Consider the following 103,752-nt stretch of genomic DNA (forward strand, 5'->3'; position numbering starts at 1 on the left):
GTAATTTGTAGTGTATGACGAACAGGTCATTTTTTATTCAACGCCCCATTTAATGGCTCACTATCTCACTTTCTCTCACTTCGACTAATATTTGTGTGAAAATGTGCATTTCAAGCAGACAGTTTTTCAGTGGCAAGTCAATATCTTCATGAATAATTCAGCTAGACCAGTGCACTTTCTTGCACTCTATTTATTTAAAAATAACCTTCAATACAGCATTCAATGTTGTTTCTGCTTTATTACAATAAATTATACAAATCATTTGTCCGCTATTGCCATCAATGTTGTGTTCTTTAATGTCAAGTGTGTAGCAGTGTTTTGCTTTAATGTCAGCCGTGCTAGGGGGTAGGAAGGTAAGAAGACAATAAGGCTACTATCTACTGAAATATCTTCATCTGATCGATATTTGAAGGAAGCATAGATGTATTCTATATTCATTGTGAAAACACTTGAATTAGTTGTTTTCAACCAGATATCATCTTTCCTTTCATAGAACAACCAGCTGGAAGATTACCAATCAGATTTTCTCAACCGAGACTGCCTTGCTGTTGGTTACAGAAGCTCTGCAGATTGCGAAAGCTGATTCCAAATGATCAGTTCTCTTTCTTACTGATATATCGGCAGCTTTCGACACTGTTAATCATCAGCTTACCTTGCATGTAGGTCTTTCAAGGTGACTCCAAAGCACACCAACTGGTGACGGGAGTTCCTCAGGGATCAGTTCTCGGACCTTTCCTCTTCTCCATATACAGGTGAAACTCAAAAAAAATGTAGAAAAATTTTAAAATCGTGTAAAAGTTATAATTTTGATGATTATGGCTTACAGCTTATGAAAACCCCAAATTCAAAATCTCAGAAAATTCGAATATTACATGAAATCAATAAAAAAAGGATATTAAATACAGAAATGTCGGCCCTCTGAAAAGTATAATCATGCATATGTATATAGATATAAATACTAAACATATTAGTTAAACCTTTTAATTTGAATTACTAAAATACATGAACTGTTGCACGATATTCTAATGTTTCGAGTTTCACCTGTGTGTTATACATCACGGGTCCCATCTCATTTCTATGCTGATCTAATACAGCTCTACTCTTCATTTCAACCAGATGATCCAACGGTAGCTGCACGGATCTCAGACTACCTGGCGGACATCTGAGCATGGATGAAGAAACGTCACCTGAGAAGACAAAGCGTCTCATCTTTTCTGTCACTCTGACTGTACTGCACAATTTCACCATCCCTAGGTTCATCAACAATAATCCCATCAAGTTTGACAAGGAATCTTGCAATTTTGTTGACCAGCTGACCTTCACAAAATCACTTTCCAGAATGTTTTCGTTCACTGTTATACTTGCTGGTGGAATGATCTTTCCATCCCTATCCGGAACACCGAATCCTTCAAGAAACTGCTGAAAACATATATTTTCCTTCAGCACTTAACTGCATCCTGCTGAAAGAAAAAGAAAGAAAAAATTCTTACCCTATGCTTCATTATTCCTTAATCCCTCCCTGTTCTAGCTTGTACTTTTCTAAATGATGTTTGAAACTCTGTATCACTAGCACTTCCCGTGTTTATTGCCTCTTTAGGATGAATCACTTATTTCATTTCTCATTTGTAAGTCAGTTTGGATAAAAGCGTCTGCTAAATGAACAAATGTAGAAGTATCCTTCACTGTGTATGATATCCCCCAATCCTGTGTTCCAAACAAACAATAGAGCTAAAAAAATAAATATGGAATCTGAAATTAGTGGTTGGTGGTCAATTTGTGTGAAAATGTAAATTATTTTTGCCTACTTTTCCCTTTTTATGTCATTTCTAGCGAGAAACTACTATTGTAGTAATTAAATATTTGCATGCTCACTAAAGCTCTCTCTATTTTGTTGTAGATCATTCAACCATTACACTGCCTCAGAAGTCTGTCCGAAATGAGTTTTTTGAGGCGCCTTCTTGCACAAACGCTGCCTGCAACAAGTCCGACGCCTAAGGTTTCGGACACAGCAATCAAAGCTGGTTTCTGCTTCAGTGTAAACAATAAAAACATCATGAGGGTGAGTATTAATGATGAAAGAATTTTAGGGTGAATTATTCCCTTAAGGGGGCTTGCACCCCAATAATTAGCTTTATGCATTTTCTACATTTCCAGAATGATTCAGATCAACTAAATGTCAATCTGCAGGGCTAACCTGACTCAGAGGGACTTGACAGAAAATCAAGCCGGTTTTATTCTCGTCAGAGTGACTGTAAATCAATCATGACAATTTTACTAACTGTCTGATTTAAGAAGCATATGTAGATACGCACAGTCGCACACACTGTGCCGTGTAAGCACGTGAGGAATGATGACAGGGTCCGCAGTTTAATGGGCCCGAGTCCTCTGCCTGTTTTTCTAACTCATCTGGATTCTATTAAAGAGAGGCAGTCTGACCGCTGCTGTCAGAGAGAAAGAGGGAGGAAAAATGAATGGAAGAAAGTGAAAAGTGTAGTGATAGGCTGAAAGAGAAAGGAGAGAGGGTGATAACGGAAAACAGAAATAAACAGACAAGAAAAGATCACCGGAGAACATGATTACAGAGAGAATATTTCGGGAAAGAGGTCTTCCAGAAAGCACCGCTAGAGGAAAAGCGACAGAAAATCTGCTTATAATGGCTCTACACTGAATGAAAGACTAAAAATAAAGCTGTTCATATAATGCTTCTGATCAGAAGGATCACAATGATGAAAGTGGACAGTGAAAGGTGGTGCTTTTCTTCCACGGAGAGCGTCTGCCAGGCATTGGTTTTTCTTGGCTCAGTAACTCAGCACTCATGCCATGGCACCAGGGTGAATGGAAATTTCTCCCAGCTCATCCAAATCTGCACACTCAACAAATCATTTCAAGATGAATTTTTCAGAGATTATAGACAGAATGAAGAGAGCAGGACAGTGAAAGAGAGATAGAAACAGAGCAGCATTTTACTGAATGCTCAGTGCTTAGTGTTTGTATATATTCAATAGAGTTTAAGAAGAACCCAATTCCCAATTAATAACTCATTCTCAGAACTGATCTGTTTTTATTGTATTTTACCTTCAAACAACAGTTAGGTCACATCTTCAAAATTGGTTTGCCTGAGCCATATTCCAAGAGTAGTAATATTACTTGAACATGATTGCGTATGGAAGCCCATTTTCTCCAAAAAAACATGCTTTGATAAATCATGATTATGGGATTATTGAAATTATGAGATACTAAGACATAATTACAAGATAAAAAAGTCAGTCAAAATGATGAGATAAAAAATATTAATCATGACTTACAAATATGAGACAAAAATTCAAGTTAAAATTTTGAGTTGACATCTCATAATTTTGACTTTTTTATCTCACAATTACAACAGCCTAAATTATGAGATACAACGTAATACTTATAAGATTAACCTTAATAATTGACTGTCAAAACTTTTACAATCATTTCTTTAAATTGCACAATTTTACTTCATTTTTTAAAATTATGAGCAGAAATTATGTAATTATGACAAAAGTCAAAACTTATTATTTCTACTATAAATCTCACAATTATAAATTGAGATAAAAATTCATAATTATGACTAAGTTCTGACTCCTCTCATAAGCATTTCTAAATTATGAGATAAAAAGAAATTATGACAAGCATTAATAATGACAGAAGTCGAAACTTTTATAATTATGTCTTTAAATCTCAATTTAACCTTTTTTAATTTTCACATCATAATTGTGGCTGTTTATAAAAAAAATTACGACATACTCATAATTATGAGATAAAAAGTAAATTTTTTGGGATAAAAGTCATAATCATCTTTTTTCAGTGCTGCAACCCAGGTGCTGAAAATGGTGCAAGTTTTATGTCTCAGACCGCAGACTCATTCTCTCTTGTTTCGTATGCAACTGTCATCGATTGTAGTAAACATGACTTCAGGGGACTTCAGTAATAATCCTACTGTAATATTAATGCTTTGTTCATCTCGTTGCTGCTAGTTAAGAGATTATTAAAAAATCTACTCAAATTAATATGAACTCGTATTTATTTGTATTTCTTTGATGAATAGCCATGTAATATAAAAAAAATATTATGCTCTGTTAATAAAAATTATTTGAAATTAAATGATTAAATTTTGTTCCATAAAATCATCAGTAATGTAAATGTAACTGCAAAGGCCCCTCGGCTCTTTTATAGCTGTCAGAGTGTACATGTGTCACAGATGAGTGACAGTTAAACTCAAGCCAATTTTGGTTATGCGGCTTCTTATGCACTGTTGCCAAGCCAACAGCTTTTATGGGTCAGGCTTAATTGGTGACCTAGACGAGCAAGACTGGATGAGTTGAGTGATGTAACTGTGTGTGTGTGTGTGTGCGTGCGTGCGTGCGTGCGTGCGTGCGTGCGTGCGTGCGTGTGGGTGTGTGTGTGTGTGTGTGTGTGTGTGTGTGTGTGTGTGTGTGTGTGTGTGTGTGTGTGTGTGTGTGTGTGTGTGTGTGTGTGTGTGTGTGTGTGTGTGTGTGTGTGTGAGAGAGAGAAAAAGAGTTTTTAATCCTTGGCCTGATTCTTACTGAACTCCAAGCGCTATATGCATCTCTCAGCAAGTGTGTGTTTGTCTGCACATGTGTGTGTCTTCACAGTCTTCACGAACTGCCTGTCCGGATATTCCACTCTTGCTCTTGTGTGGAAGTGGGTTCTACATGAGAAATACAATTGAACAGATTTTCCACGACTCTATGTTCTGGAAGTGTCATGTTTAATAATAAATACATTTCAAGCCTATACTTTTGCTAAGATCCCGCATCTTTCTGAGCCCTCATGTTTTTTATTTATTTTGTAATGTATGGAGGTGTTTCTTAAACTGTTTGGATATTGGGTTTTTGGCTTGTTTCACACTCGGACTAATTATACAATTTATCTGTGTTGAGAATTTTCATTTTTTTCTGAAAGACATGCATGAGCATTTCCACCCCATCTTAAAGGGGTCCTATTATGCACTTTTACAAAGTCTTGGTTTTGTTTTTTGGGGTCTACTAGTATAGGTTTTCATGTTTGATTGATCAAAAATGCAGTATTTTTCACATATTTTACATTACTGCAGCACCTCTCTTTCCAGTCTGTCACAAACATATTTAGTTCCTGTTTTGATGAAGCCCAAAATAAATAAACACAAAATATGCTCTGATTGGTTAACTAGACCAGTGTGTTGTGATTGGCGAACCAAGAGTGTCTTCCGGAAATGTCACGCCCCCTTACCATAACCACGAATTTCATCTGCTCAGGTGTAAATATTTAGCCTGACGTCGTCATACTCAGATTCTAGTCAGAATGGGAGTCTGAAACTGCTCCAATGGGCTGTGATTATGGGGCGTGTGTCAACCGAACCAGGAAATAAAAGGCCTCTGCACTCAATTGGATAGACCTAGAACCAATCAGAGCAACGGAGTAAGTGACGTATGTTGAGAGATAGATTAAAGTGTATAACACACGCGGTAGCGAAATATAACGTGCCGGAATGCAGATACCAGCCCTTCAAACCCGTGAGTCCAGTCAGCTTTACCTGTACAATACACACAACTCAATTCTCCAGCGGCAGCCATGAATTCAACCCAAGCGCTCTGATGACATGGATGGTTATGTTACCGTTGCTCAGCTGTCCATCATCGTATAAAGCCCGCCCTGACAATTTGATTGGTCCAATCAATTTTCTGTTCGGGCATAATAGCTCCTCAACGGATCGAGTCCAGACTGAACTTCCCGACCTAAAAATTTTGTGGGCGGGGTTCGGGCTGACATCCAGGCTAGCAAATATTTACAATGCCATCAAATTTGCCATACCAATTACAGCCCGATTCAGACCCTGAGAATGTTTAGGAACAAGAGGATCGTGCAGAACCTTTGCAAGCACGGATTTTACAGGACGTTTCAGACTGATAAGTTCCTAAGGATCGGTGAGCAGTCTTGTAAGAGCAAGAGCCCCATTACATAGCTAAACACTGTCGTCACTGTAATGAATAATTGTAATAGCTGTAATAATTGTAAACAGTGTCTCTTCGACATGGAAACATCAACACACTACAGGTTTTCTTCTATGTCTTCTCTAGCACAGCTCAATCAGGCCTTGCCCTCTTTTTTCTTATTCTGTGGCCAGGGATTATTTAAATGAGTGACATTGTGATTTCACAAGATCCGGAAGAGGTGCATCGTAGTCCCAATGAGACGTTTGTTGTAGTTCTTGAAAAGTGTTTTTCTGTTAAAGAGAATATCACCCTTTGGTGTGGACTTTGTAACCTCGCAAATCTTTTTTTATGATCGAACAGCAACATTACACACTAACTAAAACTGAAAAAGTGAAAATGCAAAATAGGACCCCTTTAAATATTATGTAGTGTTTATTAGCATTCAGTGGTAGAAATGAACTCATCACTAATCGTCTTATTTTATCACACTTTTCTTATAGGTTGACATCCCTTCCTTTTAATTAAATATGAATTAAGCTTTTTAAGCCTTCCAGAGTGTGAATGTCTGTAAAAATCCTCTCATTATTGTGCTCTCAGTGCCGATTTCCTATTCGCAGTCTCTCTGTAAGAAGTGAAAGAGGGGAAAACCTTTTAATTAGAGGAGAGTCATGTGCAGGAAAGAAAGAGCTGGTCTGGAAGTCTAGTAGAAAATAGGCAAACACATTTTGCATGAATAAAGATTGTGAGGGAAAAAATTTAGATATTCTTCTTTTTAATTGGTCTCCTCTGTCTTTTCCTGCATTAAAGAGGTTATCTTTCTCCTGCAGGTCTGCTGTGTGGTGTCTGAGAAATAGATTTCTATCAGAGTGGCTTTCGTAATTGTCACTGTCTAGAGTAACTTCTCCTGAGCAGAGCTGTGCTTCCAGTCATTAATAATACTCAACGCTTGTCCTTGGGCATCTTGTCTTCCCCCACTCTCTTTTTCCTTTGCTCTTTTCCTTTTTCCTTCTTGCTTTTACCTTCTCCCCTTGGGAAATGTCAAAAGCAAAGAGAAATCATGTTTCTGCTCAAAAATGTCAGTACTGGCAGCCATATCTCAGTATGCAATCGCTCTGAGTGTGTATGTGTCTGTGTGTGTGTGTTTACATGCCTCCTTGTCAAAATCTTTTCATCTCTACATGTTTGACATCAAGTAAATATGCCACATATAGCTTTTACGAATCCATCACCTTCAACAGCCCAATATTTTTGAATGTTTTTTTTTAAACTTTCAGTTACATATACTGAACAAAATTATAAATGCAACACTTTTGTTTTTGCCCCCATTTTTCATGAGCTGAACTCAGTGTTCATGTACACAAAAGGCCTATTTCTCTCAAATATTGTTCACAAATCTGTCTAAATCCGTGTTAGTAAGCACTTCTCCTTTGCTGAGACACTTTTATTGTGGCCAGCCTAAGGCACACCTGTGCAATAATGATGCTGTCTAATCGGCATCTTGATATGCCACACCTGTGAGGTGGATGGATTATCTCTGCAAAAAAGAAGTGCTCACTAACACAGATTTAGACAGATTTGTGAATGTGACGATCTGCGGCTGGAGTGCCCGCTTGAGCCTCTGGAGGGCACTCCTTCCTAGTTTATTGTTTCCATTATGTTTCACCCTGGACTGATTATGGTTTATTTGTTGCACCTGTTTTAGATTGAGCGTCCCTGATTTAAGCCTGAGTTTTCCCTTTGTTCAGGGCTCAGTATTGTAAGTGTTTTCATGTGTCTGACTGCATTACCTAGCCTTGTTCCAGTTTCCTTGTATTTTAGTGTTTCGGTTCCTTGATTATCTGCCTGTTCCCGGTTTCCCGTTTGCCTTATCCCTGCACGGATTTGATGTTTGTTTGGACTGCTTACCTGGTTTTGACCCCTGCCTGTTTCCTTGTACCTGTCTCTGGATTCTCCTCTTAATAAAGCCTGCGTTTGGATCACCTCTGTCCATGTTCCATGTGCAGTTTCATGACAGAATACTGAGCCACAACTGATCCAGCGGCTGAGAGGAACACGGACCTCGATATGGATCCCACAGCGCAGATCGTAAGCCTCCGTCAAGGAGAACGTCCTCTCAAGGTTTTTGTGACAGATTTTTTGAAGCTCTCTCGTCAGTCCTACTTGAATGATTTCTGTTTGATGATGCTCTTTCGGGGAGGACTGTCTGAACCGCTCGGCTCTGCTATACCATTTCCGTGTTCAAGCTGGACTCTAACCCAATATATTGACCTGGCCCTTTCCATGAGCGGTTCGGCTTTTACTGTGGATTTTTTGAAACTTTTGCTTCACAAAGGACCCGACGATTCGCCACTTTACAAGGTACCCACTGAATCCACGCATCAATTGTCTCCCGGTGAACCAGCGCATCACACGCGCTCCGCCGAGTTTGCGCTACATGAAAGCCCAGTTGAACCAGCGCTTCGTAAAGGGTCCGCCGTATCCACGCAACATGTGAATCCCGACGTTCTAACACTTCACGTAAGCTCCGTTATATTCCTGCCTCAAGAGTTTTCTACTGAGTCTGAGCGCGTGCCAGCTGAATCAAGTGAGTCAAGTGAGTCAAGTGCCGAGTCAAGTGAGTCAACTGCCGAGTCAAGTGCCGCCGAGTCAAGTGAGTTAAGTGCCGAGTCAAGTGAGTCAAGTGCCGAGTCAAGTGAGTCAAGTGCCGAGTCAAGTGAGTCAAGTGCCGAGTCAAGTGAGTCAAGTGCCGAGTCAAGTGAGTCAAGTGCCGAGTCAAGTGAGTCAAGTGCCGAGTCAAGTGAGTCAAGTGCCGAGTCAAGTGCCGAGTCAAGTGCCGAGTCAAGTGCCGAGTCAAGTGACGAGTCAAGTGAGTCAAGTGCCGAGTCAAGTGCCGAGTCAAGTGAGTCAAGTGCCGAGTCAAGTGAGTCAAGTGCCGAGTCAAGTGAGTCAAGTGCCGCCGATTCAAGTGAGTCAAGTGCCGCCGATTCAAGTGAGTCAAGTGCCGCCGAGTCAAGTGAGTCAAGTGCTGCCGAGTCAAGTGAGTCAAGTGCTGCCGAGTCAAGTGAGTCAAGTGCCGCCGAGTCAAGTGAGTCAAGTGCCGCCGAGTCAAGTGCCGCCGAGTCAAGTGAATCAAGTCCCGAGTCAAGTGAATCAAGTCCCGTGTCAAGTGAATCAAGTCCCGTGTCAAGTGAATCAAGTCCCGTGTCAAGTGAATCCAGTCCCGTGTCAAGTGAATCTAGTACCAAGTCGAGTGAATCAAATGAGTCGACCCAAATGAGTGAATCCAGTCAAGTCAGTGTTCCAAGCCCAGTGACTCGCCGTCGCAGGAGGAGGGGGACTCGTTTGGTTCGCCAGGCTCCGGTGGGTGTTCCCAGACTCCTCGCCCTGCCGGCCCCGCCTCTGCGCCTCGCCCTGCCGGCCCCGCCTCTGCGCCTCGCCTTACCTGCGCCTCTCAAGCTTCGGGAGCCTTTTCCAGTAGCGGTTTCCAGCCCGGAGGCTTTAGCTTTCAATTTCCCCATGAACTTTTTGGGGGGGGGCAATAGGTACCCTAAGAGGGCCATGGAGGTGGCATCTACGTGGACCCTTGCACTACCACCTACACCTGAGAGGGTCATGGAGGTGGTGCCTACATGGACCTTTGCACAACCACCTTCGCCTGAGTTTACCATGTCACTGGTCCTGTCCAGCCCTGTGCTCCCCACGTCTTGGTCCCCTGTTAAGTGTCCTCTGCCCTGGTCCTGTGTTATGTGTACTCTGTCCTGTTCACCTGTCACTTATGCTCCAGCCTGTCTTCCTGCCAAGCATGCTCCGCCCTGGCTACTTGCGGAGCGTGCCTCCCCGTGGTCTCTTGCCCTGGTCTGGTCTCCAGGCCCCAGGTCTCTCCATGGGCCTGGCCCCCTGCCTCTCCACGGGCCTGGCCCTCCATCCCATCCCCCGTCGACCTCCCTCCGGAGCTCTGAGGAGCGTCTGGAAGCCGCTCCTTAGAGGGGGGGTTATGTGACGATCTGCGGCTGGAGTGCCCGCTTGAGCCTCTGGAGGGCACTCCTTCCTAGTTTATTGTTTCCATTATGTTTCACCCTGGACTGATTATGGTTTATTTGTTGCACCTGTTTTAGATTGAGCGTCCCTGATTTAAGCCTGAGTTTTCCCTTTGTTCAGGGCTCAGTATTGTAAGTGTTTTCATGTGTCTGACTGCATTACCTAGCCTTGTTCCAGTTTCCTTGTATTTTAGTGTTTCGGTTCCTTGATTATCTGCCTGTTCCCGGTTTCCCGTTTGCCTTATCCCTGCACGGATTTGATGTTTGTTTGGACTGCTTACCTGGTTTTGACCCCTGCCTGTTTCCTTGTACCTGTCTCTGGATTCTCCTCTTAATAAAGCCTGCGTTTGGATCACCTCTGTCCATGTTCCATGTGCAGTTTCATGACAGTGAACAATATTTGAGAGAAATAGGCCTTTTGTGTACATAGAAAAGTCTTAGATCTTTGAGTTCAGCTCATGAAAAATGGGGGCAAAAACAAAAGTGTTGCGTTTATAATTTGGTTCAGTGTATGTAATGTATATAGTGTACAGTGTGCATAAATATATTTAATATTAGTAATGGAAACGCATGTATCTTGTATGTTGCTCTCGGTCAGCAATGGTGATAATTTATCAACAGTGTCCGAGGAGAGACAAAACACAAACCACCATCAGTCTCAATCCAACTGAGCATCTGTGGGATGCGCTGGACCAACTTGAAGGATCTGCGGATAACGCAAAATACCACAGGACACCTTCTTGTAGAGTCCATGCATTGGCGGGTCGGCGCTTTTTTGCGGAAGACCAACAGTATATTAGGCAGGTGGTCATAATGTTTTGGCACTCCAGATGACACAGGCTGATAGGTCTTTACATGTAATCTACTAGAAATCACATTGTGATTAAATGCTGGTGTTCAGTGTTTGCTTTAAGCTGGTCCTCTGAAACCCTCCACCTCCCCCCAGCTCCATTTGTCTAAACTCAATAATGTATAATATGCTTGTAATATACATACAGGGTATACACACACACACACGAACGCACGCACGCAAGCATGCATGCACGCACACACACACACACACACACACACGCACGCACGCACGCACACACACACACACACACACACACACACACACACACACACACACACACACACACATTATTTTATTATTACACACATTATTTTATGCCATCAATGATAAGAGCTAATATTGTATTCTGAGATAAATGTTTGTAAATGTTTGTATTTCATCATAAATATGCATGCCTTGCATGTGTTTGGTGAGATACACATGTTGCTGGTATGGAATTTTTGCTTCCTTTGTTATGAGAACGCTCTGCGTCAGGAGCCATAAAGCCCCGCACTGACTGTGAACTCTCTGTTGTCATGGCGACAAAGACATAGAAACATGTATAGCCCTTAAACACAAGCTTACAGTTCTACTGTATGCGTATAGAAACCTTGACTGTAAATATTGATATGGTTTTCGTAGCTGATATCGTTTTATTTAGATCTGCACTTCAAGTATTTCAATGTGTATGGATGCATGAAAGATGAAGCGTGTGTGCATATTTTAAAGAGCTGGTTAACCCCTTTTATATTTATCCGGTCTCTTAGAAACACCCACTCTAGTGAAGCCTTTGTCACTTTGAATGCTGTTGATATTGTGCACATTGAGTCGCTAGTGCACAATCCAGAACACATGATTACACTGAAATCTCTTTAACCTTTTCTGTTTCTGGGTTCTTTCTTTATCGGCTCACCGCAGAGCAGTTAATAAACGTCTTGATATTTCAATCCAACAATCCTGAACAAATATCAAATGTTTCCAGGTACATTTCTCTCTAAACACTTGTACATTTTATTCTTATCCCTTTGTGTTTGTCTCTGTATTTCCACTTCATCTTCGCCTGTTCTGCCACTTTCTCCTCCTTCATTTAGTCCTCCCTCAATACTTAAAAGTGTGTCGCATTATTTAATAGGATAGTCCAAAAAATGAGGCTCTTCCTCATTTGTAGCCCTTTTAAATGGACTTGTGAAAATGAATTGGAGAAGAAATAAAAAAATTTGTGGAGTGTCTTTTCCCATTTTTATTAATTGCTATTTTAAGTGGACTTGATAATCTATAACCATCATGAATTAAAGTTGGTACTGTTATGTGATCACAAGATTTTCACCGCAGACAGTAGAATCTGTAATTACTAGTTTAAATACGTGCACAAAATCCAAATGTCTTTCCCCACTAGCATTTTGTTTTTTAAAGTTGCTAGCCACCACCAGCGTTTTTGAACATTTCCACAAAACTTTCATCATATATTAATGGCAGAAGCACTTGAGCTGCACTGAACTCCACAAGTTTGTCAAACCTTAGGCTATCATATTCTCTAGCATGATTTGTAATGATCAATGGAAGAAGAACGCCTAACTGCCTGAACTAAAATAAAAACAAATTAATCAATGTAAAACATGTCAGTCAACCCTCAATTGTGTGTTCTCATTATTTCTATACTTGCCCCGTCATTTGCACGCCAGAGTTATAAAACAGAGAAGAATGTACCATGATTTGTTCCTGTTTTCAGGAACAAGAATCAGCAAGAGAGCGGGAAGTGTGCCTCAGTTATTAAGCAGGGCCCTGTGGCAGTACTGTCCGTTAGTGCTAGCTGTAATTAACAGTGTGTTTTCGTCGATGTACACATCTTAATAAGTGGAAGGAAGTTTCAGCGGGAGCATCAGATTAGAGGTGTGAGGTACAGATGTCCTCGGTTAAAATGAGCTCCTGTCTTTTATAGAGATCTGTGGACTGCAATTCTCATATTAACTCCATGTATTAGCTGCTACGCTGCCTACTTACTTATACGCTGCTTACTACTTAGGGAGCTGGATTCTTACTACATATAGGGAGCTGGATATATGCCTGGCCAAAAAAAGTTGCTGTTTGCAACTTAAATAGGCAAATGCTTAGTCTATGATTGGGTTGTTATTGCAGTGATTATTATGTTTCTAGCATGTTATATGTTTGGCAACAGTTCTTCTAACCCTAACTGATGGAGTGTGTAGCTTTTCATTTCTGAAACAACCATGTAGAAAAACACATCATGGCCGTATTCCAGGATGGCAATGTCAAGATTCTCCAGACTCAAACTTTGAAAGAATGGTTGTGATTTTTTTGTGATCATTTTCACACATGAATCCAGATCTTAAATTCATTGAAAGTCTTTGGGATGTGCTGGAGGAGACTTTACAGAGTGCTGGACTCTTGCATTGTCAATACAACATCTTGAGCAAAAATGTATGCACCTCTTGATGGAAATAGCCTAGAAATGCTGTTCTTTTTTGAACATTTATCTAATAATCTTTTGAACATTTATCAAATAATCTTGAAAAAAAGGGTATGGAAGCCATTAAGCAACACAGCTGTTGAATATAATAAGAAATGTTTCTTCAAATCAGCATATTAGAATGATTTCTGAAGGATCTTGTGACTCAAGACAGGAGTAATGATGCTGAATTTTATAATGCATTTTTTCTGTTGAATGATAAGAAAGAAAGGCAGGCCCAGGAATGAAATGACCCATGCACCTACTCATTACAAAAGATCTGTTGTCTTGCAGAATTATTTGTTTGGCTCCTAACTATTGATCGTTGTCTTTGCAATTTACCGTAAGCCTGAGTCGTCTCTGTAGATAAGCAGTCTGTAGAGAGCTGAAATGTCTGTCTCTGTCTCTCACTAACACACTCACACACACAGGAGCTGCCATAATGAATCATATTACAGAAATTTCGCAATTTTATTTTGGTTCGGTGCATGACAAATGTTGTTTGGGCATTCTCCTTAGAGGCTGTTATTATTATAATGAGTCGTATCAGTTTCAGCCTACCAAAGAGGGGTTGAGCTGAAATACAGGCCAACAATACTGGAGCGGCGTCTGAACAGGAAAGAAGAAACATGTCCAAGTGTTCGCCGAGCTCAGTGCAGGCAGAATAAATCCACATGTGTTTATGTACTTTTGTGGATCGTTTTTATCCTGTCACCATTGTCTTTTGCTGATGTTAACTGCTGTTGTCTTGTGTTTTCCAGGTTCCTTATAACATCCACATGGCTGTTCCCAAACCTTCCCACTACACGGGCAAAAGTACACTGTAAAAAAATATTTTTCAAAGTTGTAAATAAAACAAATATTGAGTATGTTTTACAAGAAAATACTATTCCAGTCTTTCTACTTCAAAATTTAATGTTTAATTAAATCTTCGCAATTACCTGTGAAATTTACTAGCAATTTCTGAGTGGTTAGTTTCGAAGTAAATCCTACACCAATCTTTTTATTTGTGGATATGTTGTCGAACACCATGAAATCAAAATTGACAATCCTTATTTTCTTTATTGAATATTGCAGTATTTATTATAAATGATTTGTCAGTGCACACTTTTTTATTTTTATTTTTATTCACGTGTCCTTGTAATCTTTGATCTTTAATCTTTGACGTCTCTTCTCTGATGATGTTTTTACTGGCGCAAGGGCGGGGCAACCTGTCGATCACGTGAGATCCACCAATAGGAAACCACAAGCATCCAATCAATTCCCCACGGACAAAATCAAGTTCCACCCTACATTTGTTCTTGTTCGAAAAGCTGTTTCACTCACATACGTCACAATAGAGAAGAAAAGACTATCGCAACTTCCATTTCACGACGACTTTAATGTCAAAACCTTGAGCATTAATACAGTTTGCTCTCTTTGCTCTCTCTGTTACAGTATACAGCTTTTACTAGTAGAAGTTGAAACGTGGCTGCATTGAATTTGATCCCATTCAACCACAAAAGCATCAGTGAGGTCAAGCACCAATGTTGACTTTCCAACTCTCAATCCCGAAGATTCGGGACTGGGTTCACAGCAGAGCCATGCTGGCATCCTGTGACACACTAAGCACTCTGGTAAGCCTCATTCTACTGAAAATGTTTGTATAAAGAGATTGCATGGCCTGATTGATTTTATTTAAGGTTGTAGCTGGAACAGGCAAACCCATCTATTAAAATGGGGTGTCCACATATATTTTGGCCATATGGCAGCATGTATTTTCTTTATGCTTGATTGACTGAAAGCACAGACGGGTAGTGCGTAGATGAGCTCATGAGTGCAGAGTTGTAATGAACAGTGAGACGGCTCTCCTCCACTGACACTGACAGCTGTAGCCAGCTGTGCACACCTCTATGTAGCCGTCGGACATGTTGTAGTTTCTAGTATCTAAGCATTAAATAGCAAGGTAACATTCTCAGCATATTTTGCTCCATTAATTAGTTGTGAGTAAAGGCATAATCAGATATTCTCCTTATGAATTTACATTAAAAATGATTTGATTGAGCAATCTTCTCTATGGAGCTGTATTAGGATGTAAACGTGCATCTGCTTTTTAAAAATCTTCCACTTTAATTAAAATAAATTAATCTATATAAATATATCACCCAACGAGTAATACAATTAATACATTAAAATTCTATAATAAATAAATTATAATAAATTACTAAAATGTATTGATAATAAATAAATGAAATTAAAAAGATTTTATCATGTATTATTGGTTATACACTATGGGTCAAAAGACCCTTTTTAACCCTTTGGTGCTGTTATGTGATTTTTGACTTTTTTGTGTAGCATTTTTTACTTCATCGGAATGGTACGAAACTTGGTAACGGCTTTGGCACTTGCTGTATGAACAAAAATAAATATAAATCATGGTCACTGTCATACAAAAATGACAGAATTGGAAATGAATTGGAGTCGAATTTTATGTATTGTAACTGCACCCAAATGAAATCTTACTGAAAGCTAATTTTTGGAGATATCAACTTAAGAGTAAACAGTGTTTTGGAAAATATATATTTCATATACAAACTGAAAATGGCATTTTTGGATTTTTCAAAAAAAATTTTTTTTTTTACATTTTCTAACTTTTTTTCAAGTTCACTTTTTTAAGTTTTTACGTTTTTTTTCACTTTTTTCAATAATCTGCCAAATCTGCCAAGTTGGTCTTTAAAAAGAGGTCGACCTTAAGTCTGTGTTCCAATGCATTCCAGACCGTTGGACATTCCATTTTCAGATCCATGCTCAAAAAGTGGATAAATGGATTATTACTGCATAAATATAATTTAATACCATAATCCCCTAATGATACAAAATATTAACTAAAATATAGTATCATTTAATTGAAAAAAATAAGTCATTTTTGACCGACACACGAGCAGCACCGGTGGGGTAAAATGTTTTTGAAAAAAGTCTCTTGTGCTCACCAATGCTGCATTTGTTTGATCAAAAATACAGCAAAAAGAATAATATTATGAAATTATTACAATTTTCTATTTTAATATATTTTAATGTAATTTATTCTTGTGATGCAAAGCTGAATTTTCAGCATCATTACTCCAGTCTTCAGTGTCACATGATCCTTCAGAAATCATTCTAATATGATGATCTGATGCTCAATTAGTATTGGTTCACAGTTATTAGTAATGGTTCTTATTATTATCAAGGTGGAAAACAATTTTTACTGCTTAATATTTTTGTGATAACCGTAATGCAGTTTTTTTTCAGGATTCTTTGATGAATAGCAATTTCAAAAGAAGAGCATTTATTTGAAATAAAAAACTTTTGTAACATTATAAATGTCCTCTGTTTATTTCTATTGGTGAATAAAAGTATCACTATATACTTTTTTTTATCTCATCCAAACATTTGAATGGTAATGGTTCAGTTTCTACAAAAACGTGTTCAACATTGATAATAATAATAAATGTTTCTTGAGCACCAAATCATATTATTAGATGCATTTCTGACAAAACATTTGCTGTGTATAAAGTCTTCTGAACACTCTGCGTGAAAAGACGCACACGACAATAAATGAAAATAAATACTTCTTACTCCCAAAAATCATGACATTGTCAAAGATTCTACATTCCAGATTAGAAAAATACAGAAAATAACTGGTCCTTTTTAGTGGACGAATTGCTCATATTCTCATTACATCTGGCCACATTGAGCAGTAAACCACACATAAAAGTCTGGAAAGTTCATTTAATTGAACTTGAAATCTATGACGAATGGATTTAAAATAGAAATGCAATGCAAGCATAGCGTCGAAGCAAGCAAAATGAATTTGCTCTGACAGAAATAATTGATAGTTGCTTTGCAGTGAATCAGAAGACTTGCCCTTAAGAAGGGGAAGAGCCATGCTATTCGTGCCCTACTTTCCTCCTATCACCATCCAGGCAGCTCTTGTGAACTGAACGCTGGAGGTATATAGAGCCTTTCTGGCACGCTTGGCCTGTCACAGAGGGTGAAGCACAATGCAGACATCCGAAAAGGGAGGGGTGGCAACATTGTTAAATGAGATGCTTTTCTTATTCAGTTCCCCTTCACACTGTCCTTCACTGTCCTACTCCCATCATGTCTCTGTAACTGTCATCATTGTCTTAATGATGTGCATGTCTATCACTTGTCAATCTGAAAGTGTCTTTGTCAGCAACTGATTGCTTAGTGTGACAGTTCGGTTGGTGAGCTAAAGGCAAGCGGCAGAAAGTGCTGAGATGAGCTTTCTGTCCACAGAGGTCTGCTGTTGCACACATTGTTATAGTGGAGGTTTCATTTTTTTTTCAAAAGAAAAGTGGCAGCTTTGAATCATGCTATGCAAGAGAGACTTTTCCTGTCGTCTACACTGCTAATGTTTCTTAAAATTAATGATATTTCCATGAATGTCTGAGTGTTTTTTTTTTTTGGTCCATACAATTGTTATTTTGGACCCCATTGACTTTCCTTATGCAGACAACAACACTTGTGGCAGGTCAGTTTAACCAATTTCGATTTTGAGTTGTCCGAAATACTGATTATCCTATGATGTTTTTAGAATTATAGACTTATGATTTAGAAAATGCCTGCAAAGTGTTGACACTCTGATGCGTTGTGAAATTTGCATACATTTCTATTGTGGTTATGTTTGCGGGTCAATTAGATGCATTTATCAAAAAGAAACTTACATTAAATTTAAAGCATATATTTTAAACAGTTCATGCATGTTCACTTGTTTTTTTGTGTTGTTTTTTTACCAGATTTTTGTTGTTGTTTTCATGGTGTGACTTGTGGTAGACTGTATTTAATCCAATTTAAAATCCCTCATAATCATAATCAGATTTTTAACCAAAATGGTTTAAAATAGTCTTCAAAATATCTTCCCTTGTGTTCCATAGACGCAAAAAAGTCATAAAAGAATAGATGACAGAATTTTCAGTCTAACACTTTAAAATCCATAAATGATCCTCTTCTTCCCGTTTACCACAAAGCGATCATATCAAATGCAATTCAATACTTATCTCTTTATTCTTCTCAACTCTTAGAAGATGTTGTAATCGCTGTGATGAAAATATGTTCATCATACAAGCTGTTAGCAGCCAGTATTTGTCATAAGTTCCAGTATGCTGAAGTCTTGTCCTGTGGGTATTCTGGCCTCTATTCCCTATGGGACTCCCAGATCCCAGTGCAGTCAATTATGATGTGTCCGCAGGCTCCGGTCTGCATCCAACTGATATGCAGCCTGGCTCATTCAATCCCACTTTGTCTCAAACTGCCATTACTCACTCAAACTGTGGGCTGGTAGACAGTGAGAACAGATGAAATGAATAGCATAAGACATGTTAGAAGCTTTATTGTCAAATCAATCTGTGCTAATAAGCTGATGAATCTCAGGTTAAAAAAGGAGGATGAAGCAACTTCAGGGTAAAGTTAGTCTAGGAGGTGTAGGTGTTCCTCCTACGTACACTACAGAGATTTGTTTATATTCATATATGTTCCACAGAAGAAAGAAAGTCATATAGCCTATGTTTTGAGGTTGAGTAAATGATGAAATTTCATATTTGGGTGCACATCCCTTATAGATATGTGGATATGGATGGTTATAATTTTTCCTTCTGCAATTAAGGTTTGTTTTTTGGCATAGGGAAACTGATCCTAGACCAGAAGTGTTCTTTTCCAAGCAGCAATGTTTTATACAACTATACACACATCATTCCTGTGACCAAATAATAAGCTATAGTAAATATAAGCACTCCAACCATAACCCACATTTTTATTAACAATAACAAAAAAATGATTCTTTCCAAAACCAGTTTCATTTCCATTGCTGTTCTGAACACGGTTGCTATGAAACAGGTAAACATAAGTACTCATCTCCAAAAGAAGAGTAGTTATTTGTAGTGCTCTTCAGCATTCATCAACAGTGGGCACATCCATCTCAATCAGATGGGCAAAACTAGCTATATTAAACAATACGAAGGATACATATTTCAGAGCATTAGTGGTGATGCACAATCAGGTTGTCTCATGATAATTATCTTTCAAGTATTACTGTAGCTAATAATAAAGTCTGTATATAATGTAGCCTGGTATACAGTACATAGATGATGTCTATTACCTGATTCATGTATATTTGTAAATTGATTCTTATTCTTGCTGCCTTGACAGCTTATGATTTTATCATTCTTTGGACACCATAACATGGCTATGCAACAGTTTAAAAAGCAATTCTGTAATAAGCTGTTTTACAGTTTGCAACCCATTTGATCTTTCAACATTTCTAAGTGAAACACATGCAATTATAGAATAAATAAGAGTTGTGAAAAATGTATCAGTGAAAAACAGCAATATTTAAATATGTTTACACTCTTAAAACAAAAGGTTCTTTATTGGCATCAGTGGTTCCACGAGGAACATTTAACATTCATTGCATCTTTCCATTGCTTTATAGTGGAATGGGGTTCTTTAGATTATTCAAATTTTACACTAAGAAAAAAATGGTTCTTTTAAAAACTGCTTACTACAACGCGGCAAATTATAGTAACAATGAACACGTTCTTCCAGTGCAAAATTATTGTGGTAACCCTTTTTTGGAACCTTTATTTTTAACAGTGTAGTTTTTACTAAAAAAATGTAGTGCACAAAAAATGCAATTAACCATCTCAAATGCTGTGGAAGCATTAAGGGAGAACATTTCTTAAAGTCAACTGCAATCTTGCAACATTCTTCCTTTTTCAAAGTGCAAGAATTCAAAGGAAAGGGAATGCATGAGGAACTTGCTTGCTCTTTCGTCCTTTCAGAGGAAGAGAGTTTTTACATTTTGATTAAAGAACACATTTCTTTCATTTAGAATAACTCACATTAAGTCAAATTGCATGCATTAAGAAAATAAAGAGGTCAATTTTATTTTTTAGGTTGACTCTACATACAAATGTTCTGTCTTTCATTGGTGGAACTGGCAGCTGAAAGGGGCATGGCATATCTTTGAAAAGACTCCTTAAGAAAAGATTCATAAACACTTTGCAAAAACTTTGGTATTGTTTAAAAGAAAAATCTCTTTTTGTATAATAAATTGCTAGGCAGTTTGGGACAACAAAGCACGATGTATGGTGCAAGTCCTTGTACAGTGCCTGATGGCCCCTGACAGTTTGAGGCTGTCAGGAGAGAGTAGTTTATGGAGTGAGTAGAGTATGGAGTATGGAGTGAGTAGAGTATGGAGTATGGAGTGAGTAGAGTATGGAGTATGGAGTGAGTAGAGTATGGAGTATGGAGTGAGTAGAGTATGGAGTGAGTAGAGTATGGAGTGAGTAGAGTATGGAGTGAGTGGAGTATGGAGTATGGAGTGAGTAGAGTATGGAGTGAATAGCGTATGGAGTGAGTGGAGTATGGAGTGAGTGGAGTATGGAGTATGGAGTGAGTAGAGTATGGAGTGAATAGCGTATGGAGTGAGTGGAGTATGGAGTGAGTAGAGTATGGAGTATGGAGTGAGTGGAGTATGGAGTGAGTAGATTATGGAGTGAGTAGAGTATGGAGTGAGTAGAGTATGGAGTATGGAGTGAGTAGAGTATGGATTATGGAGTGAGTAGAGTACTCACTCCATACTCTACTCACTCCATACTCTACTCACAACATACTCTATTCACTCCATACTCTACATACTCCATAATCGATACTCTACTCACTCCATACTCTACTGACTCCATACTCTACTCACTCCATACTCTACTCACTCCATACTCTACTCACTCCATAATCCATACTCTACTCACTCCATACTCCATACTCTACTCACTCCATACTCTACTCACTCCATAGAGTATGGAGTGAATGGAGTATGGAGTGAGTAGGGTATGGAGTGAGTAGGGTATGGAGTGAGTAGAGTATGGAGTGAGTAGAGTATGGAGTATGGGGTGAGTAGAGTATGGAGTAGGTGGAGTATGGAGTGAGTAGAGTATGGAGTGAGTGGAGTATGGAGTGAGTAGAGTATGGAGTGAGTAGAGTATGGCGTGAGTAGAGTATGGCGTGAGTAGAGTATGGCGTGAGTAGAGTATGGCGTGAGTAGAGTATGGCATATGGAGTGAGTAGAGTATGGAGTGAGTAGAGTTTGGAGTATGGAGTGAGTAGAGTGTGGAGTATGGCGTGAGTAGAGTATGGAGTATGGAGTGAGTAGAGTATGGAGTATGGCGTGAGTAGAGTATGGCGTGAGTAGAGTATGGCGTGAGTAGAGTATGGCGTGAGTAGAGTATGGCGTGAGTAGAGTATGGCGTGAGTAGAGTATGGCATATGGAGTGAGTAGAGTATGGAGTGAGTAGAGTTTGGAGTATGGAGTGAGTAGAGTGTGGAGTATGGCGTGAGTAGAGTATGGAGTATGGAGTGAGTAGAGTATGGAGTATGGCGTGAGTAGAGTATGGAGTATGGAGTGAGCAGAGTATGGAGTATGGAGTGAGCAGAGTATGGAGTATGGAGTGAGCAGAGTAAGGAGTATGGAGTGAGCAGCGTATGGAGTGAGTAGAGTATGGAGAGTATGGAGTGAGTGGAGTATGGTGTGAGTAGAGTATGGCGTGAGTAGAGTATGGCGTATGGAGTGAGTAGAGTATGGAGAATGGAGTGAGTAGAGTATGGAGTATGGAGTGAGTAGAGTATGGAGTATGGAGTGAGTAGAGTATGGAGTATGGAGTGAGCAGAGTATGGAGTGAGCAGAGTATGGAGTATGGAGTGAGCAGAGTATGGAGTGAGCAGAGTATGGAGTATGGAGTGAGTAGAGTATGGAGTATGGAGTGAGCAGAGTATGGAGTATGGAGTGAGCAGAGTATGGAGTGAGCAGAGTATGGTGTGAGTAGAGTATGGCGTGAGTAGAGTATGGCGTATGGAGTGAGTAGAGTATGGAGAATGGAGTGAGTAGAGTATGGAGTATGGAGTGAGCAGAGTATGGAGTATGGAGTGAGTGGAGTATGGAGTGAGTAGATTATGGAGTGAGTAGAGTATGGAGTGAGTAGAGTATGGAGTATGGAGTGAGCAGAGTATGGAGTATGGAGTGAGTAGAGTATGGAGTATGGAGTGAGCAGAGTATGGAGTGAGCAGAGTATGGCGTGAGTAGAGTATGGCGTATGGAGTGAGTAGAGTATGGAGAATGGAGTGAGTAGAGTATGGAGTATGGAGTGAGTAGAGTATGGAGTATGGAGTGAGTAGAGTATGGAGTATGGAGTGAGTAGAGTATGGAGTATGGAGTGAGTAGAGTATGGAGTATGGAGTGAGTAGAGTATGGTGTGAGTAGAGTATGGCGTGAGTAGAGTATGGCGTATGGAGTGAGTAGAGTATGGAGAATGGAGTGAGTAGAGTATGGAGTATGGAGTGAGTAGAGTATGGAGTATGGAGTGAGTAGAGTATGGAGTATGGAGTGAGCAGACTATGGAGTATGGAGTGAGCAGAGTATGGAGTATGGAGTGAGCAGAGTATGGAGTATGGAGTGAGTAGAGTATGGAGTATGGAGTGAGTAGAGTATGGAGTATGGAGTGAGCAGACTATGGAGTATGGAGTGAGCAGAATATGGAGTTGGAGTGAGTAGAGTATGGAGTGAGTAGAGTATGGAGTGAGTGGAGTATGGAGTGAGTGGAGTATGGAGTATGGAGTGAGTAGAGTATGGAGTGAGTAGAGTATGGAGTTAGTAGAGTATGGAGTGAGTAGAGTATGGAGAGAGTAGAGTATGGAGTGAGTGGAGTATGGAGTATGGAGTGAGTAGAGTATGGAGTGAGCAGACTATGGAGTATGGAGTGAGCAGAGTATGGAGTATGGAGTGAGTAGAGTATGGAGTGAGTAGAGTATTGAGTGAGTGGAGTATGGAGTATGGAGTGAGTAGAGTATGGAGTGAGTAGACTATGGAGTTAGTAGAGTATGGAGTGAGTAGAGTATGGAGTTAGTAGAGTATGGAGTGAGTAGAGTATGGAGTGAGTAGAGTATGGAGTGAGTGGAGTATGGAGTATGGAGTGAGTAGAGTATGGAGTGAGTAGACTATGGAGTTAGTAGAGTATGGAGTGAGTAGAGTATGGAGTGAGTAGAGTATGGAGTTAGTAGAGTATGGAGTGAGTAGAGTATGGAGTGAGTAGAGTATGGAGTGAGTGGAGTATGGAGTATGGAGTGAGTAGAGAATGGAGTGAGTGGAGTATGGAGTATGGAGTGAGTAGAGTATGGAGTGAGTAGAGTATGGAGTGAGTGGAGTACGGAGTATGGAGTGAGTAGAGAATGGAGTGAGTGGAGTATGGAGTATGGAGTGAGTAGAGTATGGAGTGAGTAGAGTATGGAGTGAGTAGAGTATGGAGTGAGTGGAGTATGGAGTGAGTAGAGAATGGAGTGAGTGGAGTATGGAGTATGGAGTGAGAAGAGTATGGAGTGAGTAGAGTATGGAGTGAGTAGAGTATGGAGTGAGTGGAGTATGGAGTATGGGGTGGGCTATAGGGAGGGGGTCTAGTTTCCTGTCAGTTTCCTCATGTCGTGACCATGTTGGACATTGTTTTCTGCTATAGCGTGCAATTTTATGGGGTGGTGACAGATGGGATCTTTTAGCACTGAATAATAATTTAGCTTATAAACTGCAATAAACAGAGTACAAAAAGGCTTCTGCTCTCAATATGTTCAACTTTACTTTCTTTCTTCTATGGAAAACAAAAGGAGAAATTTTAAGAGCTTTCAAACACTTAAAATGATCAAGACCATGATTGTGAATGAATCATTCAGACTAGTTTGTGAACTGGATAAACTGATTCACTGAAAAGAACTAACTCAAAGATTCTATTCATTCTTCTCTCATGAATTCTCAAGTACGTTCCGAGAGCTACTGCAAATATCAAGATTTCCAACAAATAATGATTTAATATCCATTTGTCAAACAGTCACTATGGCATGGCTCCAGAAGACTTATGGACCACTTGTTTAAGGTTTGTTTTGGAGCTTGAGAGCCCCAATCCTTATTCACTTTCTGAAACGAGTTATTTGGATATTCAAAAATGCACGAAGAAAGTCATTCAGGTTTGGAACCACATGAAGTTTCTGTCATAATTTACTCATCTTCATGTTGAGGTGATTTATCCCTTTTCAGGGATGGCTGTGTGGGGGAATGTCTCATGTCTCTTCTTAAGAAATCACAGAGGACTGAAGTACTGGTACTGCCCACCCCCACCAGCCATAGACCTCCTCCCTACTTCAAATCACCAGGGAGCTGACATTTCAATTACATGCAGACGACACATGCACACACACACACATACACACAGGGATGGACTGTCACATGTCACAGGACCAATAGTTAAACTACACAGACTTTAAGAGGCACCATTACTTTGAAGAAATTGTGAGTGTGTGCCACCTTAAACACGATTCCCGTAATTGACCAATTCCTCATATTTCCCAAACCAGGTTTTTTTTTTTCAAGTCAATTTCTTAAAAATAAAACATCCAAATGGGGGTTTGCGCAGCGATGCCACAGAAGACCCATTTTGGGTTCCCCAAAGAACATTCACTTAACAGTTCTTAAAAAAATAGTTGGCATTGAATGGACATTTATCATATTTTTGTGATAGGTCTAATTGTGAAAAATTCCTCCTTCCAACAGTTTTATTTTTCATCTTAATATAAATGTAATCAATTTAATCACTGGATCGTCCAGTGAAAAAGATCCGTTCCTACAGTACTTCAGTTTCATCGCGACTTTAAAATACTTTTTTCTTAGAGTGAAGAACATGTTAATAATCTAAAGAACCTTTTTTCAATATAAAGAACCTTTTGTGCAATGGAAACCTTTATTTTTAAGTGCACATTCCTCAAAGTTGCATCTACAAAAAAGCATTAAACATTTCCACCATTATTGGCCCGGGAAAAAAAATCCAGGTAAATGCTGACCTTTTGTAACAACATGACCCAATAGTGGGGGAAGTTGGAACATGCCCTGAAAACATATATATATATATATATATATATATATATATATATATATATATAGCGTCTTCCATTGTGGCATGTGTGCTTTAGAGGGGGTTCTGTTATGTCAGAGGTTGTGGTCTAGATGTGAATTGCGGTGGGATATCATGTATGCCACAGGGAATGTCAGTGTCACGACCTTTGAGGGCATGTAGACAAAGGGATCGTGATACTTTTCTTATCTGAGTCGCCATCTGTGGTGGTGTTGAGGGGGGCCAGGGAAGTGAAAACAATTTGACCATTAAATCTCCGCCCACGAGTAGAAAGAGCAAAGCGCTAAATTGGTGTTCTGGGAGGAGTTAGAGAGAATCCTTGAAATTACCAACGCAATATATCATTTCTAATAGCATATCTATTGATTAACAGCAGCAGAACGCTAAAAGAGTGAAATAAGTAAACTGGGCGTTGAAGTTGTAGTAGAGAGAGTGTCCCTCCCTCCAGGCTGAACTGTATACAGGCTCCGGCGCGCGAGAGGGACGCGAGATTAGGGCAGCAGCAGTTTGGGGGTCTCTGGAATTTATTAGCTGACGCTTGAAAGTCGTTGTTTTTTTCCTGGATTCGGAGCAGATCTACAGGTCCACCAGTTTTTCAGTCGGCATTCATTCACGCAGACTTACAACCATCATATTTGACCTCGTTTCATCTCTGGAGAGCTCAGTACAGCGAAGAAGGACGCGTGTTGTTCCGGTTTTAGAGGTGAGATTCTCGGCAAACTGAACTCCGCTGGTGTTTACATGAATGCAAACTTATAATGGCTGGTCATTGAAATATCTCTCTTTAGATAATAATTTAATTAAAATCAACTAGAAAACATTCCTGTTTCATTCTGTGCCATATGGTTATCTCTTAAGCACGGCAGAACCAAACAGATTTAAACACTCAAATGTACTGTATGTTTTGATTTGACAGTTAGACGCGAGGGTTCACTCTTTGTGCGCGGTGTAAATTTTAATTAGTGTAGCCTAACTACTGTTTTGAGAGGCTTGAAGGCAGAAAACACGCAGAAAATATTAGTTTATGTATTCCACATAGCGCTTAACTCTTATCCACAAACAAATAGTTTCCTCGCGTTGCTCTCTCGCATTTCACCGATGACGGCGCGTGTCACTATCCGGCGGTTTCTGTTCAAACTAATCGGTTGAGTAAAGATCGGGGAAAGTCTGGGTGGGATGAGGAGGCATCAGGCTGGCGGTTTTCCCACGGGGTGTGACAGCAGGCAGCGTGTGTTGTCCAGAAGGTCCCGTCATAACTGTTGTGTGTATCCCCCGAGATGGAGGTCAGCAGTCCTGTCGACGGGCATGAGTTCAGTGACAGACTAAATCAATCAAACCGAGAATCTGATCTTATGTCTACAGTTCGTGAGAGAGAAAACATGTTCATCTATCTATCTATCTATCTATCTATCTATCTATCTATCTATCTATCTATCTATCTATCTATCTATCTATCTATCTATCTATCTATCTATCTATCTATCTATCTATCTATCTGTTTGTGTATGATTCTATCTATCTATTTGTGAATTATTCTATCTATCTATCTATCTATCTATCTATCTATCTATCTATCTATCTATCTATCTATCTATCTAACTGTCTGTCTAATCAGTTTAGCAGCTCAGATATAATAATTTAAAGGGTTAGTTCACCTAAAAATTTGCTAGTTGTAGGCTGTATGACTTTCTTCTTTCAACCAAACACAATCTCAGTTTTATTCAAAAATATCCTGGCTCTTCCAAGCTTTATAATGGGAGAACCATAGATTTTGAAGACCAAAACTGAACTACCCCTTTAACCATTGACATTCCTTTTAACAAAACTCCCCATGCTTTGAAACAATGCTCGTGTTAGACATGAATTATGGGGAGTTTCCTTTAAACTAAAAGATGTGGCCATTTTCCAGAATGTTTGGCCATTTTCCAGAAGTAAAAAAAAAACATTGCCGGGTTAGGTTAATGTACAACATAGCTGAATTATTTTAATCGTTAAATGCACTTTAACGACCAATGTTCATTTTTGCTTTACCTTCAGAAGATTTTTTGTCAGCCCACATGCTCTTAAAAAAAATACAGGACTTCACAGCCTGTTAAACTACATCAAATATGGTGACATACCATGCAATCAAATCTCATCTAATCATGAGTCATTGAGAAGAACCTAAAAACCTTTTGAATACATTCTTGTTCTTGAAACAGAAATTCATGATCTCTTTGAGATAGAGGATATTCTTTCAAACAAAGCCCTGCCATATATTCTCAAGTGGCTATTGAAAGATTTGCAAGTACACAGGTCTTAAATCTTACATTCCAACTGTCCAACTTCATGTGCACTGTAACTGTATATCCATTAGAGGGTTTCTGCAAATTTGTCCACCTATTTCTTGACCGTATTTTTGTAGACTGACATAAATGTTTGCTGCACTTGTTCCTCAGAGCAGACTCAGACCAGTTTTCAATTAGTCAAGCACTTGTGCGTGAAGATATTGGCTCTGAGGGATCCATTAATGCCGGCCTTAGTTGTGGCTTTTTCGTTTAGCTAAATGCTGATGTCAGAACTAAGACTTCACTCACACACACACACAACTCAACACGGGCTCAGAGGTAAGACTAGAGCCTTAAAGGGTAAGTTCGGCGTTTTACAAGCAAAGCCCTGTTTTAAGATCGTTTCTGATGGAATCGAACGGTTAAGATTAAAATTTGGACAAATGCTGCTGTCTCGAGAATTTTTGTTTTTTGTGTTAGCACCCCACCCACCTATACAATGGTTTCATTGGGGCACTGCAACAATCATTCATATAAACGTATTATTAAACTTTAGTTTACAAAAACGTGAAACTCACCGAGTGGTCTGGGGTGTTCACTGATATGCTCACGCAAAAATCGCTGCAGAAGATGCTTTCCAACAGGTTTTATCGTAGTTTTTGTCCAACTCCATTTACTTGTATAGGATGTTCTGTGCGGTAACGGTATTACTCGGCCGCCGGAGACGGAAATGGGGTTGTTTGTGTTCTTTCTGTAGTTATGCAGTCGCGGTATCGTAGGCCACGCTATCCAAACATTGGCAAAGGTGCATTATCGCCACCAACTGGGCTGGAGTGTCTATTATTCAAGCTCTCAACGGAAGAATGTCTGGTTGTGAGGCGTTTGGAAAAATAGGTCCACAGTTTTACAACGAATGGTAAAACACCTGTTGGAAAGCATGTTTTGCAGCGATTTTTGCGTGAGCATATCAGTGAACACCACAGACCACTCAGTGAGTTTCACGTCTTTGTAAACTAAAGTTTAATGCATTTATATGAATGATTGTTCCAGTGCCCCTATGAAACCATTGTGGAGGTGGGGGGGGGGGGGGGGGACTGCTAACACAAAACCCTAAAATTCTCGGGACAGCAGCATGTGTCCAAATTTTAATCTTCACCATTCGATTTTATCAGAAACGATCTTAAAACAGGGCTTTACTTGTAAAACGCCGAACTTACCCTTTAACCTTTAACCTATTGCTAGGCATTTTAGAAAAAAACTTTAAAATGTAGACATTAGAGGCCTAGAAATGATAGATTGATAGATCAATGTGACTCCTAATTTGCCCACTATTTAAATACTCATTTTGTACATATGGTGTATTGATAAAAGAAATGAATAACAATTTATTTTTGGATAGGTTATTAATAGGTGTTTGGTAATTAATTATCCAATGAAAATTAATTTTACAGACATGAAAATTAACCTTTTTTTATTGATTATTTGAATGTGTATCAAACTAACCTACACTGAAAAAATGTGGTGTTGTATTTTACTTTTGAAAACCGTTTTCACTCAGAAATTGCTTGTAGATTTCACAAACAATTACATAGTAATGGCAAGTTGCACATTTAATGAAATGTGAAATTTTGAAGTAGAAAGACTGAAAAAGCATTTTCTTGTAAAACATACTCCAATAAAAATAATAAAAAATGGTGTAGTGAGTGAACTTAAGTGGTTGACTGATGCAGATATGGAAGAGGGGGACTGTTTTGTTCTGCTTGAGCAGACACAGAATCGTTCAGTCACTAAAGCATTAAGCTACTGGAAATGAATATTTGGTTTTTCGTGGTGGGAAGTCCCGGTTGAGAGCAAGAGGCTCGTCTCCAGGCTGTTATATTAATATCAGTTGACATGGCGGCAAATGAACTGGTCGTCAGGGCTGGTTTGATCTCGACCGCAGTTGCTAGATCTCTAATCGGTGCAGGTGATTCATTCCACCCCGAGCTCTTATTCAGCCTCCAGTGAAATGCCCTTATTGACAGCAGAGCTAAGGCCCTGGGAGAAAAGGAGGTCAAGTCATCACTTTCTTCCAAGTTTCAGGCATCAGAGCTACACAAGCTGGCAGTTTGTAGTCTGCAGAGGATCTGGAATGAGATAGAGTATCTATTGCCTTGAAAAGAAAATTGCTTTCCCCCACCATTTGCTGGAGGACTTTCATCTAATGTGTGTGACATGGGGCGAGTCACCCAGTAATGTGTTTTGGGGCCTTGTTGCCTCTGAGACATATGAAATTTGCAAAGGAGCTGTAGATTAATTACCATGAAGAATATGTGTTCTTTGCTCATAGATACTTCAAAGAATGAGAGGCATGTCAAGTATGACCTGCAGAACATTGAACAAGAACAATTATGAATGCATAGATCTTCTCCTTATGATTTTGTCCTGTAGACAGCTTTGAGAAACTTTAAAGGATGCAGCTGAGGGCTCCAAAGTTCATTCAAGACAGGGATGTCCAGTGACCCTGGTAAATAACAGGACCTCTTTATCAGGAGGAAACAGACTGCTTGTTTGCGCTTGGCAAAAGGAGAACTAATTCTTATCTATTATTCAGGAAATTTCCTTCAATATTGGTGTGTCAGGGATATAATGAGGTGAAAGTATGCATATTACAAGCTGGGTCCTACAGATAGCTGAGGGTTATTATTTAATCTTTATCCAAAATAAAATGCAGATTTTAGATGTATAATGAAGAACCTTGATTTCTCCACACTCTACTTCTTGAAAGGTTGTATAGAAGGATCCCATGTTGCTGGTGTCTATTTAAAAAGTTTAATTTTAGTTACAGATATAAAAGGGTACAATGATTAAGCAGGGAATTAATAATAGGAATAGGGAAGTTTGGAATCGAAACCTCCTTAAGCTGTTTATTAAATTTAGAGATTAAGGTGGCTTACTTTTATTTGAAGACTGTATAATGAGTGAAAGCTGTAGACGTTGGTAGTGGATTTAATTTTTGGTTCGAGTATTTGAGAGGATTGAGGAATTACATCTTTTTTCAACTCGCAAACAACTTGCATGCTTTCTCGCTGTTAATTCTTGATAATTCAGCAGAAATCCTGTTAAATCTGGTAGCCCATTGCCAGAAACCCACTGTAAGAAAACATGGTGACAATGTATTGGAGATTATGGGATGTCTTTTTTGTGCCTTGGTCTATTGAACAGGCAATATTAATAGTGCTGCTGGATAGATTACTTACAAGTTGTAGTCAGTAAATTCCAAATTATATGACAAAAATAGTAGTTAGTAATGCCATTGTATATTTAAGGTAATGTAATCTGACTACTTTTTGATTACATTTAGAATCATGACAACTTATAAAAGAACTACAAAAGCACTGTACTGTATTGTTTTGTTGAATATAAAACCGATTTTTACTATAAATGTTATGGTAATTCATTCTCGCAAAACCAATTTTTACAGTACGGTACATTAAAATTACATGTATGGTTCTGATAGATGTAGCCTAATAATATTTCTCACTCCATAAGCTAAGGGAATTTACAGTTAACTGATTACCAGTTTTTACTATAGCATTAAATGTATTACATTAAAATTATGAACATATTTACTGTGATAATAACACTGCATTTTGCTGATGATTAAGGTTTTGGTTCAATTTCTCAAAACCATGGCCTGTTTATAATAGCGGCACACACAGTCACCCTTGTGTATCCTGAACTATTGAGTTAAAGGGCTGTTGATTCGAGTTGCTCTTTTTTGGCATTTTTGTGGCTTAAACAGAGACGGTTGTTTCTCGCTGTATGGGCTCACATTGTCTGTGTAGCAAAGGCCTGATTTGAGTTTCTCCCTTTGACACAGTTAAACTCCTCACTACTCCTGACTCAGGCATATTTGGTGTGCTTCTGATCTCACTCTTTTTTTCTCTCTCTCTCTCTCTCATTCAAGTAGAAGTTTATTCTCCAGATTTTTTCCCCTGTACTCCCCACCTCTGTTTTCCCCGTCCTCTGGGTTTTTGGTTTTGGTAACAGTTCTGCGGTCGCTCCTGTGTATTCAAGTGCACATTGCAAACTCAGAAGCCATTACTCTACAGACAGACATTCCTTGGTGGAAAGCGCTTGGTAGGTTTTAGTCTTTCTCTGTGTTCAGAGGTGTTTAGATGTTCACTACAATTTTGTGCTCTTTTGAAATTATCAAGAAACACGTTGTTTTGTCTTCGAATACCACCCACACATACAAGGACATTAGCATGCATTCACACAAACACACACTCACATCAGAGTGGAATGAGCACAGCCGGATCAAGCCCATTAACTCAGTGTGTGTAAGGGCTTTGCTCTCTGTTACCATTTTAATTTAGGATCTTGAATTCTAGAAATTGTACGAAGGACCTGTAATTTTTATATCTAAAGCTGAAAGAAGCTTATAGGTACAATGTTTCCATAAAGTGTGGCTGTATTTGGACATGATGATTTAATAGAAGTTTTTTTGTGATAAAATCAATCAAATATGCTCAATATGCTGAGATATGCTATCTTACAATACAAACATGATGAGCACTACAGTATGAACAATTTAGACATAAATGGGTTATATGCTGTTTTCCCCTAGATTTTATCACCATTATGCACTTTTATGCATTATGCATTAGTGCATCATAATATTATGCCTCTGCATAACCAAAATGTGTCTACATTAGAATTTATTCATTTTTGTATTCATGTTTTCCTCTAATTTCACAAAACATTAGGTTGATGCAAAAAACAGCTGACAATACAAGCCTAATAGACAAAGGTTAAACAGACTGCTTAGTGCATTTTATGTACACATCAATAATCAAATGTCTGGACACAATCTTAACCATCTTAACTCATTCTTTCTTATGTTTTGTTTAGTTTATTTATTTATATAGCATATTTAAAAACAGCGAATTATAAGGAGCTGCGGCTGGATGATGTCCGGTTCCGCTAAAATGAACTTCTCCATGTTGCTGCCAACACTCGCGTGCGCTCCACTCACTGACTTCACTCCTATTGGTTGTCGCTCCCGAAAGTCGCTCTTCATTTGCATAAAGTTAAATCACGTCACTGGACACGCCCACATCCTGTCGCCAACGGTCACTGTCGCTCCTGTCACCGGAAATCGGCAGCTGAAAATGTGTCCAAACTTGACTAGTGTGTAAAAATACATTCCTGTGAACTAGACAAAGAACCACAATGCTTTCAATTAAACTGACAAATCCACAATTGAATTGAGAAAAACATTTTTTATGTCAGTGTTCATGTCAGTTACAAAATACATGCCCGATCCTAAAGAACAATACCCCATTCTCCTCATAATGTATTTGACAACTTCCTCCTACAAGTCTGCCACATCAGATGCCACTTTAGGCCTGGTGTTTAACAGCAGATTAAGTTGACATGTTCTGTACTTTTTACAGTACTTTTCCTCATGATTTTTTTATGAGCTGCTATAAATTTTGCAGACAGGCTTCTTTACTCATATGTGGCTTCAACATATTTGGTGGGTCACTAACGTTAAAGTCATCTTGTGGCTTTTAGGGGTGTGTTGTGGAGCCACAGGCGTCATCCTGCAAGACAGCAGTTGTCAGTCAGACTCAGTTCAATGCAGGACCATGAAGAAAACTGTCCTCTTTAATCATGAGATAACGTGATCACAGGAAGGTGGTGTATTGTCACATTGTGTGGTCAATAAGAGGAAACTGCACGTTTCTACATTCAAGCTGCTGAGGAAATATTTAGGGCAATGATATCATTCCCCACTGATTAGGCTGGAGAATGGATGAAATAGACCATGAAGTCTAATCTCTTCCTTTCCTAATCTCTGCTCGCATTTGAAAACTGCCGGAGGAAAAGACTGAGCACTCTTCAAAGGTAGTAAATGCTTTGTATGAGCATCATTTGCATGTTACTGATTATTTTAACATAAATTGAATGTGCCAGCTTGCATTTTTGAGGATGGAGAGAACAGGATAGTTCGAGACTCAGGGTTACAAGGTGCTTATTTTGGGCTACGATTGGCAACTTAAATTCTCATGCAGGTCAAAGACAGGGAGCTTCAGGAAATAATAAACCTGGGCTTGTGTCCCAATAATTAGTCACATGTTCTCTTGCCAGCTAGTGGCCACATTGCACTGACATAATTACAACCACCTGCTTGAGACGGTAACATCAGACCCTGCAGTTGAGGCAAGTCTCCAGCTGTTTGCGCTTTCGTGATAATCTTTTGATTGGCAAGTTGTGGTGTTTTTCTTGGGTCCTGCGAGACCATGGCATCTGAGATGGTGTAAATCAACCGAAAAAGGATATTTTAGTGCTGTGCTTCTATAGACTTGCCAGCCAACATCTCTTTGAGTTGAATATGAGATGTGCCCTCAGAAATACACAGGCCTCAAATAAGCTCCATTAAAATAGAACAATAGAAATGGAACTCAGTGGCTTCATTGTTTGTCTAACATTTTGAAAATGAAGAGGAAATTAACAGAGTTGTAATTAATATTTGGGAAAGTAAACGATTTCTGTTTGCTAAATGGTTGATTTCTTTGTGGAAAAATGCATCCATCATTCTATCTTGAAGAATTGTCTGCTTGTTTAGCTGTGAAAACTTTTCTTTATTTAACTGAAGTGCACGTGATGGGCCTAAACCTAGAATATCGGTTTCAAAACGAAATTCAAAATTCAAAACGATCCTGTTCATCCAGCCGTCCCCTACAACATTTTTATTCTCATATTATTTATTTCTTTATACAGTGTTTTCTTCCATATTATTTAGTACCTATCCTTGTATGACCCTAATGATCAAACACATTCATCAAAATTGTATTTAAATAATTTTAGTCTATTTATTTAATGAACATTCTAGTACTGAGCAGTACATGCATAAAACGGTTCACTCATATCTTTGTCACAGCACACTGATCAAAGCTCAATTTAATAGTTTGAAGATGATGGAATGATAAAGACCCCTTTTTAGTTGTGTTCCATAAGCCCTTAACTATTGTGCCCGAATAACTTACCTTTGAAGATTGAACATATTCAGTGTCTTTTAAAATACCTTATGAAATGTGATTTGCAGCATTTAAAAGTGCAATAAAAGTCCTGTCATCTTGCCGGCTCAACCTCCTTGTGAAGAATATCCAGTAACACTTTCTTTTGATGATCCATTTTAGACATTCTACTAATTATAAGTAACTTTGCAACTACATGTCAACTAACTCTCATGATAGTATTATTAGTCTGTCTGCTTAATATCTGCTAACACTTTATTTTAAAGCTCCCAACTGACATTCTACTGACTATAAGGAACTTTAAAACTGATTCTACTAACCCGAACCCTAACCTACCCGTCTACTAATACTCTAATGAGAGTTAGTTGACATGTAGAGTTAAAGTTAATTATAGTTAGTAGAAAGTCTAAAATGGACCATCAAAATAAAGTGTAACCGAATATCTTGCTGCAGGGCATATTTGGGAGCTTGGACAGAGGGCAAGTTTTCCAGTGAATTCTGACTAACTAGTATTTTGAATATACTGTATAGCATGAGTTGTATCGACTAACTTTATGATACATTTATGGTCCCTATAAATTGTCCTTAAATGCCATTGTATTTCTTTCACATTCCAAAGCTTAAAAAAACATGTAGATGAGTAAATGATGACTGATCTTTAATTTTTGGTAACTACTTCCTTTTTAAGATTTTATGTTTAAGCATTAATCATAGTTTTTATACAACTATGCAAATTTGGAGAGTAGGAAACAAGAACGATTTGTTCCTTTCTTTTTCCCACCATGCAAATCATTGAGCTCAATGAGAAGTGTCATTCAGCAGAATGCAGTCCAAAAAGATATTCTGACTGAGTCAAAATGAGTCAGATAATCTGTGTGGCCCTATTTATGCTTTTGGAGGGCAGACACTGAATTTCTAGAATTGGCTAGAGGCTTTCAGAGGCAATTGAAGACACATGGAACAAGCATCAGCCTACAAGATCAGTTGTAAACAGCATTTTCTTAATGAACAACCGCAGCAGCGTAACACCCAGAATTACACTACAATAGAAAACCAGCTTTACAGAAAATCCATGTGATCCTTTGCATATTAAATGCAGACAAAAATAACATTATAAATTAATTGACTATGTAATATGTCCTGTTGGTTTCAAGGTACAACTCTGGATTCCTGTTTCAACTTTTCTGACCTGTTTCATCTATATAAAGTTTGAATAATCAGTCCAAATACAGAAACTGATATTTTGGAATTGCGGATGCCATTTCCTTAAAAGCAAAGAGTAATGTGTGTTGTGTTACAGTATGTGTGAGTCTGAGATGTGTTCTCTTAACTTTCTCAGCACATTCATTTGTTGTCCCGCTGCTGATCCATCATTTCTTGTGGTGTAAACCAATTGACTTGTGTTCCTATTGAGACCTCTTATTGGATGCCCTCCAAATGATCTCATGTTCCATAGTTTCTCTGGCACTTCCTTATGTGCCATAAATCATTGTGATGTAATCTTTCTCACTGCCGTTCCCACAGCTGGTGAGCTGAAGTGCTTTTTCTCCAAGAGAGTGTTGCGAGGTGACCAGTTAACCTCAGGTTTTACATCCCAGAGCAGAAATGACTGCGTTGACCTCTCATATTCCTCAGATGTGCACATACTGTCTTTATTTCTGAAAACTCCATTTATTCCGCCTTGGGGATTTAAAGTTATGGACTGTATTTGCAGTGTTTATCCAGGCGAATAAGACTGAACACATTTTGAGAATCTAAAAATCTCTCAGAGTGTTTATGTCTGGTATTTGTATTTTGGCCTGAAAATTCCATCTGATTTTCTGAGAGAATTTGTGCTTATGTTGAGTGTGATCCCTCTTGACGTCTATGCGCTTGTGCTCCCATGGCCAGGGGGAGGAATGTTTCTAAAAGCACTGAGAGATTTTTATTACGAGACTTTACTGTGGAAAAATGTCTGGTCGTTTTGCCACCTACTCCTCCCGGATAGCCTCCTCCTGAGATCCTGTAAAAAGCAGGATATCTGTACCCTAGGATGTCTTGTTCTTTGCATCCAGAGGGTAATGGGATTTTGGGAAATTGCAAAGCAGAAACATTTTATGAACATATTATAGGAAAAATAATAATGTTTAAAGAGCCCCAGTGAATCCCATTTAGCCCTTAGTTCATCATCCCGTATCAAAGGCTTTGCTTTGAATGGCTAAGTATGTCATTTTCTGTGAAATTAGATAAGTTAAATAGGTGGAATTAATGTCTTGAATTTTGAAACGCCAGATTTATTATAAAGATTTTTTTTTATAAAGACATTTTTCCAGCTTTTGGATGCAGCCATACCTTTAGAAAACCACACAGAGGTGTAGGGGTTAAACAAAATGTGGCTGTTTACAAGGAGGTCCCACTGTTGAGCTTCTGCCTGATGAGGCAAATTATCCTGTTCTAAGGGTTGTTGTGCTTATATCCCAGCACGGCTTCTGCTCTCTTTGCTCCTCCGGTCGTGCCCGTGAAATCGGCGCAGTGCAGCATTACCATTCAAGCCTCCAGCTGTGTCAAATCTCAGTCTAGATCAATTATAACATCCAGCTTCTCTTCCAAATCTCTGTCTGACATATGCTGCGGTTTTATTTGCGTGTATTAAAATCTCATATTCATATACACGTGAAATCCACTGATTAGATGTCTTGAGAGGAGGATGTGGGCGGAGAGGGGATTTGCGGTCTGGTGTTTTCGTCATTTTTGGTGTTTGTTGAGGTGAAAAAATAGATACTGTACATATAAATAGATACTCTTTTCAGGTCTGTAAGTTTTTTAGTTTTTTTTAAAGTTATTAATACTAATCAGAAAAGATGCATTTAGTTGATCAAAAGTGACAGTAAAGACTTTTACATTGTTACAAAATAAATGCTCTTTTTTTTAACTTTCTATTCATCAGAATCCTTAAAAAATGGTCGTGGTTTCTTCAAAAATATTAAGGAGCACAACTGTTTTCAGCATTGATAGAAATGTTTCTTGAGCACCAAACAAGCATATGAGAATGATTTCTGAAGGATTGTGTGATACGTTTCAAATAATGTAATTGTTTCTAACCATTGCTGTAAGATAAAGTCACACCAAGTAACACTATATATGGTTCAAATGGGTGCCACCTTATAAGTTGCAGTGAAAAACAGTAACACTGTCAAATGTTTAACCATGGTTAATGTGAACTTGAGCAAATCTCAACATGAATATCCATTTTTCATTCTGTAGATTAGAATGTTTGATTCCTAAATTCACTTGTACCTATTAAATTGATTGATTGAGCTAAAGTCAGTGCATTTTAAGTCAAGTTACAAAGGGAACCGTCAACCCATGATTTAAATTGGTATCTTGTTGCCCCTTTTTGATCATATCCCACTCTCTTTCTGTTGTCGTGAACTGCCGTGCTGTTTTCCCATGGTGAATGGGATTACACTGACAGCAGAGAATGTTTGGTGTTGACACAGCATGCAGCTTGGTTAGTCCTTCAAATCCCCTTCTGTTTCTGAGACCAAACAGCAAAATCTGCTCATTTTTCAGACCAATTGCTCCGGGAATATGAACTGGCTAGAGGAAAGTCCTGTATTTGTGTAAGAAACTAATAGTCTTCCTCTGGTTTTAATTAAGAAAGACTCAGGGAACCAAGTGCTTCCTGTCCAACAGATTGTGCTTTGAATTTTTACGACAGGTTTTTTCAGCACAACGAAATAAACAATGTACACCCTGTAAGGATAAAACAAGAGAAGGGTTAACACTGGACTACATCTTCTCACCAAAGTCACATACTGCTGCTTTTGACTATTAACATGTATTAGTTTATTTTATAATGAAAGAATGTGGAATAAAGGGAAAGTAGATGCAACATCCTCAATAATGTTTGCCATATCTTTTAACAAAGACCTGAAATTGACAACAGATGTATGCACAATAAACATACTTAAGAAGCTAGTCCGATGCAGAGCTGAATAAATGTGGCGGATCGTGATTAAAATATTTGTTTGCTTAAGAACAGTCAGCAGTTCAAGATGATTAAATTAATTATATCGCTACGCTAACCAAAGGTGCTCTATATGAGACAGGAGCTTATTTGATGATATAAGGTCATAGGTAATCAATAAGTAATTGATATTGGATTGTTTCTTGGTTGTCCTGTGTAGTTGAGGACTAGTCTCACATAACCAGAGTTTTCATTGGCCAAGGACCGACCAAGAGGCCGTCTGACCGACGTAAAGCAACCAATCATGTTTAGGGGCGTGAAAATGTAATATCGATGTGTCTCTACAATAACAGACCGGTGAACAATTTATTCAAGAATGTCATGCATGTTTACTGCAACAATGGTTCTGTGAACTTCACATACTTCACATAAACTCATCGTAAAAAATATGGGTGTAATAAAATATAGATACAGGTGTATACAGCCATACTGTATCGATTCTCAAAAACACTGTATCGATATTTATTTGTTTACATCCAAGATGTGTGCAGTGGTTTCGTGTTTCAATTTAAACCGTATATTTGATAATGTTTATCCAGAATTCCAGCTATGATATTCATTTTATTACAATTGATGCAGGAAATTGGTAGGGGTGTGAATCGTCACTGGTCTCACAATTCGATTCGATATCACAATGCATCAGGATGCGTTGCATCCTCACTTTTCAATATTACTGCTCATGCCTACATTTTTGTCAATGAATACAAGCAGTCAGATTTATGAACTCCCTTTTTGTACACTTCCTGAATGTACTGTAGCAAACATCAAATACATCTTAAGTGTGAACACAGCAGACGACAGTACCATTTAGAACAAACACTAGTAAAAGCGCATGAAACTGTCAAGTGTACTTAAGTTAAAATAACTCTCACACACACACACTCGCATGCACGCGCATGCAGCCTCGCACACACACACACACATACTCGCATACACACGCTCGTACATACGCACACACTCGAGCTATGAAAATGCTGTAAATGCTGTACATTTTTAAATAGTGGGTGCATTGTTTTTTATTACTCGCTTTTGTGTTTCGCCTCCCTCCGCCATTTTACGCTAGGGGGAAAAGTGACGCCAGATAAACGTCAGCAGGCAATAATCGATTATTTGCTATTATAGATTACTGCATCAATGCAGAATCATCCACGTCCGCAATTGCGATGCATTGATGCAACAATTAATTCAACTCCTCTAGAAATGGGTAGTACTGCTCAATTTGTAACAGGGCAGTATCTTTATGGTTATTTTACACTGATTCAAGATCAAATTGACTTAAATTAAAAAAATGTCATCAATCATTAACTCATGATCAGATCATTTATCCTGTCTGAATGCTGTTTGCATAACCCTTTCTGAGTGAAAACAGAGGTTCACGGACCTCTTAGCTTGCATGTTAACAACCTTTCTTGTGCCTAATTGGAGAACCCGACTCCCCCACACCTTAAAGCCCTTTTGGCCCGTCCCAACAGGTCCCCACCCACCCCCCCCGCACCCCCCCCCCCCCCCCCCCCCCTTTTAGTCGTGCAGCTTCAAAGGCTTGTTTTGATGCCCTGAACCTCGTCTCTCCCCAGAGACTGAGATCTGCTTGGCCTTGAGGCCTGGAAAGGGCGAGAGATGTTTTAATGAAAGACAAGAACAGACTGCGTAGAGAAAACAATAAGAAAGTGTGTACAGAGCTGGTCATTATCACAGCACTGAGTGTTGTGCCAGGAGTTGTACCATATGACTCTCTCAACATTTTGACAGCCTCCTTTCTCTCAAGGGATCGCGCTTGCCCGTCAGACACCTGCCCCAAGGTCAGAGGGAAATACTGCTACGTCTCAATCAAATGTATTGATCAGTTGTCTGAAGCAAAGAAGTGGGTTAAATCTGTGTTGAGTTGATACCTGATTAGTTTTTATCAGGATTTGGGACTCTGTGAATGCCCATTGTTTGATGAAATATTGGAATACACTTGATTAAGTGTTGAAACATTATATCTGCGGTGTGTCATTGTTTTTGAAGTAAATCTCTCAATATTACTGGAGCTAAACCTAAGACCCCACTAACCTTAGTCTCAGCCTCAGGCATTACCAAAAATCAGGAATTGCATATGTATTTGTTAAACTATGTTTTTTTTACCCTTTCGGCTTTCAATAGTCCAATACGCACTTTACACTCAACAGTTTTGTCATTGACTCCCCAAGTGTTTTTAAGTTTGTTTATATGTGAAATATGTGCTTTTGAGACACATTAGTCAAGTTTATGGCAAATGTTGGACACTGTAACATTTAGATGGAGAGAAACTGACCACAAAGTCAACAAACAGGTTTAATTTCCATTGTGAATAAGATTTAGGATCAGAAAATTTGGGATCAGAATTTTTTTTTTAAAGAAACTAATACTTTTATTCAGCAAGTATGCATTAAATTAACCAAAATTAACAGTAAAGACATTTATATGTTCATGTTTTCCAACAAAACAAAAAATAAGCAGCACAACTGTTTTCAACATTGACAATAATAAGAAATGTTTCTTGAGCAGCAAATCAGCATATTAGAATGATTTCTGAAGGATCATGTGACATTGAATATAACATATAGCCAATTAATAGAGCAATAAAAACAAACATAAAAACTCAGTGTTTATAAATAATGGTTTGATTATCATTTTTTATTTTGATGAGCTGGACACACCTCTATTACAGGAAGAACTTGAGAAAAAGTGGCATATGCCTCCAATGGCTGGACAGTTGATGAGCCTGGACATCACATCCTTCCAGAGGGATATGTGTCCTGTAGGATGTGTCACTCATCGTGTATGTGAATAATGTAGCATGGTCATAAATGGAGAGGAGAAGAGGTAGGGAGTGTAAAATGACAAATAACAAGCATATCCTTTATTGCCCACCCCTCTATGATCTTCTATTTGCATTGCTTTGTTCAAATGTTCTTCAGATTGAAAAGGGACCTTTAGCTTGGAGGCAGATAAGCATAATGCTGATGCCCTTTGGGATCTATTGTTTAAACCCCTTGTTGATTCTAGATGGAGGAAACAATGTTTGCAAGTGTAGAGAACACAATCAAAGAGCCAACGGTCCCCTCAGACTTTAAGGTCAGAAGAAACAAATCAATTTACCAGGGAATGACCAATCAATGTATTCTGTGGTCGATATTAAATGCCATTAAATGCCACTGATTTGAGAGTAAAAACGGTTTGTGTAAAGAAAGCCTCCAGAGTAGATGCAAATGATATGCATTGTTTTTGAAGTATTTTTTAAATGCATTTTTTTTCATAAATTAAAAAGAAGATATCTAGAGCAAGGCAACCAGCTTTGAGATTATTTCTCAGACTGTTTAAAAAAAAAGACAAAGGTGCAAGATATTTTAAAGAGGAAACACAAACTACTCTTCTCATGAAGCATTGAGAATGACGAAGCAACAACAAGACAATATAGAAATAGTGCACTTTTTTATGCTGTGCAATCTTTTTAAGTGCAATCTTTTTTCAGGATTGTGAGTATTTTATAGTCAAATTATTTTATCTGGTGCACTTTGAGAGTTTAAAATGAAGAGCTCCACCCCATAGTGTGCAAAATTGATCAAAGAAAAAAGTTGGTGAATTGACTTGAACTTTGAAAAAGGGTAAACCTCTTTTTAGTTGTTATATATAGTCTCAGTCTACATTATATTTACACTGTTTTAAAAATCCAAACAAATAGTATATAATAATAATAATACATTTTTATATTATTATTATTATTATTATTATGACATTAACTACCATTTCTGTGAAAACAGGTTTACAAACGTCTCATGAAATGCACTCGCAAAAATGTTGGTAAATTATGCAAATGTGAAAATAATGCGTAACTGGTGCCCACTGCGTTTTCCAAATGCACGCTAGTAATGGAGTAGGGTGTCCTCCTTTCGAGCTGTGGCCACAGTGTTTTACAATAATTAATGTAAAACACTGTGGCTGTTGCATTGTTTTATAGATTTACTTTCTCCTTCTGTGTGTCTACTGAACAGTAATGGATGTCCTCCTTACCGCAACAATGTTTGTATGAACTAAAGTTATTCTAAAAATTTTTTTTTTGAGGGAGGCTGTTAGTAGTGGTTGGAGAACAAGGGAATTCTGGTCTACCAGGTCATAGTGGAACCACACAGAATTTGTCGACAAAACACTTGCCTTCTTAAAATGAGATGAAACATAAACATCCTGGATTTTATTATGTCTCTTTAATGTCATCTTTCTCCCTGCATTCATCTATCCTCATTTAGAGAGAAATCTGCTAGAGTTTTTGCAAAGCTTTCATTGTTACTATGTATAATGCTTTTGTGGTTATGTCAGGAACATCACTATTTTAATTGCCTAGTAGCTTATTGCAACTGGGAGACACTTGTGGCAAAACAAAATGAATAGCAGGAAGTTAAAGCATTTAGGCCTGTTGGCTGCACACGGTTGGTGATCGTCTCCAACAGTGAGAATCAGCTACAGGTAATTAGCCAGGAATGCTGTTTCTAATAAATTATTCATGACCTCAGACACTAATCAAGATTGGTAGCACCGAGCATAACAGGCAAAATGCAATCAGTTTGGCGTCGAACAATAAAGAGCAATTAACCAAGCAACGAATCTGATAAGTTACAACAGCCATTAATATTTCACCTGCTTCAGTAGTGGGTTTTGTTTGATTAAAGCTAGTGTGATGCTCATTCTGTCCCAGTTCATTTCTTTACTGAAGCTGCAAAGTGAAAAATTCACGCACATGCCTGTTTCAGAGTAGTGCACCACAGGGAGTGCCATCAATAATGAATCCTTAATCTCGTCGCACTCCAAGATTCGTACTTACAACTTGCCCTGTGCCAAGCTCTCCTCTGAGTCTTCAGTGTGGAGGAGTGCTGCTTTTTCTCTGTCTTACATGTTTTATTGTGCTTTTTTGGATATAGATTTGCTTAGCTGTTTGTATGGTGCCTTTTAAATATGTGCCATGACCTCTGGTTGTGTTTCTTTTCACAGCTAATAATAACAGACGGAAAGAAAGAGCATAGACGCAATATCGTTTGACCTGAATCCTGAACTACATCAAAGAACTCATGGTAGGTGCTTTTGCTTATTAACATAGACGGTCTGTGTGTTCTTTAAGGGATAGTTCAACAAAATGAAAATTTCGTGATACCAATGTCATTATACACATTTGTGTCCTCATAAACCATATGCACAAGCACACACACGCACGCACGCACGCACGCACACACACACACTCACATTGTATCCCACAAAGTACCATAAATGCTGTCCATAGAACTTGTGCACTAAATGACACGTCTTCTGAAATCATTCCATATCTCTGTGTAAAGATAAGGCTGAAATTTAGCTTATAATTCACTGAAAATATTTCCAGTTTTCTACAACTCTTAGAGTTCACTCTTTGTATATTCAAACACAATGGTATTTGGTGTCAAAGAAAATTTTTAAGTGAATAACAACTAGTTCTTCACACACGTGACATATGACTTCAAAAGACTCTTACAAACTATATTTATGTTTTTTTATGTTGTGTTTTTTAATCATTTTTTGAGTTTGACAGATATTGCCAAGTTGTATAGGAAAAATGCGAATGATTCTTCAGAATTTCTTGTTCCTTTTAACCGTGCCTCCAAATGCAAATTTTGTTTGTGTATTCTACATTATGTACATACACTCTTTGTGTTAAGGAATGTTTTTCTCCTCACCACTATGATAATCATAATCGATACCTGTATAGATGAGATTTGGCCATACATATTATTTGCTTTGTAAATTCATCAATCAATACAACATGAATCCAGTCCTTGCACATGTGAGTCATTGTGCAGCCTTATCCACACAGTATACTTTTCTTGCAGCATATCCAGCAGAGAGCTTCATTAAAAAAGAAATGCTTCTCAAAAATGAAGTGAGTGGAAATGCAGTGAAATCATCTTGTTGACAGCGTTGTTTGGCTGGCGGAGGGCTGTTGGTGCACAAAGCCATTGTGACACTGTCAGCAGCAGGGAAGTGATTGTCTTATACTGAAGCAGAATCTATTATTTCTCTCTGTCATGGTTGGGAGTTGGTCTTTGTGGGGAACTGATTTGCATAAAAATTCAGTGCATTAAGATTCCACACACATACCAGCAACACACATACGCGGTGCTCAAAGTTAAAGGTCCCGCTGACAGAGATGCATCAACCGATCCGTTCACCCCATGAAAGCCCACCCTCAAATGCCAAATAAGCAAAATGTTGATGAAGATTTGTGGTTTGACTTTTATTTATGCCCTTTGTGCCGTTTAAGTTGCTTTGGTAAAGAAAGCATCTGCAAAGACGGAAATGAATATCGGCTCTCTTGTGCTTACTGCAATTTGTAGATGCTACAAACACAGTTTCTCAAGTAAAACTGATGGTGCTTTAACTGATGGTTTTTATAACTCTGTCTCCATAATAATCATCTGCACACAATCCATCTATAACAATGCTTTGTGGAGATTGGAGCTCTCAAGTGGCCGCTTCAAACACAGAGTCTGATGTTGTGTAATGGCGCCTGTATCAATATTTTCACTTTAATCATGTGTTCACTTTATACATTAGACTGAAGGAGCTCAATATACATTTAATTCTGTGATTCTCTGAGATGCATGTCAGGGGAAAAGCAAGGGGAAGTTATGCTGTATATTATAGGCGCTTTCCCACTGCGTGGTATGACTCGGCATGACTCGACTCAACTCGCTTTACTTTAGCTCGGTTTGCTTTTCCACTGCAGTTTAGTACCGCTTCAAAGTGGGTGGGATTATAGACTGATCATTACAGTTGTGCCGCCACCTCGTCTACTGACCACGATACAGCCATTTCTTTTAACAAGTTGTGCGAACAAATGATGATACTGCGGTGGCTGTTGCTGACTATTTAAATCTAGCGGATTTGATGTCTCGTGTCGCAAATCCAGTGACGCTGGTAGTGACGATTCTCTCTGACCAATCAGTGATCTGCAGTGTTTACATGTTACATTTTAGAATCCGTACGGCTCGCTTGGAACCTCAACCAAGGTGAGTAAAAGTACAAATCTACACAAATGTTTGTTTATGATGCATATTTACATGCTCAGCTGGATATTTATTGCTCTTTCAGAACATTTACCTGTCCGACACCTTTTTTCTGCTTATCCTTTTCATGGATTTGACCTTTGACCTTACTGCTACTCTAGTCAGGTACTCATCGTGGACGCCTCTGTTTGGAGCGCTAAAAAGAGTAGCAGGTACTAGGTACTGTAGTGGAACCCCCCCCCCCCCCCCCCCAAAGTGAGCCGTACCATGCAGTGGAAAAGCGGCATATGTATATATATGTTCAAGAGGAAAATTTGCTTTAATGATGTCAGTGGATTAAAAACCGAATAAGACATTTTTATCTTTTTTTATTGTGTAATGGGTGTACACTGGAGATTCTGTGAGCTTTTTCCTATTTAGAACATCTTTGATAAAGTCTTTTCTATGAGCTCTTTGTCTCTTGAGAAGCACATGATTTGAGTTAATATGTTTATTGTGGCACAAATGCTTCAAAACTGTAATGTTTCTTAAAGGAATGCTTCCTCCTAATAGAGTAATTGTACATTACCATACCATAATGCATACCAAGACTAAATTCCCCTGTATTCTCTAATAACTATATCACTGACATCTTCTGTCTACAATTATGTTTATGGCTGTCATCACCAAACATATGCACTAAGGGACTGATTCAACACGGAGCGTCAACAAACTCCATATTTCACAGCAGACCAGAGGTCCTCCTCCAGATGGCATGTTTGACAGGCCTGTGAGTGATCACTCATTAGACAAATGCTAGCCCAAGCTGTGCTCCATCTGCAGAAGGCTGCTGCTTTCCGTGTTGCTCTGACAGGAACTGGTGTTAAGTGGGAACGCCAGACACCCGTCTAGAAACAAAGAGCTGTCCACCTATCCCAGCCCCCACCATTTGAACTTAGGGAATCTATCATAAAAATACGCTGGAATCCCTCCGTGTTTGAAGTCGTATTTATTTATATTTATGTCCCAGCTAACAGGGAATGTTCTCATGACTATGGCTAACATTCTGGCAAGGTTCTTTCAAAGTTATGAACAAACATTCTTCCAGAAACAATAAATCGAATGTTCATTCAAATATAATTGGTCTTTAATGTTCTCAAAACATTAGCACAAAAACATTATTCATCTTTCAGGGAACGTTTTTTTCTAAAAATGTTTTAGCTGGATGTTCATCTAACATTTTTAAATGTTACTACTTGTTTTAGAATGTTTAGAAAACATTCAAAAATAAATGTTCCCGGAATGTTTGTAAAATGATCAAATGGAATATTCCATTAACATTTAAAAAAAAACCGGATGTTTTGACCATTCAGGGAATATTCACAAATAACGTTTTCCGGGAATGTTAACGAAATGTTCTTAGAACATATTTTTTGTTAGTTGTGGTGTTTCTCTCTCTTTAGCTTTTTTTCTGCTTCCAAAATCTGCCAAGCTGTAAGACATGACCTTCAGAGCTTAAGTGTGGGGGAGTGTAACTGTTTGAACTGGATGTTCTTGAGTTTGTGTGACGTTTGAAAAGAGGTGAGAAGGAGGGGAGAAGATATTTGCTCTGTAGGAAATCTTGTGGACTTTTGATTATTTTGTGTTGACATGCCGAACACAGTGTTTGTGGTCAAACTGTCCATATGTGTCTCTCCCTTCACATAATAATTCAGCACTAATACCAACCTTACTCTATAGGTCAGGTCAGCCTGAACGTCTATGTTTGTAGGAAACAAACTGACCTACACTAAATCACAGATAACTGTTCTCACTGACAGCGATTAAATGGCTGGAAGTCGTCTGTACTGTTGGTTTCTGGTAGCGATTTAAAATTGGTTGTGGTTTAATGTGGCGAATCACTGTCCTGCATTCCCACACGTTGTTACTCTTTGCATACCATTAAAATCGACTTTTTTGCATCACCAACAATTGCTTTTGTTTATGTCACCAAAGTTGTCAGTCGCAAACAGTCAGTGAAAGGTTCTCTATTCCTGTGCTAGTACATGCTGTGTCTTTAGCCGGTTGATGGAGACAGAGATCCATTGTAATGGGAAATCCATTGTAAAAAAGTTGTGTAAAATGTTATCTTACAACAGTGTGGATGTGTAAGATTTTTTACACAACCTCATTTTATTTGAGGTTTTGAGGTTCAAAGTTCCTGGGAACATTCCCTAAATGGAAATCCATTCACTTTTGAACATTTATTGCTCAGTTTATATCGGATTCTTATGCACTGTGTGATTTTTTTGATTTACCAAGGAAATTATTGTGCAACTGCGCTTTTAAGACCAGAAATATGACGTTCTACTTAAAGGGTAAGAACACAAAATAAACGTTTTAAAAGTACGCAACTTGGCAGATTTATTAATAATAAATGGTAAGAAAGAATAAGAGTGTTAGCTAAATAACCACTTACTCTGTACTAGTGACTTAAGGTTTAATTTAATAAAAAGGGAAAGTCCAGTGCCATGGGAAATCCCTAACTAGTGTTGATATGATCACACTCACTGTGATGAGGAATCCACACTGTTGAAAGACAGAAAGAGGCTCTGAAGATAAAGAAGAAGGACTTCAACTGATCAATGTCTTATCGATCTTGCTGAGATAATGATCTTCTCCATCTGGGATTAATAACTTCACCAGAGAAGCAGATACAAGTATATGGATTGCAGAAGCATTTAAACAGTGGTATTATATTTAACAACAAGGGTTTTTTCTGGCTTAGTATCTATGTGACATTAAGTTTTGTATCGACCTCATTCAGCATTTGATTAGTAAATTCATTATATTGAATTGCTTGGCATTCATAACTCATAGAAGAAGTTGCTGGTTGGCAATTTTCTATAGTTTTCCTCTTTCATTTTCTTTACTTGGCCAGCACTGACCATTTCCCAATTCCACTGGGTTTCTCTCCTCAGTGAATGCAGCATTCACTGACCTACTGACAAAGATGAAGTGGCTTTATTCATCTGAAACCTGCACCTGCATCTTAACAATGATCTCTGTAATGAACACCATCTCTCACTACAGAACATTTCAGAAAGCTTATTACACACAATCTCATATGAGATGCTCAATAACCAATCATTGTTAATGTAGTTCACTTGAATAATAAGTAATAATCAATCATTGTTAATGTAGTTCACTTGAATAATAATTATTGTTCTACAACAGTCTGTAGGTGACAACTGACTGTCTTTTGAGTGAATCAGTGAGTTAATCATTCAACCAGTTTGTTCAAAAATGCTGATTCATTTAGGAATGAAATAAGTCTTTATGAGTGAGTCATTGCATTGTTCATTCAACCAACCAATTTGTAAAAAAACAACTAAAAAAACAAAAAACACTGGACTGTCTTAATGTATGATTCATTTTAGGGCTGTCACAATATCAGATTTTTCACTACACTATTATCGTAGCCAAAGGAATTCAGGATAAGAATATATGACAGTGTCTATAGAAATCTTTAAAAAAATAATAATGCTATCAGTCATATTCATCTTAATTATTTTGCTTTTCTTTTCTTTTTTCTGAAGAATCACACCATTGCATACAAAAGGAACAATTACACTTAATGGCAACCTGTTTGAAATAACTTCCTTCTGTTAACTGATTTGGCTTCTTATCACAGAATGTGGCAGAGTTATACTATTTTATAGTATTCTACACTGTGATAAAAGCTATGTTGATTGCCATTGCATTATTAATAAATTACCCTTACATCGCTTAAAGAACAAAGTAAAACCATATACTATCACAATGGTGTAATTCCCTTTATGTTTAATTTGTCAAAATATTTGTGAACTATTCATTTTAAATATTAGTTATCATCAATACCGTTATATCGCAACACCCCTAATTCATTCTTTCAACAATTAGACCTAGTTAAAAAAAACAGAGTAGTTCAGGAACTAAACAGATGACAGGCTGCATTCAAAATCGCATATTATACAATATGTTGTGAAAATAGTAGTATGTTCATAGTATTCATAAAACAGTAGGTATGCGGATGATCCACTACTTTCGAGATTCTGAAGTGTGCATCAAATGGACAGTTTACTATCCCATGAGGCCATGGGAGTGGAGTTGTGAATGGCAGTAAAGCAACACAAATGATGTTGATAGCTTATGCGACAAGGACGAGGTAGTACTTATTCAAAAAAAGTACCTACTCAGAAAGTATGTGATTTTTAGATGCAGATATGCTCTTTATGAGTGAGTCATTGAATCATTCATTCAGCCAATTCATTCATAAATGCCAATTCATTCAGGAACTGTGTGTTACTTGGTGGTGATTTGTTTTGATTTGCGTTGGCTGAGCAAAAACAACGTAACTGGTGACATTGTGCTTAAAATGTAAGTTACAAAATATTAACTACTTCTTGTTTATTGAATTGTTGTATAAAAGTAATAATATACTGGCGATTGTGCTTTTTTCTGAATCTCATCAAGAAGTAATTTTTCTGTTTCACTGGAGGCTTTCTCTAAATCTAAATCAGGTCATTGTTTATGAGTCAGCTGGTCTGGTGAATGAGCTTTGGCAATGCAGGCCCTTTGTGCCCAATTCAACATTTACATTTTTCTTCAAAGGACAAGAAATCCATTGGTTCTTATCACTTGTCCCATCCAAATGATCACTGATGCACCGATGAACCATTAAAAGCTTTAGGCTCATTATAGACTACAGTTTTCATTAAATTATACAGCCAAATATGGCAATTAGTCATGACTATGTTCCCTTATATATGTGGGGTAACTGTCTTCATGAACATATTGTAGCTACATTAGCTTTTGCAGACTCTAAAGCTGAGAAGCATGTGACTTATTCTGTCCAAATTGGAGGTTCAGTAAGGTACTATATATGCCTGCTGGGTTGACCATGCTGTCATGCCCCTTCCCTGGCACTGTATTCAGTCTCAGCTAGCATGTTATCCAGTTCCACATGTATTATAAAAATCCCTACATGGAAAATTAGATTAGCTAAATTCCCTTAAATGGTGCACTATTGATGTGTACACGCACGCACGCACGCACGCACGCACGCACGCACGCACGCACGCACGCACGCACACACACACACACACACACACACACACACACACACACACACACACACACACACACACACACACACACACATACACACACACACACACACACACACACACACACACAGACATAGTGTAGTTGTGACTAGCTATTCAAGCCGTGCATTGAATAGAACAATTAGGAGTCCTCTTATTCATTGAGGGTGAAGAAGTGTAGTGTTCTTGTGAATCCTGTGTTTCATCCGTTATTGCTCTTTATGTATGCAAGCTCATGGCTGATGGGGGAAGGTTGACCAGCACACAGTGTCCTTGTCCTTGAGCTAATGATCTTGTCCCAGTTAGCAGGGTAAGAATGACTAAAGCGGACAGTGTATTAATCAAGTTAAAAGTGTCAACCCCAAGAAGAGTCTCTTCAACCTATTTGTTAAAGTATGGTTTTCAAAAAGAAATCTCAGAGAGAATAAGTTACTTTATTTTTGTTTTAAGTATCTGCAACACATGTCATAACTCTCAGCAACGATATAAGGATGTTGTGGGTGTTGTGCAGTTGCTAAGGTGTTCTTGGTGGTCTCTAGTTTCTAGACCATTGCTAGGATGTTTTTATTTGTGTGTGGGTGTGTGGTTTTGAACGAATCTCTGAAGACAACTAACTGTATCCATGGCATTTTCTTTTCACCATACCTCTATATAATGCATAATAATGTGGTGTTAATAAGTTATGCTTTGTGTCACCACAGTAACTGCTGTATTTCGGCTTTTCTGTAAGCGCCACCTACTGTCAGAGAGTGAATTTGCATTTTCAATCAGTCTGTCTGGCATTTTTGGTGAGACTATTATAGGTCCAGTTCACACTTCACCAACGGACGGCGACAGACACTTTGTCAGGTTTTATCGGATCAGTGTGTTACTGCTGTCGGGATCTGTTGTTTTCGCCGATTGAACATGATGCATCTGCGTTTGTTGGTCTTGGAAGTTGGAATGTCTGAGAAGTGCTTGTTCTGGTCTTTGCTGTTCTGGTGACTTTCACTGTTGGTCTGCGTCTCTCATTTCAGTGTGAATTGGTCTTAATATGAAATAAATAATTATCTATAATTGTAACTTTTCCCTTTTCTTTAAAACTATTTTAAAGGCTTAAATGTAAGGTTTACATTTACATTTTTGTCAAAACTGAACTATTTTATTTGTAAAGTTGTTAAAATCAGTCCACCGAAAAAGACTGTACTTAATCACGTACAAAAGTAGTAGTACACCTCTTCCGACTCAATACTATAAAAGCATGTATATTAAATATGTATTTAAATACAAAACCTTCAAAGTATTGTAATGTACCATTGTCTTATTTTAGATAATATTCTTCGCAGAAATAGAACTGGTTTGCATAAGTATTCTCTGTATATCTCTGAATTGCAGAAATGCAAAGTTTGCACAGAATAGAAACAAAAATATTCTCAATGCAACAAAGAAAACTGATTTGCATAAACATTCAATCTCTGTACTGCAGAAATGAAAAGTTTACACGGATGAAAAACAATAGCACTAATGAGCGCCTCTACTTGTGAATCATTAAAGTAAATGCCAACATTTCCTGGATAGAAACCCTACAGTGAAGGGATCATTATTGAGGTTTTGAATCTAAAACACATTTATGAAATTATTTCCCTTCCAAATGTAAGCTTCTTATCTACCTTTTTCCTGATAATTAGTGCGTTTTTTCCCAGTCTGAAAAAGTTAAACAGGAAATATTAGCAACTGGAATTATTTTCGCTCTAGATTTTTAGGACAGTAAAGCAAAAATAGAAGATTTTGTAATGTTAGCTATTGTACAGCAGTGAGTGTATCACATGAAAAGAGTTTTATGGGTTTAGTCACATGCGATAGTGGGAGTCGGGAATGTTTGTTTCTTTGGATGCTGACTGTGTACGTGTCAACTAATGTATGAGAGAACAAGAAACTGTCTCTTTTCATATACACACATGCTGTTGATCTGCCCTCGTGCACTTTCGCTTTGCTTTAGATATTTGATGGATGTGTTTGTGTTTTCGTTGTGTGTGAGACTACAAAGACGAATCTTGGAACCTTAACAACCAAACTGTGCTTTTGGTCTCATTATCAGAGACCCCATGCTTTGGAATAATGAGCTGAACTCAAATCAGTCTTGATCATGTTGTTGGCTTTGTGTGTATCACCACTGAAGCTCTTTGGACTGCATAAATGTGCTGGCAACGAGCATGTACTGTAGTTTCACTGCAGACCTTTCTGTTATATGTAGCCATCTATGTTTGATTGATGATGACTGCAGTGCTGTGGGAGTCTTGGGAAAATTCCCTGTTTATTCTGCACTTTCTCCACAGCCAGCCCCGATCCGCAGGCAGTTTGATTTATACTGGCATCCAAGATGCTTTACACCAGTGCTCTCCAACTGGGAGTGTGTTGGTCTCTCGCACTCAGCAAGCAAGTTTGTACATATAACCAGAGAAACGGCTTCTCAGATGTTGGTCCAAATTTTGCAGGGCCACATTTTTAAAGCTTTTACGCAGTTCTCTGCCTGCGCTCCCACGTCCAGCTGCTAATGGTTGTGCCGACCTGCAAAGAACATATCGAATTACGCAATAGGGGTCATCAGATGCTACTAATGAAAGCTTTAATCTATGCAAACCCTAATTAAAACCCTGTGGTTTGGCCTTTATTAAGAATGAGGGTAATTAAAACACTAATTGCCCTCAGGGTGCTATAAGCACTTTTCTGACACGTTTGAAACTAGGGCCCTCGGTTTAATTGAAAGGATTTGTTAAACACAGGCTGCATCTTTCTATAATTCTTTGGGAAGTGAGGGATTATAAATATTAAGTGTCATATTACAAAGACATTATTTATTTCCTTTATAAACTTGACAAAATACCTTTCATATAAGTGTGTGTGTGTGTGTGTGTGTGTGTGTGTGTGCGTGCATGCGTGTGTGTGTGTGTGTGTGTGTGTGTGTGTGTGTGTGTGTGTGTGTGTGTGTGTGTGTGTGTGTTGTTAGGTAGTGTCCAACATGCACAAATTAAAAATACTTCCTAAATAGTCTTTAATAAACAAACCAAAATACCCTGGTCTACCCTAGAGATACAGGAACACATAGTCACACTAACAATAAGCGAAAAAGACAACTAAAAAACACGGGGATATATATATATATATATATATATATATATATAAAACACAAGCAATTAAACAAGACATAGGTGTAAATCATAGGTAACCATAGTAACAAACAAGGATCTAATAAGTAACAAAGCAAACAGAACTAAACTTTAATGAAGCACAAAAAAACAGAAACATGGAAATTGAAAGACAACTAAACCAAACATAACACTGACAAGTATAGTGTATGTATATACTGTATATTTCAATAAATGTATCTATATATTCCTCTAAATTTTTTCTCTGTTCCCCTTCTAGTCACTAATTTGAAACCTGCTCTAGATTACTTTTTTTTTTGGTTCCCAGACACAGAACTAACTCCTCAATAAAGATCTATAGAGCTCTAGGAAACCACACTGGGTGAGACCAGGTGAGCCAAAACACAACACAGGGTGATCCGAACAAAGTCTTTCGAGAAAGTTCCGCCAGAGCAGAATAGGATTGCTTCTGACAAGCAGAGCCGGTCCGAGCCTTTTGGGGGCCCTAAGCAGAATTTGATTTGGGGGCCCCCTCCCACTATGCTAAGTCACCTGTGCTTCACGATTATTGACACAAATATCACGCAATAATGATAAATAATAAATGAATACAGTGAGGTTATGAATTAATACAAAATAAATACTTAATAAAAAAATAGATGCCTACTTAAATAAAAAAGTTTTAACTTTTACTTTATTCTTTTACTAACTCTTTGAAACCTCTTAAAACAAACTGTCGTAAAAAAAAAACATGTAAAATAAATTATTTGCTAAAAAAAATGACAAAACTGAGAAATCAGAAACATCATAAGAGCAAGGGTTCAACAATGGCAATTATTGTTGAAAACTGTAAAAATATTATTATTTCTCAACTGTCTCAATACAGTGTAACTGTCCTCAAAATATTTTTTATTATTATTATTGTAACAGACTTTGTTGGATTGTACATGACAGAATCCAACAAAGTCTGTTACAATAATACCGGTATGATGGACTGGCGGTCGTTGTATGTGTGTATGCAATCTATTTTTCCCCTCGGGGCTTGCCGTAGATAGGAATGGGTCGTGCGCACTTGGTACTGGAGTGTCGCGGGTTTTTGGAGTTAGTGATCTGATGTGAGGTATAATAAAGTGGAGAAGAGTTCAAACTGCTATGTTTATTATTTATTCAAACTGCTACCCTTACATCTAGAAGGTTAAGTTCCCCTGCGGCTATTTTCTCCAACTTAAACGATACGATCAGTCATAATCCCCCCCAGGGGCGTCATGCAAGCCAAAATTCTGGGGGGGCACAATCTTCGATGTTCTGAAATTTTTTTAATTCTGGCTGCTAATCATACCCTTTCAATGCAGTTTGGGAGGGACAGAAATACCTTAACGGAGCTAGCAGCAACCCTCCTCTATCTGAGGACTAAGTTAAAGTATCTATTTTGTACGTTTAAGTAAAACACAGGTTGATGAAAGAACTGTGAGCTCAAATTCAAAAGGTTTTGAAGTCTACTTCACTAAAGCATGTTTACACACACACTGTACACTTAGGCCTACAACACATGATTTTAAAAACAGTACCATTGCAGTTTTTTGTGTTATGATTTTAAATTGGTATGTGACCTAAGAACGATTTTACATTAAAGGTACATAAAGGTGCTGAGGTCTGACTTTTTGGTGCTCTGAAATTAAGTTATTTTAATATTAATATGTGATGAAGGACTTTGAAAGAAGTTTGACAGATTTCTGTGCTGAATAAAGTCAACGCTACCCCGTTTATTTGTTAATATTTGACAGAAATGTAAAAAAAGTAATCAAATCAAATGTAATATGTAACATTACTTTAGTAAAATCATTGAAATGCTGTAGTTACACTGCTCATTGTTATATTTTAAATAATGAACTTGTAAAGAGTAATTTATGAGCTAACACAAAAGCTAGTAACTTGTAACTTGTACATTTAACCTACTATGGCTTATTGGCTTTGTATGGCAGGCAGTAACGTTAGCTAATTAGCTACGCTAAGCACGTAGCGCTCTTGATTTGATATACACAGACACCATATTAGGAAAAAGGGGCGGGCTGATGCTGACCGATTTATTAAACATCCAGATGAATACATTTGAGTCGTTATAGGCTCTGGTAATTATGGAGCATAATAGGAATAAAGTTGTGACAAAAAAATTATCAGGGAGGAAAAATCTGAGGGGGCACGTGCCGAACCGTGCTGCGCCGAGCCGAACCGTACTGAGCCGTACCGAGCCGTACCATGCAGTGGAAAAGCGCCATTAGTTCGCTTATGCCTCGGGCCGGCCCTGCTGACAAGATAGGAAAATACAAAGAAAACAAGATGTAAGTGGGGAAAACAAAAAGAAAGGTCATGGTTAGTGTACTTGTCATCAAGTCACATTCTATTTCTGGCTCCACGTCAACACAAGTGATTTTTCCCAGCCTTTCTCCTCCACAGATTTCTCACTGCTATGATTACTATATCTGTTAATAACACTTGTGATCCATCATGTATTGTTGGTTGTAACAAGGCTTGTGGTATTAGCAGTGCACAGCGAGATACGGTTGCACTCAAACATATATTTAAGGATGACACCCTCATGTAATACACCCTCTTCGTGTTGTCTGAGTAATGGTAGGGTATTTCTGCTAGTGCTGGCTGTTAGCACTCTCCTAGAACTAATGAAAAAGGCCCCATTTCATTTAAGGAAAGTGGCCCCATAATAGGCCTTCATCCTAGAGAGTGCTTTTTCAGGTAAAGGGATGGTCTGCTGAAACACAAGAGCCTCTCATCATTAATTACACTAAAAGGGAGGCTGTGCCTTTAAAAAAGAAAAGTATGGCCATTTTAGTATGCACACGGGAACCCTGAATTTTGTTTTGTTTGAATGCACTTAAAATACAGGATTTCGCTGAAAAGCTCTTTTTGATGCTTTCTTCAGTGCTGTAAAAACTGCGTGAACCTTTTAAGTTTGAAGAGAGCGCTTTAGTGTGCCAAGTGTCAATATGTGTAGATGAAAGACTGGATTGTGAATGTTTCAGATTAAGTTCAGAGATGACGCTATGTTTGTTTCTCTTCCAAGGGGCTCGGGGAGGCTTCAGCGAGGGGGACGAGCATGGAGGGAGACTGCCTCAGCTGCATCAAGTACCTCATGTTTGTCTTCAACTTCCTCATCTTTGTGAGTATTTATCAGTCTGACTTTGATATGCACTTTTCATTTGATCTACCAGAGAAGTATAAAGGGAACGAGACATACGAGACAGAAAAATGAATGCGAGAAACTGCAACGCAATGGAAGTCTTGGCTTTCAGTTAAACAGCCCATCACTTTTTTGATAGTGTTTGTTGTCTGCAGATGGACGGCAAATTAATTCAGTTGGTTTAAGCTTGAAAAGTTTGACAGAATATCGTTTTTTATGTTTGAGCTCTCATATACTGTGCATACAGGACCGTTCAAAAGTTTAGGGTCAATTTTATTTTTAAAGACATACTTTTATTCAGCAAGGATGCATTAAATTGATTTTGACATCTATTTCAAAATAAATGCTGTTATTTTTAACATTCTATCAGATTCCTGAAAAATGTATCACAGTTTCTACACAAAAGCACAACTGTTTTCAAGATCCGCATATTAGAATGACTTCTGAAGGATCATGTGACACTAAAGACTGGAGTTATGATGCTGGAAATTCAGCTCGTGGCTTGATATTTTAAAGTTTATTATTCATAATAAGCACTCCTTTTAAAAGTATGCTTCTTTTTCACAAGTGTGAAATTTAAATTTTATATTCATTCAGTAGAATATTTTCCCCAACATTCATCCTGAAGACTGATATGATTCACCGATTTATAGCAGAACAACTACTTGTTTAAGCATTTCAAAGCAACATATGGAAGAGACAGAGCGAGAGAAAGGGGAAGAGACAGAAAGTGCTTCTTTGATCATCTATCTAGGTTGACGATGTAAATGCCCACTGTGGGATTGGCATAGACAGAGAAAGATTTGGACTCATTTCGTTTGACTGAATTCATTATTTCCCCAACAGCGAGAATAATGTGATGTACACACGTAAGTGCAACGCTAACAATAAAATATCTTGTTTTTGTTCAAATAAATGCTAATATAATTCTCTGAAATCCATTTAATATGCTAAAAACAGCTGCTCATATTTATTCAACCCTAAAAACTATTACAAAAGCAATTTAGTGATACTGTCAAGCTGTGTATTGGATCTGTTTATGACAAAAATAGCTGCTGTGACAGGACTCCGCTTGACAGACACATTGCTAATGCCATCCATGAAAAGAATTCCAGGTTTGACTCACAGGAGAGAGAGAGACTGAGGAACATGTTTTTGTGTGAGGCTCTTATCTCAAAACCCACCACACACACACACACACACACACACACACACACACACACACACACACACACACACACACACACACACACACACACACACACACACACACACACACACACACACACACACACACACACACACACACACACAGATGAGATGCTTAATCACCAGTCTGGTGTCTGCTCAAACCTTCATCTGTGTGTGTTTGTGAACGACGGGGTATCACTTTGACAGGTAGAGGATTGTGGGAAGCTGCAAAAGAAACGGCAGTGTTTCCCAGCCCCCACTCGGCTGTCTTTGACTCGCCTGTTAAAACTCCTTATGCTCCTCTATCCATTCACCTTCCCCCTCCTCCCGGGAAGCGTTCACTTTCAGTAGCCGTTTACTCAAAAATGATTTATTTTCAGCAGTAGAGCCCATTAGTTCTCTCTCTGCTCGGTGGCACATTAACCTTTGTGTTCACTTTACCAAGTAATGTGCGAACATCTCAGCAATTTGTGGTGCACAATAGTTTTTCATATTTATCACGATCATTAATCCTGGACTGCAAAATAATCAGTTTTCCAGTTTAAAAAAAGGTTTTTTTTTTTATTAGAGGATATTAAGTGGATATTATTGGACATTGGTTTCAGAGAATGTGTCTTGAATGTAAGAGTGTATTTTGTTTTGTGCACTTGGTAGAATTTTTTTTGCTGTTTTTAAGCATTTACTAAGAAACAAAATGCCAAAGATATGTTTTTCTGGATCCATACCATTGTAATACCATGCTTTTTGGGTATTTATGGTGAAAATACCATGGTATTCGTTGTGTATCAAAGTCATCATCATGTATAAGCATCATGTAAATAATATGTATGGGACATGAATAGGATTATAACAAAACAGTAAAAGGACTTTTTTTTTTTATTATGAAACATTAAAGATGTCTTGAACTGGAAGTTGCAGCCGACTTTACTTCAGTATAGTGATGTATTTTCCCGGTGAAACAGATTATTGAATGAGAAAAATAGAGGCCATGGTGGATTGTTTTTTCCCGCTGGGAATTGATTGGATATAGAACAGTTGGCATTCCATTCAGGCTGATTCAGAATGACAGTTGGATGGGATGTTCTATCCAAGCTGTCAAACTGATGTCATCAGCGCAGGAAGCCCATTCTAGAGGCGAAGTACATGTTCAGATTTTGATCAAAGATTACAAAGACAGAAATAAATAAATGAATTGTGAATCAACTTGCACGGATCAATTGCTCACCACATCACATAAATAAGTACATTATGATTTTGTGCTGACTTTAAGGCCAGTTACATTATTTTGTACAGTTTTGCTTAAGATTTTTAGTTTTTTTGAAAGGTCTTTTATTTTATTTAAGTAAAAAGATATTTGAAATCATACTATTTTGGTTTTTTTTTAAAAAAGGCCTGTTTTGAAAAAGGCTTAACCCCCATGAAAAGAACAACTGTGGCCAAAAACAGTTGGCTGGCCAGTGGGGAAGATGCAGAATGTCTGAGTTGTAATAAATTGTTTTCCGTAATTGGTAAGGAGTTGATTGCAGTGTGAAGGGAATGTGAAGTGGCCTCATGTTAACTGCTCCAATCACAATGAAGATTCATTTGAGATTCATATGCCTGGACCAACATTGGTTATTGAGTGTTTATCTATAGGTGAATGGATACTTCACCCAAAACATAAAATTCTGTCAACATTTACTCATTCCAAACCTTTATGACTTTCTTTCTTCTGTGCAACACAAAAGAAGGTAATTTTGAAGAATGTTGGTAACCAAACAGTTTTGGTTTCCATTGACTTCCATTGTATGGACAAAAAAAAAAAAAAAAATCGAGACATTTTCATATTCAGGTAATACAGGTTGAGAACTACATGAGGGTCAGTAAATTATGACAGAATTTTTTTTGCCCGAACTTTAAAATTTACTCCCAAAATGTTTTGATGGGTCATCCTATTTACATATGGTGACAAATGTCGCCTTGTTACTGTTGCCCTTTTATCTATCCTAGGTAAACCTCACTTATTTTACTGTATATACTGAATAAGTTTATTCAAAATGGAATATTGCTTATGCAAATGAGAAGTGTGTGTGTGTGTGTGTGTGTGTGTGTGTGTGTGTGTGTGTGTGTGTGTGTGTGTGTGTGTGTGTGTGTGTGTGTGTGTGTGTGTGTGTGTGTGTGTGTGTGTGTGTGTGTGTGTGTGTGTGTGTGTGTGTGTGTGTGTGTGTGTGTGTGTGTGTGTGTGTGTGTGTGTGGTAAAGTGAAAAATGACACAAACTTGACTGTAGTAATCTTAAGTGTCTTCTTTCTGTCTCCATCTCCTCAGCTGGGTGGCTCCTTCCTCCTTGGTGTCGGGGTGTGGGTGGTGGTGGACCCCACAGGTTTTCGGGAGATAGTGGCAGCCAACCCCCTTCTCTTCACAGGCGTCTACATCATCCTGGCCATGGGGGGCATGCTCTTCTTGCTGGGGTTCCTGGGCTGCTGCGGAGCCATACGAGAAAACAAGTGTCTGCTGCTTTTTGTAAGTCACAATATATTTGAGAGGAAAAAATATTTCAATAACACTGAACCAATAAAGTTGGTGCCACTTACTGCAGGTTGAAATACAGTAGCAGATTCCGGTTGCCAGTTCTGTTTTATAGTGCTAAACACAGTTATCTTCGGTTAGGCTATGTTCATACTGTGAGTTTTTGGGATTGACAACCACATGTACTTACAGTTACAGTTCGAAATGTCCCCGTTCAAACAGCAACTCGAATATGGTCTGTATGAACATGCAACGGGAGTCAAGCTGTATTCTCTTACCAGCAATCATAGCGACAGTGACCAAAGAAATATTAAAGATGGCGACGTCCATAAAACTGAAAAGTCATCACTTTTGATACAACAAGAGTCCAACTGAGCAGCGTATCCATCTGTCACCGACAGCAGCGTTTATATCTGGATGACCCTAACACTGACTGTGTGACACAATCTTCTTCTCTCTGTAGTTCTTCATGCTGATCCTCATTATATTCCTGGCAGAGCTGGCGGCAGCCATTCTCGCCTTCGTCTTCCGGGAACATGTGAGTGACCATGTCCGTCATGTTGAGACAGATTTATGTTTTCAGTGTTGGTGTTCTGCTAATATCTCTGACATTGTTTACAGCTGACCAGAGAATACTTTACTAAGGAACTAAAGAGGCACTACCAAGGCTACAACAACACTGATGTCTTCACGTCAACGTGGAACGCCATTATGAACACAGTATGTCTTGTTTGTTCCTTAAACATCAACTGCTGTAGATCAGCGTTTACCAAACTTATAAATGAGTATATTTTAACTGGTATTTGCCCATCTGTGCTTCCCTGTAGTTTGACTGCTGTGGAGTGAACAGTCCAGAAGACTTCGAGGGCAGCATCTTTAGGTTTATAAACCCCGGTGAAGTGGTGCCCGAGGCCTGCTGCCGTAGGAATAGTCATCTTGGAGAAGTAGGCTTCAGTAACAGGGAGGAATGCCTGTCAGGCAGCATGCTGTACCGGAACAACAAGGTGAACTCTCATACTACTGTATACGTCACATCCCTTCTGCCTGCTCTGAAGCTCATAGCTCAGATTTAACTAGAGCAGAAAAACAGGAAGAGGGGGAATAGTGTTACCCCTCTCACTGCTGACTAGTGCTTTTCCATGTTCTCAGTGTCTGGGGAATGTGAGCATGTGCGAGAGTTTCTGTGAAAGCGAGCAGGGAAAGAAAAACTTAAGTAATAGTCATTTAGATTAAAAAAGTTACAAGTGGACTTAAAGCTGAAGGTTATTTTTTATGTTCTGATTCTTGTGTTGTGGACTCAAAAATGTAATAAAAAAAGGACAATTCAGTCATTTACTCACCTAGTTCCAAACCCACATGAGCAGTATCATTGAAATACATAATTTGGGTATTTTGAAGACTCTGCAGACAGTGCATAGTGACAACAATTATTTAGTTTCAAAAAATGAAGAAAAAAATGACTCTATAATATAATGGTCCATTTGACTTGTGTGCTGTATTCCAAGTCATCTAGAGTCATCATCATTGTGTGAAGAACAGGCTCAAATTTGAATCAATGTTCACTGATAATCCTCTCATTCAGTGAATTGTTCATTTCAGAAAATCACAACTGACCTGCTGCCAGTTGCAGAAACAGCCACACTAGATAGTAGATAATGAAATAATTGGACAAAATTGTATAAACTATGATATTTTTCTTATGTGTGTATGTTTGGATCGGCAGGGCTGCTATTCAGCGGTTGTAGACTACTTTGAGATGTACATCTATGTTGCTGGTGCCCTGGCTATTGTTGTACTCACCATTGAGGTACAGTATTACATTATGTCCGTTTCATTGATATTATCTCAGAGAATTAGGGTAAAACTGTTGCAGATGGGACAGATCTTGAAGGAATGGCCACAGTTAGATGAGTTTGAGTTGAACAGGAGAGACAGTCCTTTAGATTGAATGGCTGCTGCCCTCATGTGGTAATGTGCTGGAGGTAGACAACTGGAAATCATCATTCTGTGTACAATACAAATTTAAAAGAACCATTTTAATTTAGCAGAACATCCAAACGTTTTTTAACGCGAGTAATTTTGCATGCTTTTAATCAAGCTGTCCCTTAAGATTTAATCTGTCAAGCAAAACTGTTTAAATGATTCATAATTGTTTGTTTACTTTCCAATGAATGTACATAAGAGGTTTGTGTTTCTTTTCTCAACAGCTTTTTGCCATGGTGTTTGCCATGTGTCTGTTTAGGGGAATCCAATAGATCAAGTTCACCGAAAAACTTTTTCAAAAAGGAAAACACCTCAAAAGAAAACTGAACCACTTTTCAAAGAATGTTTTACTCCATTTTATGTCTCTAAAATTAAGGAACAAAAAAAAAAAAAAATATTAATTAACCTGTACTTCACAGCTGGACCTTTGAGGTACAAGGTAACAAAAATAAAACATTGAAAAAAAAAAAAGAACATTCTTTGAATACTGAGATGATTTAATGGGCTTTTTGTCCGAAAGTCCATGTGTAATTTTGACCAGGTGTTTAATAGACCAGATAAAGCCTGAAAAACAGATGAAAAAGGTGCTGCACTGATTTTAGATGAAGAATATTTATACTGAGTAATGCTGGCTTGTTTGTATAGGCATTTGTGCTTTTAGTAAAAAAAAAAAACCTAAAAAAAAAAAACCTTTCCTCTCACAGAAACATTACCACAGTCATTGAATGCAAGCTTTCACAAGCACATTATATTAGTGTTGTATAGTTATGTGAATTTCCATTTTTATCTATTCCTGTTTGAGTGCTGGAGGTGTGTGTGTGTGTGTGTGTGTGTGTGTGTGTGTGTGTGTGTGTGTGTGTGTGTGTGTGTGTGTGTGTGTGTGTGTGTGTGTGTGTGTGTGTGTGTGTGTGTGTGTGTGTGTGTGTACCTCTTCCCTGCTTGAAGACCAGCGTTTTTTTTTTTTTCGTATTGTGATGTTTATTGCAATAGTAATTTTATGTGATTTTAGCTGAAATTGATGTGTATGCATTTGTATTGAAGACTAACATTAAAGGAATCTCTGATGAACCTTCTGTACAGATTCTTTTCTTAACTAAAACTTAAACTTGGACTCCCAAAGGTCCGATTTATTTAACGGTTTCCACCACCAAAGAAAAAATAAATAAATGTGTTTTTACTGTAGCATGTACCATGAAACATTAAAAAAGAGAGATTTTTTGACCTGCCACAGCATACCAACAAGATGACATGAATTCTGACAAGAGAAGAGAAGAAATGCGGTAGCATGGCACATAATACAGTGGCTGAGGGTGAGACCAACAAAAAATCTCAAAAGCCATAAAAAATAGCACACAGCAATGGATATAAATCACTTAAAATGTATGAATGTGATTACATTATATACAAAATATGAAGCCAAGTAGCATTTGAAACCTAGGTGTCAGATTTTCTTTTCTCAGAACTATAGGCTACTTGTCTTAGCCAAGTTCTAAAGCTTTTAACAAGTGTCTACATTATGAACATGTTTAACGTTTGTCACAATGTGTCCAAATAAATTGTGTTAATTTGGAACAGTAGGTGAAAATGATGAAACATAAAACAGTGTTTGTTGTTGTTGTTAAATGTTTTGCTTGACAAGTGTGTTTGTGATATATTCTTTTTATGCCATTGGTGTTTATTTCGTAAAGACATTCTTAAACTTTTAAGTGTGGCTTAAGTATGCTGTACGGCATACGCTTATAACTTTTCATTACTGTCTACTTTCAATGTATGACAGTTATATATCTAATAGTGTATTAGACGAGACTGTTAGATAGTGTAAACATGAACACGGAGAATGCGAGTACTGAGCTGTCAACATAAAGGTCCGCGCAGCGTCAAAATAAAAGTCCCAACAACAAGCTCGGCCTACGTCACTTCATGGGCGCCATTGTAGCAGAACTTCACCTGCTGTTAGCATTCCATTTACTCCCATTCATTTTGGCGTTACTTTGACAACGAATAACTTTACATCTGAGGCATCCAAAGACTTTATTTGTCCATTATTTATTTCTAAAGAAACACTAGATAAAAAGTCTCTCGCTCGCTTACCTCTGCCGTGCGCGCGGTTTGGAGCACAATATCTTTACTCTAGATTACGGGATATTTAACTAATTTGCGGTATAACTAGTCGATCGCGAGTGGCTCAACAGGTAGATATATAGATAAACTCATCTTTCAGGCATTTTACCTACCGGGTTGACACTTAAGCGTGAGAAATCGGGGGTGTGGCGTGAGAGCGTGAGAATTGGGTCAATTGCGTGTGTCTCACGCTCAATGCGTGAGAGTTGGCAGCCCTGATAAAAGGCTCCATTACTTTGTATACATTATGGCCCCGTAGAAGCTGTTTTTGTAAAAATAGGCTAACGATTGCATCATAATCACGCGACTCTATTGCACAGTAGAGAAATTACCGTATAGACAGGAGGAGAAGCTTGCAGGTAATCTTTTACTGTCTATGAGGCAATCGGGGGGACATAGAGGCATAAAGTCAAGGGAGAAGCCCATAGATGTAGAGTCCATAAAAGCAACGGGACAAAATATTTCAATAACGTTTTTGAGGAATTAGGTGTTTAAGATTTGTCTTGGCTCAGCTAGTAGAAGATTTACAACTGTCAGACAGGTTGCTCAAGTCACATCTACGTCGTCAAGCTCAGTTTGAGCCTGCGCAGTCGCTCAGCCATCAGGAAGTGACTGCTTCAAATGAGCTTCACTTTTCTCTGTTGAAATCAAGGGGGTCGCTGTGTCCATTTCTTTTTCTGTCTATGGTTCCTACTGGCGGTGCGAATGCAACCAGGAAAACATTCCTATGGGAACCATTAGTTCTCGGGGAACCACCCAACTGGCTATTTCCCAGCACCAAGTTCCTAGAACTATCCAGTGCGAAAGCTTCTATACTCACCCGTCCCTAATGCATACAGTAGGCTATGCATCTACAACTACATGTATTTGAGAGCATTCTGAAAGACTGCTTATGTATCATCAACCTGTCAATTTACTATAAGCAACACAACCCTTTAACAGCCAATGATTTACAGTTGGGGATGTTCTACTGTATAGTGTTAATCACCATCTAACTCAGCCAGATAAGAGCTACATTTAGTCTTAGATGTTATATGAATATGGTCCCTGGTGCACACGTTTTATCAGCTAGCTATTTTCAAAGCACATTTAAGAGTGCAAGTTGCAACTTTTATTAAGAGTAGAGTTAACCCATACCTGTTTCAATGAAGTGAACAGGCAACATTAAGACAAATGTCTTTAGTATTTCAGTGTTGGAGTGATTGACAGTAGGCCTATTTAGCCTAGAGAGTGGGAGTAAGTTTAAATTTTTCAAGACATTTTAATATTTATGCAAAAACAACTACATGTGAGGACTAAGTTGCAGTTTTTTTAATTGCTTGTAGGCCACTATTTCCACACGTAAGTGGTATATTTTAAAACTCTTAGTACAAAACTGATAACACTTGTTGCAGATAATCAGTCACTCAAAACATGCCATTGTACTTACATTAGGGTTGTGCTGTGCATGTTTTGAAATCTGACTGAATTTTCTGAGACAGAAAAAACAAAACAATTAGGCTATAATATCTTCTTTGCTAGGTTGTGGCAAACGGGTTAAAAGCACGTGGTTAACACTTCAATAGAATTGTAATAAAATTCTGTGTAGATACAGCACGGGTTTGTTGGTTTAGTAAACTTTGTTTTTAATATTAAATTTGCTGAGGAGATGTCTGCTGCCCTCATGTGGCTGTGAGATGAAACAATTATAGAATCAGGTAAATTAAATTGACGGTTAGCAAAGTCTTTAAAATAAAATAAATGAAAAAGGATATAGAACCTGTAATATGATCATACTTATTATAAATAGAATATAGATATTTTTAGATTTCTATTGAGAGAGCATAGATCATGAAGAAAATTCGGCATAATTTTCCTTGAAAGCAAATGTTTCTATTTGTCTGGGGATTCTTACAGTATGCTTTAAAATATACATACATACATACAAAAAAAGCTTAATATATTTATAACCATCATCTCATAAACATCAGATGCTCCTGGTGGGCCTATTAGAGAGATGTCTTCAGCCAGTCATCTAAACAAATAGAACTTAAAGGGATAGTTCACCCAAAAATGAAAATATATCTCATTGCACCCTTAAGTCACCAAGTTGTGATCATTAACACTGACCACTGGAAATCATACAGGTTTGCAATGACGTGAGGTTAAGACACACACACACACACACACACACACACACACACACACACACACACACACACACACACACACACACACACACACACACACACACACCACACACACACACACACACACACACACACACGTAGTGTTTCCATGTTTTATGGGGACTTTCCATAGACATACTGATTTTTATACTGTACAAACTGTATATTCTATTCCCTTACACTAACCCTACCCCTAAACCTACCCATCACAGAAAACTTTCTGCATTTTTACATTTTACAAAAACATCACTTAGTATGATTTATAAGCTGTTTTCCTCATGGGGACCAAAAAATGTCCCCACACGAACAAGGATTTCAGATATTGCCATCCTTATGGGGACATTTTGTCCCCATAAGGTAGGGTTTACCAGGCCACACACACACACACACACACACACGCGCGCGCACACACACACACACACACACACACACACACACACACACACACACACACACACACACACACATACACAAAAACAATGAAGGCAGGTCATAGAAATGTAAATAGTATTTCTCAGAAAAAAAAATATTTGTTACACCTTTTGATCTGGTGGATTAAACAGCCAAGAAAGCGTGTTTTCCAGGTATAGAACCTGCCTGAAATATTTTACTGAGTTTTTTAATGCAGTGCTTTTCTCCATTCTATCACCTACACTTTTTCTTAAGTTGTAAACTCCTTTATCTTTGTCTGCGTTTGGTTTTCTGTTTGTGCGTGTGAGATGGAGAGAGTTTAGCAAAGCCCAAGGGACTGAAATTCTGCCAGAAATGTAAGAACAGCGAAGGGATCGGACCGTTCAGCGAGTGAGAAAGTAAAATGGGTTGTGCGAGTGCCAGACATCTTTCCTGATGGATTTATTTGGGAGGGATCCAGGCTCATCTGGAAGGCTGTCAGGTCCCAGTGGAGGTTTTATTGGGTGACAAGCTTTGTGTTGGCTGTCTCCTTACAGCTCTGGATGCTGACCAAAACTGTTGCTCAACGCAGTAGAAGACAAAGTTTGCTCCTTATTCCTGTGAAATATGCTGAATTCTGGCACTCAGCCTGTGAAATGCCCATTTTATATGTAGTGCATCCATTTAATCCATGTTTTTTTATAACAACTTTAAAGAATGGAGTGAGGGACCACTGCCCTTTTCATGCTTTAAACATGACAAATAAACAAAATTATTACAATCCATCAAATGTTTGTCTGTCTGTTAAATTTCAATGGGCATCCTTGCCAATACATGCAGGCACAACTTTCCATGTGCAATGTCTTGAATTCCTCTATATGGCTATAAATATAACGGATTACAATAGGATTGGAAAGCAGTTGAAACTGTCTGGAATTATGTCTTGTGTCTAATATTTGCTGAATGTAAATCATTCTTCCTCTACTCACACCCTTTCCTTGGTTCAGCTTCTTTTTTCTTTTTTTAGCCATGTGAAAAAAGTTTATTGAAATCCATGCATTCCAATGATTGTAGGTGTTAGCCTATATTATACAGAAACAATTTGTCATAAGCGCACACTGCTCGAAAAGGGATGATTTGAAATGACAATAGTATTCTATTTTGTCTACAACACTTTTTGAGTTTATTTTATTCTTTGAGAAGATAGTTTGCATTTTAAAGTAGGTGTGTTTGTAACAGCTTTAAATGTGTTTAGTTGGTTGCAAGTGATCCCATAATCTTTTTAATTCAGATATAGACACTATTATACAGAAACACCATGGATAAAATGCTTTGTATTTTACAACAGCTTGTTATTGCCTGAATTTCACGAGACACATACAGTATAAACATGTGCAGTATTCTCAGCACAGAATTTAATGATCATTTTTACAAAAGAAAATTAGTTATGTTATCAAGAATAACATTCAAACCAGCAAAACTATATCACTCATTAAATCCAAACACACATAGTAAGCAAATCACCATATTATTAAAAGTGCATGCTGTACAAACGCAAAAGAACTGATGATAATATATTGTAACTGCATGTCTCAGTAGTATTTAAACTGAGGAAGTAAGAGGAGCAAGAAAAAAACAGTTATGCCCTCTCGAAATATAAGACACACAATGACTTCCCTCCGTTACATTCGGTCTCCAACATTTAGAAGTGGAAAGCACTCTAGCTCTAGCTAATCTCAATCAGGAAGTCTGTATAGTACATTTTTACAAAAGGAGATTTCTTCATAATCGATATAATATACTCTGCTATCTCGTCAACTGACAGTTTTCATTTAGATGTTTAAACATGGTCTCATAAAATTTAAGACTTAAAGCCCATTCACACTAAGAATGATAACTATAACGATATAGCGTTCTGCTAATTCTAAACGCGCTGCAGTTTTGTCGTCTGCCACTTTAAATGCTCGAGCTCTTTAAAGCAGGATGGATTCTGATTGGCTGTTTTTATCATTCATCAGCTGGGGGAAAATTGTTCTGAAAGTGATTCTAACGTTATCGGGTCTCTGTGCCGTTATCGTAGTTGTGGTCATTATAGTTGAGGTCTAAACTCTGCAATTCTTTTTTTTCTTTCATCTTTGAGGCGAACGGGCCTTAAAGTGATAGTTCACCCAAAAAAATGAGAATTCTGTCATTAATTACTCATTGTCATGTCGCTCCAGACCTGTAAGACATTCATTCATCTTCGGAACACAAATAATCATCTTTTTGAAGAAATCTGAGAGTTTTCTGTCCCTCCATTGATAGATACGCAACTACCATTTTGAGGCATCAAAAAGTTAATAAAGAGAAAAAATAAAAAATAATCCTTATGAATTGAGCGGCATTTTTTGCTTTATATGATGAACCGAATAATTTTAGAATTTTATTCACATTAGTTTTACGATCAAGATGAGGGTGAGCAATTAATGACAGAATTTTCATTTGTGGGTGAACTATCCCTTTAAGAGATCAATTCAGTCATTGAATTTACCTTTCTCAAAAACAACAAAAAATAATTGAGTTTGCAGCACATATTACTGGCTAAGAACCCGAACGGCAACAACACTCTCTTCTTCATCCTTCACGATAACCAGGGTTCCGTGTTGAAAAGAAGCAGAGGTTTTGGGTGATGACCTTCCCTGAAGCGGGAGAAACTAGATCTTTTGCTGGTGCAAAGGAACTGATGGAGCCAGGAAATTAATGAAGTTAGGCTTATGTTCCAACCGATAGAGCTGCGTCCCGTTAACCCAAAACAAACACAACATTCCACCATTTATCTGGAAACAATGTCCTATTACCTCTGGTTTAGAGAATGTGGCTGTGATAAAAAGGGAGTATTTCTGGAGCTTGAGCTGGACAGAATCAGCCGTTTGGCATAGCAGAGACGAAGAGGACCAAACCTGGTACTTTATTGGCTAATAATTATAGAATGGCTCTCACATCTTATGGATCTATTGGATGGAAGCACTTGTTCTGAATTCTCAATTCTGACTGAATGGTTTAAGCCTAGTGCATAAGAACTGATGCTTTCTTCTTTTATTTAAATTTAATTTAATTTTGTTTTAAAATAGTGCATACTGAAATTTTTTTTCTCAATGATGATACATGGGAAGTCAGTATATATTTTGTATATACTTATATATTTTTCAGTATATACAGTCTTTATTTTGAAACTGGGTTTCCACACATTCAAACTTCACTGCACATCCACTTCCTCCAAAAATTCAAAATGAAATCTCCAAGTGTTTTAAAGCTTCGAGCCCCCATTTGTCATGTTCATATTGGCTCCAGATGGCATTACTTTCACCTCATTAGTGCTGACAGCTTAGGGCTGAGGTTGTCTGGTCTTCTGTGTCCCAGATGAAGGCATCATGTGGCCCATGTGATCGCGGCACTGTGCTCTTTCGCCTTCATGCGCAAGCTGGCGATGCTGGAGGATTTGCGATCCGGTTCGACGCTGAGATCAAAACCATTCATGGTTACGCCCATTCCAGAGTTGCCAAAAAGACTGCCCATGTGTGTCTGTCCCATGTTCCCACCAGGGCTTGGCATACCGAGGAAATCAGTCACGCCACTAGCGGAGTGAGGGTGAGGGCTCATGCAGGACGATACAGAATCACAAGGAACCACACAGCCAGGAACTGGAGAGGCTGCACTGCTGCCACTTAGCCAAGATGGGTTCTGAATCTAAAGAAAAATACAAAAGAAAAACACATTTGTAATCCCAGTCCTACATTACATTAAGTGTCTACTATGTACTAACATTTAAATAGATCATTTGATACAATGCACTTATTGTGTAGGCTACATGCACGTTTTACACTGTACTAATATTAAACAAAAACAGGTCACAAAGTAATTACTCAATAGAAGTACCTCCTCAAAGAGAATGCATTTTCAGACGCAGGCTCCTTCTTTATGTGCGAGTCACTGAATTGTTCACTCAACCATGTCTTTCAAAAACGCTTATCATTCAGGAATGAAACAACTGTCTTTATGAGTGACTCACTGAATCATTCACTCCACTGATATTTTAAAAACAGTGATTCATTGTGTTGGATAATGCTTTTCTTTGTTTGGATTTTCTTTGGTGCAAAAACTAAGTGTAAATATTGTGTCTATAATGTAAGAAGCAAAATTAAAATTATTTTTCATTAAACTGCCGTGTAAAAACAATTGCAATCATGTTGTTGGTGTAAGATCAGCACAGATGTGTTTTTGTTAAATAAGTCTTTGTATATGAATAAAAATCTACTGTATGATTGATAGTACAGATTTTCCTTTTACCTGTGCATAATTTTCTGGTCGTGTGAGAAGAGGAAGCTCATAGGTCGTTGAGAAGTGCGTCCGGACCTGCTGCATCTGACCGAAGCGCTCTCTCTTTCTCCATTTGGCCCGGCGATTCTGAAACCACACCTGTAGGAAATAAACCAAATATCTGATTATTTGAAACATCTCTCTGCAAAATCCCAAGATTTGGAGTGAATACAGGTACATGTTTTCTTCTGTAAAATCTTCATGCTATTTCTAAATTGGAACTATAAATAAAAAATCCTCAACGCCGTTTAAACACAGACCATTATTGCTGAAAATGTACAGAGAGCTGGATTTCTCCCTGTGTAAAGACTGAACTGAGCCCATGCCAAAGCATAAATCGTGAGAAAGCACATGAAAGCACTGCACGGTTCCTGAGCTGATGTCTTTAATGTGCAGTCCTCACTGTTTCTGTATGGATCTGAACTATCTGCCAGCACAGGTTGGAGCTCTGCACTTCTCAGCCTGTCTCCTCTCAGCCTCGCTCATGTCTGGAGAAGGTCCACCTCATCAATCACAATGAGACCAGTTCGGGTCTTCTGTTAGTGCGCCACCACACAGACCAACAACCCCAAACCACAGCTGCGTGCTGGCAGACCTCAACATGTGGTTTGATATTTTATGATTTGTAAAAACGTGTAATTGGTTTAGAATCCAGTTTGTTGCTTGATTGTTTTTTCAAATTTTACCGGACACAATGTTTTATTCTGTTATTGCACAAGACATTTTGACATTTACCTCATCTCATTCATTACTGACTTGTAAGCTGCAAAGTCAAGTCTGCAACAGACATGCACATGTTCAAATGAGACATTCCTAGTATTTATATTAAAGCTGTTTGTTTTTCAATAAGATCCTGTCAAGTTTCTCACTCAGACATTCCCATCACTTCACAGTATACGACAGAGAATGTTTCTACACAAATGACAAAAAACACATTTTTTAAATGTCAGTTAAAAAAGTCTCTGGGATGTTCAGATTTGTGTTGACCACAATCACCACTGGACAAAACAAATTAGCTACTCATGGATTTGTCTCTGGTGTCTAATTTATTAAAGAAGATGACTACCATGTTTAAACAGTTATGCAGTTATTTCTTTGACTATGTCAAAGGGCAGTGTCAATCTGTCCCAACCACTGAGATAAACTTGGATTGTGAGTTGTATCCTTGAGTTGTGTCCAATCACATTACAGTTTTCATAAGCCCAAAGAGCCCCAGACATATTACGGAAGGGTAACAGAATATGGAGTACTGAGTTCACATTAATGGGGAACCATAAAAAGGTACAAAAGATACAATGCATTTCAGCTTATCTTTATTTGAGTTACAAAATATATTGCTTGAATTAGCTTAAGTTGTGCTATTGAGCCCAAAGTAATTTGATCGTTCAGGCCGATGTCATGGCCTGCTCCTGACCTCCAAGTACCATTATGATCATGTCATCTGTTTTGAGAATCTTTTGTCATTTAATCCCTGTCTCTTCGGACGTTTATATTGTTTTTCCTTGGTCTACTAAATTAAGAGTAATCAGAGATAATGACCAAGGATCGGTGAGCCGAGCAGCATCTGTATTCTTAGTTTATGTTGTTCCTCTTTCCTCTACAAGGGTGGAAATGTTTTGAAAATGAATTAAAGGACAATGTACCCGGTAAATGCTATCTTACAATAACTTTTTCCCCGCCAGGGTTTTGTTTTTTCTAAGTTGCCAGCCTTTTTGTTCATTTTCACAAAACTTTCATGGCTCCCAGAATGTTTTGTTGTATGAATATCTGAACATGCAATATATCAAAAGAAGGATCAGAGGCTCTTCTTTTAAACAAAAACAAGCAAAAATAAAAATGATTCATTCTAGCTTCATGCATTCTTTTTTTGAAAAACACTTGAAGTTTGAAAATCAAATTACCTACCATGTTCCCTACAAATTACCTACCAATTAAGACTACCATGTGCGAAAGCAAAGCTTTGTTTCTGCTTTTTTTGCATGCGTTTTGATCAGGAGATTCTGTACTCTTCCAGAAGATGCGTAATATCGCCCCCCTACCGTATAACAGTGAAAACACTGAAAGCCGGAATATTCTGTCAATGATGGGGAAAGAGTTAAACGTTTAGGGCATGTTTACACAACAATATACTAAAAAAGGAAAGGTTTTTTCTTTGCATTTTACGCATACAGACAACAACATTGTCAAAACAGTCTCCGTTCACACGGATCTGCAAAAAAGACTAAAAACGATGCATCATTCATGCCAGGCCAGTAATTGGCGATGTCAACTAGACGCCAACAGACTGAACATGTATGCATGTGCATGACCTCACAGTTTTCACAAATCCACGTTTTTGTGGTTTACAGAGATGATAACCGTATTGTTTTCAGAAACTTGCACTTTGAAACCCATTTTCAAAAGTTTGCTTTTTCAGGCCCCCAAAACGCTGTTGTCCTGTAAAATTAATGACTAAAACGCACATTTTTTCCCCCGTTTTTAGTTGAAAACATTATCGTGTAATCGGCCTCTAAGTTTAATAACCAATCTAAACCAGCTGAGCAGACTAGAATGCATTAAATTATAGAATTTATAAATAAGTATTTGTAACTATTTTACATTTTGGCGAATTGGTGGCTAATTCATAGAAATTCAACAATCTAATTCATACGTTTTAGTACGTAATTGCGACATTTTATCTCACAATTCCGAGTTTATGTCTCACAATTTTGACATTTTTCAGAATTGCTCATTTATTTCCCGCAAATGCGGGTTTATATTTAGCACTTTTGATTCAACATCTTTCTCAGAATTCTAAAGTTTACATCTTCTGCATCTTTCTGGGTTTTTTTCTCCCATCATTCTCTGATACAAACTTTCTCCTTTGCTCTTTCTTTTCTTCAAACTCAAATTCTGAAGGGAGGATGTTATAAAGTGAAAGAGGAGAATGTTCAGGCTGGAGTTTGTTTACATTTCATGTTTAATTTCCTGACGCCTAAGCCCTCCGGCTCTCCAGAGCCGCCCCCTCTGACCTCTCAGAGACCCACAGACGAGAGCAGGGGACCTATGTGCACATCCACACACACACACACACACACACACACACACACACACACACACACACACACACACACACACACACACACACACACACACACACACACACACACACACACACACACACACACACACACACACACACACACACTCTTAGGACACTCATAATGCATAAGTGTGTCACTCACATAAGGTTATGAGATACCAAAATATATTCCAAAATGTATGTTGCAAGTATGTCCCGACCCAAGGACTAAAACTATATATGATGTCATCCAAAACATCCTCTATTACAGTGTGTTGAGGGAGAAAGTCCTGTTTGAAAGAGAGAGCAGAGCAACAGCGCTGGGGAGGAAAGCGATCATCACAATTGCGTATGTCTGTAGGTATGTTTTTGAAAAACGGGTCGAACCCTGTAGTCACTCAACAGAGTCTGCACTGTGTTGTCAGCCTACAGGGGTAATTAGACTCATGTGTGTGTGACTCAGAACGAATGCAGTTACTCCACTGTACCCTCAGAACATGGCCAGCTTCCTGACGATACCTCATTCTCTGCGTGGAAATTATGGCATCTCAAACTGTGTTTTCTTCAACTGCCAGAGAACGTGTGTGTTTTTTCTTCCTAACTCTTCTTAACATCCTTAAACACTGTGGTGAAGAGAGGTACATTAAACATGACTAGAAGTTTCGAAAAAAATGTGTGGGTCCAACTTCTCTGTCATGATGTGAGAATTGAGATCTGTGTTATGCACAGCAGAGACTATTGTTCTTTTTAGCAGAGCAGAATCTTGAGACTTGGAGGAGAAACCTGTGGAATAGATTTAAAAATGGGCACATTTATTAAAGTGATAGTTCATCCAAAAATGAAAATTCTGTCATTAATTACTCACCCTCATTTCAAACACATAAGACGTTCGGTCATCTTCAGAACACAAATGAAGATCTTTGTGATGATATCTGAGAGTTTTCTGTTCCTCCATTTACAGCTACACAACTATCACTTTGATGCTTCAAAAAGTTCATAAAGAGATCATAAAACTAATCCATATGAATTGAGCGGTTTAGTCCAAATGATCATTTACATGTGTGAATAAAAGCCTAAATTCAATCTGTTCATATAAAGCGATTGTGTCTTTTGACAAGATGATCTTCATTTGTGTTCCGAAAACAAACCAAAGTCTTATGTGTTTGGAACGACATGAGGGTGAGTAATTAATAACAGAATTACTATTTTTGGGTGAACTAACTCTTTAAATGGAGCTACTATTAAATACACACTATTGATTTAAAGAGAATATTACCAAATAATATTATTAATAATAATAATTATAATTTTACTACTACCACCAATACTCCTACTACTAATAAAACATAATAAATATTAAACTATAAAGTATTATCCATCAAACCATTCTTCAAACCGTTTGTCCTCTGTAGGGTCATAGGGAGCCTATAAAATATGAATAAAGTGTAAAATATAATTTCAATGTATCATTGTATGATTTTATATAATGTCATAGGCTATATTAATCATTGTGGTAATATTTGAAAATAATAATAATAACAACAACATTTCAAATATTATATTATTAAACTTATGAACTAATTTTGAATATAATATTGTATCATTTTATATAATATATTAATACATATATTAATCACAGAGGGGGAAAGTAACGAATTACATTTACTCGCGTTACGTAATTGAGTCGTTTTTGTGTGTAGCCTACTTCTACTTTTTTAAGTAGTTTTTAAAATCTGTAATTTTAATTTTACTTAAGTACGTTTTGTTTGATGTATTGTACTTCGCTACATTTGAAATCATATCCGTTACTGAGTAAAAAATAATACAAGGGAGAAAAAAAAAATCACACTCCGGAAACTACTGCATTGATTGAAGGGCGGGAGAACAAACGCGCAAAAAAGGTGACGCAGACCCAGCTGAAGCTGAAAGCGAAGCGCCCTTGAATTCTTATGAAGCGAATTATGGCCAGTATGGAAATACTTTGGATGTAGAAAAAAGTGTGGTTGTCCTCGAGGATAGATATCCAATTTGCAAAAAATGTGGACACTAAGTGGCTGCAAAAGGAGGATACATAGGACACCATGCATCCCCCTGCAGATAAAGGTATGTCCCGATTATAACTTAAGGCGAATGATTTACGTGATGCAGAGGGAATCCCGGAATCCAGTCATGAAAATGGAATTTACATAACGCAGATGTAACGTAGGCTAAAACACGCAAAATGATGGATGGATGAATACATGGAAAGTAGAACTGTGCAATAATTCCAATCGCGACATGGTCTGTGAATATTTAAGCGCAAAAATACTGCTATGTAAATATATAACCTGCTTGTTCTGCGTTTCTGTGTGAATCGGTGTGAATGAGCTGCTCAAAATAAAAGTTTGGTTTAACTAGGAGAAATTATGACAGAAATGTATTACTATTGTAGGCATACAATAGAACATACTCCTCAAAATAATAATAATAACAACAACAACAATAATAATACAATTTATTTAAACATTATTTAAGGAATATATTTTGTCCATTTTTTTAATTTAGTAAATCTGTTTTTGCAGCTCTTCCCCAAACAATAAAAGGGCACAAGTTTTAATTTCCATTTGATTACCACCGTTTTTGATAATATATTTGGATTAAATCCTAAAAAGAAACATTCATTTTCTGAATAAAATACATTTCATAGGACTATATTATTCTTAAACGTTTTAATAAATTATTAATGTTAAAAATAAGTTGTTAATCTAATTCATTATCAATTATTGAATTTAATTGATTCGTTTTATTGAAATTTTAATAAACAAAACAAACAAATGGTTTCAAGTTTGTTATAATAAACGCATTCGTTCAACCCCCCAAAAAACTGTTTTCTTTAATTTAATTGTCATTTTAACTGATGATAATAATAATAACCATAATTAAATAATACCGTTTATTTATTTAATAATTGATTAATACTGTAAACCGTGATATTTTCTGAGACGTTATCATACTGTGAAAATCTCATACCATTACAACCCTACACGGGAGAGCCCCCCACCCCACCCCGCTGTTAAAAAAGTAACTCAGTAACTTTTACTTGAGTACATTTTAAATGAGCTACTTTTTACTTTTACTTGAGTGGATTTTTAGACCGGTAATTTTACTTGTACTTAAGTAAAATTTCATTGAAGTAGTAGTACTTTTATTTGAGTAGAATATTTTATTACTCTTTCCACATCTGATTAATCATATATTAATAAAAGTGATCATTTTATTAATCATAGTTGTAGTTTTACAAACTGAAGAATGGGGTACGTGTACACAACACCGATGTACTAAAAACGGAAACGTTTTTCCTTTGTGTTTTTCACACAGGAAACACCGTTGTCAAAACAATCCCGTTCACACGGATCCGCAAAAATGACTAAACGCTGTATTCTGCTGTCGGCCAGTAGTTGGCCATGTCACTTAGTACTGAAACATAATACACGTAATACACACGCACATGACACATTTTCACAAATTCACGTATTTGTAGTTTACATTGAGGCAATATCAGTATCCTTTTTTTAAAAAGTGCACTTTGAAACCCGCTTTCAAAAATTATCGTTGTGGTGTAAATTAATGACCATTTTTGTTTGAAACCGGTGTCATGTAAACAGCTCCTGAATCATCATTATTTTTGTAGTAACTCACAACCAGCTGCAAATGTTGTATATTGAAAATGAATATTCTAGGTTATTTCATTTCTAACAACCACAGCTCTTCTGAAGCGTGTATGAATCTCAAATATACAGTGCCTAGCATAAGTGAACACAAAGTTGACTAAAAAGATGAATAAAAAAATCATCTTTTGGAAATTGATCTTAATGCCTTAATTTAAAAGATTAGGAAAAATCCAACCTTTAAGGACACCAATTTTCTTTGTGTTTGAATAATGTATCGTAAATAAATAAATGTTCTTCCTTAAAATACAGGTTGCGTAAGTCATGCCAATCTGTAGGTATGGTGAAGGGTATGTGATGATCTCGGGATATTTTAATTCCAAAAGCCAAGGGAAGTTTATCAGGATGCATATTATCCTGGATCCATGAAATAACTGGCCTTTAAAAATAAAAATCTGCATGACTCTATGGGAATTTAACAGGGGTGTCCTGCCTTACGCACCCTGTATTTTAAGGAAGAACATTTATTTATTTACGATACATTATTCATTCACAAAGAAAATTGGTGTCCTTAAAGGTTGGTTTTTTCCTCATTTTTTAAATTAAGGCATTAAGATCAGTTTCCAAAAGATGATTTTGTATTCCTCTTTTTAGTCAACTTTAGCATGGGTGTGTTCACTTATGCTATCCATTGTATTGTAATGTATTTTACAAAGCAAAACTCTCAAGTTCTTATGGAGCAGGCTCACCTGCACCCGTGCCTCCGTGAGATCCGTCCTGAGGGCCAGCTGCTCGCGGGCGTAGACGTCGGGGTAGTGTGTCTTCTGGAACACCTTCTCCAGCTCCTCCAGCTGATAGCTCGTGAAGGTGGTGCGGTTACGTCTCTTCTTGCCTTTATTGCTCTCAGCCTCACACTTGTCTAGAGGACTGCCGAGCTCAGGCCGTTCTGCTTGACCTTTGACCCCGGTGTCTTTCAGATTGATGTAACTACCATCCATTCCTGTAGGATCAGCAGATTGAGGCATCTCTGTGTCTGTCAGTCCAGTGCCATCTTTACCTGGAAACAGACATATTTCAACGGATTAACTGTGGCTTTAGTCAGTCATCATTCATCTTAACGCATGCGCCGCTGAGAGTGGCAGCTGTTTTCAGTAGTTCCGTTTGTTGTGTCTTTTTACTCTTTTATAACTTATTTTTCCTTTGCAAACTTTATCTTTTTTATGCATCACGAAGATATCTCTTTATCCTATGGATATGGCTATTAGTAGTCTGCAACACAGCGGTAAGAACCTAACTAAGAACCAGTTAATATTCATAGTCAAAGTTAATTTTTTTATTTATTACATATTTATATATGTTTTATTATTACTCTTATTTTTATTGTATGTGTGATTTAGTGGATATGTACTGTTTAAGCTACTGGATGCCTTAAATTTCCTTTGGGATGAATAAAAGTATCTATCTATCTATCTATCTATCTATCTATCTATCTATCTAGTGTTTGTGTCAAATATTGAGGAGAACGAGGGTTTACGTTAACCTGTTTCTCAACCCATTCCAGACGAGTAACGTATCTGACGTGAACATACTCTCTTTGTCACAATTAATCAAGGAAAATGTAGCAAGGATATTGATTTCAACAGTCTTTATTTTACTAAACATAACCACAACACACTGGAAATCTACAGTAGAACTGCTAAACAAACCAACTTTCACACAGACAAAACTGAACTGAAAAAAAAAAGACAGGCCTAAATAAAGAGGTGAAATGAGATAATTAGCAGGACACGGGTGAATAAATAATAATTAAAACAACATGGCAACAAATGATGAGCGGGAAAATAGGGAAGAAATGAAACGCAACATATGAGTCCCAAAGAGAACACAAACGTTACACTCATCTACTCCTATACAAATATTCTTTATTTTAACATAAAGAAAGGCTTGTTGCACATTAGAGGGCTTTGAAATGTAAGGTGACAACAGAACCCTCTTTATCTCAGATGAAAATATGTTTTCTGGTCGGATGCCTGAATCATATCTTGGTGAAAGTATAAACATGCACAGATTGCAAGTAAATAATCAAATCATGCCTGTTCAATGCAACTTTTTTCTGCTTATGTTTGAGCCAATCAACCACACAAGCAGTGTTGTCCGTTCATTTTATCTCTTGATGTATTTTGCATGATACATTTATCCAATGTTTAATAGTATTAGGCCTACGTATACATTGACATTCTAATTTTTTTTATAAAATGGCAGACTCATTTGTATTGCTCCAATTTCATAGATAGCATTTTATGTATTCCAAATTAACCCAATTATTTAGCTTCCACACTTTTTGCAGAATTTCATAAAATTACAGCTTGATTGATGCACAATAAAACTATTAAAATTACATTAAGTGTCTTACTACTACACTGTGTACTACTACACTTTAAAAAAGGCCTACATTTAAAATTTCCATTTATTTGGATTGTTGTCTTACAACAACAACAACAACAGACTTAATGTGATGCATACTTGTCAGTCATAAACAAATGGCAGAGTTTATAATTAAACGCATTTGATTTTATTTAAATAATCGTTTTTTCAAAATGCATTTTTTTATTGCTCGGAATCAGCATAAATCTGGTCCCTGGGAATTTTTTTAAATGTATTCAGTTAAAAAGTACGAAGATGGTTTAGATATAGTTGTAAGACAAGCAATGTTCAGTTAGTTAAAATGTATGAGATAAAAAAAATTTGATTTACTTATGATAAATATATAAACCTGATTATTGTGTATTTAAAACGCATTAGTTTATTAGTACTATTACCGAAACATATCTGTTTAATTAATGTACGACTGAAAAATTTGCATCACATTAAGTTTATTCGTTTTAGTTAAAACTGTATAATTCTAATGAATGGAAATCTTATATTTTATATTCAAATACATAAATCTTAAATTCACGCCTATTTTTTTCTCATTTAAATGAACAGTTTGATACAATGCACTTATTTGTCCATCCATACATATTTTTAAATTGAACATGTATTTCAAAAATACCTGCATGTATAATTTATGTATAAATTTATGTATAGTTTGTGAAATTATATCTATAATTACAATGCTGACCCTTTTTCTACCCTTTAACCTCCTGAAGTTTAAACCCTTAACAATATCCCATCTCATACGTGTTTTACAATATGAACAAAATAAGTATATTGAACATATTTTTTTAAATAAGTGCATAAAGACACCTGATATAATCAGAGATCAAATATTCTGTTCCCAAGTGATATTAATCTTGATTTTTCTTTGTGTTTCTCTTTATGTTTCATCTCATGCTCCTCACTCACACTGTTGCCTATTGTTACAGTCTAACTCTAAACTAAAACAATTAGACAATGCAACTAAGGGGTAGTCATCATTTGTATAACTACATATATAAATAATTTTCACTCTGAAACTTTTCAAATGGTTTGGTTAGAGTATTACATTAGAGTATTAAAATATATTTTGCGATAACTGTTGCTCTGTCTCTGTGTTTGGCAGAGAAATAATCATAATTGCTGTGGTGAGCCAATCCCACCCTGCTGTCTTTCCTTGGCTTTTTTAGCTGATGTTATGCTGAATCTGCGTACCAACACATTTTTTAAACAGTGCCATTGCATGTTTAACATTTTAAAGCCAAAGCTCCTTGGTTTTGGCTGCAATTTTCGCATTGACAGCAATAGTCTCGGTTGATCACGGTCCAAATGGATTTTAGCAATGCTCTGTGTTTTTTCTGCTTACCATATAGAACGCAGAATCTAACCAATGGCATGGAGATATAGCCTACATTTAATCAGATACAGTTCTTAAAAAGAAAGCGCTGTTAATTTTTTTTTATAGCTGATTTCCACTTGATATATAACAGCACTTTTTGGCACAATATTCCCCACCTCTTGACTTAGCTCCATTGCACAATAGTTACTCGTCATTTACCAGATGCCTTTAGCCACAGTCACTTACAGCACATAAGTCAGAGACAGTCCTCGTGCAGATGAAATATTTTGCTCAAGGGCTCACTAAAGTTCCTGATCACCTCCCATGAAGATCTAACCGGCAAGGGCATCACGCCAGATCCACTTACCATTACATTACATTTATGCATTTAGCAGATGCTTTATCCAAAGCAACTTATATTGCACTTAAAGTGTACCTTTGCCGATTTTCAACCTGCTTTGTATTGTTACAATGTCAGTGGTATATGTAAATGAATAAAGTGTACTTGTTTTCCCCCTACGTTTGGCCTAAAACACAGCTCGTGGTCATCTAGTTTGAAATATTAACTACGAACACAAAGGATTTCAGATTTATTTACTCAACGTTTACAATTATGTGCAGCACTACCTACAAAAAGCTGGATCCTTCACTGGAAACTGAAGGTACGTCACTCCTGCTAAACATTTACTCTTTGAATTCTTGCACCCGGGAACAATACAAGTCAACAGCATTATGACTAAAAGTTTGCTAAGAAGTATTTCCTACTAAAGCAAGGCAGTATTTGACTCTGGTAAGCATATCCATAGTAGACAGCAACATGCCCAGTGCATTATGGGTGTTGAAGTTTTCATATCTGGCAAAAGGAAAGACAGCAGCCTTTTTTCTCTGTTTTCTGCAGTCAGCTAGCCTTTCTACTGTACAGGCAGACAAGTTTTATTGATTTAGCCAGCGGGGAAGCGGTAAATTACCCCTTTGAGGTATACAATTCATCAAGTTCATGCATTGCCTGGGAATCAAACTCATGATCTTGCATGGCTTTGTTGGCACCATGCTCTACTATTTGAGCTACAGGAATAACTACTATCAAACCTACATCCGCACATCCAAACTATACATTCAAATAAAGGTTCCAAATGGGGTTTTCATAACAATACAATAGAATAGCTTTTTAACATTTTGGGTTCCCCAAAGAACTTTTCTTTCAACAGTTCTTAAAATAACCATTTTTTTCTTAGTGTAAAGAATTTCCTTCAAGAACGTTGGTTAAACAAAAAATGGTTATTCTTGAAGAGCCTTTTGTGCAATGGAAACTTCACGGAACCATCAATGCCAGTAAGAATATTTATTATTAAGAGCATACACTCTTAAAAATTATGGTTCCAATGCGGTCTTTATGCAATGGAAGAACCATTTTTGTTTCCCCAAAAAACTTTCAGTGAAAAGTTTTCTTAGAGTGACATTTTAAAAATCTAAAGAAACCTTTTCCAGTATAAAATAGAATGGAAAGGTTCCATGAATCTTAAAGTTCTTCATGCAACCAAATATACCAATAAAGACCATTTATTTTTTACTATTACTATTGGACATACTATTGCCCCTCTGGAAAAAAATCAAATAATGTAAAAATCACATCTTTTACACAACTGCTTCAGTACTGATATTGGCATTGCAAAAGCCCTCCAGCCTAGAAACATATACCAAATTTCTCCTTTCTGTAAACCGGTGTTTACAGTAATACCTCTTTTGAAAATCAATTCACACCACGGCAAAACACTCCCCTGAGAACACGGACTCCATCCTGAAGGAGTCGACTGTGTCTTTGAATTAGCAGAGGTCAGATTCTTAATAGGAGCCGCAATTTAATCACGGCAAGAAACAAGGAGAACAACATCAAAGTGTGATTGAACTAGCTGTAAAGCAGCAGGGCACCCATAGCTTTTATACAATCTGACGGTTTGGGTCAGCTCAAGATAAATCACACTGTAAACCAACAATCCTGTGTCATCCAGTGACATTCATGTCATTTAATAATAATGAATAATGCCATTCAGTTCAAGATTATCATGAGCAAATGAGAAAAAGAGCAAATTTGATATGTTATACTCTGATGCAAATCCAACAAGTTAAGGCCATTGCACACTGAGTCCGAAATCTTCGTATGCGTTTTTTCGTATTTGTGATTCGGTGGCTCTGAATTGTCAAAACACAATTAAAACACCGTTCAAACTGCTTGCTACGGATGCGAAAAACGCAGAAAATCTAACGCGATTCGTTTTTTTTTATGACGGATGAAAGTTTCGGATGCAGTGTGCAAGCGTGATTGACATAACGTGAGGTTGAATTTATTTTTTAACGTGCAAAAAATTTTGATGCGAATTTCGGACTCAAATGGCCTTTACACTTACAAATAAAGGTTCCAAAACGGGGGTTCTTCATGGAACCATATAGATGCCAATAATTAACCTTTATTTTTAATAGTAAAATATTCTAATCTAAGTTCTAGCATTTGGCCTCCAATTGTAAAATGTTAAGCAATTAATTGAGCATTAAAACTTTTAATTCTGAGGAAAATGTACTCTATACTGTACGTTGAAGATACAGGTATCTATGCAGAAGCAAAACTTCCAGATGTTCCTGAGAGAAGATCAATGCCTGAAAGCCGCACAGGAATGTGGATTCTGTGGGAAACCAGGACAGTGTTTCCGTTAAATCTGAGCTCCTGAAAAATGACCTCATGACTTCCATACTGCAGAACTGAGACAGTTTTCAGTCTCCAGGATTTCACTCCCATAAGCTCACTATAATTGAAAATAGCTCATGTCGAGGATGTAAACATTCTCTTCATGGCATGAATTGAAGAGTAGGTATTTTACGCATGGCTGAATTTTTACATCAACCTGTACAGTCTAGGCCATGGTATTATAAAAATCTATATATATATATATATATGGTTTTAATAGGTTTTTGCACATGTTGATATGTTCAGTGTTGATTCAGTTCCGTTCAATAACTGTGTAAATTTCATGAATTATGAGTTCAATTCATCTATAAAGCAGCTCTGGAGAAAAAAAGTGGTCATCATCCAGATCAGTTCAGTTCTCATTCAATATAGTGTCAGTGCAGCCATATCAATAATATTGCTAATTAGTAAGTGTCCCCAACTATAAGCAAGCCAAAAGGCGACAGTGGCAAGGTGATAGAAATGGATAAAAAGAGAAACCAGGCTCAGTCAGAGAACCAGTTTCCCTTTGACCAAAAGAACCAACATGGTGTGGTTTAATTCCAGACTGCATCACAAGTCAGATTGTTGATTGATATTTCATCCAGTTCTGCTTGAATATCGAGTAGTATGGCAGCATTTGGTGGCAAGGACAAGCAGCACATTTTATTCTCTCACATTCAATATATTGTCGATGATACCACCTGAAATCTGTTATTCACACAATAACTACCAAACCAATGTTTAATCATATGTGTAAAACCTTCAAGTCTCGCTTTATAGGCCTACTTAATTAATATCCCATCAATTGATGAATGCTGGTTTATTTGCACACATCATTTTGTAAGGAAAGGTTATGTAAACCAGTCAGGGCTTGTCATGTTAGGCCTCCTAGTGGCACTGATAGTGCTGAGCATAAATGCATGAATGATATCTCTGGGAATCCATATACCACACATCTGCCTCTGAATTATGCCCTACTCCCCACAGGTCAGGAATTACTCCGGTTTTTTGGTTTTATGCTTTGCTGTGGTATATTTCCAATAATGTATCCAAATTAAAACTGATTTTAAATGCAGTGTGAGATTACAGCATTTGTTAAGGATTAACCCTGGTAAGTAGTATCAATGCAATTAGACTGGCGAATTTAAATAACTATTTTCAAGTCATGTGCAAGGTTTAATTAGAAATGTTGCACTCTTATTGTTTTTAACAGTTCACGCCCGTGACGAACCCGCTTTGTTACTGACTCTGTAGTTTTACTGGGTTCTGATTGGCTGGAAAGAGCAAACCACCCTCTTATATTTTGGATCTAATCGCATAACAAGTTTACAACCCACACTTGAAAAAGTGTTAACTTGAGTCAGAGCACATACTTCTCTGTGTGTTGAATAGTGGATGAAAAGCGATTTTCGGCTTCCTGATGTTCTCTGACTGGTCAGTCAGGCTCGATTTTACCCTTGACATCTACAGCACAGACCATGGTGTGGGAAACAGTGTTCATTCTCCTCAAACCACAGAAACGCTCTATAAGTAGCACTGTCTGTGTCTATGCATCATAATATGCCCATGAAAGGAATTTTTGGTGATTATCTCATACTGTATCTTCAGGCCTGCTAACTATTTGACAACCTATTTGGTTGTTGTTGAAAATAAAGTATTATGTCCAGTTGGACTGCAATGATCTTTTTGCTAAATATTTTTCATTTACATATAGCCCTAATTATCACCTGATTTAGAGCATTAATTAAAAACAAATTATATTGATTATTTTTATTTTTAATGAATTCATTCATTCAAACGCCCAGTATCAATGATTGCAAAATACAGTGGACTGATTATGAAAGTTTAAAGATCTGATCATTGTTTTAGCCTGTCCTATGCATATTATTGGGTTTTTTTCAAGTCTGATTATTATTACAGAAGACAATAAACATTTTATATATGCAAAAAGAGGTTTTGAATAATAATAAGAGAGAAAGCTTGTCTGTATAATATAGCATTTTTTTTTGTTTCTTTTTCTTTCTTTATTTAAATGGAATTCCTAAAAATAATCTGGGTGCATGCTAATTTCCCAATGACATCCAATAGAATTAACCACAGTGTAGGCCTACTAATTATTTTTAAAGCGTTTGTAAAATGTAATCAAATATAAGCTACGTTTTAAAGGTCCATTGTAGACAACAGTTAAAGTTAGATACATCATTGTATTAGGCCAATTCTTCATTTATTTGTTTGTGTGCCACAACTTCGTTTAAGATGGTCGTCATAAGCAGACAGTTCAGAAATTGTAATATTTATATATATATAGCCTGAAGATACAGTCAGTGTGTCTGTTTTCACTGGCCTGCGATCAGGCATCGTAACAAGCCCTTGCCTGATTTACAACCACAAAGATGGATTTTCATGCCACTGTTTGGAAGATGGTGATAATCTTTTTATTTCGTTTTGTGCATGGCAACATCTGCAGGTCTGTTCGTGACTTCTGCTTTGATTGTATATGAGATCACCAGACGAATTGTTTATATTTTTATTTTTTTCTGAGTAGGCTAAGAACATTTTAATTTTCGGCAATGTCGAAAACGTAAAAGTATTAGATCTGACAAATAACAGGCGAGAGTGAGTGTGGATTTAAATAGGCTACAGCCTTCAGAAAGTGCCTGAACGACCTGCCGATAAATCACTCTGTTGGTGAGTCTATTGGTAATATACGCGAATGAATATATGAACCAGGCCTGTGTTTAACATTTATTAAGTGAATTTACGCTTTCTCGTTTGCAGTTCATTGCGTTAAGCAGAAAAGTCATAATTCTATCATCCTAAAACACACAGAAATGTGAGTTTAATAGGCTACAAATCTTTTATTCGATTTAATAAATGCAAAAAAATTAATGTGGATTATTATTTATTATTATTATTATTAACAAAAATCTTAGACATTTTTACGATTAGGCCTATATGAATTAGACGGCTGCGAAACAGTATTTTTGCGGATACTTTTAGTTTTGGCTATATGATCTTTCAAGTTTATTTGACAGACATTCTGGCTAAAAAACTAAAGTACTAAGTAAAATATTATAATTGTTCAAAGTTTTAACTTTTTATCAATAATTTAAAAAGTGGTCGAAAAGTGCAAAAATAACTTGTGACTTTGAATTTACTTAAAAATGTAAAACGTAATTTGGGTAACACTTTATTTTAAGGTGGCGCAGTTACATTACTCAAATAAGTATGAGTATAATATTAAATAACATGTAGGCTACTTATAGAGTTGCAGTAAGGGTTAGGGTTTAGTTTAGGGTTAGTTAGCTGTAATTATGCATTATTTACTGTTACTATAGGCTAAGTAAAACGTGTAACTACGTCACCTTAAAATAAAGTGTTAGCCTACCATAATTTTTTATCGAGGTGAGAATTGCATATGAACAAGAACAAATGTGAGAACAAATTATAAAGCTACTCATTAAAGGCCTTGTTTTACTCTCAACCTGGAGATGTTCTGATACAATGATCAAAATACACTGACATCCTAAACATAAGCTGGAAATTTAATCATGTAAATTGTATGTCACCTCTGGAGATCCTGGTAAATGAAATACATGATGCCACTCACCATAACAAGAGATGAGCGCGTCGTCCTGTAGTTTGCTGTCTTCAGTGGGAGTTTTGCATGTGGGTCTCTGCATGAACAGATGATACTTGTTGTACGGGCTCTCGGCGGAGCTTTCCTCCAGTGAAGGACACTCCTGCTGGAAGGGACTCCTCGGCTTGTCCCCGTAAGCTTGACCTTTGGCGGGCAGAAAAGTGGGACTGTATTTGGAGTCGCTCGGCTGGAACGTCCTGTAAGGATTGGCCTGCTGAACTCTTCCTTGCCCTGACGATGGGGGATAATATGAATCCATGGAGGTCATATCGCAGTATGAGACGCACGCATCTGCGTTCATACCGACAAAAAACAGCCGCAAAAATATCCTAACTTTTTTTTTTTTTTGTAAATCAAAACGTCACCCTCGCTCGAGTCTCCTCTCATTCACAGACGGCCATGCACTTTCTCACACACACACCAAGGCGACAGCTGGAGTTGGTTAAAATGATTCAGATGTTTTCCAGAGACTAGGCAAAAGCAAATGCTAAAGCGTCTTTAAGGTTAAGAGGAGAGAGAGAGAGAAATGCATGGACGGAGGAAGATGTCCTGGTGTCCACTGGTCGCATCGTGATAAGGGTCAGATCGTGGGGCACAGGAGCTTTCCCCTCGAACTAACACGTGAGAAACACAACGCATGACATTAATGTAGCCTAATTTAAGACGCAACTGACAGAATAGCGCGAAAATGGAGCAAGCAAACATAATTGACATTCATAATACACAAACGCATCATTTTACACTAAAATATTTGAGAAACTAATCATTATTCAGTCAAATAGTTAAATTTTCTGTTAAAGGAGGTTGAACAATGTTAGTGTAAATTAGTGTTTAATTAATAAACCCTTGAAAACATTGATTAGTATGCCTAAAAATAAATAAAAGTAAAAAGTTTGATTTTAAAAAAACATGTTTTGTAATTGTGCAAGTTTATCATTTATGCGTTTTCCAACATGGACTTTGTCATTGATATAAATTGAATCAACATTGAACTGACTCAAGCTAAATAATGACTGCATATAGCAAAATTTAACTAATTTCCTAATTGATTAACTTTACACAGTTATTGAACTGAACTGAATCAACATGAACTGACCTGAGCTGAATAATAACACTATTGTCTTCTGCTGCTTTACAGCCAAATTTAAAATTGTCTCTCATATTTGATGGTTTGCATCAGTATTTTCCTGTTTATTACTGCTTTGTGCTTTGAATCTGTATTGTATAAAGCTCTATATAAATAAAGGTGACTTGACTATTTCAATTGAATTACTGTTGTGGGCTTCACTGGGCTACTAGTTCATAGGGAACAGTTGCATTTTGAGTCGGAAAACCATCAGTTTAACCAATTACAAATTAGTTACAAGGGTGAAAACACTGTCATACATGACCACCACCCACCTGAGCTCACAGCTGTCTCTTTTGTTTGCATGTTTTTATTAAGGTTAATATATATGTATCAATCAAATGTGCACATTTTATTCAATATGTTTTAATATATCACAAGCCAAAAAATAACTAACACAATAGTAATGCATGCAGATCTGACAGCAACAGCTGAATAATGGCATCCATCTCACCAAAACTGCAGCATGCGAACACTTTGCTGATGCAGAGCTGTGCTTTTTCTGCAAAACAATCCAACAATTTCACACTTTCTCACACGAATAGTACAATTTCAACTGGCGAATGTATGCTGTACGGGCTCTCGGCTGAGCTTTCATGCAGTGACGGACACTAATGCTGGAATAGACTCCGCGTCCATTTTGTCACACATAATTTTTAAGTATAGGTGAGGGATATGGGCTATATGTGACATAATATACGTTTGATAGAATAAATTACACGTGGTGTCTCCAAATAGGCCAAATAGACAATCTTTTTGAATAGAAACACACTTTTTTTTTAATCGATGCTATAAGATTTTCAGGGCATTCCACATTTTTTATAAGTTGGGGTATTCATGCATGAATATGGCCACGTACACACTGTAACATTTCAGGAGTGACAACTGCATTTAAATACAGGAGTGAATCCTCTAAACTAGCTATCGTTCCGTGTGTACAGAACACGACTCACTCCTGAAATTGTGATAAATGACACCATGGTAACCATAGTAAAGTTCCGGCATCTGGCCATCTGGTATCCACAATTTTTGACGAAAGTAACATTACAAAGAGCCGTAATGTTCTGCAATTTAATCTAAACAACCTTTTAAGAGGCGTCATGTAATGTTATGCTTATAAAAAGGCTGCTTCACGGAGTGTGCTCTTAATGTGTTGCCATGTCCACTTAATATAAGCGTTTTTGGGCTTGTTGTTTGGGTTTGGTTCATAAAGCGATCAAGTTTATGGGGATATTAAAGTGGGTATGTGTGAGGTGCGTTATTTTGGTCTTGTTTTCAGTATAAAGCATTTGGATTCTCATCTTGGTTTATTATAAGCCTGTTCTTGTTCACTGTTCACTAGCAAGATCTGGCAACAGGAATGAGTCAACCCAGACAGTAACAAAGTGTCGGCCCAGATCCGGCCCACATCTAGTACACGTGGATTCAAAGATGTCACCTCAACCAAATCTTTCAGTATTCCCCTATCACATTTTTGGAAGGAGGGATATGAACAATCTCTTCTGTACTTCTTTCAGTTTCACACAACACACAACCACACAAAAAAGATTTCATGGTATTAAAATGTCAAAATTTAATAGCATTAAAAAGTTAAAAGAGTATCTCAATTAATATTTTTGCATATATATGAACAAAATAGCAAGTGATCCACATTAATTATAATAATGCTGGAAACAAATGGCCACATTACAAAATACATTCTTGTCATTCTAATGTTGTAGGAGTATGGAGGTGCTTGAGAGGGAGTCACATATAAATCTAAGAGGGAGTCTCATATAAATCTGTAATTGAATTCACATGAGATGGGTAGGGACTCTGTTGTCTAATGAGCTGATTGAATTAAGCACTAGAACCAGTAGATCTACTGATCTCTAATTGAATAAGAGCACCAAAAGAGACAAAAATGTGTACTATTCTTCCATGTTCTAAATGCTGACGCTCTCTCCAAACATTCCACCACAAACTTTTTATTTGCTTTGTAAGGTTTTAGCCTAGTACTACAGGAGTAATTATGAATCTGCTATAATGTACATACGAGTGTTAAACACATCTATTTACCATAGAACACTAAAATAAAAAATGGAATCTAGTAGTTTTCTTAATTTCATGTTAAACTGAATAAAATATGTATGGACGGACGGATGCATAGATAGATAGATGTAATTTGTCATTTAGACATTTGTGGTTAGGTAATTTACTCACAGACCAAGAACCATAACACAAACGAACCAAAATAATTTAACCCTAATCAAAAAAGTATATGATGTAATTACACTGCATGTTGCATGGAGATCTCAATTACTAAGACACAGACAAGAAAAATGGAATCAAACATAGTGCTGACTGGGTCTGTCAGCAAGAATCGGTTAGTTAATTTTATCTTCAGATTGAAACAAGAGTGATGACATCATGATGTGCATTTCAAGACCTCCTTATTGCTCTCTTTCGATTGATCTTAGTCCGTTTCAAGAGATTCCTCAATAAAATATCTTTTCACATGAGGTGTGTATTAGGTTCCAGCTGGGTTAAAAGTGAAACATTTTGAAAACAAATAAGACTGACTATGGAATTAAGGATGAGTTTGACAGAGGCTTGCCTGATATTCCTCCCCAGCAACAAATAAGTGCAGAGGTCAACCTCAATTTTCTGATTTCTAAAATAGATTTTTGAATCCACATGTATCAAAAACACTTTTCCTGTATTGTTTTATTAAATCACTTCATTTTGAATCCTGTGTACCTTCATCTTCATCATCTTCATCTTCGTAACAGATCAACCAACCCAAAATGGAATATGCAGCCAGGTTTGCTGCTCAGGAGAGCCATGATTTTCTTACGTTCACTAAGAACTTCTGCCGTCTTGCCGTCACCAGCCCCTTTGACAGCGAGACCCTGAAGTCACTGTTCTGGACTGGGGAATTACCATCACCAGCCCGTAGACCTCCCAGACACCTCTGAACTGAACTGGAGGGACGCTATCATCCGGTGTCTGGAGAGTTCCACCACCATCGACCACGGAGGAAACGTGTGAGCCCCCCGCAGACAGATCTATGCCGCAACGCGTCAGCCAGTGCCCGAAGATGAGAGGTCAGCACGGACTGGAAGAGGAGCCCCCCAGTAAGTCTGACCAGGGATGTGAGCCCACGACAGCAGTGACCGAGGGTATATTGATGGAAATTGAGACTGAGGACTCGCTGATGGACTTTAGCGCAGAGGTATCATCTCCCACCCCATTTCTGGTTTTTCATCGCTGTTTCTGGACAGCACAATGGACTCTTTATCTGTTTCATCTGAACCTTCATCGCAGTTTCTAGACAGCACAGACAACTGCATGAACAGTGTATTGTTACCGTCGAACCTGTCAAATCTCCGTCAGCCTCCGTCATCCCCCTGCTCAGCCAGTCCTCCAGCCCCGCCTCTTCTGGAGTTTTGCAGCCCTTAGCCATCTCCTGTAATGCCAAGCAGTCACGTCGAGCCTCAGATCCTGCAATTACCATCAGCGTCTGAGCGAGTGGATATTTTGGCTCTGCCTTCGACTCCACCAGACACCCTCGGCCTTACGGCTCCACCGGGTTCCCTCGTCCCACCGGCTCGCCCTTGGTCAGTCGTCACTCCACCTCCACCACGGACTTGTGGATCTTCCACTATGCTCCGTTCCTCACCCCTACGGCTGCATAAAGATTCTGGCTCCTCTTTCCCTTCGGATAAGCCTCGGACCTCCATCACACCGGTATCGCCTCCTGTGCCAGCGATGTCGATTGGCTCTCCGTCTGCACCCAAGGAACCATCGGCTCCACCTCTGTCGGCCGTCCCCCAGTTGATGTCAGCCTTCACGCCATCTTCGCTCCTTCCTCCCTCGTCTCCACGATGGGCTACCATCTCTGAGCTCTGGGTCTGTGCCATTGGAAGTAAACCATCAACGCCGCCAGGGTCTCGTCGTCGTCCAGCTGTCACAATTGTTCCACCACCTGCCATCACCATTCCTACACCATCTCCATGTCCTCCTCCTAAGCCTCCTCCTTCTCACCTTAGCGGCGAGGTCGTGCCCTTCCAGGAGGGAGCTTTATGTCACACAAACTCAGTTTTGTTCATCTTTAGTTTCACTTTCATGGACTTTCAGTTTGTTTTCATCAGTTATATGTTCCTTTGTCTTTGTTTGCCACCACTCATCTGCTCCCATGGACACTAATCTTCCACCACAGCTGCATATAATTTAGTTTGGTATCTCTTTGTATTTAGATCCTTTGTGTTCAGTCTTCAGTTGCCGGATGATGTTTGTGTGTCTACCCATTTCACACAATAAACCTTGTTAAACCTTCTGTCTGTTCCTGTATTTATTGTTTTATTAAAATCACTTCTGGATCCTGTATTGGATCATGTGTACATTTGTCTTCATCATCTTCATCTTCGCGACAACCCTGGCTTTAATTTAATGTAAAGATTTTAGTTCCCAAACTCCTGTGAATTAATCTTTGCACTAAATTATCTATCCAGTCCATATCAAATAGCCAATATAGGCATCAGTATTATAAAGTGCAACAGCGAACACTCACTTTACAAGTTGTTTTCCCATTAATGTCCTTAATTATTTCACAAATTCTGCAATAAAGAAGTCTAAAGTTTAAACACTGAACCAAAAAAAAAGTTCTAAAAAATAATCAAATTGAAACATCATATTTGAAGCAAAATGTATTTAAAAATACAATGTGTACTTTTGAAGGGATAGATTAAAAAACATTTGCCTAATGAGAAACAACATTACTATACTGACTATTGCAGATACCAGTCTCCACTTTAACCGGGGAGTTTAAGTGCGCCAAGGTCAGACTGGAAAAGACATTAGTAGAGTCACGCGACAAATGTGTAAGGGAGGCAGCACCTGTGTAGAAAATTGGAATAAAGTGGTAAGCAAAGAAATCTGTGGAAGATTAAAAGGCTGCCCTTCAAATTGGTGATATCGTGGGGCAAGTAGAGCATGGAAGTTTACTTGCCGCCATGACCAGGTACTGCAATGTTTGGCTTTAGCATTGGAAGACAAACGTAACATGACCAATAAGTTGCCACCTGTTCTAGCAAAACATTATACACAGAAGACAATATTCCTCCGGCCAGGAGAGCAACCACCAAGAAAAGGTGTTAAAACCAATTCTTGCCCAGGACAACTGGAAGCTGCTAGGGACTGAAAAATGCTGGCGGATGTTGATCACCGGCTTATTTTTCCACCTGAGATTGCCACCACTAACCTCCGACCAGATATTGTCTTGTGGTCTTGATCAGCACACCTTGTTCACCTGATAGAGTTAACAGTGCCATGGTAGATGAGATGAGGATGATGCTGTAGATGAGGCGTATGAGAAGAAGAAACTGCAGTATGCTCATCTAGCCACTGAAGCAGAACATCGAGGATGGAGAGTCCGGGTTTATCCAGTGGAAGTGTGTTGTCGAGGATTTGTGGCACACTCTACAACCCGGTTTCTCAGACGTCGGATTCAGTGGCCAAGAGTTGCGTCGCACAGTAAAGAACTTATCTGAAGCAGCAGAGAGGAGCAGCAACTGGCTGTGGTTGAGACGGAAAGATTCTGGCTGGCTGTGTACAGGCCACCACACTGCGGTTTCGAATTCTTGAAAAACTTGAAGACTCTGTTGGATTATTTGTATAGTTTGCATAGTTATAATGATTTGCTGGTGGCTTCTGATTCTGGCCGTCTGTCTATACTGATTCTTCTTGATCTTAGTGCCGCCTTTGATACTATAGATCACTCTATTTTTTCAGTCTTTGGAGTTTCTGATTCTGCATTAAAATGGTTTAAGTCCTACCTCTCTGATCGCAAGCAGTTTGTTGTCATGGGTGATTGCAAGTCTGAGGTTGGTGTGATACAATCTGGTGTTCCCCAGGGATCAGTTTTGGGCCATTTTTCCATTTGGCCAACTTTTAAGAACACTTGGTCTTAATTTTCACTTTTATGCAGATGACACTCAGATCTATATACATTCAAAACCTGATGTCAATATGCCTGTGTCTTTTCTTTCCCAATGTTTTACTGAGATGGTTATCTGAAAATTTTCTCTGTCTAAACAGTGACAAGACTGAAGTGATGCTTATTGGTTCACCTCATCAGTTGCGGTAAAGCAAAGTCCATAACCTTAATTTTGGATGGCTCTGCTTTGCGATTCCAAACTAAACTAAAAAATCTGGGGGTGATATTGACGCCAATTTAACCTTTGACCATCATGTCCGTAACACAGTCAAAGCATCATTTTTTCATCTCAGAAACATTGCCAAATTGCGTTCTATGTTGACTTTCTCTGTGGCTGAAAAGTGAATCAATACTTTTGTTTTTTCACGTATTGATTATTGTAATGCTTTCCTGGCTGGAGTTTCTAAAGCTTCCCTATGTAAATTACAGTTTGTACAAAATTCAGCTGCTAGAGTTCTGACTAGGACCAGTGCAAGGGAGCACATCACACCTATCCTGGAAAAATTGCACTGGCAATCTGGGACGCCAGAGTCACTATCGAACCCTCTTGAGGTGTCGTGGGCTAGTCGATGAAAGACTGAGGACGGAAGGTGCCCATTTGAAGACCCCAGAGATGTCCCCTACTCAGCTCAATCCAGACGGTTGTTGTGCTGATCCGCTGGGGAGACCGCACTGTGGTTGATCGCCGGAGCCAGCATCGCAGCCGTTGTGTGTGCTGACGCACCAGGAAATATACTTCAGCCATTAACACCAGACATCACCATCACCATATGGAAGGAAGCGTAAATAGATGGAGACGCATAGGTTACTGTAAAAATACGTCTAAGCCGGTGCTTATCTTGGCGAAAGCCGAGTGCAAATCAGCACGAAGCATCTACTCTCGTGTAATGGAAATCATTATAAAACTATTGACTATAAGTGTAAACTAAAATATATTATTATACTTTATATTTTATAATAAAATATATAATAGTCATTTTATGTATTGAATTATATTAAAACACAGGGTTCCTTAAAATCTAAAATGTTCCTATAACAGTTTTACGTGTACAACCAGTGCAGTTTTTCCGGGTTGTTCTTCGAGACATGGTTTGACTCTAAGCGTATATTTGACAGAGTGTATATTTTAAGCACAGTGTTTCTCACAGCACTTCTACAGGTGGTTCAGCAGCACTGACCGCTGTGTCTGAGGTCACATGAAGCAGGAACAGAGGACCTTCTCAGTCAGTAATTATCTGGAATGTCCTAACAGAGACAAGACTGAGGCTCTTTCATACTCTAATGAAAGTCATACTCCCGGTCTTACAATGGAAAGGACACTTGTTAAACTAGTGTTAAACTCTATTCGACTATTCGAGGATGTAGAGAGTAAGATAGTGAGGGTGACATATAGGGTCCAACCCATCTCTCACTGTAAATCAGCATTTATGAAACATCCTTGCTTTATTAATATCCAATAATGTCCAATTTATTTATACATTTAATGACTTATTTATTCACTTTTCAATATATAAATGTTTATATTAATATCTTCACGTTCATGCAGATTTTTATACTGTTTTTATTGTGTGTGTGTGTGTGTGTGTGTATATATATATATATATATATATTATTTTTTTAAACCATGAAAAAAATATTGGATATTGGAATATTGGAGATACATTGTATGTATACAGCCGATGTGTTTAGATGCACCGATACTAAAACTCTCAGCCGATACAGAGTTTGATTTTCTTAAAGGGATAATTCATCCAAAAATGAAGCTTTTGTCATAATTTACTCATACTCAGGTTGTTCCAAACCTTTATGAATTTCTTTCTTCATTTGAACACACAAGAATGTCAATGGTCCCCAATTGACTTCCATCGTATTTATTTTCCAAATGGAGGTTTGTTGTAGGGAAAATCCTGGCAACCCTGACTTGAACTACGGATGATTCAGGGTCAAATAGAGCCTGAAATCTGACAAATTTTCTCTGCCCCCTTTTGATAGACAGGATAAAATCGTCCCTGATCATCGGCTGTTTTGTAAAAAATCAGCTGATGGCCTATAGTGAAAATAAATGCTTTTGCCGATTATTGGCTGATACGTTGTAGTTTTTATTTTTTTATTATTAAAACGGAAAAAAAAAGCTTAGTCAATGACTCGTAAATCCACATAAGTCTGTACTGGTTTAAGCTAAGTGTTGCAGACAAAAGACCCTCTCATTCACTTTTTAACTTTACGCCTTAGACTCACGCGCCCTGGCCATTGATAGCTTATTGAATTACAGCTAATATTTCAATTGATATCACATGGAACGAAAACGTTTTTTAGTCGCCCCTCTGGCTCTCAAATGCCTTGAGTTCAGTTTAGATGATAAGTATTAGCTTTAGTCTTGATTCCCAGCTGTTCTGCTAAGTCTCATATACAGGCCTTCACTGTACAGGACAGTGACTGGCTTATTGTATATAGGAGAAGTTCAATAATGTAATTATCATATGTAGTTATATGAGCTACATACTTTTAATGTAGAGCCTAAAGAAGGTTATGTCCGTTTTACCAAAGAAAAAAAGTTTTCACTATGGCACAACTAAACAGTGAGACATATTATGGGATATTGCAGCAAAACTTGTTACCATGAACCCATAAGTTAAGGATATATAGCAGTTCATTGGTCTAAAATAACATGTACAGCATCCCTTCCTTTGTATTTATAAAACCTAACAAAGCTATATGGGTATTATGTGGAGGGAGGAATATGAACTCTCTTATTGTTCAAATCAGGCTTCAAACCCACAGTATTGTTTCAGGAACTTGTATTATGAATACTAACAGGTCTAAATTAATATCTGCCTTTATTTGAAGGAATGACAGAGATGGAATCTATCATGTTAGAATAGGATTATTACGAAGCATGATTATCACACACACACACACACACACACACGCGCGCACACACACACACACGCACACACGCACACACACACACACACGCACACACACACACACCCACACACACACACACACCCACACACACACACACACACACACACACACACACACACACACACACACCAAAACTTTGAATTTTTGAATTTTAGTCTTCTTAATTTAAAATTTTAGATTAATATTTATATAATCTAAAAAGTAATATCGTATAAACAGTCCATATTGTTAAAAGCGCTATATAAATGAAGGTGACTTGACTTGACTTTATAAAATCAAAAGTTGTGTATGTTAACATCAGTTAATTCACTGTGAACATGAACATTTTTATCAACTACACTGTAAAAAGGTATTTTAATGATTTATCACAATTTATTTTCTTTTGTCAAATCAACTTAGATAATTAAATATGGTTCAGATAACATACCATTTTGAGTTTCTGTTGATTAAACCAATCTCCATTACAGTTTTTTCAAATTGCTTAGACACTAAAAGTGGAACTTGTGGCTCACTCAGTGAAAGCATTCACTCATGTACCGAATCTTCAGACCAAGTCTGCAAAACTACGAGCACATTATACACTTTACACTCAGTTTGTAATTGAAAAACTAAATTTTGGCTAAACTCTAAACACAGTTTTGTGTGTAGAGTTTCAAGAAATGGAGCCATAGTTTCAGAAATTGTAAACGATTTGAAAAAACTGTAACTAATTAGCAACCAGATTACTTACTTTTTTAAGTTAAACCAAAAATATTTTTTTACAGTTTGACATTAACAAAGGCTAATAAATACTGTAAAAAAATTGCTCATTATTTTAGGTTAGTTAATCCATTCAGTTAACAAATGAGACCTTATTGTAAAGTGTTACCTTTTAAAAAAAAGTATACATTATATATATATATATACTATATATATTTAAATAAATAATGAAATGTTTCCTTTGAAGCATTTATTGATATAAACATTTATATATTTGAAATATAGTGCAAGATGGAGCATTTACATCTCACTCTTCCACTGCAATGTGGAGCCACCACTGAAAATGACACATCCTTCTCAACGTTTGGTTTAGATTTATGTTATGGGCTAGTCTGTTAACTGTAAATCATCATAGATGAGGGGGTGAAAGCTTTAAAGTTTAGAGTAACGTTTCTAAACAATTACGTATTGTGCAAAAAGGCAGCTTATAGAAGTCAACACGGAAGAACACAATCCATGTAGGTTCTGGTATCACACAGAAATGAACTATGGAGATGGAGTGGAGTCAGAAAGTTAGAGAGAAAGATGCAGATGGAATAAATAATAGATAGAAGAAAATTCACTAGATAATGAAAAACATTTCTTCCCTGTTTTGGACGGGCTTTGGTTTAGTTATGTTTTATCACCCGTCATTTTTTCATCTATTGACCTGAGCCAGTTTTCTCACAGAACATTTACCCTGTCATTATAGGCTTTGTCAAATTGTTTCATAGTCACGTAAAATAATTTTGTTTCCTAATCCACGAGTAAAGAATGATACCCGAGAGGTTGCCAGCCAAAAATAATTGCTGCAAATAACAAATCTATGAAACACAATGTGCACATCAATATGGAGTTTCAAAAGACTATATGACAGCACCTTTGAACAGAGCATCAGATCATAATGAACTGCAGATGTACATGTGGATGTTCCACATTTCCAGATTTGTGGGTTTTTAAAGAGAGTACCAGAGCAACCTTACGCTATCTTATAGATCCTTTAGATGTAGGTTTGATCTCAGTTTTAAAATTTCAAAAGAACATTCAAGCTTTGCATGCTATCTGTTATGGCTATGCACAGAATCTGACTGAAATCCACATTACACTCATGAGATCAGATATGCTTTTAGGTTCAAGTTACTCATCAGATTTGAACCATTTCAGTCTTTACTTGCATTGTTATTATTTTTTTGATCAGTACTTTTATCTGCCATCACACAAATTGAAAACCTTTTAGATGATGCACCCAAGATTCAAATTCTTAGGTCCAACAGGAATTCTGTGGCTCAAACATTCACGTGGGCCTTTAAACCCTCTAATCTTCCCCACATCAGGCAGGACCTTACAGAAGAAGCTCCAGTTGTTGGGTCAGTCCAGAAACAATTACAGATGTGAAGCATTTCGGGAAAACGTACAACTCCAGAAACACGTGTAAAAGCCACTGATGGAATGGAAGAAGATTTATGTTCCACAGTAAAGTAGCATCAGCATCTCAACTAATCATTTCTCATACAGTAGTTTTATGTAAAGAGACTCTGTGGATGTGTGGAGAAGGCGTAAAGTAATGAAGACTATTTTGTTGTGTTATTGTCAATAAGTTTGAACATGGTTTACATCTTACAACAGTGAAGAGACCGAGACACAGAAAAGTTCCCTCAAGGGCTATATCAATGTCTGAAACTATTGGGGCATGTTGTCACAGTTTGGGTCTATGTATTGAATATCTAGACAGAATGTCTTTACAGAAAGGACTTTTTATACTTTTATATGGATAAAATGTATCCACCCTGATTAATAATAGACTAAACTAAATGTGTGGCAAAAAGCACAAATTAAAAATAATAATAAAAAAGAAATACAATAGAATTTTAAATGAAGAAAGTGTTTATATACATCTTGGCTAGGCTGTATCAATATACTGTATATTTCTTTAAAATAGTGCAGGATACACAAAGATGTTGAAATCATTCATTAAAGTAGCCTATATTTCAAAATAATAATGTAGGCTATCCTGTGTATACATTCGAAACATAATAATAACAAATATGTGACACGTTTTATTGCTTGAAACAGAATTAAAATATGACAATACAAGAACAAAAGGGAATATAGCACAATAGCACAACTACACAAAAATAAAATGAAGATTAAATCAAAGGGGCTATACGTAAGAATTTTCTGTATGAATTGCTTTTTGTATTGCCACTGTGTGAACAGCTTGAAACTAAACTTAAAAAACGAGACCTTCTCTGACTTCCTATGAAAGCCTGTAGGCTAGACTGATTTTTGTGTGAAGGATCAGGGAAAATCAAAATGGCCCTCATTTATCAAAAGTGCGTACACCAAATTTCCAGCGTACATCTGGCGTACACCCAAAACCACGGTGACTTTGATATGTATGAATATGGACGTTAGCGTACGGCACGCTCAAATCCTACACCAGGTCAGGGGGTGGTGTACATGTACGCACGTTTTGAGTTAGTGCGGAAATGCGCAGAAAAACAATTCCTAACACCACAAAACGCACTGACAAACTAAAAGATATGAGGAGCTCTTTTCCAAAACGCGATAAACGCCATTTTTAAAAATAAATTTGTATTTTATTTCTATTAATAAACTAGTGTTGTGTCTGCAAAGATGAAATTGATGATCACCATCTCCGTAGTGAACGCGCCTATAGAGAGAGTAGCCTATTTCTTTTCGTTTATAATTGTTTCGTTTAAAGACATTTCAAGCTTTCTTTATAGATATATTTCTGATACTAATGTATACTGAGTTTCGGTTAATTTGTGATGAGATGCGCTCCAGTTCACGTGCAATGCAAGGGACCGCGCCCGCGCCTCCATGTCATCACTCATGATTATATTGTCTGCAATTTGCTTATTATTTATTATTTTATTGGTTGATGAAAAAAATATTAAAATTAAGATGCAATTCATACAAAACGAAATTCACTTTAAAGAAAGGCTTTCTACAAAACAAAACTTAATTAAGTGGCCAAAATCATGTCTGAGCATTTCTCCCGATATATTGCGCATCCTATCTTAGCCTATGTTCACTTTTCATAATAAACATAGATGGGTAAAAAATAACATTATTATTTTTTTAACAAATATAAAACTAAATGCACTTAGTTAATGGCTACAACACGTAGCCTAATAGTAGGCCTGAATATTGTTATTACTTTACTATTAGCCTAAATGTGTTACTAAATGATGTGAATGTATTTTTAACATCGTTGTATTTAAGGACTGTATTTGTGTGTTATTTTTAAATTATTTGTTTTATGTGGTGGACAATATTGGAACGTGACATTGGAAATATTTATTTTATTTTTACTATTTAATTTATTTTACTATTTATTTGTTTGGCTTTTATTTATTTCATGCAGTTGCACTTATTTAATTTATATTAATTTATAGTATGAGTCCCTGATTATATGTTGCATGTTCTCTTGTTGTTTTTGTTGTTGTTTTTTTAGACAAAAAATGGATGGATTTATAGCGTTTTGAAAAAAAATACAATTAACTTTGAATTTATCATCAACAATATTCTTGTTTGATTTAATAATAATTTTTCATGATGGTGATGATCTCGATCTCCAGAGAAGTGTCTCCTCTTTGCCGTCTTCCGTGTGTCCATGGCGTAAAATGAGGGTGTGGGGGAAGCGGATACTTGAATATATAGGGCCGTGTTATTCTAATGACGATCGTTTTCAGCCGCGGCATTTATCAAGGGCAGGTATTGCGTACACCTGGATTTCAGAGGTACGCACAGCTTCATAAATCAGGCGGTGAGAGGAGTGTAAGCATAATCTTACACCAACATATACGCCCGTTTCTACGCAAGAATGATAAATGAGGGCCAATGTGACGTGTTACGCGCGCTCCCGAGAGCCTCTCTTCCGTTCAATGACACATGAAATTAATTGTTTATACAATGTTCAGGATATGACGAAAGAGCCATTCTGTGATGGCTCAATGGTTCAAAGATAAGGGATTTAGATTAATTCAAACTATTGTCCCACATATAGCCAGATATATATATATACACAAATAGGCCAATAGGCCACTTTATAATCAAACTATTATAACAGTGTAATTTTAATTACCTCATCTGTCGACATGCCAGTGAATTGTAGAGCTGGTCGTGCAAACATGTCCACATCGCAATGATTAGCTGCTGTTTTCTCACCGCTGTCATGTTTGTTGTGTGACTGTTTGTGTTATTGAGGAAAACACGCAACACATATTAGCATATTCATCTAAACATCGCTCTCAGCAGCGTACACGGTGGCTATTGCTGCAAAGGTATTTCCAACTTTTTTTTAACTATTAAGCAAAGAACGAAAAAGAACTTCGCCATGAGGATAACGGGCCTTGAAT

General features: G+C 37.7%; 2 protein-coding genes across 2 annotated transcripts; one reads left to right on the plus strand and one right to left on the minus strand.

Moving 5' to 3' along the window:
* The first annotated feature begins 25,583 nt into the window (after window positions 1–25,583).
* On the plus strand, window positions 25,584–63,807 carry tspan18b (tetraspanin 18b). Its single transcript, XM_077194495.1, has 9 exons — window positions 25,584–25,983; window positions 43,589–43,668; window positions 56,943–57,038; window positions 60,556–60,750; window positions 61,220–61,294; window positions 61,378–61,476; window positions 61,584–61,760; window positions 62,480–62,563; window positions 62,964–63,807. The coding sequence occupies exons 2-9, from the start codon at window positions 43,666–43,668 to the stop codon at window positions 63,009–63,011; spliced, it is 777 nt and encodes a 258-aa protein (XP_077050610.1). The 5' UTR covers window positions 25,584–25,983; window positions 43,589–43,665; the 3' UTR covers window positions 63,012–63,807.
* Window positions 63,808–68,684: 4,877 nt separating this feature from the next.
* alx4b (ALX homeobox 4b) lies at window positions 68,685–89,159 on the minus strand. Its single transcript, XM_077194493.1, has 4 exons — window positions 88,569–89,159; window positions 79,232–79,539; window positions 71,745–71,873; window positions 68,685–71,144 (listed from the first exon to the last, which is right to left on the minus strand). Exons 1-4 carry the CDS (start codon window positions 88,897–88,899, stop codon window positions 70,827–70,829), a joined length of 1,086 nt encoding a protein of 361 aa, XP_077050608.1. The 5' UTR covers window positions 88,900–89,159; the 3' UTR covers window positions 68,685–70,826.
* Window positions 89,160–103,752: the final 14,593 nt, after the last annotated feature.

The sequence above is a fragment of the Siphateles boraxobius genome, unplaced genomic scaffold (genome assembly GCF_051911475.1).
Source record: "Siphateles boraxobius isolate OS27281-9 unplaced genomic scaffold, OSU_SipBor_1 32, whole genome shotgun sequence".
Classification (NCBI taxonomy): domain Eukaryota; kingdom Metazoa; phylum Chordata; class Actinopteri; order Cypriniformes; family Leuciscidae; genus Siphateles; species Siphateles boraxobius.

Excerpts from the sequence above, each read along its gene's own strand:
- tspan18b (XM_077194495.1), top strand. Across the intron at positions 61,295-61,377 it reads CCTTCGTCTTCCGGGAACAT|CTGACCAGAGAATACTTTAC; the intron begins GTGAGTGACCAT and ends CATTGTTTACAG. Across the intron at positions 61,477-61,583 it reads GGAACGCCATTATGAACACA|TTTGACTGCTGTGGAGTGAA; the intron begins GTATGTCTTGTT and ends GCTTCCCTGTAG.
- alx4b (XM_077194493.1), bottom strand. The coding sequence starts at position 88,899 with ATGAACGCAGATGCGTGCGTCTCATACTGCGATATGACCTCCATGGAT. Across the intron at positions 79,540-88,568 it reads CGCGCTCATCTCTTGTTATG|GTAAAGATGGCACTGGACTG; the intron begins GTGAGTGGCATC and ends GTCTGTTTCCAG. Across the intron at positions 71,874-79,231 it reads TCACGGAGGCACGGGTGCAG|GTGTGGTTTCAGAATCGCCG; the intron begins GTGAGCCTGCTC and ends TATTTCCTACAG.